We start from the raw sequence: 144,179 nt of genomic DNA on the forward strand, positions 1-144,179 counted from the left end.
ACAGGTCAATACAAAATCTGCTAAGATCAAATGATAGACCAGAAAAAGCACTAAGACCTGTTTACCTCAGGGTCCTCCATTTTCAATTCATCAGAACATTTAAAGACATACAAATATGCACTTCTATGGGGAGGGAGGGAGAGAGAGAGAGAGAGAGAGAGAGAGAGAGAGAGAGAGAGAGAGAGAGAATTGAGACCAACCTTTGCCATAAGCTTTGGCAAACAACCAGCGGAAATTGGCGTCTATTTTGGCTCTTGCAGAATCGTACATCTCCAGCGGCACGATGTGAACATCCACCACGTCACCTGCTGCAGGTCCTCCTGGGTCCGCTCTGATCCTCCTGCCGCCAGCATCCATCCTACAACACAACACAACACAACACAGCGAAATATAAACCTATCATACTGTATATATGCATGAGGGAATCAACCAACACCTTTAAAAAAACATTATTACATCGCTGCTATAATAGTCGACAACAATAATAAGGGCCTCCTAGCAAACAAGCAGCCTACTGTGAATGAATGTCACATCACACGCCCACCCTTCTCTAAAAGCATCGTCATTTTGTATAAATATAGACTAAGTATCGCACCCATGCATGGATGCTATACCTCAATTAATCAATCATTCATTAAAACTGTTAGCATATAAATGGCGTGTAGCGGTCCTGTTAGCTAAACGAACCCCTTGAAAGCCAGATAGGCTATTAGCATTGGCAATCTGTCTGGACGTTTAGCTAAACGTTATGCTGCCGAAACACAAACATTCCCCCATCATCTCCAACAGGGTATATTTGAGGACCCTCTCCTCTTCCCTCTTGTAGCTAAACCAAACCGAATGGGGGCTGGTGGTGGTGACGGTGTGTGTTGGAGGGGCTTAAGTTGTTATTATATTCATGTCAATTAAATAATAGCAAAAACATTGACTTCACCTGACAGTGAAATAACGGAGGACTCCTCCCCGCCTGCAGGCTACATGGACATCACTGTGAGATGATCAGTTAATCCGAACACAACAACACCAGGTCAGGAACAGCAAGCGTGATGATATTCCGATCGTGAGTTTTTCTTCCGACATGTTTTTTCTTTCTTCTTTTAATCATTTTCAGTGACGGCGCCAGGGGGGGGCTGGGGGGGGCTTTAGCCCCCCCTGCTGGAGGCTTAGCCCCCCCTAAGCACCCCCTGCCCACAAACCTAACTGTGATGAAAAATATTCATGGTATAAATAAAATATATGAAAGACAGAATTGACTTACTTTTATATAAACCATTACTATAAAATCATACTTTTTATTTTTGGAATGCTGAAATAATCCATAACCTGACTTTTAGTGCCGCTCCGTTCTCCCGTTAAGACAGTACAGTCAAACAGCCCCCTCCCTCAACCCCTCCCTCCTGAGCCTTGGGAGCAGAGCTGCGGACTCTCAGCCCGCACTCCCCGCAGCCTCACAGTCACATCACTCACATACGCTCAGTACAAGTCTGTCTCGTTCTGTCACTGTGACTTCTGTCCCCCCGCTGTGTTCTTAACTTCTTTAACAGGTCGCTCGTATTTCTTTATGTAAGATAAAGAATCCGATGAACACGGAGAGCCAAAGAGGACTTGTTGTTGCTGTTCCTCATGTTAGCGATAGCTGCTAAAGCTATCAACAGTAAACACAACCTTGCTAGGCTAGCAAGCTAACGTTGCAACAGGATCGTGTGTGTGTGTGTGTGTGTGTGTGTGTGTGTGCGTGCATGCGCGGGGGGATTCCGGATATTAAAATAATAATAGTAGTTTGAGTATGCTGGCCATGATGCATTGAATAATATCTGAATAGAACATTAACTAGAGTTATGAATAAGGAATAGAAACCAAGATGATGTGGTTGACATCATCCATAGTTACTATCATGTATAATAATAATAATAATAATAATAATATTATACATAGTAACTATGGATTATAAACCTATAATAACTATTATTATTATTATAATTATAGGCATAATAATATTATACATAGTATGGATTATAAACCTAAAATAATAATAATAATTATAAGCATAATAAAAAGAATAAACATTTTAAAAACAATGAAAGTGCACAATACTGCACAGCTTTTATTTGTACTTACAATGTTAAACCCTCAGAAATCGCCGGTGACGGTGTCACAATAATGATTGCATTGTTGTGTGCACTTATTATGTGTATTTAAGTTATGTGGCCTATAAACTAGGACCACTGAATCATTGGAATGCCATTTGTCGTAGTATATATATATTCATATTTTTTGCCAAAATCCAGTAGCCCCTGCTAAAAAAAGCCCAGCCCCCCCATTGCTCCCCCATGCACAAATGTCTGGAGCCGTCGCTGATCATTTTCTGCTATCAAGTGGTGCTGAATGAGGGAGACGTATTGTCGTGTGGTGGTCCATGTTGTAGGCGCTGGTCTCTATGGGGACAGACACCCAGCTGCCCTGCAATACACCTGGAACACCCACAGAGGGCGCAGTGGTGAGTCGGTCTGGTCCAGTTTTTTGCTTGCCATGTCTGCAACTTCGCGACTTCGGGTAGCGACATTTACCAACTAGAAAAAGTGCCCTTCCGGGCACAGGTCTCCACCAGGTTATCCACAGATCCGTGCAGTTAGAGGTAAAAACACTTTTGGGCCAGTTATAGCGCCACCTTGAGGCTGAGTTGAAATTGTTCATGTGGCATTTCGTCCTGGGCCTAGTGGGAATGTGGGTGCACAATTTCACGGAAATCACGCGATGTGTTCATGATTTGCAGCATTTTGTTTGAAACTGAGCACTCCTGTGAACTTTGGAAGCCAATCTTAACCAATCAGGATGGAGTCTGATAAATCTGAAAGACCCGTTTCGTTGAATGGCTCTAGAGAGACTGTGTACCAATTTGCGTGATGTTTGGACAAAATCTGTAGGTGTACTGTGCAAAAACTTGTTTTGCACAAAGCGGCCTCCTGGTGGCGCTATAACAGGCCGTTCTGGAAAGTTTGGGGCAGAGGTTCATGGTTGGCATCCAGGGAGTGTGTGTGCAAAATTTGGCATCGACCGGGTTAACGGTGGCTGAGATTAGCTGTTCACGGACGGACGGACGGACGGACGGACGGACGGACACACGGACACACGGACGGACGGACGGAGTGCAAAACATACTCTCCCCATGCCTTCGGCTGGTGGAGACAATGACGTGTTGGGTTGCCGTTTTTGCCGGGGGGGGCTTTTGTTTCCAAATGTTTAAAACAAGTGGTTCTTTAATAAACGTTTTCATCTCAAGGACCCACACATTTATTATGTATGCAAAACCTCACCTGTAAATATGTTAATAAACATGTTTAAAGATATTCGCACATTTTATTTTAATTTTATTAATACCCAACATTCTACCATAGACTGTAATTCTACAAGATCACAATAAGGCGACTTGTGATCTTGTAGCTTTCAGCTTGTAGCTTGTATGCTATTTAATAATATAGTTGCTTCTTTTGTGTTTGTTTTCATAGACCTGATTGCTTGTTTCTGTCGAACAATCTGGCAACGCTGCGAACTACTCTCTCTATTTATTTATTTACTTACTACTAGTCTTTATTAACTTGTCACTGAGTTATGTAAACCCTTAATTTCGTTCAGACAGAGCTCTGCATAACAGACACATCGTGACATCGACTTGGTTGGAAGTTGGAACTTGGAAGAGGTAATGTCTACTTACTACAACACTAACACTAACCCTATATGTGGTTGTTATTATTATTCCAGTTTTAGAACACGTGTAGGCCGTGTTTGATTAATTGTAGGTTGGCTAACAGTACACACACACACACACACACACACACACACACACACACACACACACACACACACACACACACACACACACACACACACACACACACACACACACACACACGCACACACGCACACACGCACACATGCAGAAACATATTATATATTAATTTAATGGTAGCCTATGATTGATACTAGCCCATGCCTTATCTATGATATACATTGTAACTCCAAATATTGACGAGATATCCTAACCTATAGTTGCTCAGTGTGGGTTAGAAACATAGAGTTATAATATATGTTTAGAAATTGATATTTCCAATATTGATATTTTCCTATAGGCTATGCCATCATTGCCATGGTCTCATCAAAGTTACAAAAAGACTAAAGTCATGTTGCTTTTATTGTTGATGTTTTTGTTTGCTAATAGCAGTCATAGGTCGAAGTGCCATTTAAGTGAATTTTGTATTTTGTATGGTGGCGAAACAATGCATTTCGTTTTGAATGAATGAATGATATTATTTTGTAAGCGGTGTGTGGATAAAAAAAAAGAGTGTTCTGTTTGTGTTCAATTGTAGTGTACACGATTCGTAGCCTATTAGGGTTAAGATAATTATGGAAATCCAGCAAATGCTTGTGCTGTCTTTTAATATTTAAGTTAAATATCCTATACCTGCACGGCCTGCACGGAACCTTTTGGGCACCATACCCCATGGCTAGACTAAGGTAATAGGACAAAAATGATTTGAACAACCACTCAGTAAGTTACACCATGAGGCCTGTAGGTGGTGTGAGTCGCCTACCTAACAAAATAATGACAATGTGCTTCTCAAACACGAACAGGGTTTTATCCTCTCATAACGGACCCCGAAATTGACAGGCTATTTGGACCAGGACCTAGCAGTCCTCGCTTGTATGGCTAGTTTCAAATTACTTTATTAAATTAAATTAATACATAGGCTATATTATTGATAATATTAACTACATATGGATTGATTGATTGATTGATTGATTGATTGATTGATTCATTGATTCATTCATTCATTCATTGGTTGGTTGGTTGGTTGATTACTTTATTAACCCAATTATTACAGCAGAGGAAGTACAGTCAAAAACAGTTACAGACCATGAGCAGTTCTTCTCAAGGTACTAAAAAGATAAATTTCTGAACATTCCATTTCATGGGTTAGTGTTACAATGTTTAAAGTAGGAGGCTATAGTGGCTACACATACAGATAAATCATTAATAAACAACCTGCACACTGTTACCACACACCCACATAGATTATTTTATCTGCAGTGTACATGTTTTCTATGCTAGCCCTGTTAGAAATGATGCGAACTAATCAGTGAATAAGGACCTGTAAAACTGTGGAACACTTCTGTCATAGATTAGATTTAGCCATTTGTTGCAGCAAATGGAATATGGTTCCTACATGAGTCAAACCTTATCTGCATAATTATAATTGGTCCTCAATAATGCTCATTATCCGTTTAAGTCTACTTGATGTGTGACCAAATGAACCCTTACGGCTTACAGGTCTGTAACTCTGAGAGTGCACAAATGGAACCATCGTGAAGGCTCTTTTGGGTGAATTTAGAAACTCTCAGAGGAAAAACTCTAAGGTTTTCACAGTGTAGATTGAGCCCCCATAGAGAAGAACTAAACGTACTAACTGAAATTCCAAATTGGAATATGATTAATCGTATATACACCTGTATTTTACCAGATCTCCGCGAGTGACAGGGATTCAAGGTCCCAAGATGCCTTCTCACATGCAGGATGCAGAGAGCAGCATGGAAACATTGGCTGAAGACATACAGTCTGGTAAGTGAGTCACACGCACGCACGCACACACACACACACACACACACACACGATACTGGCTATGCCATACAGCAAAACGTTATGGTAATCCGCTTATATCGGGTCATTATTTTCTACGCTTAAATGGCATATCTTTCTTTTACTCATTTGTCAGATCATTCATTCTTCAGGTTTTATATATGCCTAGCTACAGATTTGATCTCACTGTGCGTGTGCGCATGACTGTGCGTGTGCTTGTGTGTGTGCCCTCCCTACTGTAGGTCCCCAAGGCTGGTTTAAACGGTTCATAGGTCCATTTTGCAGCGTGATAGGCTTCGTCCTACTATGTCTGGTGGTACGGCTTCTGCACTCTACCTGCATGCTGGCCATTCCACCAACTGGGGCAGAAGGTCAGTTCCAGTAGTATAAACTGTAACCAAGTACATTTACTCAAATACTGTACTTAAGTAAACTTTTACTTTATAGGCTACTCCACTACATCGCAGAGGCAAATATTGTACTTAAAGTTTTACTACAACGCACGCACGCACACGCACGCACAAACACACACACACACACACACACACACACACACACACACACACACACACACACACACACACACACACACACACACACACACACACACACACACACACACACACACACACACACACACTGGTTCTCAAACATTGTTATGTCAAGAACCCCTACATTTATATACATGTGGCAGCAGACTCCCATTTGTGAACCAGTGGTTTGGGGGTTAGTAGATAATATAATGAAACCTTTTGGCACAGCTGATGCTTCTCCGCCATTTCTCCTTCTCAGAGGCTGTCTTTGGCCCTCACTATCCAGACTACATTCTTGCCGGGAGAGTTGTGGGGGGGGGGGGGGGGGGGGGGGGGGGAGGAGGCCGAACCCAACACTTGGCCTTGGCAGGTAAGATTTTGCAGCTTGGTTAGATGTTGATACAAGGACACAAATCTTTATGATACAATAAGCATGTCACTCAGTACTCTATGGGTATAAGTAACATACGTCTCTGCTGATGACTGGGCTAACGGTCAATAATAGCCAATTTGCTGCAACACTGACCGCTGGTCATCAAATTATTGGCTCAGGAATGCGTCAAAAACAAAATGTCCATGAGTTCAAGGCTTCATGAGTAATTGATAGAAAATAACATAGTAATGTTTTAATCCTTTAAATAACATACTGTATCTTTCACACAAACTGTGTGTGCGTGTGTGTGTGTGTGTGTGTGTGTGTGTGTCAGATCCTTCTTCAGGTTCTGCGTGGGAGTGGGAACACATGGGCATTCAGCTGTGGAGCGATCCTGATCAACAAGTGCTGGGCCATGACTGTGGCTCACTGTGTCGACCACAGAAGGTAACAGTAAAGTACCAACCTATGCATTACTGGCCATATGAATTTGAGGTCTATAGAAGTTTGTCTTTTAATGAACTCAAAACATGAGTCTGTGGCGATTTCTAAAGATTCCTCCCCCCTGAGGCTAGGCAATCAGTATTTTCTTTCTTTTCTTTTTTTAATGTATTGTATCGTTCTCTCTGGTCCTCTCTCTGATTTGGGACATAAGCTATGAGTGTGCTACCACTTTGACTTTTTTAGAATCTAAACATTCGTGTCAGGCAGTATTTCATTATTTGAAATACATGATTTCTGCAAAATACAATAGGTATTTTTAAGGATGTAATGCTGGAGACAGTAAAAATGTATGTACATGATCTGATGTTAATAATATCTCTGTCTATCTTTTGCAACAACACACAGCCCAATGCGTGCAGTCGTTGGTGAACACGATGTGGACAGTGGACGTTGAGAGTGGCAGAGAGCAGAGGGTGAACATCGCTGAGGTGCACATCCATCCCAAGTGGAAATGGAATGGTGAAGGGTGGGTGGATCATCATATTATTCATCATAGATTTGTTGTTGCCTGTTTCGTGTTGTTGTTGTCGTTTTAGTTGTTTTTTGCTACAGAGATTTGTTGATCCTCTGCAGGAATATGCATAGTAATAATCTAAAGGTGATTTCAGTGGCTTCGCATTAGTCAAATACAATACACGTAAATATGTCAGTATTTCAAAATGTCAGTATTTCTTACTTCTCCACTACATTTCAGAGGCAGCCTAACCTTAGTTACTGGTTAGGCTACTTTGTAGATTTAGATTATTCTTACAAAACATACATTAACAGCCCTATATAGTACATGATTTCGGCCATTTGAAAATCTATCTACAAGATCTACAATCTACAAGCTTACAATGCGTCAATGCGCATTGTGAGCTTGTACTGTATGAGTGCTTTTACTGTTGGTACTTTAAGTACATCCCGATGCCAATACTTTTGTACTTTTATTTTTTGAATTCCGGGCATTTACTTGTAACAGAGTATTTCTACATTGCAGTATTGATACTTTTACTTAAGTAACAAAATGGAGTACCTTTTCCACCACTACTTGTTTCTAATGTTCTCATTTCCTTGTTTCACAGCTGGTGGAAGCATTTCTGCTCGACTGAAGCAAGCGCTCCTTCTCGTGGTGGACCACGAGACCTGCTCCAGACCTGACTGGCATGGAGGGAAGGTGAAGACCAACACGATCTGCGCTGGAGGGAACGGTCGGGACTCTGTCTGCCAAGTGAGTGCACTGACATTACACAGCTGTCGGTTAGTACTGTACTTAAGTAAAATGTTTAGCTTTTTTTTATCACTTTACTGGAGTATTTCCAATTTTCAGTATTTTTTCTGTATTCTTTTACTCCACGAAATCTCAGAGGCAAATATTGTACTTTCTATACTGCCTCCCCCTGGCCAGCCGGGACGCTGTAGTTAGTATGACAAAGTATACTAATTTACGAACAAAAACATACAAAGTTGAAATATGGTTTATCTTTCTGTCTGCCTGCATGCAGGGGGACTCCGGTGGCCCTCTAAACTGTGCACCTACGTGGTCCATGGCGTTGCCAGCTGGGGGCCCGGGCCCCAGAAGCTCAGTGTCTTCACGCAGGTCTCTGACTACAATCAGTGGATCGACTCTGTCAGTATAAGAAAGAACCCATAACTGATTTAGACAAAAGTGATCTCATAGATCAGTGGTTATATCCTTTATTTTTTGGGCATTTGAGCCACAGACAACTATTTCATGAGATGTAGCCTCTCAGACCCAAGACTTTGAATATTTTGTTGTCGTTGGGTAATTTCGTCCAGAATTCCATGCTGTATTGATGTGGTAACATTACGAGAGATAACAGGCAAACATTGATCAAAATAACAATTATCTACAATGTCTAATTTTGTAAATTAATTAATGCAGATGTTTAACAATAATTTAATTCTTGAGAGTGTAAAATGAAACCAAATGGTCCCATAAGGGTCTTAATTCTTAAGCACCAAATGACAGTGTATTGGATTTTTATATTATCGTCTTTCTCTTGTTCACCTGTTTGCAGATCGTGTACTAAGGAGGAGGAGAATCAGATCACAAGAAAATGTCTACTGCAACTCCAGTATGCTCATATATACCCATCACACACACACACACACACACACACACACACACACACACACACACACACACACACACACACACACACACACACACACACACACACACACACACACACACACACACACACACACACACACACACACACACACACACACACACACACACACACACACACACACACACACACACCTGACAGTGACTCCAACCAAAAGGGAATAAAACTGGAATGCAATTTTAGTTTTAGTTTTTTATTATTTGAATTCACTCAAAAGTTCTATGGATATTGCTGAATGCTGACCATTATTTGTGAATACAACACCAGCTTATGTGTCTCTTCTTCACCACATAAGCCTGCCTGCTTCAAAAATAAAATATGTCTATTTCTTCTTGAAATTAGAATGTTTTTGATTAAACCTGCATAATCATAGAAAAAAAGAGTAGAAATCTCCAACAAGGTGCTCTTTGGTACAACTGGGTGACAGAATTGATGCAAAAAAGAAGAGACCCAATATAGAAAAAAGCCTTTAATTTAAAGTGGCTAATGCATTGCACCAATTCGGTGCATTTTAATTCTTGCAATGCATTATAGCCACTTTAAATTAAAAGCTTTGAATTTGAAAAAAGAAGAGACCAAGATATTTTTTGCTGCATAATCATAATTGAAATTAACTAAACTGAAATTAATATATAGAGTATCATTCAGAGTCACCTTTTCTGACTCTTCTGTTGTTGTTTTTTATACATACAGGGCACAGTTCCTTTATAGAATGGATCACGTTGTAATGGTTTTAAAGAATGTTTACCCACTTCTTCAGACACCACTACACTGTCCTTGTGTTAATTTTACCTCCAAGCTGCTCTTGTGCTGTGTCGTTCTGTGCAGCATCCTGCTGTGTCCCAGGGTCAAGGCCGCCTGCAGTCTCATAGAAGGGGTCATAGTCATCTGGAGTGAGATAGATATATTCTATCCCCTCTGTAGGAGCCATCTTACTTGATTTCACATATTTGTGACTAAATGGCGCCCCCACTGGTTGCCTTGGAAAATGGCACCATGGTTCCCTTTAATTAAGCCACAGGCCCACAGCTGTGGGTGGAAAGACGCCAGTAGTAGAGTCTCTAACTGTAGACATACAGATTTCAACAGCTCGCACAGTTTGAATTGAAAGAAAGAAAGACTTTATTATTTGTTTATAAATTATTTGAACCCTGCGCTCGTCTGTTTTTTAGACCTTTATTCAGTATTTAGTCTGGAGCCTGTTCTTGTTTTCCCCCGTTTTTATTTTGAAACCTACAGTCACACACAACCCAACACAAACTCCTGCCATAAATCAACCTTGCAGTCATCGTCAATCAGCATCGACAACAAGTGAGTAAACAACAAGACGCCCATGAGTCCCAGTGTGAGCGTGTTGAACAAACCGTATCTCATAAGAAAGAAAGGCATATTGGCCCTACAACACCCTCTTCTCTCTCTCCTTCTCCTCGGCCAAATGCCAAATCTGACCTTCTTTGTTGTTAAAATACACGGCATCCGTCATTGTAGTTCATTGACAAACTGAATGTGTTCTACAAGTTGCTCAAACTTCCCAATTCCCATTAAGTAAATGCAAGCAGCTGTCCGATAAATGGGACAATGATACCAGATATATGAGAAATATCCTCGGGCCCTCTGGTCAGTAGCCTAGTGTGAAGACTTTGTTTTATTGTCACACTTGACAGCTACAGTACCTCTTTTTCTACTTTTTGTCTCAGCCAGGTCAGATGGATGGTGGATATACTGTATGGATATGCAACTATGTGCTATATTCTTTCATTTAAAATACAGACAATCATCTTTATTTATTTCTGTCAGGTGTTGAGTTCTGCAACTTTGGGGTATGTGGACTTATATGTGTAATTACACACATGTATACACATCACATGATGCAAAGGATAAAGCCCCGAGCTTTTTTGTGTCGATACTTTTTATATAAGGGGTGACTGACAAATTAATGTATGCGACTGGTACTTCAGGTAGGCTACTTTTTACTACTTTTTCAGGTACGCCAAAAATCACATGCAGTTCAAGCCATTCTCCACAAGAGGGCGCAGCGTTCCCTGAAATGTATTTCTATCTATGAACAGGAAAATAGGCTATTCGGAATAAAATATATGCTCTGCAACATCAATGCACACGATCATTATAATCTGATGTATGATGACCGTCTTGATCCAAGGGCCAAGGCTATGGCTACACCTGAATATACAGACTAAACTTAAGATAACTAGAAATTCCTTAAACAGCGTGAGAAATTGTCTATTTAAATTCTGCGACAACATAAACACGGAAAGAATACCACTTTTGTTTTCTTTTTAACACTTAATCAGCTGAGAGTCCCCCACTACCATAAATGATGCAGTCGAGAGCCCCACTTTTGGGGAACCTGCAGTGGCAAGTATAGGCCTACCAGCTTTTTATCTGAACTGAACCAAGTAAGTAAAACTATAGCAATTCACCAGACAGTGAATGAAGGTTTTAAATGAAAAATGTATACAGACTAGTAGTAAATAAATAGAGTAGCCTAGTTCGTACCAGCGTTGCCATATTTTGCGACAGAAACAAGCAATCAATTCAAATCAATTCAAAGGGCTTTATTGGGATGAGAAAATATACGTTTACATCGCCAAAGCAAAAGACACAATACAACAATAGTGAAGTGAATGTCTGCGAAAACAAGCCCAAAAGAATTAACAAGCTACACAAGACGCCTTGTGAGCCTGTAGATCTGCTATTTTCAAAATAATGTTGGTGAATAAAATGTGGGAATAGTTTTTGAAACATGTTAACAACAAATCTGGTGTGGGGGTCCATGGCACAAAATAATTTCAGGTGATGTTTTGCAGACAAATACATAATACATGTGTCGTGTCGGTTTAAAACATTTGGAAACAAAACCAAACCTACCAATATCGCTACCCAGAGTCGCTTATAATAAGAAGACTTGGACCAGGCCTCCTCCCTTCTGTATTGCAGGCAGCTGGGTGAGTGAGTAGGCCTACTCCTGATTGAATGGAGATCATCTGTGCAAAATCCATTCTTACATTGAATTCTGTCATTAGATACATTATTTTGGATCCTCAAGAGACGGCGTAGGAAGATTTTGCATACAGATGAACGGACAGAGCACAGGGAAACTACAAATAATTATGACAGTGATTCTCAAAGTGGGGGAGACTAATTATTCCCTTATCTGAGTGTGCAAATGATTGTTACAGCCAGGGGGTCCTCCTTGGCTTGGAATTAAAATATTTTAGAACCACTGCATTTTAATTTACAAAGGGGTCTCCAAAGAATTGCGCACGCGGAGCGCACGGAGTTACGCAGAAGGCAGGGGGCGCCTCGCGCCCGCTCATGTTGAGTTGTGTAGAAAAATGTGACGTTTTGGGGGGCTGTACAGAGAAGGTTGCTGTGATTTAACTTCCAGGATGGATGTTATCTCACACTGTCAGAACGGGGAGCTTAAGCAACATCAGTTGGAGAACTGCGCTGCACTGGAGGAGTGAAAATTTGTTTAAGAACGCACCCCCCCCCCCCCTCCCCCCAAAAACTATTATTTCAAAGATAGATGGCGCAAATGGGACGGCTAAGAAGCAATTCGACGCTTTATACGGACTTTGTTTGACGCGAAAAAAGACATATGGTAACTGTTTGGTTTTGGGTCCGCCAGCCATCATTCAACTCCAAAAGGTAAACTCACGCGGAGCCGTTTTTTCCTTCTACGTGGATTTTTCCCTCACAGCAGCAGCAAAGAACAACGTGACATAATGGGATACAAAAGCGAACTCCTCGGATACTATTTCTTCACGGCATTATTTTGCGCGTTGCTGGCCAGGTGTCGAGGAGGAGCGGCGGCGGCAGCAGCAGCGGGGAAAACAAGTAACATAACCGTGGCGGTGATGCTCCCGGACAACTACCACCAGTACCCGTGGGCTCTGGCCAGGGTCCTGCCCGCCATCCTCATGGCGCACGAGGACCTGCGGCCAAAGTACGGACTCCTGCTCGGACACACCATCAACATCCTGAACTTCAGCACGGAGGACCCGGCCACGGGCTCCTGCGAGCCCAGCAAGGCGCAGGTCGTGGCCGTGGACGCCAAGATGTACAACGAGCCGGACGCGTTCTTCGGCCCCGGGTGCGTGTACCCGCTGGCCTCCGTGGGACGGTTCGCGTCCCACTGGAAGCTGCCGCTGATCACGGCGGGGGGTCCCGCGTACGGCTTCGACAAGCGCTACGACTACCGGACCACGGTGCGCGCCGGCCCGTCCACCACCAAGCTCGGCGACTTCGCCAACATGCTCCACGCGCACTTCAACTGGACGTCGCGGGCCGTGGTCATCTACTACGACCTCCGCGAGGACGACCGGCCGCACTACTTCATCCTGGAGGGGATTTTCATGAACCTGAAGTCCGAGATGAACATCACGGTGGAGGCTCTGCCCTACCAGGACGACTACAAGGAATACATGGATCTGATCGCGTTCATGAAAGAGCACGGCAGAAGTAAGTGGCAAAGTGTGCAATGCAACATCATGGCTCGAGCATTTGCTTGTTTAAAGGTTATTTGTTAAAACAGTTGCTCAATTATATTCTGATATGGAGCTAAATCAGTGGTTCAATCTCAACCAGTGGTCCTTGAGGGGGTTCCAGCCTCCAGGTGGTCCCCAGCTAAATGATGCAGAGTTGGTAACCAAATGGAGTGGACCCACTATAGATCTTTAATGAGAATGTAAAATGAAACCAAATGGACCAAGTGTTAAGTTATTGTTAAACATCTGCATTACTTCATTTACAAGAAGTCTAGTACACAATTAGAGAATGTAGAAGTATTTTTATTTTGATCACTATTGCGGCCTGTCTCCTGTGGTACCAACATCTATACAGCATGGAATTTTGGACAAAATATAATCCAACAATAACAAAATATTCTACGTTTTGGGTCGAGGCTAAATATCCTAAATAATGGACCTTGATATGAAAAGCGTTGCAGTGTTCAGTAACAACAGGCGTCTCCCGACCCTACCTCTCCATCTCTTTAATAAACATAAAAATACCTTTTCAGGTGGGTCGCCAACTTCATCCAATCAGGAGAGAGAACCCAATTATCAGCATAAATTGTATAGTGTTTCAATTCCAATTTTGACTGCTCATTTAATCCCCGTTTATCCTGAATGATGTAGGCCTATCAGGTAGCCTCGGTCCCAGGCTTACTTATCTGCGAAAAGAAAATCATACCTGATGCCTATTCAAACAAAAATCACCTATAGGTCTATCATGTCGTTCTCAAACGTATTCATGTTAAGGACCCCCAAAAGAATATTAATTTGTCCGCAGGCCCCCATCTAATGTTTGTGCCAGTGACCCCCTCCCCCCCCCCCCCCCATACAAGATTTGTGTTAAAATGTTTCAAAGATATTCCAAATGTCACATTTGTTTTCAAGCTTTTTTTGAAAATAGCCGATCTACAAGCTCACAATGTGGTTGTACTTGTGAGCTTGTAAATCGGATAGTCAATGTGTGTGTATATATATATATAGGGTTAAAGTAGTTTAACTGAAATTGATTTAGCGAAACCCATTTTGCTGGGGACCCCCTGGAACCACCTCAAGGACCCCTGCGGGTCCCTGGACCCCACTTTGAGAACCACTGGCCTACATTTAGCCTTCAGGGTCACTCATGGCTGTTGGGATTGCAGCTTTACTGAGCAGTAGTTTATCTGTGTAGGCCTACAAATTGTTCTATTTGTATTTTGTACACTAAAAATCTAACACTGTCCACTTTATATTGAGACATTTCACCACTTTATTTTGAATTTCTGTAGGCTATAGCCATACTACATGTATGCCTCTACCTCTAGATGTTGGTCATGTGAGCTACACTCATAATTTAGCAAGGCTTATAAGCAGGCAGACATGAATAGGTGGCAAGGGTGTTTTATTTAAATCCATTTATTTATTATTCATATATTATTAGGCTAGTTGAAGAATGTTTAGGCCTGTGGTGGCCTCTGTCTGCTGAGTTTTTTTTATTGCTCTGGTTGCTCTCACCACCTGCGTTTAGAGAGCACACGAACACACACACACACACACACACACACACACACACACACACACACACACACACAGTGAACAAGTGTATATTTTTCCATGGTGTGAGAACTGAACATGTTTATTTGACAATGGCTACTGAAATTGATTGACTGATTGAATACTTTATTAACAAGTTTGGAAACAGTAAGCCGGTACAGTTACAACTTACAAAAGCCATGCTAAAAGGGGGACTCCCTCTTTCATTGATGCGTCGCCCAGGTTGTGTCTAAACCTAACCTGGCTTTAACTTCACAAAAACTATGCCTAAAACTACCCTTAACTCTAACCCTAACCTCACAAACACTATGCCTAACTCTAACCTTAAACTCACAGAAATTATGCCTAAAGCTAACCTAAAAACCACGTCTACCTGAGTGAATCACCGGGAAAAGAGCCCGTGCTAAAAGGATAGCATAGAAAGCCTCAGGGGGCTTGTTTTCATTGTGGTCCATTGTACTCAATTCATCGTCAATTGACCACAAAGTTGTTGACTAAAGACCAAAGTGACTCATTAATACAGTGGTTCTCAACCTATGGGTTATGGGGGGCCCCAGTTGACACTGAAGTGACAATTTAAGGAGAAAATAAATGATAAAAGTAATCAACAAACTACCGGTATACTAAAAAAACTGATCAAACATTGCCCAGATGGCAAGAGACATGGTGATGCTGCCTTTGTTAGCTATGCACCGAAGATTTGGAACTGCAGACTGGCAACCTCGGTTGATGGCTTTAAGAGGTAGCTAAAACCCATGTCTATGACCTTGCCTTAAGCTTTAACTTGGAGATCTACTATTTTCACAATACTGTATGTATCCGTGGAACCGAGTCAAACTAAATGTAAGGCCCCAGTTCAAATATGATAATTGTTTTGGGCCCCATTAAAAAAAAATAGATTATTTTGGGGGTGGGTCGCAGTTTGAAAAGGTTGAGAACCACTACGTTAATAGATAGTCTGTGAGGAGACAGCCTTAATGCTACTTTTGCAGTGACACTAAACTAAAGGACACAATGGATAAATAGAGGGTGTCGAGGTAGTTAGAGGGTGTTAGATCAGGAAAAGAGACAAGCTGCCAAACCTCTTCCCCCCCCCCCCCCCCCCCCCCAAAAAAACCCTCGAGGGGAGACTGTAGAGCTGTCGCGTTAAGCCTGATTTATACTTCCAGCCATAGCAGATCTGCAAGCTTGTAGATCTCCTGCCGTCTTCGCAGGACAACATTGTACCGTACGTTCGTTGTACGTTTTCATTTTCATACGCTTATTTCCCCAATGGAAGCAATCCATATACTGTAGGCTTTCTTGGGTTTTAAATCCTACTTTCCTGTGCTCTTTTCTGCAAACTGTTAAAAAGTATTCAATCAATCGAAGCGTTAAGCATATACGTTAAGCCGGTGGTCGTCACTCGTCACATTTTCATTTCAATGACCCCCGAATGTATCTGGTCACAATACCCCATATGAAAAGATTTTGTGCCAGGGAGGGACCCCCAGAAGAGGAGTTTTAAATTTTTACAATTTATCAGACGCTTTTATTCAAGAGCGATTTACAATAAGCAAGAACAACACAAGGTAAATGCATCAAATACATAGAAATAGTCATCAAGGATCATAAGTAAGCTAAGTAGCCTACCTAGTATCCATCTAACTGTAAGATATCTGTACAATGAAACAAGTATATTGTACTATTTAATGCATAATATGCTATCTAAATGATATAAATTACATACATTAAATGCAAGCAAATTTACAAGATTTTTGAAAAGCCAAAGCATAAAATAGGGTTAAAGTGGTCAAACTGATGTGATGACACAGTAGTGCTGGGGACCCCTCTCCAGAATCCCTCTAAGGAGGACCCGTGGGGTCCCCGGTCCCCACATTGAGAACCACTGCAAGAAGCACTTACTACTTCATACGTGAGCGTGTAGATTTGCTATGCTATACCATCGGTGCACGACAGTGTCGCCAAATTTTGCGACAGAAAGAAGCAACCTGGAAAAAGAAGCACCCTAGGCCAATATACACGAGCTATTAAAAATAGCCAATCTACAAGCTCACAACGCAACCTTGTAGGAACATTTTACACAAATCTTATATGTGGCCTGTGCCACAAAATATTTTCCGTTTAGGGGCCGCAAATAAGCAACTACACTTTGGAAAGAAACCCTACAAACAGGCAACCCTGCAACTAACAATATTTGCAAGCAACCTTACGGAAAGTACTGTAAACTTTAGTTACTAATTGTCTCCACCAGGCCGAAGGCATGTGGGGAGAGTATGTTTTGCACTCCGTCCGTCCGCGTGTCCGTCCGTCCGTGTGTGTGTCCGTGTGTCCGTGTGTCCGTGTGTCCGTGAACAGCTAATCTCGGCCACCGTTAACCCGGTCGATGCCATATTTTGCACACACACTCCCTGGATGCCAACCATGAACCTCTGCCACAAACTTTCCAGAACGGCCTGTTATAGCGCCACCAGGAGGCCGCTTTGTGCAAAACAAGTTTTTGCACAGTACACCTACAGATTTTGTCCAAACATCACGCAAATTGGTACACAGTCTCTCTAGAGCCATTCAACGAAACGGGTCTTTCAGATTTATCAGACTCCATCCTGATTGGTTAAGATTGGCTTCCAAAGTTCACAGGAGTGCTCAGTTTAAAAAAAATGCTGCAAATCATGAACACATCGCGTGATTTCCGTGAAATTGTGCACCCACATTCCCACTAGGCCGAGGACGAAATGCCACATGAACAATTTCAACTCAGCCTCAAGGTGGCGCTATAACTGGCCCAAAAGTGTTTTTACCTCTTAACTGCACGGATCTGTGGATAACCTGGTGGAGACCTGTGCCCGGAAGGGCACTTTTTCTAGTTACTTTGTAGATTTCAATTATTATTCCAAAACATACATTAACCACTTCAGCCCTATATACATTTTGGCCATTTGAAAATACCGGATTTTTATTTTGGTACATTTAAGTACATTTCTATGCCAATACTTTTACTGAAGCACTTTATGGATTCCGGACTTTTACTTACTTTTACGAGTGTATTTCTACATTGCAGTGTTGTGTTGATACTTTTACTTAAGTACAAATTGTGAGTACTTTTCCCACCACTGGTTAATACTAGGCACCATGCTCGCTCGCTCGGGGTCAGGGAAGCAAATGGTTTTGTCAGGGCTTGTTCCTGGCTCCACATTCCATTCACTTGTATCCCGCCAGGCAGATCACCTCCTCCTCCAGGCAGGCTGTCAACACTTGTGTCACCTGTTGACAATGTTCAAATGGTTTAAAAAGATGCCTCTCTCTCTCTCTCTCTCTCTCTCTCTCTGTCTGTCTCTCTGTCTCTCTCTCTGTCCGTCTCTCGGGTTGAGTTGAGGTAACCTTCCTTTCCTCCCACCAGGAGGAAATAGGATTTATGACCGGTTTTATGCCCTAAAGCCCTATTTCAAATATAATGAAAATATTCCTGACGTGTCCGTTGTGAGCTTGTAGATCTGTTATTTTTACATTTCAGAAATTTCAGGAGAATTTCAGTCCATTTCTGAAAATGTACTTCGTAATTTGTATTTACTTGCACACAAAATCAGTCAAAATCCTGAGTGTCAATTTACCTGAGTTTACAGAGTGTAAAAAGTGACACTCTTGAGTTATGTTAGCAGCACTCAGGATTTTACTATATACCCCCCCCCCCCCCCCACCCCCACACACACACAAATCTTCCTGTATCCTAATCCTAGTCAGTCTGCGGGCGGGACCACTGGTGGACCATGAGGATCATTGTAAGTGGTATCCCAAATAATTAGGGCTGCAACTAACGATTATTTTCATAATCGATTAATCGGCCGATTATTTAAACGATTAATCAGATTATGGCTCTTATTTAGCTATCACCTAATACATTTGATTTTAGGTTATTTTAGACATGTTTTAAGTTTTAACTAACAAAAAATAAATTTAAGATGAATAATTCAGAAAAAGACATAATTAAATGTTGCTCAGCTGCTGATTAGGCTTCTATTCAAATATAAAACTAATACAATCTAAATAAATTAAAGCCACCCATGCACACGACCCTTCACCCATGATGCCCACGTTAACAATAACAAACCGTTAACGTGGTCCTCATGGGTGACAGGCATTTACCAAAAGATTTTCAAGCAGCAGAAAAGGTTGGGAATGGGAACCGCTCTGCTCTGAGTCTAAACGGGGCCAAGACAACAAATATGGTGAATGTCATACATTTAAAACTTTGGTCATTCTCTCAGCGGCATTCCTGCTTTTGAAGCCTTTCAGCCCATTTACAGTTGGTCAGAGTGGAGACAACAAGTGACTCAATGGAGGAGCGGATCAAGCTGTGTTGGCTGTTGTTGTAGGGACAATAAGGACATTATGCATGTGTTTGTAGTTGATTTGAAACGCTGAGAGGATGACCGAGGACCGAGGAACCCCGGTGGGGGTCGTGCCGGGTTCCAATTCAGCAAAATGAGGAACGTTTTAATTTCACTTAATATTTCACCGGCTAGAAGGTAGACCAATGAGCGAATATATATATATATATATATATATATATATATATATATATAAGAATGTCTATTCATGTCACAGGGTTCACTCAATCTTCCATTCAACTGAATTAAATTCAAAGGTGGGTTTATTTAGCTGTTAGGCGACAGCACTAACAACTGTGCCACCGTACCCCCTGCCCTGACCCCTTATCCATATCTTATACAATTATGGATAATTGGGTACAGGCTTTAGTTCCGACACTATTATTGGTCCGACAGTCATTAGACCGTCAACCAACCTCAAACCCTAACCTAAGTTACTAACCATAACCGCAAGCACGGGAGCAGCGCATGTCAGTTTCACCAATCTTCTCCATTTGGGTCGGTCCAGTGCTAGGGTCTCGCCTTCAGTCAGCGACAAGCCCAGTCCCTGGTCAATCCATTGTGTGCGGGGGCACACGGGGGATCAAAGTGAAGGATAGCGTGAGTTGGGTGTTCAGGGGGGAGTCTTTTGACATGGCCATACCAGCACTGGCTGCCAGAGCACGTCTCCGGTTTATTTCTGTTATGTTGCCATTGTTTGTGATGATGGATCAAAGCAAGGTAGGTGAGATCTGCAACGGAGGGGGGCATCGCCTACGATGAGCATTATGAAATGCCCTGTGTTAATTTAACATTATGAAATGCCCTGTGTTAATTTAACTAAAGTATACAAATAGTGAACATTTGTACACTAGTCTAGTACACAAAAAGCTGATCTTCAAGGTCACAAATGCATGACAGCACAACACATTGCGATCTTGTAGATTAATTGTCTCTTTTCGGTGCGCAACACTGAAGTACCGGTATAAGTTAGGCTTAAACTGACACTTGGGGATTTGCGGTGTGTGTACACAAGGGAAGCGCAGGTAGTGATGTGGCATAATGAACTAATCGTGTAACTGTAAACTGTGCGGTTGATTCACTTCAACTGTGTCTAAATTCTTAGTGGCGTGAACTAAGTTTTCTATTATATTCCCAAAACACCGTGACTCAGAACAAAGGCATGCTGCAGACTGCAGAGATAAACCTGCAAGACCCCCTTTTACAAATCTCATACCCCCCCCCCCCCCCCCCCCCCCCCACACACACACACACAAACCGATTATACCATGAAACCACAAGGGCCGGAGGATAATCCTCATTGAAAGAGATCCCGTTTTGAAAACAAACATGACACAGAGCCCACGTAGTATGCAGAAAACAACGTAATTTATCCATTAATGTTTATACTTTGTTGACCATGTTCCCTCGGGGGTTGATGCATACTCGCTCTGCCTCCTTTTTTCCCGCTCTACACCAAATCCTTTTGCCGCAAATTGCCACTTAGCCAGTCTACAAGCTCACACGTTTGCAAGACATTGTGAGCTTGTAAATCACCTATCTTTGCTGAATGTTCGCCAGGTTTGAACATAGCACAGAAGGGTTCATGTGTTCATTTGGTTTCCCTTGCTATATCCTGGAAAACAGGATACAGGTTTTATACCTGTTGGTGCGTGTTGGCACAGGAAATACAATGTAATGTTAACATTGTGTCTTAATAATCACGTAAGGGATGGGCTGTGAAAGGCAGCCAGACAAGAAAATAAATCATGAATTAATTAATTAATTCATACAATTTAGATATGGTGATGAGCAATTAGTTGCTAATGAATTGTCCATGTGATTTAAGCATGGGGCGAGCCCCACAGTGTTTGTCAAATCAACCAAGAGTCACAATCAGAACCCTGGTGAGGGGGAGAGGTTTACCCAGGCTAGTTCCGCCCCTCCATGCCCAGAAAAGCGTAGGTCTCTTTCAGGCCAGAGCACGCTGAAAACTTATTTTCCTATTTCTTAAAAAAAAAAGAAAATGTAAATGTTGTTTAATGCAGCATTAAGGATCCCTGGTACAAAACCTTTTCAGATGGGTTTCCGTGGCCAAATACAGATATCAATCAATTTGGGGATCCCTGACATGAAAAAGAACCACTGTGCTAAGGGGTGGCAATGGATGAGGTGGTACAGCCTGGGAATCGGAAGGTTCCTGGTTGGATCTTGGCTCATCCCAGCATCGTTTCATAGTGTCCGTTGAGCAAGACACTGGAACCTCTTTACCACTTGAACCATGTGAGCATCCCTATTCTGGTTTTGAGGCGAGCGTTCTAGTATTCATCCATATGATTGCAACATGAGAATAACTCCCCCCCCCCCCCACCCCCCACCCCCCACCACCACACACACACACAACCCTGGCGTTATTATGCATTTATGTTTGGCGCTGGTTCAGGAGACAACAGGACGACTTGGCATCGGCTCGTACCGAGCTATGTGGGAAGACATGAGGTTAGTCGGGGTCTAAGCTGTGGTCCCGTGCCATCTTTCTTTGGTCTAACACTTGCGGAAATGTCTGCTAACTGGGAAGGATTGCCGTGGAGCTGGCAGCCAGAAACGCACTGTCTGGCTTATTGCTGTGAATGGAAATAAGTTAAGGCTCCGGCTGTAACAGACATGAGAGATCTCCCAGTAGACCACATGAATGCAGGATGGGAGGATTCTGTTAGACCAGTGTGTTCTCAATCTTTTTTAATTTAAACTAAGGACCCCCACTCATATGCTTTTTACACAATGTAGATTTTTACATCTGTTTAGTTTGTGCAAAATATTCTCGAAATGCTATCCATACAAAAGTATTTTACACAAAGGTTACAAAGTACGTTTTCCTTCAAATGTAATCTGTTTTTTATTTCATCTTGTGTTAATATTTAATAGCAGCATAACATTTTTGTACATTCTTTTTTTAATTAATATTTGAAAATGTTCAGAAACGTATAGTTCAGTCTTTAGAATCGGCCTCTGCAGGTCTTAATGGGTTAAGACGGACAATTCTCCTATGTTCCACAATGCAGCTAATAATTCCTTCCATCCCCGTGTTGTCTCTACTCTCTCTACCACCAGTCGTGTACATCTGTGGGCCTCTGGACACGTTCCTGAGCATCATGAAGCTGTTCCAGAGCGAGGTGTCAGACCCGGAGAACTATGCCATCTTCTACCTGGACGTGTTCGCAGAGAGCCTGACGGAGCGCAAACCGTGGCAAAACAGTGACCCCGAGTGGACCGACCCCATCAAGGTGTTCAAGGTACGCTGTGCTGCTGCACTACTGTGCTGTTTTGTCGACTAAAACTATGACGGAATATGTTCGTCGACTACCTTTTTTCACTAGCAAAAACTAAATGAAATATAAATAAAATCTAAGCTATGATGACTAAAACTAAGACAAAATGTACTGTCAATTTCGTCAGCTTACCTTTTTTCACTAGCAAAAACTAAACTAAATATGAATAAAATCTAAGCTATGATGACTAATACTAAGACAAAATGTACTGACAATTTCGTCAGCAAATAAAAACTAAACTAAAATGTCTAGTGGAATAGAGATCCAGTAGAACAAAAAAGATACGTTGTTTAATGTTTGGTTGCACTCGGGTGTTGCGCTCTGAAAACAGCTGGGGTGGCAGTGGCTCAGGGCTGTCGGATGTGAACCGCGAGGTTCCAAGTTGGTGTTGAAGTGTCCTTGAGTGCCTTGCATGGTTTCCTCCGCCATCGGTGTGTGAATGGGTGAATGTTATGCACAACCTATAAACATGTCGTGCTGCGATGCATTGTGAGTTTGTAGATCGGCTATTTTCGTGTCGGTGTATGCAGACGTAAGGCTACATTATTATGGTAGAAGCGGAGTGGAGATTCACCATAAAGCTAACCTACTTTAGCGGTTTCGGGTGTCACCAGATGATTTAATGTTTTAATCTCCGTCATCAGCCCTTATCAAGACCATGACCAGCCAGAATGGACATTTCCTACATATTGACGTTGTCAGTAGTAAACGTCACATGACGAATAGATGATCTCCAAGCTCACAACGCATCACATTGCGCCGTGTTGTGTTGGTATGTGATTGAATAACTTGCTAAGATGGATATATACAGTATGATTTCCTCTATGGCTATTTTGAGGACAGATTATTTTTGCCACAAGTCGAGCATCAACCACTCAGCCCGAGATTGTTTCACGTTCTCTGACCCCAAATCAAACAAACAGACTAGACTGGTCTCAGGTTTCTGAAAATCCTCCAAGTCTGCTGTAGTTTTCTTCTACACTAATGCGAACGTTATCCAAAAGCAAACAATGTTTTAAGTTCAAAGTATGCTTTGATTTATTTTTATTTTAAATGAAAAAAACGCAATGATGGAAATGGCAGTGAAAGTGCAAGAGGGTAACCACATCATCCCTAGTGACTGTCCCTATTCTGGGGGTGAAAACAGCCGATCTACAAGCTCTGTGATCGTGTAGATTGTAGGATGGGATCTAGTACAGACCCCTGGGGGACTCCGGTCAACTAAGTATGTACGTTCAATCAGAAGAACCATGCATATCTCAAACTAGCACTCTGCCGAGTGCCTTCAGTTAATACTTTTTCCTACTGGGTGGGCAGGCGGTAATCTCTTAAGTTTCTTGCCTTTCAACCATGCAAAGAAGTCTAATTCTTGCACGATGTTAATGCGCAAGAGCCAGGATTCCTTTTTATGGGGTAAGCCACTAAGTCCTGCAAACCAGTGCGCTGAGAAATAAATGAGTGAGTGAGCTGCACAGATGTGAAGTTTAAGTGGTCCACACAGCGCTCTGTTAACCTGCCAAGTGTGCACAGCATTTTGACGTGGAATGACTTTGTTAATGAGCTAATTAATTGATTATCCCTATTGTTGTCTAAATGGATGGACTAATGCTTTTTAGCACCATGAGGCACCCTAGAGGGGCTTGACGCAAGTCCAGGGGTGCCTCAGAATGGAATACTGGAAACAAATATTCTCTCCAGTTGTCCTTGTGACACATACTGTATAATCCATCCACCCATCTTCAACCGCTTATTCGTAGTCGGGTCGCGGGGGCAACAGCTCCACCAGAGTGCTCCAGACTTCCCTCTCCAGAGCAACATTAGTGACTTCCTCCTGGGTGATTCCGAGACGTTCCAAGGCCAGTGAGTCAATGTGTTTCCTCCAACTGCGCCTTGGTCTGCCCGGGGTCTCCTCCCAGTGGGACGTGCATCGAGGACCTCCCTAGGGAGACGCCCGAGAGGCATCCTAACCAGATACCCGAACCACCTAAACTGGCTCCTTTCCAGGCGAAGGAGCAGCGGTTCTACTCCGAGTCTCTCTCGTGTGACTGAATTTCTCACCCTATCTCTAAGGGAGATGCCAGCCACCCGTTGAAGAAAACAAATTTCGGCCGCTTGTATTCGCGCCCTTATTCTTTCGGTCATGACCTACACTTCATGACCATAGGTGAGAGTATAAGATACTGTATAAGATTTACATATTTACCTACCGTTAATATGACATAAGTTGATATAAAGTCATGTAATTCAGGTGGTGAGGAAAACGTCATGTACAGGGGTGACCCGACCCGAGACAAAATAATTGTGAGAACCTGCACTGCTCTAAGGATGGTGATGTTGGTCTGTCTGTCCACACCTACCTCAAAATATTTTGAAAGGTTCTGGTTGGGTTGAAATTGGTAATTTTCTGTATAGTACCTTCATGATCCTAGGATGACCCTATAGTGGTTTTAGTGACCCCATGGCCTTTCCTCTGGTGCCACCATTAGGCTGAAATTTCCATTCGCAATTCTGGCACTAAAGATAAACATACGTTTTTCTAGTGAGGCTCTGCAGTCCGCAAGGGGATAGCCGTCTATGAGAGGGTCTGTGTGTGTGCGTGTGCGTACATGCGTGTGCCTGGAGTTAATCTCACAAACATTGTGTGCCCACCACCACCGCCAGAAGGCCACAGAAGAACCTCCACATATTTGATACTTTTTGAAGTATTTAACTTTAATTAAAATATTTATTTTGAAGCCAACCAAGCTTTCCACGCCACCAACATAACATACAGCGATAAAAGAGCCAACGAGGGTTTGTCTGTGAGTGAACTCCTTGTAACCTCGGTTAAGAGGAGAGACTGCATCTTGGCTCTTCTTTTGGCTATTGTGCAGCATCTTAATTTGTCTGCAAGCCGCGACATGTTTTATTACAGCAATAAGCTTCCTTCAGAATCAGAGCCATGATTGGTTGTGGAAGTTTGTGGTTGGTGTTAAAAAAAGGGGGAAAACATTTTTTTGTAGGAATAGATAAAACAATTGATTTCACCTAAGAAAAGCAGCTGTGTGCTGCACAGTTGTATGTAATTGTAATTAAGTATGTATTTAATAAAAAAACAAGAGGGGGCAATTTCTTAACCACTTAAGACTTCGTTCTTTATTATATGACAAATGAAGCACATCGTTAGTTTATACAGGGACATGTTAGTCTGCATGCCTAAGCTGTAATCAGCTGTCAGTCAGCTGATTGTATCAATCAGCGATCAGCCTAGCTTCCTAGTCTCATTCACATCTCAGCTGATCATTACATAATACATTCATACTCCAAAATGAGAAATGAGCTCCAAACCCTGCCGATCTGATCAAAACCACAGATGAAATTTATTTTCCGAAAAAAAAACAGCGTGGAAAGACAGAGGCTAATACAGAAGCTAATGGCTATGCAGAAACAGAAACAGTGCCGGCGTGGGCCTAGCAACGGGCATAGCAACCGGACAGCAAGGCTTTCTTATATCGATATTACCGGTAAATGCCTTAGAACGAGTATACTCGTCCTGAGCACCAAGCGGAGTGTTTAAAATACAATGATATCCGCTTTGCAAGCATGTGGTCAACCGATCTGAAATAGCTCATAGGCATATGCACTAACACAACTGATTCTTTACTTTTTCCAAATTGAAGCTGTATAAATGTTAGCCACAGGCTAAAATGGCTATCTGGCTATGGTTCCAGGTATGGACTAGTGCAGTGGTTTACACAGACCACCATTTGAGATTCACCATTGAGATTCAGCCTGGCAGACCCAAAACTTGTCATTTACATGGTATAGATGTTGTTATATCCATAGGAGAGATAACGGGCACATATTGATCGAAATAACAATTCTTCTATACATTCTCTAATTGTGTAGACAATAATGTACGTTAACTCTTGGCATAAAACTAAATCAAATGGACGTGTAAGGGTCCATTTGGTTTCATTTGACACTCAAGAGTTAAAGATCCATAAGGGTCTATTTGGTTACCATCTCCATCATTTAGCTGGGGACCCCTGGAATCCCCTAAAGGACCACTGGTGTTCACCGGACCACTGGTTGAAAACCACTGGACTAATGTATGACATTTAAATTCAATGTTCATGTTGTGTCTCTTCTCTCTCTCTCTCTCTCCCAGTCCGTGTTCGTCATAACATACCGACCACCCGATAATCCAGAGTACAAAGAGTTCCAAAGGGAACTCCATGCCAGGCGGCAGAAGGACTTTGGTGTGACTTTGGAGCCCTCATTGGTAAGTACTGTACTGACCTTTGATCTTATACTACTATTCTACATTGCTACACAACTGCAGCGTTTATGTGAAGAGTTCTTTCTCCTGACTCTGATGCGGACATCGTCTGGTAATTTACCTGGTATCCCAGTTTCTTTGAGGCACTACACTGTATTATGTTCTAATTGTATGTCTGCCATTTCAGATGGATTACATCGCTGGCAGCTTCTATGATGGATTTGTGATGTACGCCAAAGCGCTGGAGGAGACATTAGCTGATGGTGGTGCCAAGAATGATGGCATCAATATCACGACTAGGATGCAGAACCAGAGATTCTGGGGTAAGCCCTGGTTGGAACCTTAATCCTTGTACTTCATTGACTAGGGGTCCATATTTGGTCCCTTCCCCCCCCCCCCCCCCCCCCCCCCCCCCCTTTTGCCAATCATCAAGCTGTGCGTGAGCTTGTCGATCTGTTATTTTTGCAGATTGTTTGGCTATTATGACATTCCTAGAATAGGGCAACTAGGGTTCATTTGGTTGACTGAAGTATACTTCGTCATACGAGTGTTTCATGCACCGGAAAAGGTGCAAGCATCACATCATCTAGTAGATCTGCTACTTTCATTCTGTCCCCAATGTAATGCGGAAGACTGAGACATTGTGTGACTCATAGAATGGCCACAACTCCTCCGCACATCACTTGTCGGGGTGCTGTGTTAAAGGCATATTTCATTTAAAAAAAGAACTGTATGATTTTATCGTCTACTACTCTTTTGGGAGCACAGTCTTTGAGTAGCTCAATTCGGTACGATCACGGCCCCCTTACGTATTAGAAGGCCAGTATGAGTCACCAGAACCAAGGACGTTTGTTTTCGATGGATCTAACGTGGTTAAAATGGAGTTTGAAGTTACAATGGGTTTTTGTACAGAATAAAGTATCTTGATATAAGTGTCTTTATATAAAATATCTAAATACTGAATCGAGCAACTTAAAAACTTGAAAGTGAAATGCCTTTAAGGCATTCTCATTTAAGGAGAATGGAACCAGCGCTCTCTCATGCCTCAATACATTTTAATGACAACCTTTTGAGAGCCTGGGCTCTTTGTCAGGTCAAACATTTTGACCGACAACAACAACAAACGTCTGATTAGGTTCTATTCTCCTTCATGTAAACCCTCTTAGAAATGCTATGTGTTCTGTTCTGCCCCACCTCCCATTGGGCAGCCTGTGACCTGTGTTGACACTTGTGTGTTTATTGGGGGGCTATTTGGGTAGATGGCTGCATTCTGGTGCTCTTCTGGTTGTCTTTATGAGGGGCAGTACGGTTACGCCAGAGCTATTGAGGGAGAAAGTTACGCCAGGCAGTCACATTATAGACTTCTTTTGTAAACAAAGAATATTATAGTGTTATATTCGGTATTCAATCATTTATTTCCAAAACCAAATTATGGTTGATTTGGTATTTGTATAAGTGTGCTCACACTTCAAAACAAGAACAATGTGGGAGTAATTCAGTTGCCATCGGGCGATCGACCAGTAGTTCCAAACACTACAGTTGTAAACACTGAATGGGTGTTGATGAAGCACACGCCATATACCTGTACATGAACCGAGTGTTCAGGTCAAATAGTGTCGTAACTCTCTCTAGCTCTCTCAATGGGTCTGGGTATCGCTACATCCTCCACACACTAGTCTTTGTGTGGAGGATGTAGTGATACCCAGACTATTTCATAAACGAATGAAATAGTTTTAATTTAAGTATTGAGAATTGGGGGGGGGGGGGGTAATTAAAAGGTACATGTGGGAGACTAAAAATATATTATATAAATATTTTACTGTACTAGCGACCCCAAAAAAATTTATTCGCTGGCCGCGACCAACATATGGGTCCCGAGTCCCGACCCACTGTTTGGTTACCAGTGCTTTACACCATGCCCATAATAACACAAATGTTGTGTGTGTGTTTAGGAGTTACAGGCCTGGTTACGACGGACCACAAGAATGCCCGGGACATAGACATCAACGTCTGGGCGATGACCGACCACAAGACGGGAGAGTATGGGGTAAGTGGTCCACAATAGTTGTCATATTTTAGTCATCTGAAATCTTTTAGTTTCAGTTTTTGTCTTCAAGAATGTATTTTGGCGGAGCCGTGATGGTGGCTGATGGCTGATCTACAGGCACACAGCGCGGTGTGAGCTTCTAGATCTGCTATTTTCAGTAGTTTGGGTCCCGGGGGGCAAACGTCTAATTTCTCGTGTGGGTCTTGAGCTAAAACAATTGGCAGCCACTGAGGCCCTAACGTGTGAATAGTCTCACATATAGCCAGACAATCGGAGCTTACCGATATGTCTGGGGAAATATTAATTCACGTAGGGGATAAAACAGCTGAAAAAGGCCCAGCTAACAAACCGGAAACCACAACAATGTGAGGGACCACCCGAAACTCTTTGCATTGGTTCTGAGAGGCTGTTATTTTGTTTTTATACAGTATGTCTCAATTATTTCAACCTGGTTTTAGCCCACCCATCAGACCACTAAGTGGTCGAAAGCCATTTCAGACCATGTTTATTTGAATTATGTGTCTGGGTTAGCTCAGTCGGTAGAGCACTCGCCTTACGATCACAAGGTCATGGGTTGGATCCTGGGCACTGCCAACTCAGCGTACGAGGAGGCTTGAAGTCATGCAGTAAGTACTGGGAGCTGATGGTAGGTGTTGCACTCCACCTGAGCCATCCATCTCTCAGTGGTCTAGCGCATTGTGAAACCGGGATAGACTCTCACTTATTTTAAGTATCATTCAATCGATTGTGTCCCGGCTTGGATCAATGGAACTGACATAGTATACCTTATGTTCCTATCTCAATGAAAACTCATTCATCATTTCATCAAATGCATTTATGCATATTAATGCTATGTTAACGATGACAACTTAGTGTTTCTTTTGGTGGTGGGTCAGGCCCCACCACCAACGGGCCCACAGTTCAGGTATCCTCACGGCCCCACCACCAACGGGCCCTGACCCACAGGTCAGGAATCCTCACAGCCCCACCACCAACGGGCCCTGGCCCACAGGTCAGGTATCCTCACAGCCCCACCACCAACGGGCCCTGGCCCACAGTTCAGGTATCCTCACGGCCCCACCACCAACGGGCCCTGACCCACAGGTCAGGAATCCTCACAGCCCCACCACCAACGGGCCCTGGCCCACAGGTCAGGTATCCTCACAGCCCCACCACCAACGGGCCCTGGCCCACAGGTCAGGAATCCTCACAGCCCCACCACCAACGGGCCCTGGCCCACAGGTCATGTATCCTCACAGCCCCACCACCAACGGGCCCTGGCCCACAGGTCGGGAATCGCCGTCTGGTGGGCGGAAACCTCCAATGTGGTGGTGGTGGTTGATTTGCATATGATCCGCGCACGTCCTTGTCAACAAAGCCGTCGATGGAGACGTCCTCAATCCACGTGTTGGTAAAGAATTAGTCCTGCGGCCGTTGCTTATTACTCAACGAAGGAATATTGGCAGTCGGAGTGAGAGTTAAACCACACTGCATACGACGCTGAGCGGATCTTTAAGGAGTCCCAGATTGTCATGCAACGGAGGATTTATTGGCCCGGTGGTTGAAATGAGCTGAGTGAGTTGCATTTTGTTGGTGATAGGCCGTATTAAGATAATAAGGCATTTGAAATGTGTCTGCTCTGTGTTGTCTCGCATGGCCAGACAGCTTTGCATTTCGTTGGTGATGATAGACCGCGTTATTAAGAGAATAATGAGGTGGTCCCACACACACAATTTATTATTTCTTTCTTTTTTTTAAGCGGGGGCAAGGGGGAACAAAAAAGGGAAATTTGAAGAACTTTTAATTACTGCATCAACAGTAATCAAACTATACACTATAAAAACTGCTCAAACATTTGGCAAATTGTCAAATAATATTAAGGATATAATCCTGATGCCATAACACGTTGAGTAAACTGTGATGGGAAAATATTAATGATGACCAAGAAGAACGATATGCCTCTCCCTGCAGTAGACTAATTCATTCCATATGCCTCCACTTTTTGTAATTACTGTAACAAGCATTTCCTCGAGATTCCTCACAGCATAGCGTTGTTGCCAGGCAGAAACTTTTTTTTTTCACTCTGTGTCAATGTAATCCTGGGCGCTGCACTCCTCAACCTAGGGAGAGCAACGGACTGACCTCATGCTTCCTTCTATGCATGAGAAGTCCAAGCCGTTTCTTTTCACCTGACAGGGCGGTGTTTCCCCGGTAGGACGAAACACGTTATTCCAACCAGTTCCTTTCCCCTCCATCAGGCGCCCCGGGTGGCCAGGGGGAGGCAGTACAGAGACCAGGATTACTGCATGTTTTTTGTGAGGGTACCTACCCTAGGGGACACAGGCCATATTTGTTCCTTTAATGAATGCCCTACTTCACAAGAGTGTCGAGCACTAAAGTAGCGATCTACAAGCTCATGTGATAGCCGCGGCAAATTAAACGCGTTATGAGCTTGTAGATTGACAATCGGAACAATTTTTTGAAAGACGTGGAAATTGAAAAGTGGTTAAGTGTGTCTGTGGGTTTCATAAATATTCACCGAAAGAAAAGTATTAAGAAGACCTTGAGACTAAATAATTGGATCCATTGGAACACGGTTTGTTTTTTCCATTTCCCGAAAACTAATGCTTTTGGACATACTAGGTTTAGTCGTTCAAATGTGTGCAAATCTTTTAATATTTTTTATAGCTCCCAATCTTTGCTTCTGGGGGGTCCCTGGATCAAACTATTTTCAGATGGGGGGGGGGGGGGGGTCGGCAACCAAAAACAATTTTGGGGGTCGTCCTTGACATTTTGAGAACCACTGACGAAACATCCCTTTTTTCAGAAAAACTACATTTTTGTAGAATTGGGTCTTAATGGGTTGAGCCTGGGTGCTGAAAAAAATAGTTATTATTTAAGGGATATTCCGAGGTCCTGACTCTTGTAATGATAAGATGCATAAAAACCTCACATTTCCCTTGCAGTCGGATGGACATATTTGTGTGTATCTTGCACTCTGCAAACACACTCTCCTGTGAACTGGCCCAGTGTTGTTCCTCTAAGCACTGATTGGAACACTAAAATCTAAGAAATTGGGTACTTGTAGATCGGCTGTTTTCACTAGTTTAGGTCCCGGGCAAACGTCTGATTTCTCTTTTGGGTCACTAGCTAAAAAGTTTGGGAACCACTGCTCTAAGGGCCCAAGAAGAAGAAGAAGTGGGTTAGCTAGCTTGACTTGAGTTAGAATTTCATAGCAGTCCTCCTCTGGGACTGCCAGTCACTTCCTGGTCTCATTTCTCCCCGGCTTTTAATTGGCTGATTCATGTAGCCGATATTGACAAGAGTGTCCGGTGACCTGGTTGAAAATGGAAATGTCTTCTTAACCCACTTATAACCCCTTATGGGTTGCGCGGGGTCCCTGAGGGCTGCATGCTGGTTTTATTCTTTTTGCAGCGCTTGTCGCGATCTGCTATTTTCCTGCAAAAGCTTTCCCCACAATACGGATGCTGGGGTTTAAGTGGTGAAGCTAATTGCAGGCTTCAAATCAAAGACACAAGGCCATATTCACTTAGTATCCTGTTCTTCTCATATGATCAGCAACAGATGGGTATTCTTTTATCAAAATAAGAAACCCACCATCTGAAAGTGATCTACTAGTAAATGTTCAATGTGTCGTTTGGAGTTTTGACAATTTCACCTTTTCCCAAAGCAGTCTACGTATTTTCCTTCTATAAAGGTAACGCTATTTAAATAAGGTGGACAGTTTGCATTGAGTTGTAGAACTTGTAGTACACACACACACACACACACACACACACACACACACCCAATACAGTCTATATAAATATTCAGGCAGGTGAATTAATTACTAAAAATATCTAGGCTATTACCCCAATGTTCTCTGAGCCTGGATGTGTGGAGCTTCTCATGAGAACCGTGTGTGTGTGTGTGTGTGTGTGCAGCTCATCGCCTACTACAACGGAACCAACAAGGAGATTGTGTGGTCCCAGACAGAGAAGATCCAGTGGAGCAGTGGGCATCCACCTCTGGACAACCCTCCATGTGTCTTCTCCAGCGACGACCCCTCCTGCAACGACGGTACACGTTCTGTTTCTTCTCCAGAGACAACGACCGGAGGGCTGTCACAACCATTTAATACACATTCATTGTGTGTTTTTGCATTAAGCATTGGAACGTTTTGAATATAAATTACATTTGCGTTTGCCGTTTAGGCTTCTTAATAAAAAAGTGCACAGGGCAGATATGACCAATAACTGAAATATACCAAGAAATTACTGGCACTTTTATACATTTTATACTTCAAAAACGTGACACGTTGTAAGCTCGTAGATCAGCTATTTCTGCTTTTTTATGTATGAACATCTTTCAACATGAAACACGATTATGACGATTGACTATTATGACAAAATAATTGCGATTATCTCAAATAATTGCTATTAGACGATTGTGTAATAATTGTGACTAGTTACAACCCTAAACAACGGTTCTGTTTCCGTGTCTCTCGTACATGCCGTAACATTTTAACATGAGGAAGTCGTCTGGGAACAATTACGACATTGAGAGCCAGAGAACTTCCCAATACATAACCACCACAGACTTCGTGTGTGTGTGTGTGTGTGTGTGTGCGCGGTGGGGGACTAGTTTACAAGTCACCTTGTTTAGAAAACGCCCTGCAACAAGCCCGTTAGGGAGTGTATGGAACCAAATGGGTTCAGTGAGCTTAAGTCATACCAAACTGGGGGTCCTTGAAATAAAAATATGTTTGCGAAACGTATCTTGCTGTAGCTGCACAGTTGCAGCTGAATTCAGCCTGCTGTCAGATGTTTCACACCGGCTTAAAGTGAAACGAGGTTCAACAGAGGAGCGAACCGTTCACTGCAACTGATGTTTCCTCCATTATTTACAGTCTCGTAAATCAATTTAAACACGATAAGCAATAATGAATGTAGCGACGATGGCGTTTTTTCCCCCCTCCGTCCACTAAAAATGCAACAACTGTCACGTTCACAGTAAAAGAGAATTACAGGGACGGAATGAAACAGACGATCAAATTAGCATGCGAAGGAATGAGCCAAATTCAGAATACCATCGCAATTGCATGCTTTGGAATGGGAGATAACGAGTAGGACAATAAATCTCACTCTTTCTCCACAATCTGACTCCATCTGCAAATCATCTATTGAGTTATGAGCAGTGGTGAAAGTAGCCAAGTACATTTACTCAAGTACTGTACTTAAGTACAATATTGAGGTATTTTTACTTTACCGGAGTATTTCCCATTTTCAGTACTTTTACTTACTCCAACTCCACTACACTATATTTATTTGAAAACTTTAGTTACTTTATACATTAATGATTATACACTTCAGCCCTATATACATTTCGATCATTTGAAAATAGCCAATCTACAAGCTCGATGCTTTGTGAGCATGTAGATCAACCTATACGTTGTTATACCTTTGAATCCGGGAGCTACCACTGTGTCTCATTAGTTGTTCCTATACATGTAGCAAAATAATTATTTTTGAATACGAATTCTTGGTTTTCAGAAACCTTAGGGTAGGTTTTAGAAGGCGCATTGGCCTCCTCAGCAGGTCTAAATGGGGTAAGGTTAAAAGTATGGGTAGTAACAGGTCTACGTGAATGGGATTCATAATTTATATACTGTAAAACGTCTCTCTCGGACTGGGAAGTGTTATCTTTTATCACAAGTAGCTGTTACCCTTGAGCAGGCAATTCAAAGTGCTTAATAATACACAAAACATTTGAAAACAATTGAGACAGCACACAAAAACATTATAAAAGGGCATGTCTGAAAATTTAAATATTGTTCATATAAAACTGAATGAAATTAAAATGCACAAGAAATGAAAAAAAGTTAAAGGCAATGGCAAAAACAAAAAGGTAAAAAGAACAGAGTTGTGTAGCAGACCTGCAGTTCTCTGGGAGTTTGTTCCAGATGTGTGGTGTGTGTGTCCATAAAAATGAAACGCTACCTCCCTGTTTAGTTCAGACTCTGGCTTCAAGAAAGCAGACCTGTCCCTGATGACCTGAGAGCGGTCTGGACGGTTCAGAACGTAAGCGCAAGATCAGACATGGATTTTGGCGCTAAACCATTCAATGCTTTAGAATCTTTTTTTTCCCCGTTTTCTTTTTAACAGTTCTACTGCGAAACACGCGTTCCCCGCTATTTAATCCAATATTCTACGTTGCCGAGATTGTTTTATTACCTTTAGAGCATATGCTGAAGTATTTGCAGCTTTCAACCACGAAAATCCGGCGAAAAAAACCACAGTGCACAGCATGTTGTAGTCTAAACAAATGGCCCGTCCACTTGCATTGGGCTCAATTTCCCAGAAACCCTAGCAGCCCAGAGGATGACTTGATTTCCGGTTTCGTCATCATAACGCGACGGCCTCGTCACCAGGTCCGGGACAAATCCGTTGTTTCTTTTTAATTCTTTTAAAACGGCAAATTACGCGCAGTGGAACCCTGGATTAAACAATTTAAAGCCCTGAAAGTTTTAAAGTCAATTATTTGACAGACAGCGAGGGAGCGTGGAATGATACGATCCGCTTACTGTGTTATTAACCACCTACTGTAAAACCCCATGTGGTTTAGCGGAGTACCCCAGGGCTCTGTACCGGTATCTTTTCTGTCTTCTGTTAGTGTGGGGAAAGCTTTCACTGAAAATAGCTGATCGACAGTGGTGGAAAGTAACATTTACATGAGTACCATTTTGAGGTACAGTATTTTGAGAGTATTTCCAATACTTCTACTCCACTACATCTCTGTTCCAAATATTGTACTTTTACTATATGTTTATTTGAAAACTTTAGTTACTAGTTACTTTGTTGATTGAAAATTATTACAAAATATACATTAACCACTTCAGCCCTATATACATTTTGGCCAATTGAAAATAGCCGATCTACTATAGCTCGTCAGAGAAAGCCACGAAGGACAGACAAATATTCTTGTATTCTCTGGGCTTAGATTTGTAGTTCGTAGTTTGTACGGTATAATCAATAGTTAATTCATGTATATTGTAAATGTGATGGTAATGAAAATGCTTACCAAAGTGCGTGGGGGAGAATGGTATTTGATTCGTATGCAAGTGGACACGATTCAGGAAATCACACTACTGATACTGGCAACTGAGACTGAAGGATTTCACTGACGACATCTGTTAGGCATGCGCAGCGGTACTGCACAGTAACTAAGTACATTTACTTGAGTACTTAAGTACTTTTATTTTATCTGCATCTGTACTTTACTTGAGTATTCATATTTTTGAATACATGACTTTCACTGCACCACATTTCAAAGATAAACATTGTACTTTTGACTAGATTTCTAGGAAGACTATAAAAGACTAGAAAATATAGCTAAAATAGTCTATATACAATTTACAATTTAGGCATTTAGCAGACTCTCTTAATCCAGAGTGATGCGTTGCTCACAATGCGTTGTGAGCTTGTAGATCTGCTGTTGTGACTATAGAGGGTATATTTGCACGTGACATCATCATCATACCCGGAAGTTATGCGGGAACGCCTACTGAGTGCATAACGACTTTAAGACACTCACTTTATGCACGCGCTTTTGGACATAATGTTATTTCCCCGTTGGTCCTGCAGGTCAGCTGCCTCTCCTGGGGATCGTGGCTCTGGGATCGGGCTTGGCGCTCATCATCTTTGGAATCTCCAGTTTCCTCATTTACAGGTGAGTCTGTTCGGGTCCACACACACAAAGCCCAGCTTGAAACCACTTAAACCCTCTAGAAGTAAACCCTAGAACACTAAACCCAGGTGATTTTCACCCAGACGATTATATTTTTGTAATTTTCATCACGTTGTTGATGTCTGAGGTGGGTGGGTCTTTCAGTACCTTCATGATGCTCAGTGACATCATGTTGATGTCTGAGGTGGGTGGGTCTTTCAGTACCTTCATGATGCTCAGTGACATCATAATGTTGATGTCTGAGGTGCCCCGCGGTCATTTTCCGCTAACCTGAGCGGGGCTCCCTAGCCTGCTGGAGGGGCTCCCATCACCCCATGCACCCTCGAGAGAAAACAAAGGGGAAAAAATGCAGCCTTGAGCCTACCAATGTAACGTTGTGGTCTTGTGGAGCTGCTTGATCACCTCCTCCTCCTCCTCCTTTCCTTAAATTGCCAATACCAATAAATCCACACTAAAGTAGTGTGAATACTTCCACAGCCTAATTACTAAAGGATAAACTATCAGTCTTCTCCGAAATCTGTCAATCTTTGTCAACTCAGCATGTGTTGACAACGCATTGTATAGAAGCAGTGGCGGAACAACATTGGGCCGGGCCGGGGGGGTGAGACAGCACGACCGGGCCTCACCGAACCTGACGCTAAGCTCCACACTACAAACATTGTGTAAAAAATAAATAGGCTACTCATCTTTGTGTTCTGTTTCACCTTATTGCTGAGTGACGCACACAGGGAAAAGCAACAAGAAGGGGTTTAGAAGCGAAAAAGTCCGTTGTGGAGAAAAGGAAGTCCACACATATGCACTCCTAAGTCCTCACAGAGTGATTAGCCTATGAGTGACAGGTGCTGCCACTGGGGTGTGTGGGGGGAGATTTTAGTTGCGCTGCCTTCGACAGCGCTATATTTCTCCAGTAGCGGTGCCGAACCGAGAAAGTGACACATTATTTTGGATATAAAACTGCGCAGGTTTTTGCTTTGTTGATCGGTTTCGCGGATCGGTGGATTTTGCACGGCTGATCCGATCGATCGGCCACCGATTGATCGGAGCATCCCTAATCATAGAAGGTAGGTTTGTTTCCCTGCCCACATCCCTGGTTTTATCTACAGGCAGGTGTTTAGTATTAGTGTCATAGAGAAAAATCCCATACACCCACAATGCATTTTCACTGGACCATTCTCACATATCCCAGGAATGGATATGTGAATGGATATGACTGGGATATTTTTTTTGTGAAAAGTCATGATGAAATATTAAAGAGTACCTCAAGTTGCCATGTATTGCTGTACTTCAATATAATTTGATGATACTTTTCTTTTATGGAATATCTTACATTGGGTAAAATATTCCCGTGTTTAGTGATGGTGTGACAAACTCTGGCTCTGGACTTGGACCGCTTTTTTTCCTGTCTACACCAAAGAGGGAGCTAGAGAGAGAGAGAGAGAGAGAGAGAGAGAGCCAGAGAGGGGCTTTTAAGTAAAGTAAAAATACCCCAACATTGTACTTAAACAGTACTTGCGTAAATGTAACTTCCACCACTGCAGGTGATGTCTTTAAAACGGTGGAGAACTGTGTCAGTTGCCAAGTGAACTCAGACACTGGCCCAGCAACTGAATACTTGAACGGTTATGCTCGTTTAATGACCGTGAGTGTGTGTTCTGTTAACCACTTCAAACCCTCTGTATAGTAGGCATGTAACGACTCACTAGTACACCGTCTCACCATACCATACGATGTTTTGTCTGTCTGTCTGTATGCCCATCCATTCCCACCCTGGGCAAGACCTAAGCTGAAAAGACTATCAGCGGAAGTTGTGGGATTTTAGCGGGAGTGAAATCGTTGATGCTTTACAAATCAGTTTACATTCTCCGCAAATGAAGTGTTGTGATTGGTCGGGAAAATATCGTATCCGGGGGAAATACATTTGACGGCTGTTCCGGAGGATACAACCGCCGATAGCTTCTCTGCCTTAGGTTGTGACCAGGCTTTTCTTTTCGCAGATAAGTAAGCCTGGGACCGAGTCTAATCCATTCCTCTGTCCGATATCTCAAAAACAATTCGTTGGAGTAAATGGCAAATGGTTCATTAGATAGCACTTTTATCCAAAGCACTTTACATTTACAGTGCAATGCATTTCATTCATCCATTCGTGCGCACGCACGTGCGCGCATGCACGCACGCGAACACACACACACCAATGGCAGAGGACAGCATGTAATTTACCGACCTGCTAATCGGGAGCAGTTAGGGGGTCAGTGACACGATGACACTTTGACATTAACCCGGGGGGGTTAGAACCATAGACCGTAGAAAGGCGCTGCGTAGCTCAAACACATGCTTTCTGTGGACAAAATAATAGTAGTAAATGACAAATGTTCAGATAGTAAATAGCAAATTATGTTCAGTAAATGGCAAATGTTCAGTTTTTATTCAGTTTTGTTAGAGTGTAGTGGATTGGATTGGAGATATCTCTAAATCTAATGAGTGGACTGCCATGAAACTTGCTGCGAAGACTACCAGTGCAATCATGCTTCCTTGAGAATAAAGTCTACTGATTTGACGGTCCCATGGTCTTATATCTAGCGCCACCCTTAGGCCAAAATGCACTGCCTACTTTTTTAATTCACTTTACAATCTTTTGCTGCCGTTGATGTGTTGATCCTTCAGTGAATGTTCAATAAACAGTATGGCCCTCTCTCTCCACTCACAAACCACTCTGATCCGTATAGCTAGCACATGGGTTCTCAAAGTGCGGCCCCTCTGGATTCCTTGAGGGGGTTCCAAATGGACCCTTACAGGTCCATTTGTCCACTTTCAGAATTTAAATGTAAAAGTTTGAGAACCACTGATCTAGCAGTAATTATGTTTATGATGATTAATGATGTTATTCAGTTGAAGTTCTCTGCTGTAGATCTCCATGGACACTCTGTCAACAATTTACTAAAAAGAACGGACTGTTCTTGGCTTTCATTTCTAAAAGCTTCAAATTACATTTTGATAAATGGCACAGATTATGCATTTGTGTTAAATATATTGAGTATGTTCAGTTTTAATTATACAAATAGTTAATCACGAGCACCCCGACCTTCTTAGCTACTGAACGTCTTTCATATTAATGTGTTTGACGCGGAGGACAAATCCTGCATGTAATATCTCAAATTAATGTTTTCCTCAGTTAGTATTCTCTTGGAGGCAACATTTAAAACATCAATAAAATAACGAATGCAAAACTAACACAAAACACAAAACAAACATGTTTCGCCATTTATGTAGCGATTTGGAGGCAGACATATTTTGCATGTGCATTTTGTTTTGTTTTCTTCATAATTCATTTTTGCCACAAAATCGGATACATTTTTGGAAAAGATTAACACATGAAGATGTCAACCCAATCCGAATGGATTTTAATCAGAGGAATAACTGAAGACAGATGGAGGAGTTGCATGCCAACCTGAGGTAAATCCACTAAACCTTGCATTCAGCGTTTTCAAATCCAATTTCAAACTCAAATAAGCATAAGTTAGTTTAAATAACTGTGACGCGTGGTCTCACTTCTAACACCGTTCACGCTGCATGTTCTGCTCTGGTTCACAGGAGAAAGGCAAGGAGCTACACCATGGCCAGAGGTACCATCCTAACTAGCTAGTCTGCCTCAGCCCTTGTTTGGTAAGTGTGAAGTATAACATTCATCTGCAAGCCGGAGACCTTTTCAGCGTTCTTTAGCCTGCAACCGAAATGCAATGGCTGTTTTATACTTGGTCGTGTACGCTGTGCCGCGCACCAAAAATAGCCGATCTAAGCTCAGAAGGTGAGCATGTAGATCAGCTATTTCCGGTGTGACACTGCATATATAAATCAACCGTAACATTTTAGTCCCTTCCCGGTACCCAGGCTCATGAAAACACTTGTCTTGTGGGAACCCGCCATAAATGCCTGGGATCCATTTTGGGCCCTGGTGACCTCTCAGGGTTAGGTTAACAGGCTCTGCTAATGTGTCTTGCGTGTTTACAAACATTACAAATGTTAGCAGAGGAGACCTCTCTGTGCTGCTGTTAGATCAAAACTTTGTAACTGTATCCTCTTGACATAAAAAAAAAAAAGATCACATCGGTTTTGTTTGAAACGTTTTCATAGGATTGTGAAATAACTTCAGAGGCCCTAATCAGTTTATTTTTGTTTCTTTTGTCTATAAATGGTCATTTTAAGTTAAAGCAAAAACATAAAAAATCTTCAAAATTTGAGGTACGAGGTTATCTTTTTCTTTGACAGTGTTTTCTTTTGGAGTGTGTTTTGTTAAGTAGCTAAAGCTAATCCCTTTCTGTCTTACCAGACTAATAAATGGAGTCGCTGACGGACAATGGCGGACGACAGAGCTACACCACACACAAGTCCCACTGTTGACAGACGTCTATACTTAGCACTAGAGCTGTAATGAATGTATGGTAACACTTAACTTTAAGGGCTGGTCTATTATGCATTGTAATAACACAAATAATGCATTATAATGCACTTATAAGGCTTAATGACACTTATAAATATTTATAATCACTTATAACTTACAACTTATAACAAGGATTATGAAGTAGTACACGTGCTGGTCACAACGCATTATGAGCTCATGCAGTGGAACAGTACATTACAACTGCCATAACTTTGTCAGTTATTTGTCTTTGTTATAAGTTGTTGTGAATAATTATAAACATTTATAGTGTGTACATAAGTGTTATGAAGCCTATTAAGTGCATTACATTATAAATGTGATTAAAATGCATTATAGACCTTTATGTATAGTGTTACCGAAAGTTTAGCATTATGGACATTCTAAACTATAACGGTCCGCTAACCAGGTGATCTTACAGTAGCAACATCAAGTTGTTATTATGGAAAAGGGTAGGGCTACTGTATGTGTGTGGGGACATATTAGTGCATCACTGGACTGAAAAGTTAGGATAATGTGCTGCAATTGAGCTAAACTACTGCAATTGTAAAAGTGTGTGCAATTTAAAATTCCTGGGGAGAGTAAGTAATTCAATAAAAGGCTAACTAACTATTTGGAATGTCTGCTTCTTGCTGCATCTAAGTGAATTTTTTTTTGTTAGTTTTTAGTTTTATTTTTCATTTTTTTTCACACATGTCCACAAGCTATTAGCTATTTTTATGGCAAAGAGATTTGAGTGTCGATGGGGGGGTGGGAGTCCAGAGCTGATGGGTTATATGCACACACACACACCATTTTAGAAAGAACTTGGGCCCCAATCCCTACTTCCTACACAGGTGTTACCGATGATACTAATGAAGGCTCTGTTGATCAAACAGAGTCAGGTTGTGCATGTTGGCTCACTGGAAACACTCTGCTACACCAGTGGGTCTCAAATTGTCCTTGAGTGGGTTCCAAATGGCCCTGTACGGGTGTTTAACTCTGAGAGTGTACAAATGGAACCACATGGACCCGTAAGGGTCCGTTTGGTTCCATTCGTACACTCAGAGTTATGGGGGTCCTCGTGTTAGTTATGGGGGGTCCTCTGCAGTCTGCACACTAAATGGAACGGATCCTTAATTGGTATCATCTGTAACACCTGTGTAGGAAGTAGGAAGAGTTATTCCGTGTGCATAAAGCCCATTCCAGTTGGTCCAGTTCACTATAACGTCCACAAGGTTTAGGACGGTGGTCAAGCCTTACTTATAATGAAGAGTGACTGTGTGGATTGAGAGTCTAGAGGTCTGCTTCCCATCGCTGGTACAGTGAGGTGCAGTGGTGCATTGTACTCAAGCACTGTAAGTTTAAGTACAATTTTGAGATATTTGTACTTTTCTTGAGTATTTCCAATTTCCAATACTTTTACTTCTACTCCACTACATCTCAGAGTCAAATATTGCACTTTTACTACACTACAGTTATTTGAAAACTTTAGTTTATTATTTACTATTATTTATTACAAAACATACATTAATTAAGCACTTCGCCTATATATTAAAAAAATAGCCGATCTACAAGCTCACAATGAAGATCTGCTGTTTAAAAAAAATGTTTATACATTTGAAAACTTGAAATGGAATGTCCCATTTCAAGTATAATGAGTACAATGATGTATAATGAGTACTTTTACTTTTGGTACTTCAAGTACATTTTGATGGTAATGTTCTTGTAATGATTTTTAGTAAATTTTGATTACAGGACTTTTACTTGTAACAGTATTTCTGCATGGCAGTGTACTTCAAGTACATTTTGATGGCAATGTTCTTGTAATGATTTTTTGGTACATTTTGATTACAGGACTTTTACTTGTAACAGAGTATTTCTGCATGGCACTATTGATACTTTGAATTAAGTAATGAAGTAAGAACTTTCCCACCACTGTGTGAGGTGTAAACCGGGCCGTAGTGTGTGAGGGTACACTGAGCAGAGAGAGAGGTAGGCTCTGTTGTTTTAATGGAGGGGTTGGTCCAACCAGAGGTATTCACATATGGGATTTATGAAACAATAGCCCTAGTGTGGAGCCCCACACTTTAACTCCTCTGCAGGCTGCCAGGCCTCTCTAAACAAGGGTCTTTAAATAGCAAAATACCTTTTTTTTTTTTTTCGTGGAGGGAGGAGAGAAGGGGGAGGGGTACTGGTGGCTTAATGGTGTTTCCTGCCTGCTCATATAGGTTAGCTACAAGCAGTGTTTCCCAAATAATCGGTCGGGGACCCACTTTTTGAGCCACGGAGTGAGTCGCGAGTAAATATCCGATCTTTCACTATTACATAAATAGTGCTTAAGTGGTTCTTTCATAGTGTATTTTTGTACTTCTGACTTCTGTGCACCGACTTCATCTTTGGTTCTCTGCCGAAACGAAGTTTGCCAACCAACAGACTAGTCTACATGTGCCACTCCCCCATGATGATGTGACATTTCCATTCTATAGTAGAGCGCATCCAGAAACGCAACAAGCCCAGACGCCAAAACCAGGATTATTCAGAGACCCTGCGATAGTTTTCAGACTAAAAAGAAAAAACAAAGCGAGAAAGAAGTTGCTTCTGGGCCCAACTAGGGTGGTTGGGCTGAAGGGCGAAGCGCAGCGATAATGCAAACGCTGCAATAAGTTCCCCAAGTCTGGAAGTGTTTTACACCTTTCAGAAGGATTGGAATGTGTGGGCTCTGCTGTTTTTTCATTAAAAGAAAAGAAAAAATAGTAACCTGTTTCAACTCCAAAGTGACCCCCTCAAAATGTCTCACTTTTCCCCAAACTTTTGACCATGCTCAAAAAGATGCCACGGTTCAATTCTTAGAAGCCGTTTTGCTGTAAATTGGCGAATGACGTGAAACAATGGCCCCTCTTGAGAGCACTGCCAGATGTGTTAATTCACTAGGAAGAGTTTTCTTCTTTTTTTGCTTTGTGTGTCTGCCAATTTAGTCTGGCTGTTTTAAAAATAACGTTCAAAAACATGTCAGAGCTGTCGCCGACATACATATTCTAACCTGACTTATTAAACCTGGCTGTTACATTATGGTATGCACTGTACTGTAGGTATTTGTTTTTAAGCGCTTGTTTGAAGAGGCCCATTCTTCAGTACAGTATTATGTAAATATCAATCTTCAGGCTAATAGTTGAACCACTGTTCATTACATATAGCACGCAGATGAGTTACAGATACAGTACTTACTTTAAGAACCCTCTAACCACTGGTGTTCCTGGATGTCAAAATAATTGTATTGATTGATATAAAAGTTTTTATTGACAGAGCGTATATCGTCTCTGTCGGGTGGAAACCTTATGTCCAAAACTGTTACTGTACTTTTGATTGATAGCAGATCTGCAAGCTCAAAACGTGTCGCTTTGCACCACTTTTCGAGACTCTTTTCTGCTACTGTTAGATGATGCTTTTGTGTGACCCTGTAGTGTTATCAAGAAGGACGTTAATGTACGGAAAAAAAACACACAAGAAGTTGGAATATAGCGAGAGGTTTCTGTCCAACAGCAATGATATACATGACTATATATCTGTCAGAGGTTAAAACACCATTGGTCCATCAGTTTGGGAGATGATCTCCGGACACACAAACAGACACGAACAGACCCTCTTATAGACCGCTACAGTAAGCTAGACTGCTACAGAGCAACGCTGTAAAAAGTTACAAAGTGACAGAATGCAAATATAGCAACTGAGATTCAAACTGGTAGGCTAGTAGCTACATGAATTGTCTGGGGGATCCCCAGCTAAATTATTTATAGTTAGGAACCAAATGGAACCTTATGGGACTAACTCCTTGAGAGAATGTACAAATGGAACCAAATGGACCCATACGGCTCCATCTGGTCACTCTCAGAGTTATGGGGGTCCGTGACTCTAATGCATTCCAACCACTCGTCCTAAAAACCATGAAAAATGTGCCCTTAACCAAAGCATCAGTTTTTGTGCTTGTTTGTTGTGTTTTGTTTCATATTTCTGTGCTGTCTGTCTGTGGATTTGACTGATTGCTTTTCCTTCTGCAGGAAACTGAAACTGGAGAAAGAGCTGGCTGGAATGCTGTGGAGGATCCGATGGGAGGATCTTCAGTTCGAGAGCCCCAACAAGTACTACAAAAAGGCCGGCAGTCGGCTGACCCTCTCCCAGGTACTGTTATACTGTAGTTACTGTATAGGCTGACCCTCTCCTAGGTACTGTTATACTGTAGTTACTGTATAGGCTGACCCTCTCCTAGGTACTGTTATACTGTAGTTACTGTAGGGCTGACCCTCTCCCAGGTACTGTTATACTGTAGTTACTGTATAGGCTGACCCTCTCCCAGGTACTGTTATACTGTAGTTACTGTATAGGCTGACCCTCTCCTAGGTACTGTTATACTGTAGTTACTGTATAGGCTGACCCTCTCCCAGGTACTGTTATACTGTAGTTACTGTAGGGCTGACCCTCTCCCAGGTACTGTTATACTGTAGTTACTGTATAGGCTGACCCTCTCCCAGGTACTGTTATACTGTAGTTACTGTATAGTCTGACCCTCTCCCAGGTACTGTTATACTGTAGTTACTGTATAGGCTGACCCTCTCCCATGTACTGTTATACTGTAGTTACTGTATAGGTTGACCCTCTCCCAGGTACTGTTATACTGTATTTACTGTATAGTCTGACCCTCTCCCAGGTACTGTTATACTGTAGTTACTGTAGGGCTGACCCTCTCCCATGTACTGTTATACTGTAGTTACTGTAGGGCTGACCCTCTCCCAGGTACTGTTATACTGTAGTTACTGTAGGGCTGACCCTCTCCCATGTACTGTTATACTGTAGTTACTGTAGGGCTGACCCTCTCCCAGGTACTGTTATACTGTAGTTACTGTATAGTCTGACCCTCTCCCAGGTACTGTTATACTGTAGTTACTGTAGGGCTGACCCTCTCCCAGGTACTGCTATACTGTAGTTACTGTATAGTCTGACCCTCTCCCATGTACTGTTATACTGTAGTTACTGTATAGGTTGACCCTCTCCCATGTACTGTTATACTGTAGTTACTGTATAGTCTGACCCTCTCCCATGTACTGTTATACTGTAGTTACTGTATAGGCTGACCCTCTCCCAGATACTGTTATACTGTAGTTACTGTAGGGCTGACCCTCTCCCAGGTACTGTTATACTGTAGTTACTGTATAGGCTGACCCTCTCCCATGTACTGTTATACTGTAGTTACTGTAGGGCTGACCCTCTCCCAGATACTGTTATACTGTAGTTACTGTATAGTCTGACCCTCTCCCAGGTACTGTTATACTGTAGTTACTGTAGGGCTGACCCTCTCACAGGTACTGTTATACTGTAGTTACTGTAGGGCTGACCCTCTCCCAGGTACTGTTATACTGTAGTTACTGTAGGGCTGACCCTCTCCCATGTACTGTTATACTGTAGTTACTGTAGGGCTGACCCTCTCCCAGGTACTGTTATACTGTAGTTACTGTATAGTCTGACCCTCTCCCAGGTACTGTTATACTGTAGTTACTGTAGGGCTGACCCTCTCCCAGGTACTGTTATACTGTAGTTACTGTAGGGCTGACCCTCTCCCAGGTACTGTTATACTGTAGTTACTGTATAGTCTGACCCTCTCCCATGTACTGTTATACTGTAGTTACTGTATAGGTTGACCCTCTCCCATGTACTGTTATACTGTAGTTACTGTATAGTCTGACCCTCTCCCATGTACTGTTATACTGTAGTTACTGTATAGGTTGACCCTCTCCCAGATACTGTTATACTGTAGTTACTGTATAGGTTGACCCTCTCCCATGTACTGTTATACTGTAGTTACTGTATAGTCTGACCCTCTCCCATGTACTGTTATACTGTAGTTACTGTATAGGCTGACCCTCTCCCAGGTACTGTTATACTGTAGTTACTGTAGGGCTGACCCTCTCCCAGGTACTGTTATACTGTAGTTACTGTATAGTCTGACCCTCTCCCAGGTACTGTTATACTGTAGTTACTGTATAGTCTGACCCTCTCCCATGTACTGTTATACTGTAGTTACTGTAGGGCTGACCCTCTCCCAGATACTGTTATACTGTAGTTACTGTATAGGCTGACCCTCTCCCATGTACTGTTATACTGTAGTTACTGTAGGGCTGACCCTCTCCCAGATACTGTTATACTGTAGTTACTGTATAGTCTGACCCTCTCCCATGTACTGTTATACTGTAGTTACTGTATAGTCTGACCCTCTCCCATGTACTGTTATACTGTAGTTACTGTATAGTCTGACCCTCTCCCAGGTACTGTTATACTGTAGTTACTGTATAGGCTGACCCTCTCCCAGGTACTGTTATACTGTAGTTACTGTAGGGCTGACCCTCTCCCATGTACTGTTATACTGTAGTTACTGTAGGGCTGACCCTCTCCCAGGTACTGTTATACTGTAGTTACTGTATAGTCTGACCCTCTCCCAGGTACTGTTATACTGTAGTTACTGTAGGGCTGACCCTCTCCCAGGTACTGTTATACTGTAGTTACTGTAGGGCTGACCCTCTCCCAGGTACTGCTATACTGTAGTTACTGTATAGTCTGACCCTCTCCCATGTACTGTTATACTGTAGTTACTGTATAGGTTGACCCTCTCCCATGTACTGTTATACTGTAGTTACTGTATAGTCTGACCCTCTCCCATGTACTGTTATACTGTAGTTACTGTATAGGTTGACCCTCTCCCAGATACTGTTATACTGTAGTTACTGTATAGTCTGACCCTCTCCCATGTACTGTTATACTGTAGTTACTGTATAGTCTGACCCTCTCCCAGGTACTGTTATACTGTAGTTACTGTATAGGCTGACCCTCTCCCATGTACTGTTATACTGTAGTTACTGTAGGGCTGACCCTCTCCCATGTACTGTTATACTGTAGTTACTGTATAGGCTGACCCTCTCCCATGTACTGTTATACTGTAGTTACTGTAGGGCTGACCCTCTCCCAGATACTGTTATACTGTAGTTACTGTATAGTCTGACCCTCTCCCAGGTACTGTTATACTGTAGTTACTGTAGGGCTGACCCTCTCCCAGATACTGTTATACTGTAGTTACTGTAGGGCTGACCCTCTCCCAGGTACTGTTATACTGTAGTTACTGTATAGTCTGACCCTCTCCCATGTACTGTTATACTGTAGTTACTGTATAGTCTGACCCTCTCCCAGGTACTGTTATACTGTAGTTACTGTATAGTCTGACCCTCTCCCAGATACTGTTATACTGTAGTTACTGTAGGGCTGACCCTCTCCCAGGTACTGTTATACTGTAGTTACTGTATAGGCTGACCCTCTCCCATGTACTGTTATACTGTAGTTACTGTATAGGCTGACCCTCTCCCATGTACTGTTATACTGTAGTTACTGTATAGGCTGACCCTCTCCCATGTACTGTTATACTGTAGTTACTGTATAGGCTGACCCTCTCACAGGTACTGTTATACTGTAGTTACTGTAGGGCTGACCCTCTCCCAGGTACTGTTATACTGTAGTTACTGTATAGTCTGACCCTCTCCCATGTACTGTTATACTGTAGTTACTGTATAGGTTGACCCTCTCCCAGATACTGTTATACTGTAGTTACTGTATAGTCTGACCCTCTCCCATGTACTGTTATACTGTAGTTACTGTATAGGCTGACCCTCTCCCAGATACTGTTATACTGTAGTTACTGTAGGGCTGACCCTCTCCCAGGTACTGTTATACTGTAGTTACTGTATAGGCTGACCCTCTCCCATGTACTGTTATACTGTAGTTACTGTATAGGCTGACCCTCTCCCAGGTACTGTTATACTGTAGTTACTGTATAGGCTGACCCTCTCCCAGATACTGTTATACTGTAGTTACTGTAGGGCTGACCCTCTCCCATGTACTGTTATACTGTAGTTACTGTATAGTCTGACCCTCTCCCAGATACTGTTATACTGTAGTTACTGTATAGGTTGACCCTCTCCCATGTACTGTTATACTGTAGTTACTGTATAGGTTGACCCTCTCCCATGTACTGTTATACTGTAGTTACTGTATAGGTTGACCCTCTCCCAGGTACTGTTATACTGTAGTTACTGTATAGGTTGACCCTCTCCCATGTACTGTTATACTGTAGTTACTGTATAGGTTGACCCTCTCCCATGTACTGTTATACTGTAGTTACTGTATAGGCTGACCCTCTCCCAGATACTGTTATACTGTAGTTACTGTATAGTCTGACCCTCTCCCATGTACTGTTATACTGTAGTTACTGTATAGTCTGACCCTCTCCCAGGTACTGTTATACTGTAGTTACTGTATAGGTTGACCCTCTCCCAGGTACTGTTATACTGTAGTTACTGTATAGGCTGACCCTCTCCCAGGTACTGTTATAATGTAGTTACTGTAGGGCTGACCCTCTCCCAGGTACTGTTATACTGTAGTTACTGTAGGGCTGACCCTCTCCCAGATACTGTTATACTGTAGGGCTGACCCTCTCCCAGGTACTGTTATACTGTAGTTACTGTATTCTGGTACTGTTATACTGTACTCACTGTATAGTCTTCTGGCCTAATCTCATTTATACTTAACCACTTACAGCCCATATGGTTTACCATGGAGTCCCTCAGGGCGCTATAGTAGTGTCTTGTCTTTTTTCTGTTATTGTGGGGAAAGGTTTAGCTGAAAATAGCAGATCGACAAGCAATGCGACCCGCTGCTATTCTTTGCGAACGCTTTCCCAACAACACGGACGCTGGGCTTTAATTTGTTCATCTATAACTAATTGATACATGCTGTTAGATTAAATATCAGTTCATTTCAACACTAAATTACACTTTAGAGTTTAGCATTTTAAAATGTATTTCATTTGGGTGTTATGTTAGCATTTGTGTGTGTTCAGGGTTTAAGAAAAGGCATCTACATTTCTATTAGAAACACTAAATGTTACGGCTCCATTTTGATTACTGGTCAGTGGTCATTCAGAGTGATCTCATGATGTGTTGGCAGCCCACGGACGTTTCTACACAATTTTGAGCTTAATATCGCCTTTTTTCCACAGTAGTGCTGGCAAAGCCTCAAGCTTGCGATTAAGAAGCTGTTGTTTTTCTGGCAGTTTGCGATGCCATCTCTGCCAGTGGGAAAGACTGGGTACTGGGTAAAGACTCTCATTGCAGTGCCAGTACCATGGGTCCCATTCATACTCAAGTACCAGGAGTACTGTATCTGTGTTTCTGGTTCCTCCTGTGATGTGATTGATTGATTGATCATTGATCATTAATTGTTGAAAGGCTTCCCAGTGGTCTGTGGAAGGTGACTGTCTTTGTGGTGGGACTCGAGTCACATATTATGATGTGATTGTTAGTATAAGCCACAGTCTGGCAGCGATCCCTAAATATACCCCATCACTTTCTAAAAGTATCAAGTTCTGTTGTTCCAGGACTAATGCTTCTCACGGGACGGATATATAATTATTTTTTAACTCTAACCCTAAAGCCTCAATTGTACTTAGTTGTGGTGTTGCGCACCGATGATGATAGCTGATCTTCAAGCCCACTTGCAGATGAGCTACTAACTAGGTATAAATCAGGCATGACTCCCAGCTGTAACCCCAAAATATATCTATACCTCTAAAATAATGTCTAATCCTAAACCCAAGCTGAATCCTCACAATGTCTATAGCTCACATTCTACCATACCTGTGGGGATATTTGGCCCTCACAAGTATAGCCTAGTAATTTTATGCACGCACGCATGCACACACAGACACACACACGCATGTGCGCACACACACACACACACACACACACACACACACACACACACACACACACACACACACACACACACACACACACACACACACACAGAGAGAGTGGAGAGAGAGAGAGAGCCAGTGCACATGTGCAAGCATTCATGCATGCACACACGTGCAAGCGTTCATGGCAGCACATGCGCACACCTTTTTCATTACTGGTTTTCAGCCCAGTTCCTGCATGATAACTGTGGAAAACACGGTCCTTCTCCAGGCCCTGTATGTAGTTTCCAGCCTGCCATGTGTTGGCAGTATCTGCAGGAGTGTTCATTTCGTCGACTAAAACGAAATATAGTAAGTCTTATTTATGCAAAACCTAAATGAGCTATGATGACAAACTATGGCAAAACAATTTTTGATTAGCCTTTTTCACTGGCAAAAAGTAAATAAAAACGAACTGACTAAAACTATGACGAAAAATCGACTGGCAAAAACGAAATAAAAACTAAGCAATGATGACTTAAACTATGACTAAATATATATTGACAATTTCGTCAACAAATGTTAGGCAGGGACTAGTGGAGAAGTCACGCTCTACACTGATTCATATTTATATACGTACTTGTTGTTCTATAAACTAATCATGTTCGTGGCCACGGACAGTCGGACACCCATCTGAAAATATTTTGTGCCAGCCTGCCAGGGACCCCCAGAAGAGAAGATTTGTGGAAAAGACAATCTGAATTATAATTTTTTTTAAACACGTTTTGATATTTTTCAAAAATCATCAAAAACGGCAGATAGAATACTTTATTTGCCATTTGCACAAGTGCATAGGAAATCTTGGAGCGCAGCTCCCATTGGTCAGCATTAAAAAAAGGAGGGACCGGTGAGAAAAGAAACACAGAGCATCCAATCCTAGAATAAATAAGTGCTTCATAATCTACCTAGAAACATTACATATTCAGTTCATCTATCATGATAGAATAACTAAGTACAGTGCTTCATAATCTGCCTAAGATGCACAAGCTTGCAGAGCTGTGAGCTTGTGCATCTGATATTGTTGAATAGCCAACGTATAAATGCATAAAGTCCCCACCAAGGACCTCTGGGTCCCGGGACCCCACTTTGACAACCAGTGAACTACTGACCCCTCCCTCTGCATGCAGTGGGCGCGCTCCATTTCTATTCACGCTGTGCCCTGCAGACGTCTGTCCAAGGTTTGGAGTTTAACAATATATGGAAAGAGGACATTTTCTCAAACGTAGGTGGAAATAAATACAAGCCAGCCGCCCACGAATGAAGCTCATCCTCGCTGTGTCTGGCAGAAACCTTGTATCTCCATATTTCATATTTTGTATACAGCATATCCATCATTTGTTTTCTTTATTCTTTTTTTATCATACATTAATTTCATTAATCACTGGACCCGAGTTACATCTGCACTTGGTCTGCTGTTGTTGTCCCCCGTATAGGGGAGCTGGGGTTCAAGTAGTTAATTAACGCTGTCGTGCAAAAGTAGGGACAACAGTCACAGCATTAATGGTGGGCAGGAAAATCATTGTTAAGGAATGGAAGTCTGAGGATTTGCCTCCAGCACATGTATGGTTCACTCAGCTTGGTATTGTGGCTGCTTTGGAGAGGTTATCCTTTAAGATGAATAATCAGTTAAATATGATTCGAAGTGGAACGTGTTCCTCAGTCATGTTGCAGGTCCTTGATGTGATCCATGGTCAGGCAATGCCCTTTTGATTGTTTACTGTATTAGTATACATATGATACGGTTGATGATGCTGCGTGTTTGGTCGTGTAAACTAATTTAAACTTTTAATTTGATTTATTTTTATTTTTATTTGTTTGTGTTTATGTTGTTGTTTGTTTTTTCTGTATTTGTAAAAAATCCAAATAAAGTACTGATCATAAAAATAAAGTAGGGACAACAGTCGATCGATCGCCTCACAACGGATCGCGTTGTGATGTGTTTTGAGCTTGTAGATCGGCAATTTTGAAAGTTCCCTAAAATGTTATCTACAATGACATGCCCATATTAGGGATGCAAAGTTGAAAAAGATTTAAGATTTAACCAATGGAAAGTGCAAACAAAATCTTTTAAGTTAACTTAATAATACAATATGTAACTATAATACTAATGATTTTATTATTTTAATGATTTCCTGGAAAGTAACAGTTTTTGGACATAGGTTTCCAGTCAACAGTGACTGGGAGTGTTATAATGAATGTTTTAATCATTTTACATTTATGCATTTATACGACGGTGTGTTGCGAAGGGATACAGGGAAAGCACATCGTTGCTGTCTGGTAGAATCCTCATCTCCATATTTTAACTTTGTATTCATTTTTATTATTTTTTTGTAAATATCGCCCTACTTCGTCATACTAACTACAGTGTCACACGTTTTGAGCTTGTAGGTCGCCTGTCATTTAGCTATTTATTTAATTTGAATCCCGAAAAGTAACAGTTTAATGGCCATACTGTACAGTATGTGGTTCCCATCCGACAGCAACGAACATGATTTGTGATTAGCCCCAACTGACTTTGGGCTACTGTATACCTCAACAAAAAACGGCGCCATATAAACCAGGCTTAGATGCATTTGTTGTTCTCTTCTACTCTTCTCATCCTCCACAAATACCTAACACATGATGTTTGTCCCATCCTTCTGTTTCCACCTTGTCCTTGCAGAGGGGCTCCAGCTACGGTTCCTTGATAACTGCCCATGGAAAATATCAGCTATTTGCGAAAACGGGCTATTTTAAGGTAAGGATTTAGTGAGTTCTGACATTTTCAACTCCTGCGCTCTTTCCTTTCCCGCCCACACGCGCGCACACACGCTCACAGAGAAAACGGCGAGGGGAGAGAGAGAGAGCGAGAAAGAGAGAGAGAGGCTGTGTGGGCGAGCACAGCGAGTCGGTTTTTAATGTGAGCTGCAGAGCGAGTGGTGTTTTTTTCTGGTGGTCTTTTTCTCTCTCTACTCCCACCTCACAGTCTGGACATGGCCGTCAGCCTTCTCGTTATTGTTAATTTATCTTTTTCGGAGAGGGATCGAGAGAGGTGAGAGGAAAGGTTGGAAAAGACGGGAGCGCCCACACTGAAATAACGAGGTGTTCCGTTTTTCTTTGGAGGTTCAAGCCTCGTGGTCTTTATGTCACCGGTACATAGAGTAAAAAAACCAAAAAAAAAAGTTCCCTGATTATGTTAATAAGTAATGGGAACCAAAAACTGAGAAAAAGAAAAATACATTAATATTACTAAAAAACAAATGTATGTATTATTTACATAAAACAACATAATTTTTTTTTTTATTGTTGCCGTTATGGCAGGAAACCTCTTATCTCTATATTTTAACTTTTGTAGTTTTTCTAAATTAATGCCCTACTTGATCATAGTAGGAAAGAAGAGAAAAAAAATTGTCCATTCGTCTAGTGCTTAACCACGCTTAGCCGTTCCTGTTCCGGGGAAAGCATTTGTATATGTACATACTGTATATATAAACTGCTTCTCAATAATTCTAAGATTTAAGTCGGTTAGAGGTTCTAAATGTCGGATTAGCTATATTTTCACTTAATTGCCCAGCTTTTAGGCAAATCGCGGTGTGCATTTAGTTTTTACACCTAGGTTAGCTTTGTTTTGGCGGTATGGATGGTACGTGGCCATTTCCATAGTGCCTTTATCCAAAGCCGCTTCACAGTGTGTGTCACATTCCCCCAATCAAACACGCACAAACATTCAACACGACGGAGGAGGAGGAGGAGGAGGAGGAGGCAGCAATGCCCAGGCACCAATAAGATGCTCATCGGTAGCTTAGTTAGTTAGGGGTTCAGTGTCTTGCTCAAGGACACTTCAACACAAAGCCTGGGTTCCTAGACAAGCTGCTGTACCTACTCAGCCACTGCCTCCCCCGCATTATTTCACTGAATAAAAACGAAGCTATATGATGACTAAAGGTAAGACTAAATATATTGACAATTTCGTCAATGTCAGCCATTTCAACGCCACCTAGGCCTGCCAAAATATAATTTTTGTGTACGAAATCAACTAGATTTAGTCAACTAAAATCCTGTGCATTTAGTCGACCAAAACTAGACTGACACAAAAGCATTTCAGATGACTAAAATATGGCTACAATTAAATTACATTTTATTCAAGTCAACACTGGTACCAACGGGCCTGTTGGTGTGTGTGTGTGTGTGTGTGTGTGCTTGCGTGCGTGCATGCGTGCGGCCTCCCTACTCCTCTCCTCTCCACTCCGCTCTGCTGATTTACTGATCTGCACATATCAATGTGACACACAGAATCCTTCATCCCCTGCACACCGAAATCCAACCCAAATGTACCTGGAGGCTAGTATGCAGCCAGCTGCTATTCTGATTGGCTTCTCCCTGCCTGCCTGCCCCCCCCCCCCCCCTCTCTCTCTCTCTAGATCTCTTTCTCTGAGTATCTCTTTCTCTCTCTCTGTTTCCATGATCCGTGCCCATAGTCTCGATCAAGTGTCCTGTGTATCAATTTAACACAGGACTTGTGTGTCAGTATAACAATATTAACGATTACAGGGATGTTGCATGTCATTTTCTTTACACTACACCCTTGTCATCGTTGTTTTTAATGCTACAGTAAACCTTCCATCAGTGACACACTACACTACAACAATTCATACTTGGTATTGTGAGCATATGCAGATCGGCTCTTTTCGGTAGTACATCAACTATACTGTATCAAGGCCTTAAAGGGCCACTTGACCCCTTTTGTAAACGGATCTTATTTTAATGATGTTTGGGAGACAAACACTTTCCTGGGGTTTTTACGTGGGTAATTTGTGTATACACTTTGACAGTTCATTCAGGCCGTTTCTCTGTTGCTGTCTTGTTCCACACAGGGCAACCTGGTGGCCATCAAACACGTCAACAAGAAGAGGATAGAGCTGACCAGACAAGTCCTGTTTGAACTCAAACATGTAAGTTAAGCTCACACGCTTTCCTACAGCTCACTCTCTGTTTTAAGGTATATCATTCATATTTCCCCCCATAAGACCTTTTAAAAGGGCCTAATAAACCCCTACTATATAGTACAGAGGTTCCCAACCACCGGTATGCGGACCGGTGCTGGTCCGTGGGACATGTACCACCACAGGTTTTCCCGGCCGTGAATCTATAACCTTGCGTTACCGGGATTTTCCAAACAGCGTTGGGTTACCAATACCACACAGTACACCCCATAAAATACGGAATCGTCCCGTGTTTGGAAACTATAAGACGTGTTCCGTAAGTCAACAATTCTGCCGTCCTCCTCCTCCCACTCTGCTCCCCTGTGTGTGAACCTTGTGTCTGAGAATGCACAGCAGCTCATTTTACTCATGACACGACCAATGAGAGTTAGCGCTTTCGGTGTTGCTAGGATACGATCCCCCCACACCCCTGATCTATTCAAACCACAACAACTTGAAAGCATTACATTGTGACTACAGTACTACCGGCTGGCATAACCTTTGTTGGCATAACCTTTTTTAATCACCCCTATCTTTGCTAATATAACGTCATTTAGGTCAAGGATACAACATTATGTAGTGATATAATAATATCACATTGTACATAATACATTGGTATGACCAAAAAAGGTGTAGGCTGAAGATAATAAGCTTAGTTATTATGCCTAGTGCCTACCCTTACCAAATACAATATATATACATGACGAACAAAGAAAAAAATAAGTCTTTGTAGAAAACACTGTGTCCACACTGTATGGGCACAGTTTATCTGTGTATACGAAGCTAGACCAATCCCAGCTCTATCTGTGTATGTCCCTACGAAGCTAGACCAATCCCAGCTCAGCTCAAACTGCTTTTGATACGATACAGCAAACCACACAGCTCACCTCGCGCTGCTCTACGCAGCTCACAGCTCAGCAACGTTGGCACACAAATTCAAGGAATCCCATCCAGTCAGCCAGATGATTAACTGATAATTAACTGTCTCAAAGCCTTTTTCAGTTGCACGTGGAAGCCATGCAGTTATTATTAGACTCTCTTGTTGTTCTTATGCAGTGGAACAAGCACAATAGCTGGTGTCCTTGGATGTTTGGCAAATAAACCCTCTTAAATGGAGTACCTACTATACCTACAGTATTATAAGAATGTAAACAATTAGGTTATTCTATTAAGTGTGTTGCCACAAAGATTACTTACTATTCAAGTAAGAACATTGCCACCTCCAGGTAGAAAAAGCCAAGAGCCTCACAGTTTACAAATCACAAAACCTCTGTCTATCCTTCAGTTTCCTTCATTCGATGTCATGGTCAGGCCTACGTATATGCACAAAGGCAGAAGAACAGTTGCATCAACAACAAAAGCGACAACAGTTTCAGCAACAAAAAAGTGCGCAAGCAGTTGCTTTCGTGGCATCAGCTGCTTAATTTCCTCCGGTTGACGTGTTGTTTGCATAGTTATATTAGAACTAATATTTGAATAAGTAGGATGTGAGTTTCTGTTCTAATAGAGTTCCAATGGAACCGAATGTCAGTTCCATTAGTAACTGTACTAATGGAACTGACATTCACCCGTGAAGGTCTGTTTGTTCCTGGCGAACTATCAATCTTTTTCTGCTGACCCTTTCAGTGTTACTTGAATAAAAGTACAGGCAGTCTTGGCATCAAAATATGTATAAAGTACCAAAAGTAATTAAAACTTCACATCTTTCAAAAATAACAGATTGTAGTATAAAAGTATAAAATAGACTTTCAGTGGTTAATGTACTAAAGTTTTCATATAATTGTTGTAGTGGAGTACAAAAATACCAGTAAAAGGTTTTGAAAAATGGACTTAAGTAAACTAAAAAAGTACCTCAGTATTGTACATGAGTAATTGTACTGTGATTGATGAGAAATATTCAGAAGGGGAAAACACGTGACAGAATTAATTATGAGTTTTAGTGAAAACTAAAAAACCCAGCGAGGCACAGGGAAACCCTTAAGTCAGGAATGACATCAGGCTTCTTGGAAGGTCTGGAAAGTCTTTTGTAATCAAGTTATCAGCCATGCTGTGGATACAATTATTTTTGGCATCCTGGCCTTTACAGAATGTGTGTTTTCAAAGTGGGGGCCACAGACCGAGGGGGGTCCGCCAGGGGGGCCAGTTGTAAAGGAAAGGAGACAAAAAAAGGGGAAAAAATAATCATTATGATTTGTATTTAAATTCAAATTCTATTTAATAACTTTTAAAGAGTTAACAGTCAAAATCTTTAAAACAAAAAAGGTTGCCACGATGTCCCAAAATTTAAAACAAAAAATAGCAAAAATGTACAATTTGCAAGCTCACAATGCTTAGTTTGCTATGTGATCTGCATTGTGATCTTGTAGATCGTCTATTTTCTGGTTGAAAATTTATTTATTTTCAAGACATTTTGCAATATGCAATATGCCTTAATAATAATAATGGCTTGCATTTATGTAGGGCCTTTTCATGAACCCAGGACGCTCCACATCAGAGGCCATGGATATTTGAGCGTTCTCGTTGGGAGCCCTTGCTCTACTGTACTGCATCTCTCTATCTCCCCATTATCTGTCTGCTTCTCTCTCTCTCTCTCTCTCTCTCTCTCTCTCTCTCTCTCTCTCTCTCTCTCTCTCTCTCTCTCTCTCTCTCTCTCCCCCCCTCACTTCCTCTCTCATCTCCTTTCTTCTCTCCTGTCTGCGGCGTGGCGGAGAGAGGGGGGGGGGGGGGAGAGCGGTGGGGGGGTGCTTACACTGTAAAAACCCAACGTGTTAATTTAACCCCGGCGAGCGTACGAAACGCTCGCCGGGGTTAAAAACCCCAACTCTGTGGTGTTTTTTATTTTAGTGCGTAGATGCCTCTGTGGCCTGTGGGTCGGTCAGAAAAAGCACACACACACACACACACACACACACACACACACACACACAGGAGAGAGACAGCCATCTCGTCTGTGCTGGCAGCTACTCAGACACCCCGGGGGCTTGACGGCCTGTCAGGGCCCCGGCTCATGAAAAAGCCAACCAGATGGGGAAGAGAGGCCTGCCAATGGAAACTTAACCACTTGTCTTCCAAGCTAGCTAGCGCTCTCTCTCTCCTCCAACCTCCTGCGTTTGCCTCCTCCCCGTTTCTCCTAACTCCTCTTTTCTTTTCCTCGGTGGTGGAACCTTTTGGAAGAAGTACTCAGTTTTTTCTTTAGTGCTGTAGGTGAGCGTAACAAAACGACAATGTAGGAAATTATGCTCTGTTCCAAATTTGCCTCGAGCGAAAGTGCAAACATATTGTATAAACATTTATTTATTTTTATCCCATGATTGGGACGCTGGACGTAGTGGGTGGATTCCGTGGAAGGAACACATTATTCCAAGCAGTTCCTTTCCCCTCCATCAGGAGCCCCGGCTGGCCTGGGGGAGGCAGCAGTATACACATTTCTTACCTACATCATGAAGCAGGGGTCATCAACATTTAATGTACTTGTCACTACTTGTGACAAGTACTTGTCACAAGTACTTGTCACTTGTACGTGACAGAATAAATGTGCAAAAGATTTTCTGAATTTGACAAACCTTTTTGAAAATGGCTATGGCCCCGTAGCTTGGCCGAATTCATAGAAGCATGGCTGCCATTGGCGCCTCATATAGGGGATGAGTGGTCAAATGCTATGTGTATTGGGGTGACAGAGGATGTTCTACCAATCGGGAGGCAGGGGATGAATCTGCATAATGAAAGAGAAGATGGTGGCAGCTACTGTATAGTGTGATGTGTATTATACTCTGGTCTGAATAGGTACGGAGCCCTGGGATGGCCACGGAACAAAATATGTTTTATCTCGACGAGATATTATATATATATTTTGTTCGGTGGCCATTTCAGGGCTCCGTAGAATAGGTATGCCTTCTAGACCTTGATCTAAGTTTTCTGTACTTAATCAAAAAACTGTTACAGAAGGTGGTTCCCGACCCGTAATGGCCCTTGTGTTGATATGCGTTCATGTATTGTCCATGTCCTTTTCTGTTTAATACAAATATTGAAACACGAAAATAGCTGATCTACGGCTAACTCAAATTGACCAAGTAAAGAATTGGGCTTACGTCATGTCATGTCAGACTGGAATTTTAGGGCGGATTCTGCCGATACATTTCAATGGGAACGGAGCAGTTTGTTGCCATTCGAGGATTTCGGCAATAAAACGGTCCATTCCCATTGGCAGAATCCACCCTCATACTGTAGGTAGAAGTAAGCCTTAATTGGTGTGACCTAAGGCAGTGTTTCCCAAACTGGTGTCCGGGGACCCCCAGGGGTCCTTGAGGGAGTTCTAGGGGGTCCCCAGCTAAATGATAGTTTGGAACCAAATGGACACTTTTGGGTCTGTAACCATTTGGTTCCATTTGTACACTCTCAGAACATTGATTTTACACATATCTAAAAATGTGGGTCCGTGGACTAATCTGTGTCAATTTGGGGGTCCTTGAGATGAAAAGGTTTGGGAACCACTGACCTAAGGGTACGTTTCTGTTTGATTCTGTTATGCACTGGATTCGGCCAATGCTTTTCAACGGGAAAGGAGCGCTTTGTTGCCATTCGTGGATTTCCACAAAAACAAAACGCGACCCTGATTGAAAAGCATTGGCAGAATCTTGAATAGTGAAGTGTTTTTTGTAGTAGTAATACAATGAAAATCAGCAGAGTAACTTGTAACAACAGTTAGTATTGGAAAAAATGAACATGTTCAAGTAAAGTAAATGTACCTCAGTGTTGCACTTAAGTACAGTACTTGAGTAAATAGTACTTAGTTACTTTACACCGCTGCCTACTCCTCTCTCCCTTTTGGTGCGCCTCCCTCCCTCGCTCTCTCGCTTGTGTTCAGCAGGGGAAATTATATAGGCCAAAGGGTAGGCTAACTTCTCCCGAGTCGGGAAACAGGAGCGACTAACTCACTTTTTTTTTTCCCCCATTTTTTTTTCTGGTGTGAGGGCAGCTGTCACTCACACCTTCCTTCTGCCTTTTTCCATGAAATGCGTTCCAAAACCCCAAAGAACAGTTCACAACTTCTTCAAAGTTGTGAACAGTGTTTTGGAAGGTTTTTCCACGCTTGGCTGCAAGAGCGTGTGACCATTATTGCTTTCATGAGCTTTGCTGGTACACAGCGAAATACTGAGTGATAACTTAATACTTAATTCTGAATGTGGAAATGTGAAAAAGATGTCCCCTGACGCATTCAAGAGAAAGATCTTAACTCTGAATGTGAAAAATAAGTCCCCTTACAGAGTGGAATAAGAGAGAATGATTTTAACTATGAATGTGAAATAGATGGCCCCTAATTGCAGTGATTCTCAATTTCTTTCAATGACATTGTATTAGGCCACAGACTCCCATAACCCAGAGTATACAAATGGACGCTCCATTTGGTTCCATTTGTATACTATCAGAGTTACCAATGATTTGGCTTAGTTCTCAAAGTGGGGTCCGGGGACCCCATGGGTCCTTGAGGGGGTTCCAGGGGGTACCCGGACCCCACTTTGAGAACCACTGCCTTTTGGAGTAGGAATAAGAGAGAATGATCTTAACTCTGAATGTGAAAAAGATGTCCCCTTACAGAATGGAATAAGAATGATCATTCAAACATTACATCGATTTCTCCCCGTGTTTATGCTGTCGTTGTGCATTCAGTCGGTGTACTTTCCAAGCTGTCTCTCCCTAAAAAGCTGGAGTTGTTTGTTTGAATGTGTTTATATTGTTTTGGAAAGCGTCCAGCATCATAAAAAGAGAGCATGGCATTAATAAACGTTTTCCATGCCGCCGTGTTTTTAGACTGCTCGGATCGGTTCTGACATTACTGCCATTCTACGGTGGAAAGTAACTGAGTACATTAACTTGAGTAAAGTTTTGAGGTACTTTTATCTGAGTATTTACATGTATTCGATACTACTCCACATCCACGTGTACTCCAGACTATTTCGTCTCTTTGAAAAAAGCAGATCTACAAGTTCACAACGCGTCGTGGCCAGGCCTGGCATTTGATCATTTTAGGGGCAAGGCCACTTGGGGGGCAAGGCCTTTGATCTGCTATTTTCAAAACATTTGATACATTTTAAATCTTGCGAAACGGGACATTCTGTATAATGAGTACTTTCTATTTTTGGTACATTTGATACCAATAACAGTACATTTTTATACCAATACTTTTACTCAAGTACATTTTGAATGACTTGCGTATTTCTTACATTGCAGTATTCATACTTTTACTGTGACTACTTTCCACCACTGACTAATCGGGGGAAAACCTCATCCACCGCTGACTGGCTGCTAGTACATGGTCTCAACACCTTAAGCCCCCCCCCCCCCCCCCCCCCCCCCTCTTCGCTCAGTGTGTAACTCCTCAGTACAACTGGCTCATTCATAACCACCAAGGGCAATTTATTCACATGCACATGTGTCAACTAGATGCCCCATGCAGGAATGCTCCTCAACGCGCAGAAAAGACACTATGCCAACCCAGGCCTAAACTGTAAATAGACCATTCTGATGGAAGTTTCTGGCAGAGTTTTCTTTTCTTTCTTTTTTTTTCAAGCGTTTTCTATAAATGAACCAGTCAGTCCTCCCCGCTATTTCCATGGGGCTTAGGGGGACGCGAAGCTGGAAAGATTTAAACGTCAACGGCTGTGGTGGTGGTGATGATGATGTTGTTGTTTGTGGTTATTTTCAGATGAGGGACGTGCAGTTCAACCACCTGACCAGGTTTATCGGGGCCTGTATTGACCCTCCCAACATCTGCATTGTGACGGAATACTGCCCGAGGGGCAGTCTGCAGGTAAGCTCTCTACTGGCTGTGGTTCTCACTTGCAGGGGTCATCAATATGTCCGTAGTACACGCCACAGAAAAATGTGTCCATGGCAGCAAGACTTCAAGATTCAAGATTCAATAATTTATTTGCCATGTCAACAAGTTGATAGGAATGTGTCTTGGTTCATACTCAACATATACAGACAACCATATATATATATATATAAAGTCTAGATGGCTTAAGGCGGAGTTTCTGACGTCGTTCACCCGGCAGCCATCTTACTTCGGTGCTACAGTACAGTATGTTCAATGGCAGCTCAAACAAAAACAGTCATAACTCGCTTGACGGATTTACAAACGGGTTGGTTTATTACAAACGTTGTCAACGTGGACAGGACGTACGCTTGTCTGCTTCATTTTGTTTTTTTATATGAACGTCGTATAAAAGCATATGAGTATGCAGGCGTATCTGACGTTTATAACAAACCAAACCATTTGAAAATCGGTTGAAAATTGAGCAAGTTGTGGTTATATAAAAGTACATGCCCCATAGATGCAATGTTATGTAGCCCCGAGGTAACATGGCTGCTACGTAGCAACGTCGCTCTCCATTGGCCAGAGCGCGGGTGAGCCATCTAGCTTTCTTATATATCTATGCAGACAACCATAGATACAAAAACAAGAAGGACAATACAATACAAACCCAGCAGCATAGGAAATTACATTCCGTTTTTTAAAGTGCTATATGCATATTGCTACATACATCCATCCATCAGCCCAACTGTGCCTAATGAGTCAAGTTCAGATGTCTAATGGCTACGAGGTAAGTGCTATCTCTGAAGCGAGAGATGGCACTTACCTCGTAGCCATTAGAGACTTGGCCTCGTCCGTGGCAAATTCTAGATTTTGTTTTATACACACCATTATTATAATGTTCTTTTACTCGCAAGTCGCAATTACTGAATGTCAGTCTCCAGGTTTTCTTCAGAATATCTATGACACTTAATTATATCTGTGTGTCTGTGTACTCGTTTTGTATGTCAAAGTCTTACTATTTGTCACACACGTTACCGCAGTGAAATTTGTTCTCTGCATTTGACCCATCTCTTCCTCGCGCTCGGGAATCAATTGATTCGTTGATTTGACCCCCCAATCCAACCCATTGATGCTAAGTGCCAAGCAGGGAGGCATTGGGTCCCATTTTTATAGTCTTTGGTATGACCCGGCCGGGGATCGAACCCCGACCTCCCAGTTATTATATTTATTTTATTATATTATATTATGGTCCCCACACAATGTTTGAGCCTTTGTACATTTTCATGTTCTGGCCAAATTGCCAAGCTGCCTAGCACTGTGTTTGCCTCTGTGTACTGTACAGTATGTATATATGTCCCCTTAACCCCCAGGGCTGTATGCTACAGTAGGTTCCCTCGTATTCTCCCCCTACACCAAACCTCTTTGCCAAGAATAGCCAATCTAGATCAGCTATTTTCGCTGGAGGTTCACCCCAGAATAGAGACGCTAGGGTCCATGTGGCTAATAAATAAGACCTCACTCTCTGTACAACCAGGAAATGCTAAAGTGAAACTTGTACTTGTACTTGCAGAGTGTGAAAGTTGTATTTTTCCTTTTGGCCATACTATGCCACTGAGCAGATCAAAAGAGCTTGTAGAAAACGCATGCAAAAAACCTGAAGGCAGGTTCTGCATGGTCCCAAAACGAACAGGTGTCAAAGACAAACGCACCTCCCTTAAAGTATATTTAATTTGATTGTTTAGGCATCCAAAAAGATCTCGTTGGATACCTGAATAAAAAGTAATTGTAAGAGAGCTACAGTGTGCGCAACTTCTTGTTTGCCTTTCATAGTACTGAACACGGCAATGAGATGTGCGTGTCTTTGTGCACAAACTGCACACCTAATGCAGCAACCATCCACACCACAGCATTATCACCTAATGCCGCAACCATCCACACCACAGCATTATCACCTAATGCAGCAACCATCCACACCACAGCATTATCACCTAATGCAGCAACCGTCCACACCACAGCATTATCACCTAATGCAGCAACCGTCCACACCACAGCATTATCACCTAATGCAGCAACCGTCCACACCACAGCATTATCACCTAATGCCGCAACCATCCACACCACAGCATTATCACCTAATGCAGCAACCGTCCACACCACATTATCACCTAATGCAGCAACCGTCCACACCACAGCATTATCACCTAATGCCGCAACCATCCACACCACAGCATTATCACCTAATGCAGCAACCGTCCACACCACAGCATTATCACCTAATGCAGCAACCATCCACACCACAGCATTATCACCTAATGCAGCAACCGTCCACACCACAGCATTATCACCTAATGCAGCAACCAGCCACACCACAGCATTATCACCTAATGCAGCAACCGTCCACACCACAGCATTATCACCTAATGCAGCAACCAGCCACACCACAGCATTATCACCTAATGCAGCAACCAGCCACACCACAGCATTATCACCTAATGCAGCAACCAGCCACAACACAACATTATCACCTAATGCAGCAACCGTCCACACCACAGCATTATCACACTGTCGTGTAAAGATGAAGACACAGCGAATTCAGCTGCTTCCCTCTAGTCCTTTGAGCACGTATGTACATTCTTAGAATTCATGGATGGCCATGTGGGAATTGGACCCCTGACCATGACCACACAGGGGTCACGGTCATGCTGTGACCACTGAGTTACTACGGTATGCCCATTTGAAATACACACTACCATGTACATTCAAATGCAATGCAATGCAATGCTCGTGCCCTGGCTTTCTCTAAACGTATATAAAAATCACACCAGTGTGAACCGAGTGGTGCAACTCCCGTCTATTGGTTCTCTGTATCATTCCAATTTGTATCGTCCAATTTCTTCTCTGTATCGTTCAAATTTCTTCTGTATCGTTCCAATTTCTTCTCTGTATCTCTGGTGCCCCCTACTGGTATAAATATGTAACATACTCGTGCTCACTTATACATACATACAAACAGGTACACAGGTACACGGACGTTGCTGGATGTAGGAGTGGTTGCACCACTCAAAAACAAAGAGATAAAAAAATGTAAATGAAAAAAGAACACAGATCCCACAGTGTATTGAATCACTCAGTTAGGGCCAAAGTGCTGACAAGAACTGTTCATTATGTTTATTATCTTTGGGCCTTAGTCTTTTGATTAACACACCATTTAGTTTTAGTACTATTTTAGTCATCTGAAATTGTTAGTCTAGTCTTAGTCGACTAAATATTTAGTATTTTAGTCTTAGGCTTAGTCGATATATTAACAGTGTTTTAGGGCCTTCGTTCTACAGCAGCTGAAGTAAATGTCCTGAAGCAGTTTTTTACTACCGTTCTAAGTGTGTTTGTGGTCTTGTTCAGTCGGGTTGCCAAAACACTCCACTATGCCTCCTATAAGGATGCTCTCTAAGGTAGCGTGGGAGACACTGATCTGTGATTTTGTAGATATTGTTTTTAAAGCCATCCCAGAAACTATCGTCTCTGTTGTGCCGGATTTAATTGCTGCAACTGGTGTTTAGAGATTAGGAGAGGGAGATCTGCAATGAATATGTAAAAAAACAGTTCTTCACAATATCAAAAAGGAGACCTTTGATGTCAACTGGTGTCTGAACGGTTTTAGACTCCCTAAAGTGGACAGCTTTTATTTTATCTAACATTGATGTTGTAACTCTTGCCATCGGGCAACCATTAGTTCCAGACACTACTGTATAATTCCAAACAGTATTTGGGGTGTTTCAAACACTACTACTGTGTTAGATAAATCATGTGATCGCGTCTTGATCAAAGAGCGTCTTAACTCTCTCTTTAAATGGGTCTGATTACAACACCAATTCATAATTACATACATACCGGTAGTTACATCTCTGAGCACAATCTCTATTTCACCTGTACAGTCCAACATAAACAATGCAAACATGCAGCTGCTCAATATTGATTCATTTCACCGTTACAATGGCTAGTTTAAAAGTGTGTCAAGTATTATGAGACGACACAAGAGACGACACAAGTGACAATTCTCTCTGACCAATCGGTAGTCTGAGTGTTCCCTTTACCTTTTTGGTGTCGCCTCAGCTCGGTTGGAACCTCGACGACGCTGTTACCGAAAGCACCAGACCAGGCACTATCCACAACTTTTGCCCGATGGGTATACCAAAAAAGCAGAGTAGAGTCAAGTCGAGTTGTGCTGGCTCCAAAAGTGGCGTCAGTCCAAAACAAGCTTTACTGTGTCTGAGAAGAGCTTTTGATGTTTTTTTTAGAGATACTTTATTTTTGTACAAAAACGTCTACAGACTACTTGACAGAGGACATGCAACCTTGTCTGATTTGTTTTATGATACACTGAAATAACACATGATACGTTAGGAAACTTTGTTCTTGGCTTGTGCGGTTGTGCCTAGAGGTTTTCACATGCTAGCTCAATGCACTGCACTGTCTCCACTGCCAAATAAGGAAGAGCTAGATTATTGGTTCCTTGTGGGGGTTCCAGGGTGTCTCCAGCAAAGTAAAAGTAAAAGTTACTTTGGCACCATTTATCCTGCATGATTAAGAATATTGTTGCTGTCGGGCATAAACCTCTTATCTCAATATTCTAACTTTTTGATGTTCTTTTTTTTGGTAAATTAACGCCCTTCTTGATCATACTAAAGCATCACACATAGCCTACCGTGTAAGCTTCAAAAGTAGCAGATCCACAAGCTTGTCGATCTGCTGCTTCTGCTGTTTTGGAATTTTTATCCTGAGAAGTAATTGTTTTGGATATCTTTTCACTTTCCACCCGACAGAGACGGACAGTTATTCGAGGCTATAAAATGTTGGCACTTTTTTGTGGTCTTTAATAGTTGAAGTACACAGCCGTTGGGATAGAAAGAGCGGTGTCATCTCCGTTAACGTCACTCCCATCAGTATGATTATTTTACACAGCAATAACTGATCATGTAAACAAAGAATATGCATATAGTTTGTTTTGGTGTGCCCAGCGATGACAAGAACGAGTAGAGTGAGGAACGCTTGTCACCGTCGGATAGTCTCACGCAAACCAGACAACTCCTCCATGATCTCAGAATGCTGTGTAGAGAGGAACTGCACGTCCAAAGTACTTTTTCCACCACTGCCAAGAGCTTAAATAATTGTCCTAGTCCATCCATCCTGAGGAAAATACAAGAAAATAGCAGATGACCAAACTCGGTCAATGTGTAGCAATGCGACACGTTGTGAGCTTGTAGGGTATTTATATTTTTTGCTGTTTTTGAAATTGTATCTTATAGTTATTAAGCAGGGTTGTTGGTCACCCTATGAATAGGTTCCAAACATTGAATACCTCTTAATGGGCTGTTGATGAAGCACGCGACCTTCTGACCTCTCGTTGACACAACTCTCAATGGCTCTCTGGTATTAGTTAAAGTTAAAATGTTACGTCAAAATGCTGTACCATTAATGGACAGTAAAGTGGCCACACTGCAAATGAGTTTAATTACTCTGTGTAATTTTGGAGAATAAATAAATCTCGAATGAATGAATAACTTTGTAATGGCTGCAATGTTGAAACATATATAACTTTGAGACTAAACATGTGGTGGTGGATTTCTCTTAAAGAAGCTCTGTCCATGCTGATTAGTGTTGATGTTGACTAAAACTATGACGAAAAAAGTTCGCCTTTTTTCACTGATGATAACTAAATAAAAACGAAATAAAAACTAAGCTGACTAAAACTGAGACTAAATATATTGACAGTTTCGTCAACAAATCTACAAGCTCACAACGCGTCACCACCAACATGTTTAAAAGATGCTTTCTCGCGTGTGTTTTCACAGGACATTTTGGAGAACGAGAGCATTAACCTGGACTGGATGTTCCGCTACTCGCTGATCAACGACATAGTAAAGGTATGAACAATAATGACACACTGAGTGCCGAGGACGGCCTGAGACTGTTCCTGGGGTGTATCCCAGTGGTTCTGGACGGCCTGAGACTGTTCCTGGGGTGTATCCCAGTGGTTCTGGGCGGCCTGAGACTGCTCCTGGGGTGTATCCCAGTGGTTCTGGGCGGCCTGAGACTGTTCCTGGGGTGTATCCCAGTGGTTCTGGATGGCCTGAGACTGCTCCTGGGGTGTATCCCAGTGGTTCTGGGCGGCCTGAGACTGTTCCTGGGGTGTATCCCAGTGGTTCTGGGCGGCCTGAGACTGTTCCTGGGGTGTATCCCAGTGGTTCTGGGCGGCCTGAGACTGTTCCTGGGGTGTATCCCAGTGGTTCTGGGCGGCCTGAGGCTGCTGTATCCCAGTGGTTCTGGGCGGCCTGAGACTGTTCCTGGGGTGTATCACAGTGGTTCTGGGCGGCCTGAGGCTGCTGTATCCCAGTGGTTCTGGGCGGCCTGAGACTGTTCCTGGGGTGTATCCCAGTGGTTCTGGGCGGCCTGAGACTGCTCCTGGGGTGTATCCCAGTGGTTCTGGGCGGCCTGAGACTGCTCCTGGGGTGTATCCCAGTGGTTCTGGGTGGCCTGAGACTGTTCCTGGGGTGTATCACAGTGGTTCTGGGCGGCCTGAGACTGCTCCTGGGGTGTATCCCAGTGGTTCTGGGCGGCCTGAGACTGCTCCTGGGGTGTATCCCAGTGGTTCTGGGCGGCCTGAGACTGCTCCTGGGGTGTATCCCAGTGGTTCTGGGCGGCCTGAGACTGTTCCTGGGGTGTATCACAGTGGTTCTGGGCGGCCTGAGACTGCTCCTGGGGTGTATCCCAGTGGTTCTGGGCGGCCTGAGACTGCTCCTGGGGTGTATCCCAGTGGTTCTGGGCGGCCTGAGACTGCTCCTGGGGTGTATCACAGTGGTTCTGGGCGGCCTGAGACTGCTCCTGGGGTGTATCCCAGTGGTTCTGGGCGGCCTGAGACTGCTCCTGGGGTGTATCACAGTGGTTCTGGGCGGCCTGAGGCTGCTGTATCCCAGTGGTTCTGGGCGGCCTGAGACTGTTCCTGGGGTGTATCACAGTGGTTCTGGGCGGCCTGAGGCTGCTGTATCCCAGTGGTTCTGGACGGCCTGAGACTGTTCCTGGGGTGTATCCCAGTGGTTCTGGGCGGCCTGAGACTGCTGTATCCCAGTGGTTCTGGGCGGCCTGAGACTGTTCCTGGGGTGTATCCCAGTGGTTCTGGGTGGCCTGAGACTGCTCCTGGTATCACAGTATCAAACCCTTTCTTTTCTCCTCCTTCTCTTTTCTTCTTTTTTTGGCCGCAGACCCCCATCTGAAAATAATTTGCAGTACCCTATGCGAGATTTGTGGTGTTAAAAATGACAAAAACATATTCAAACATTCTCAGAAAATCTCAAGATTTCTTGAGAATAGCTCAAAGTGGGGTCCTGGGACCCCACTCAGAGAAGCACTGTGTTAAATAATGCAAATTAAATGTATTCTGTGAGTGCCGACTGTTACTTAAAGGCTGTTTGCTGTGAGTCTGCACCCCACCGTCGTTTCTTTCATTAAACTATGGTCAGTAGAGTACACTCAACTCTGGGTCATTAAACTATGGTCAACTCAGGGTCATTAAACTATAGTCAGTAGAGTACACTCAATTCAGGGCTTTTGTATCATAGCATTTCAATGATGATGTCCAAAGGCTACAGCTACATGCACATGTCTCCTGTCTTATAGAACTGATGTACTTTACAAGCTGTGCATTGTAGGTCTGTGCTTTTTGGCAAGCGATACCCTCGCACGATGCAGCATACAATTCAGTGGCTCTTAATTCAAGTGGGTAGTGGGTCCTTGAGGGTCTCCAGAAAAATGAGTTAAGCATCACAATCATTTTACCCACTTTGTCTAGATTTTATGCATACATTATACATAAAGATAGCCTGAGGTCGTATAGACCAAAACCGCACCCGTCACCGCACCTGTCACCTTTGTAGGTGTGCAAGAGACTATATTGGCTATTCAGAAATAGCTTCTTAAGCCCAAACCACACCAATGGGTCGCCATGCAACCCCTTGCAACCAAACGGTTGCAAGGGGTTGCATGGCGACCCATTGGGTTTGGGCCATTGAATTGAACTACCGGTAGTTGAATCACTTGGGTCGACGTTCAACAGCCAGGACATATCACACCGTTGGGACGACCGCTAAAACCGTCTCGTCCCATCTCGACCCTTTGGTGTGGTTTGGGCTTTAGATGTAATGGAGTAGAACTGTGTAAAGTAAATACTCAAGCTAAGTAAAAATAAATGCCTCAATTTAGAGAGGGAGAGAGAGGGAGAGACGGAGAGGAAATGGTATAATGTGGTATATTTATTGAATAAAAACCTATACACTGGCAGCGTATATGGTCTAAGTGTCGGCCAGGAATATAATTACAACCTTACCGTAAGAAATCCTTTTAGCTTAATCAAAACTAATCATCCGTGTATTTTAGCAGCTTATTTTTAGTCCGCCTTAACAAAGGGGCTTTTGTCGAGAGACAGAGAGTCTCTTGAATGGACACTATTGAAATACGTTGTGCGTGACAAAGCACTCCAAACTAAATTGCTCCACGCAGATAGCACGCAGATATGTTTGAGGGATATATGACTCGAATGTCCCGTCCCCCCCAGAATGTTGTACATGAGTGCATTTATTGTCCGACATCGCCCCAAAGGAACTACCAAGGCTTTCATAAGGGGAGAACGCCCCGTTTTAAATGTTCTGTCCTTGGATTTCCTGAGAACACTTGCAAATTGCTCATGTGTTCAAACTCAAATCACATTATTTCCACATTGCCGGATTCGCATGTGTCTTATTTCGTGCGCAGTAACATGTTGGAAGTGTTAATTCATTCATTCTGTAACTCTGGGAGAGTACAGGTCCATTTTGGTTACCATTTTGTACTCTCCCTTTCCCGTCTGCTTTTTTGGCCAAGGGAGATATTGCACTTTGAGTTTCAGAGTTTTTGTGGGGTCACACGCGACGCTGATCCCCTTCCCCTATTGGCTCATACTAGGACATGATACACGTGTAGGCAGAAGAATTGGGTTAAATGTGTGTGATTTGCTGTAGGAGACGAATGGTCCAGTGATCATCTATATAGTACACACTCCTCTCTCCAGGGGTAACTAACCAAGTAACTAAGTACATGTACTCAAGTACTGTGCTTAAGTACCATTTTTTGTACTTGTGTCATCTATCATTTCAATGATAACATTCAGCACATGCTAATTCCAAAAGATGTGTATACATTTAAACATTGTAAATGTCATATTCTACATAATTTACTTTTGGTACTTTAAGTACATTTTGATGTCAAAACCTTTTGTACTTTTATCTCTCTTTTATAAATTTGAATTCAGGAACTATTACTTAACAGTAGTAGTCCGGCAGCAAACAGGCTTCTTTTGTTAAAGTGGGAAATGTGGTATATAGTTTATTTTTATTGGCCTAAAATATTGTCTATTTACATACATTCATGAATCCACTTGCTGTCGGTATTAAGCAAATTATTTTTAGGGGTATGTGACTATGTGACCATACCATTAACATCCTATACAGGGGCGGCCTTAAGGATCGGGAGGCCTCGTTAATGTTTTTTTTGTGTGTCAGTGTGTATTATCGGACTTGAACAGCATACAGCACAGCCAAGTAGAAAAATACACAAAAGCAGCTTGATTAAGCAATTATCCTACTTTGTCTTGAAATTACTGTAAGGTATAACTGGGAGGCAGCATAGGCTATTAATACAATGATGCAATCGCAAATTTCCCACTCCACACCCCCGGCTGCCGGACTATAGTAATTACTATTTATTCTTTCTACATTGCAGTATAAATATAACGACTTTTATTTCTCCACCAATGCCTCTCTCTCTCTCCTCTAGGGAATGAACTATCTCCACAACAGCTACATTGGCTGCCATGGCAACCTGAAGTCGTCCAACTGCGTGGTGGACAGTCGCTTCGTCCTGAAGATCACAGACTATGGCCTGTCCAGCTTCCGCTCGTCCTGTGAGAACGACGACTCGCACGCACTCTACGCAAGTATGTCCACGTCCTCTGTCGTCCAGTACGGAGATTATTACTGTAGTGTATGTCACTGGTTTCCCCCCTGGAACCCTCCCCGCACACACACACCTACTGGGCACACCTAGTACTAAATCTACAGGTCTTTTGGGTCTCGAGCTAAAAAAAAAAAGTTTGGGAACCACTAGGGGGGCCCCCAGTCAATATAGGGTTTAATTGGCTATGGAAGACAGTTTTTCAGTGTTGGTAATTAGACCAGTTCTTCCCTTTCAGAGAAGCTGTGGACAGCCCCGGAGCTGCTGATTTACGACCGCCACCCTCCACAAGGGACCGTGAAGGGCGACGTGTACAGCTTTGGTATCATACTGCAGGAGATAGCCCTGAGAAATGGACCGTTCTATGTGGAAGGCATGGACCTCAGCCCCAAAGGTAACAGCGTGTGGCCCGTTCTGTGTGGAAGGCATGGACCTCAGCCCCAAAGGTAACAGCGTGTGGCCCGTTCTGTGTGGAAGGCATGGACCTCAGCCCCAAAGGTAACAACATGTGGCCCTTTCTGTGTGGAAGGCATGGACCTCAGCCCCAAAGGTAACAACGTGTGGCCCGTTCTGTGTGGAAGGCATGGACCTCAGCCCCAAAGGTAACAACGTGTGGCCCGTCCTATGTGGAAGGCATGGACCTCAGCCCCCAAAGGTAACAACGTGTGGCCCGTCCTATGTGGAAGGCATGGACCTCAGCCCCCAAAGGTAACAACGTGTGGCCCGTCCTATGTGGAAGGCATGGACCTCAGCCCCCAAAGGTAACAACGTGTGGCCCGTCCTATGTGGAAGGCATGGACCTCAGCCCCAAAGGTAACAACGTGTGGATTTCGTGAATCCCATGGATTCAAGTTCTCAGTCGCCACGACATAATTGCAGCCATTTCTATTCCATGCATGTCTTCTATAAAGCATGATGCCCACTGAAAATAGCCTATCTACAAGCTCACAACACGTCGCAGTGCGACGTGTTGTGAGCTAGAAGCATCTTCCAATGGTCTCAGAAATGTAATAAAAGCAATAAAGCCTCAATCTGTGATTTCTTCCACTGGTTGGCTGTATGTGGAACAGCAGCAACATGGTTTTAGATTATGATTTCTAGAATACCTAAACATCATCATTAAACGTTCAGTCACGAAATTTTATTTAGCTTTATTCCGTGGAATCCCCACACACTGCACACAGTACATTTAACTACGTTTTTACAGCGTTTTGTCAGTTACTTGCAACACACCCAGGTTCCCCCCAGGTTGGGAATTGCTGCCCTAGATTGATCCACGCACACGATAGGGGTACTGGTGCCTAGACTATTAGCTTTTCTAGGGCATACAGGTGTGAAATGAATCGTGAGTAAAGATGGCTACTATCCCCGCTACAAGCAGTGGCATCAGTGAACACTTTATACTGCATTCCACTGGATCAGTTTGGGAGCTCTTGAGTTTGTCTCAGTTCACATACACTTGAGGACAGCTGGTGGATTATACTGATTTAATTATTTATTTATAATGTATTTTATTGCATCGGAGACAAATTGCATCGTGACCTGTTGTAAGCATGTAGGTCATTAAATGTATTTATTTTTTTTGGGGGGGGGGGATAATAATACAAATCAATATCACGATTATTTCAAACTTTTGCCTAGATCACAAAAACAATTATTTCATTTAATTAACTATTGTGGTTTTACCATCTTCTTCGCTCGCCACTTACTCATACTCTCACAGTAATTACAATCAGTGGTGGATAATAACCAGATGGGTGCTACATGCCACTCATATCATCTTTTATTCACTGTCATGCTCCCAGACTCATACTCAGAATATTAAATTAAACATTGTTTTATACCAGTCATCCTCAACCACTCCCATGCTGAGTGGCAACACCTGTTCTGGAGTCTTGGTTTCATGATCATTAATTAATCGTTACAATTAAACTGTGTAACTGCTGCACTGTGCCATGGTAAGAACATATTCATAAAATATATTCACGTCATAAAGTTATTTTCCTGGGGGCGGGAGGATTGTATAGGGTGCATACACCATACTTTTATTCAGAATTGATTGTGTCTTTATGGCAACTCTTGTACTCTTAACATACGTATACTTCTATCTATGCCCTGTGTCTGTAACTTTTACTGCTGTGCTGTCTCTGGCACCTGAATTCCCTCTGTGGGTGATCAATAAAGGTATCCATCTATCTTATCTACCCCATGGCAGAGATCGTGCAGAAGGTGCGGAATGGCCAGAGGCCGTACTTCCGTCCTACGACAGACAACAGCTGCCACTGTGAGGAACTGACCTTCCTGATGGACGGCTGCTGGGCCGAGGACCCCGCAGAGAGGCCCGACTTCAGCCACATCAAGATCTACATCACCAAACTCAACAAGTGAGCATCCCAAAACACCACACACCCAGATCTACATCACCAAACTCAACAAGTGAGCATCCCAAAACACCACACACCCAGATCTACATCACCAAACTCAACAAGTGAGAATCCCAAAACACCACACACCCAGATCTACATCACCAAACTCAACAAGTGAGCATCCCAAAACACCACACACCCAGATCTACATCACCAAACTGAACAAGTGAGCATCCCAAAACACCACACACCCAGGCAGCACACCATGATGACCAAAACACCACACACCCAGGCAGCACACCATGAGGCCTAAACACACATCAGTCATGCTGTGAGGATGGCTTTTGACAGGCAGACTATACAGTAAAAACCCTCAACTCCGAGTCCGAAGAGTGAAGTACAAATGGACCCATACGGTTCCTTTTACTTCTGTTTGTGCACTGTACGGAGGGGTGTGTGTTCATTTAATGTCTAGATGTGCTTCTCTGCAGACAGGTACTGTACAGTAAGTAGGCTATTGTTTTGCAGTGTCCAGTTGCCAGTAGTGTTGTGCTTGTTGCTAGTCAAGATTGTTGTTGATGCACTCACTGTAGACTGTGTGATATGTTTGATATAGTATTTATTTAAGTAGTAGAGGAGGCTGAACAAACAGTCAAAAAGGACACGCACATCTATACCTATAAGCTGGGTGCTGGATCAAACTAAAGTCATAGAGAAGAAATGAAAAATCCGCACACCAATTAATGCTTCCAAAATATATTTTACTCTACTGAATGGCATTCAATGGTATTTACACCATTCAGTTTCAGTAAAAGATATTTTGGGAGCATTAATTGGTGGATTTTTCATTTCTTCTCTATAGTATTTATTTATTTCCCATTTGTGGCAAATTCGTTTTTTTAAATATCTACTAGCTCATGTAAAAGTTATGATGTAATGCCGTTTGCAATTTGTAAGTCGGAGAGATGTAGCGTAGCCTACTTTAATTAACAGTTTCCGTGCTTTGAATGGATTACTCCAGGTTAATGTCGCTGCCATATCGGACATACGCGAGTTTTGTTTTATGTGTTTAATCCGCCGTAATGTAAACAAAAAAAAGAAAATTCTTCTTCGCCGCGGAGAAAGAGAGTAGGTGCATCTGTTGTGATAAATAAACCGGAAATCGTCACATGCTGTGGGCTGCTAGGGCTTCTGGGAAATTGAGGCCAATGTAAACGAATGGGGCGCAACGCCTCATTGAGACCAGTCTTGTGTGCGTCTTCCGGGTGCACCAAGATGGTGGATGCTACACTCGGATCATAACAAACCAGGGGAGCTTTTTTTGCTGGATTTTCGCGGATTAAAAGCCCAAATAATTCAGCGTATGCTCTAAAGGTAATACAACAATCTCGGCAGTGAAGGGGGGTTGATTAAAAGTCCGGTAAATCGTTTTCCGCAGTCAAACTGTTAATTGCAACTGCAACAAACTCTGATTCGAACCATGGTCTCGTCACGTGCATGGAAAACCAAACATCTACCTCTCAGGGAGGCCTATTCTATTATTTCTATTAACTCTACCAATACAGCTTGGTTGTACACAGGTTTTTCATAAAGTAAGTTGTGAATTGCAGCTCTAACATCATGACAGGCTAACACAAAATGCCTGCAGTCTGTAATGGTGATGGAGAACACATTTGTAATCAATTGCTCCTTTTCTTTTCTTTCTCCGACCCCTGGCAGAAATGTTTGGAAATATTTGCTTGTCCAATTGCCAGCTTTTGGCTGATCTGCATCTGCATGCAATGACCGTAGCGTCCACTGCATGAAGAGGCGACAAGGTTTATAGTATACCCCGTCATAATGAATGAGAATATAGCGGATCCACAAGCATGTAGTAGAGCTTGTAGAACCAGCTCAGTGTCCATGTGGGTAGGTCAGGTTCAATCATACCATAAAGACTATAAATATGAGACCCAATGCCTCCCTGCTTGGCACTCAACTTCAAGGGTTGGATTGGGGGTAAGTTCCTGCAACATACTAGCGTCATGTCCAGGGGGTGTACTTGTACATCAATCTGCTTCACGCTACAGAAAGAGATCAGCTCCTGACCTATCGGTCACAGGGCTCGGCAACGCTACTGTATACGGGTACTTACAAGCTCATAGAGCGCATCGCGATGCGTTGCGAACTAGTACAGTATATCAGATATTTTGGACTGCTTTGTCCCTCTGTCTACACCAAATCTCTCAGCCGAAACGTCACAGTGCATTGCAGTGTGAGCGTTGTATTACAGCTCTGCTGTTTTTTTGCGTTTTCACTAAATTATGACGACTTGTCCAGAATAGGGACAGCATAGTCCTCCAGTAATGCTTTTTTTCCATATAATCATGGCCTTCTCTCTCTCTCTGTCTCTCTGTCTGTCTCTCTGTCTCTCTCTCTGTGTCTCCATGCTATCAGTAGCTTGGCCACTTTAGACGGATGCCAGTGATGTATAGCTTTCCATTTAGAGTGGTTTGAAGTAGAGAGGCTCTGGTGTGTGTGTGTGTGTGTGTGTGTGTGTGTGTGTGTGTGTGTGTGTGTGTGTGGCACAAGGATGCTGGGATGGACACACTCACACACACCATGCCCCTTTCTCCCCATCACATCTCTGTCCGCAGTGGAAGAACAAGTACTCAGATAGTTTGTTTTGTTTTTTACTTAAGCAATACCACAATAATATAAATAACTCTGTTGTAAGTAAAAGGCCTAAGTCGGTAAACGTACAAAAGTGTTGACACCAAAATATACTTAAAATACTCATTATTCAGGGGACATTCTGCACAATGAGTATTTTAAGTATATTTTCACATGCGGCGCATTTTAAGCTTGTAGATCAGTATTTTTGAATATCCAAAGTATATATATTTTTGATTACAGTAAGTGTTTAATGTACGTTTTGTAATATCGAACTAAAGCTGTCAATTAATTTGAGTGCAGTCAAACATGCAATATTTGCCTCTGTGAGGTAGTGGAGTAGTAGTATCCATGTGTCCGTTAATGCAGTGTTTGCCTGTTATTTTCATTAGGTAAATGTATGTTGTTGACATGACATGACGGATGGCCTGTTATTTCTGGTGCGCGTCGTCAGCCAGCTGAAGGGCACGCCAACAAAGACGGCTCTTTAACAGCAAACGTTACGGGTTTAACCCTCACGGGGAGCCCAGCCGGTGGACTCTTCACTTCACGCTATGAATAGATGACCTCTCTCTCTCTCTCTCTCGCCGCGCAGAATCCATAGAGTCTCACTCCATTTTATGTCTGTCTTTACCCTGTTTTGAAAGTCATTTTGTTTTGTGTTCACATATACAGTCACAAGTGTCACACTTGTTTTATTTACTGTCTAGTCAAGACGCAGCAGTGTCACTTATTAAACATCTGAATTGTCAAGATAATCTTCTCCCTACGCTAGGTAGGCTACCAGGTAAATCAAACGCTTGTAGTATATGTTTTATAAGGCAAATAAAAGGGGGGAGGGGATTTAAAACTGAATATAAGATTAATAGGATCGTGACGTCAAAAAAAAGTTTAGTTTTATTCAGTCATTGAGCCAGGACCAAGGTATGTACATGTAACTTGTACATACCTTCTTTATTCAAAAGCTCGGAGCCAAGATATTGTAAACGTATCCATAAATTCTTTATGGTATTAAACAATACTTTACTTGCAAGTGGTCCGCAGGGACTTACCCCCAATCCAACCCTTGATGCTGAGTGTCCATTTTTATAGTCCTTAGTATGACCCGGCCGGGGATCGAACCCCGACCTCCCAGACTCAGGGTGGACCACAAGGCCACTGCGCGTCAGGGTGTCTTACTGGTTAATATTATTACCATAGGTCGCATTTACTATGAAAACCTGCATCTCCCGTCTGTCCGTCCATCCATTAGTTAGTCAAACCTCAATACCTTAGATCTCCATATATGCAGCTGACGTGTTCTGACATTCCATATACTGATGCTTCCCCATCATGCAGTAAAGGCCGTCGGGATCGGGAGTCGAACCCCCGGCACACTGCCAGACTGGATTACCAGCCAAGGTGCCTGGAGCATTGAGCCATGGCCCAGGCCCATCCTTCTGTTCTGACATACTGTACCTATTATGTTGATCTGACTTCTGACCTCATCAAACCCTGTACACTCAAGACACGCTCCATATATGGCCAGTACATAATTCATCCATATGTTGATCTGACCCCCCATGCCAAAGCGCCAGCGCTCGCCCATCAGTCTGCTGTCTGTCGTCACCCAGGCAGATGTGTGCACGCGACTTGTCACCCTCAGGGCGTCTTACTGGTTATTATTAGCCTACTTACTGTATTGTCATCAGTAAAGGTGTTTAGTGTTTGCTAGCCTTTATGAGCCGGCGCTGTGGTCTGGCTATGTCCAGTAGAAGGCAAGAGCAGGGCAAAAAGAACAGATTTACAAGTTAATAAAGCCATCGACACGACACTTTATGGTACAGGATGTAGCTTGTAGATCTGTTCTTGTTCTTTTTAAGCACATGCACCACCGCGCAAAGTTATCACGTAGTAGCTTACATAATGTTGCACAAGTTGCAGATGCGGGAGGCGAGTTTTATTTCATAGGATGGTGCCGGGAGGTGCATTGGATTAAAACGAAAACGTTGCGCAGATGTACTCTCCTGTGGTTTTAAGCCCATTATAATAACATGAGACATATCCCCTGATGCCAGAGAGGGGGTTGATAACAATTAATGAATTGAGACATCAATGCGAACATTTCTATTTAGTTTGTTTTCTTTCGTGTGACATGGAATGACGAATGTGTGACATTCATTTACGAAAAATGTTAAAATTAAATTCCTTGGTCTGATGAATTGGTCTTGGAGGAGCCATAAGCGTACGGTAACACTAGCAATACAATGGGGTCGATTTGTTCAGCCTGGGCGTGGTGCTGATTGTTTGTGGTGATGCACTGATTCGGATCATAAAATAATGTTTTGAGAACACACGTCACACACACACAGTATGGGTGTTCTCGGATCCTTACACATAAGGATTGACAGACCCAAGTTCCGCGAGGTATACGGCTGATTCCGACCCTGTACGAGTGATTATGATAAACACGGCTCCAACCCGTGCAGGTCTCGGGTCCTCTCGGGCTCTAGTGGTGACCAACCTTTTCAGGCCGAAGAGAACATTTTACCCAGTTGTAAGCTCTAACCACTAGACTACGATAACGGGTTGACATGAGGAGAGAGAAGCGTGGTTATATACATCTGAACGTAGAATACGTTCTTTGTCCTTTTACGGATTATTTAAACCATTCATCTAACGAGTAGCCTAACGACCACTTTATAACCAATATTCTACGTTCCGATGTAGCCTGGACGTGTACCCATTCTGCAAACTGTGAATAAAATGTTTTTTTTTTTACCAGAATAGTTGTATATTAGCTCTGGTCCATAGCTCTAGTGCCTTTGCATTAGAGCTATGCTACTCTCGTCTTCCTGCGCTCACATGAAATGCAGACCAGCCTCTCGACTGTAGCGAAAATAAAAATAACGTTTTTGCTACTCACCAATACAAAGGCGGCTTGTGTTATTTAGAAAGCCTACTTTCCGTGGTGGACACACTCTGAGCCCCCCACCACACATAAAATGCACTTTTTGGACAGGCAGAAAGGGATTCTTTTTTCACCACTATTATTATTATTATTTCATCATTATTTAATAATATATTATACATCTAATGGTATTTTTTTTTTTTTTTTAGTTTAAAACCTTTAAAGCATTTTCATTGAGCTGCCGTGTGAAGTGGTCAGAACGCTTTCTCGAGACAATTCCTCTCGACACTTTCTAATCTCAAAACACTTTTTTTTAGATTTCCAAGTGGGCTCCGGTCCAAAAGTTGCATGGGAACGTCTGAATTACACAGTTTTACTTCCTCTGTGCACAACGCGTTATTCAGACCGTTGGTTTGGACGTCTGTGGCTCACTGTGCAGTGACCAGCTCATGGCCTCCATGTGTGACTGTGTTCAGTGCACACACACAGGCACGTCGCACGCACGCACACACGCACACACCCATACGCACGTCTCACGCACGCACGCACACACACACACACACACACACGTTGTGTTTCTGTAACTTGAACAACACGTGTGTGACGCAGAAGAAACAAGGCAAGGTGTGTGTGTGTGTGTATTTTGACAGTATAGGGAATCAATTGGCGAAAAAGTTAAAATAATAGAGATAAGAGGTTTCTGCCCCGACAGCAACAATATATCATTCGGGGGTCCTTGACCCAACTGGACTTGACCTCGCAATCGGAAATCGAACACAGTTCCCACACATGCATTCCTAATCAATAGACTCTTTTCCTGTGTGTGTGCGTGCGTGCGCGTGTCAACAGGGAGGGAAGCACCAGCATCCTGAACAACCTGCTGTCCAGGATGGAGCAGTACGCCAACAACCTAGAGAACCTGGTGGAGGAGAGAACGCAGGCCTACCTGGAGGAGAAGAGGAAAGCCGAAAACCTCCTGTACCAAATTCTGCCACAGTAAGACCAGACGGAGCCCAGTCACACTCGTCCACCTATCTTTCAGTCATTTTATTTTATTTTGTAACTGATACATGACTAACATACAGTATATATTATACACCAGATAACATTTAACCCTATCACAAACAAACTGACATACATATTACATCATCTTCTTCTTAATACTCATTAGAGTTCTCATCGGGCCTGAAAATTAGCATAGATTTTAGGCCCGACCCGGCCCTAAAATGTCGGGTCGGGTCGGGCCTGGTCGGGTTTGTGCAGAATTTGAGAACTCTACACAGAGTAAAAGTGAAACGCCAGTCAGCACCATCTTCATGATAGATAAATACACAAACAGACAGAACAGAACTATTATTTTTATTATTCTAAACAAATTCAATATATATATATATTTTTTTTCATGGAGCCCCAGGCCTGGCCCGGCCCTACTGATTAGCATACATTTTAGTTCCGGCCCGGCCCTAAAATGTCGGGTCGGGTCGGGCCTGGTCGGGTTCGGGCAGAGTTTGAGAACTCTAATACTCATGGCTCAAAATCATGAAACCTTTGTAATGGTTATTCTCTAGATTAGACACTAGACTAGAGGGTATGTGCATGCATAAAGTGAGTGGCAAAACAAGTGGCAAAGTGAGTTTAACGTTGTTAAACTTAATTTAATGCAATCAGTTTTTTGCCACTCAGTATGCATTCCCGCATAACCTCCTGTGTATGATGATGATGTCACGCGCATACCCTCTATTTCATGGATGTAACTTGGCTCCTTCATTTGGAAAACCCCTTGATAATATTTCTGCAGTTGCAGAACATTATGGAGCCAACTAGAAACAGATTTCATCAAGCCAACATTGTAATATTGACAACCTTACACTCGATGCCGTGCCGTACCTATGCCGTGACGTCAGAACTCATGAGCTGGGCATACCAAACCTTTTTTTTTTTACCTTGAGGGATCCAAAAGGAAGGGAACCCAAATATATATCCATCTAAAAATGTACTGTATATTGAACTTCCTGACGTATTTAAATTTCTTTGGAAATTCTTTGGTTAAATTTGGACAATTGTAGATGTCTTTACCACTTTCTTCTTTTTTATATAATAAGTTACACAATTAATATTTACTATTTACTTTAATGAAAGAACACTCAGAAAAATAGAAAGAAAGGCAACAATTAGTATTCCTCTGTGTCACTGGCATCAAACCCTGACGTTAATGAACGAACATCAAAATCCTTCCCTTACCGTCACGCCTGCGGAGCAGATAAACGGTTTTCCCCCATTGTGCACGGATGAAAGGCGAAGTGAGAGGAAGATTTCTCATTATCATAAGAGCGAGGAGGAAACAAAACGAGATGCAGGGGTTTTAGGAATTCAAATAACATGCCAATAGCAGAAAGCCTCCCTTTGCCTTCTTACGGCATCTGTCTTGCTCCTGCTTGTCTTGGCAATGTGCCTCCATTTGTTTGTATAACCGCCCTTAAAAGCCTTCCTGGCTGACAGAAGGGCCTGAGAGAAGACACATACTCCATACCTGTGAAATACACCAGATAACTACATGGTGCTATGACCGATAACTGGTGCTATGACAGATAAGGGGTGCTACGACAGAAGCCACATTCACACGCTGTTCACACGCAGACTCTGTCACTTGTTGATTGAACCCGCCACTCATATTGTAATTATTCCTATTCCTAAAGATAAGGAAATGCCTTTTGAAGTCGGTCAACTCGTGAATGTGGCATCAACACATTCACTTTGTTGCTTGTTGTTCACTTGGTCTGTGTTTCTATATTGTTTTTATTTTCGGAATTGGTTCTCAACATGCCTGTGGACCCCCAGGGGTCCTTGAGGAAGTTGAGGAGTTACGGTTGTGTAACTTAGAGAGCAAATGGACCTTAATTGTGACCCTATAATTTGTACAGTCTCTTGAGTTAAAATAACAGGAGGATTTTATTGCTGTTATCTTCATCTTCCTTCATTCCTTGTTGTAAGGAGTCAGAGTAGAAGGGCTTTTTTATTTTCTTCATGTTTGGTGTGAGCTGACATTCCTCCTTTGTTCTCACACAGCTCCGTAGCAGAGCAGCTCAAGCGAGGGGAGACGGTGCAAGCGGAGGCGTTTGACAGTGTCACCATTTACTTCAGCGACATTGTGGGCTTCACGTCCATGTCGGCAGAGAGCACGCCGTTGCAGGTACGTAACGTTGACCGTCGTCGCTATCCACTGCAGTCCCCACCGCTTAGCACTGTAGCTCCCCCAAGGAACCAGGCATTCACCACTCTGAAATAATGGGCTTGTTGGAAAGAAATAGGGCCACTTTCTTCTTCAGGTGTTACCAATGATACTAGGCTCTGTTCCGTTTAGTGCAGCACAGTGGTTCTCAATATCTATATCTTATCATTTCAAGGACCCCCATAACTCAGAGAGAAATGGACAAATGGAATACGTTTGTACACTCTCAGGGTTACAATTCGGAACCCCCTCAAGGAATCATGAGGGCACCTGAACGCTTGCTTACAGTTCGCATAGCAAAGTGGAATGGAGGCGTGGCCCTTGCACGTAAACACACCCTCACGGCCGTTATGAGTGACAGGCATGCTGGCCACGCAGTGCTGCTATTACTAGAAGCAGGCAGTGCTGTTGAAGATCGCACCAGGCGATGATTATATTTGTACACATTACATAAACGCTGCTGCCTTTTTAAACATACCGTATATTACAGAGCTTTCAGATCACATTTTAACGATCTTTTTTTACTGTTATTATTATGCCTCTTCTGGATGATTTCCTCGTCTGAATGGAAGTTGGACCCCAATGGAAACATACTGAAGTGATTAAAGATCCTCTTAGCAAACTTTGCACTCTATTGAGTACACAGTGGAAATGAAAATAAAATATGGAACATTTCATCCAGCTGTTTTTAAACAGACGAATGGAAGTCATTCTAACAATTATCGCACAAAGACATTGCAATTAGCTCAAATAATTGCTATTGGGTCAATTATGTAATCAGGCCTCGTTTGTAATGGGTATGAGCCCATTTTTATATACGGTAATGTCTCTGTCTGGTCGAAAACTCATATGTCCAATACTGTTACCTCATATGTCCAATAAATACTGTTAACTTTCAGGATTACGAAGATATCAAAAGCAGCACATCTGGAAGCTCCAAACACGTCGCTTCATTTCCAGCTTATGGATGTGCTACTTTTGATGCTTTTGCGTGACGCTGTGGTGTGATCAAGTAGGGACTTTATTTATGAAAAAAAACAAGTACGAATATGGAGATGAGAGGTTTCTACCCAACAGCGTCGATAACCTCCTTATGTGACGGACAACTGTGTTGCGCGGTGTGCCACTCTCCATACACACACACACACACGTACCAAGATGATTTAATGGCCAGAAAGGCTCTCAGCCTAAATTGCTGGTCTTGCTGACGGCTCCTGTGGATTTACTTGCACTGTGTGAAAATCCTCGCTTTTCATTTAGCTCTGAGAGCACAGAGGATAAACAAATGGAACCAATGGACCCGTAATTTGTACACACTCTGTCAGTTACAAATGGATGACTGAAAGTGGTGCAACCACTTCATTAAGGAGCTTTGTGTGTCTCTGGCTGCCTGGCTGGGTCTGTCCCTGGCTGGCTGGCTGTGTCCGAGCACGAAAATAGCATTTGGTTGGTTTTCAAAACCAAGTGTCCCTGTTGTATATGATGTTTTCAGGTGTATCAGTACAGTACAGTACAGTAAAGGGACCCCCACACGGTAACTCTGTCATTTCTCGACCGTTTCGGATGCGGGGTGGCTCGCCGGAACCGGGCCAACACCCTGGGTGCGTTCCTGCGGGTTTGGAAGTTCCGGGGACCCCGAGGACCCCCACACGGAGTTGCAGCACTTACTTCACATGGGTGAAGTGGCTCAGAATCAGAATAGACTGTGTCACACGATTAAACATTACACACACACATAGTGTCACTTCCCTGTTAGTATTTTTATTTTATGCTACCACAATATTTTGCATATGGTGGTTATGACATTTATCTGATTTACTGTATACCCTGAAATCTTGAATAAACAAAACTGTGAAGAAAAAAATAATAACATTACACACGTCACACGCATGGATTTAAACAGTTATATTTTTCAGGAATTAATTTTATTGTATTGTATTTATTACAATTTTTGATACTTTAGTAGTGAGACAATGTTGTGTGATCAAGTAGACCCAAAACACAAATGGGGGAGATGAGAGGTTTCTGTCCCACAGCGTGTTGGAGATCAGAGGTTTCTGTCCCACAGCGTGTTGGAGATAAGAGGTTTCTGTCCCACAGCGTGTTGGAGATGAGAGGTTTCTGTCCCACAGCGTGTTGGAGATGAGAGGTTTCTGTCCCACAGCGTGTTGGAGATAAGAGGTTTCTGTCCCACAGCGTGTTGGAGATAAGAGGTTTCTGTCCCACAGCGTGTTGGAGATAAGAGGTTTCTGTCCCACAGCGTGTTGGAGATAAGAGGTTTCTGTCCCACAGCGTGTTGGAGATGAGAGGTTTCTGTCCCACAGCGTGTTGGACCACCATCACATCTCTACCTACAGTATAGAGCAGTGTGCCTCATAGTTTCCCGCACACACACGCACACAGTCACACGCACACACAGGCACGCACACACAAACATGCACACACGCACGTAATGCACGCACACGCACACACAGGCGCACGCACAGGCACGCACACACACACACGCATACACAGGCATGCGCACGCACACACGCACACACGCACACACACACACAGAGAGAGAGGCGGCTCAAACTACTCAAAATAGTTCTGTTAGTACAGGGGGGAGCTTGACGCAGTACTGAGTCACACCATGACACTCATTATTCTCATTTGAATCCCATATAATACTGTAATGGTACTCAAACGTTTTCTTGTAATTCCCCCCCCCCCCCCCCCCTGCCAGTGATGTATTTGGTCAAAGACCACCACCTGAACATATGTTGTTCCAGGGACCCCCCCCCCCAACAGTTAAAAACATTTGCTTTGAAAGAATATATATTCAAAGATTTGCACCAAGTGCCGCGCTACGTGCTTAACATAATGGCTATGAGCTTGCTTAACATATGGCTTTACCTCAGTGATTAAAACCAAGAAAACACTTCACGATGTTAAAAATCCCAGACCTAAATCGCATCTCAATTGTCTCATATATCACGATGATAAAGAAAACTAATCCTACTCTACTTCTCATATTGTTGTACAGTAGTTGCAGTGTTGTTTGCTGTGGTCGTACAGATTTGTCATGCAATGTGCAAACCACAATGTGCCGTTGCAACATTCCCTTTAATCCCAGTCAGTCTGTGTTACAGTAATATGCACAGTCTATACATACACTCATCTAATTCATGTGCTGTGGGAAGAAAGGATCGATTGATACACTTTATTAACAGTTTGCAGAAAAAAGCACAGGAAAGTACAGTTCAATACAAGGCCTGCTAAAGAGGAGTTACAGTAAACCCAAGAAAGGCCTTTGGCTTGTTTCCATTGGGGTCCTTCATACTCAATTAATCGAAGGAAGCCAGGAAGGAACGAAGGAAAATAAACCTATACCGAAAGAAGGAAAGAAAGAAAGAAGAAAAGCCAGCAACAAGCCTCCACATTCACTTCAAAGATGTTAGTTAGTACATCTTCATCTTGTCATTCCCAGTCTTCCAACTGTCTCGTTATGCTCATGCAAATGCATTGAGTCACTGAGCCTGGCTGGGCACGGCTCCAGTGGGAGAGCAATACACACACAAACATGCGAGTCTCTCGCCTATGAGGAGTCTTGTGAGGTTATGTCCATATTTATACTTTTTTGCTCGGCCGGCGTTGCACACCAGATATAGCCAATCTACAAGCGGTCGTGTTGCGACGCTTTGAGAGCTTGTAGATCGGCTATATCCGTTGCGCCACACCGTGTAAATTAGCGAAGCATTATGCAGACGCATGCTCCTTGGACCATCAGTGGGCGTGCAAGAGTTTAAATCAGACACAGACACTGAGTGTAAAATAAGACATAAGTATGTTTTGTAACAACAATAAAAATCTACAAAGTAACTAGTAAAGCTGTCAAATCATTGTCGTGGTGTAAAATAGCAGAATATATTTTCCAACAGGGGTCGGCGCCCAGATACAGATTATTCAGGGGTCCTTGACATGGAAACGTTTGAGAACCCCTGGTAGAGAAGTCCAACATCCACATGGAATGGAAGCCATGCAGTTGTCTTGTTGAGCCTAATTCACAGTGCGTGAGCCAAGCCATGGGCTGGCTGGTGGCTCAGGACTCATAGCTCACAGCTCCAATAGTATCTAGTACAGAGCCATGGCACGGCTTGGCTCCAACAGTAGAAGGGTGATCAATGTGTGTGCACAATAGTACATGGACAAGTGTGTCAAGACTTGGCCTCGTCCGTTACTTTTTACACACCATTATAATGTTCTTCTTTTGATCATACTCTAGTCCCAATTACTTTTTTTTCTTTCTTTTTGCCCTGATGAAGACCTCCCAAGGTCAAAACATGTTGGCAGTGGCCTTTTAAATAAATAAAAGTTGTTCCTCTTTTTTACTCCTGTCCTGAGTGCCCGGATCATAGAATATGTATGTCTCAAACATTTTATTTTCAAGGACCCCCATAACTCTGAGAGTGTACAACTGTAACCAAATGCACCCGTAATGTGTAATGGTCATCTAGCGCTAGCTCTTTGTGTTTTTATGTCCGTGGCAAGAAAATAATAATTTTGCCAAAAATGTTCACCACAAGCCAGCATGGCGATGACCAAAGGCTTCACTGTTGTTTGTGAAGTGCCTTTGGCTTTTTTTTTTGTGTCTCAACCGATTATGATGGCAGATTTACAGATTTACCGAACAAGAACATATACAACAAAGTAAAAACTGTACTTGCACTGCCTTACCTCTAAAAATGAAAATAGAATATTCAATCAATCAATCTCTCTGTCTCTCTCTCTAGGTTGTGACAGTACTCAATGACCTCTACACGTGTTTCGACGCCATCATTGATAACTTTGATGTATACAAGGTAAGTCCCACGTAACAATCTATAGAACTCCCTCTGTTCTTGGAGGGGTACCAAAAATAGCAGATATACAAGCTCACAGCATGTCATGTGTGCATTTTCAGATGGCGGGTCAGGGATTCGCGGCCAAATATATACCAAATATATTGCAATTTGGGGGTCCTCGGGCCACGAAAAAGAGAACTACAACTGTAGTGCTTTTTGTCTGTGTTCAACTAGGTGGAGACCATTGGCGATGCGTATATGGTGGTGTCCGGGCTTCCGGTACGGAACGGGAAGCTCCATGCCAGAGAGATCGCTGGCATGTCTCTGGCCTTGTTAGAGGAGGTGAAAACATTCAAGATCCGACACAGACCTAACGACCAGCTACGCCTCCGGATAGGAATCCATACAGGTAGGAGTAGGACCATTACTCTCCTTGTGGCAGAAAGTAACTAAATACATTTACTCAAGTTCCAGGGGGTCCCCAGCTGATTGATTGATCATCATCATCATTTTTCGACCGCGGTCGAGATTGTGGATTTCACAATATTACGCATTACGCCAGACTTCCTGCTTACTGATGCCTGTGACCCTAGCGATGACATCAGGGCAGGGGCGTCATGTTTCAATAACGTCAGTGAGTGCTCACAGTCCCGCGGTCTGCTCAGATTAACACTTAGGGTTTTACATTGTAGATTTTGGGTGCTAGAAAAAACGGGGCTTGTGGCTCATTGTATGTGAAACCGTTGGTTCTCGAAATGAAACAGTTTGAGGAACACTGAGCTAGGGAGTCGATTTGCAATTGTTTAGACTGGGTTGACGAATGCAGGAAGTTTTGCCTCACTCTGCGGGACACATTTATTCTAAAGTAATTTATTAGAGGGGTTTTTTCCCATAGACTGTTTGCGTTCATAGCGGCAGTGTTTATGCACTTCCTCAAACACTTGACTGCAGCAGATGTGCAATGGTGCGTTGTAATCATAGATTTGTCCCTATCACACCTATATGATCCCATTTTATTCCACTAAAGCTGAAACTAGACTAAAACAAAAACCTTTCAGATGACTAAAAATATGACAAAAAATACAAAATTTAAATTAAAATAAAACATTTTAAAATACTTCAAATAGCCGATCTACATCGACAGTTTGTGAGCTTGTAGATCGGCTATTTAAACAATTTAAAAAAAAGTTTTTCAATATAGTAAATAATTAAAAGGCAAATATGTTAAGGGATAAGCTACGGTACTGACAAAAATAGGGCTGTATGACTAAAACTAAATCAAAATGCTGTCAAAATCAACACTGTAACTGACTGCATGCGTTGTGTCTTCTAGGGCCTGTCTGTGCAGGGGTGGTTGGTCTGAAAATGCCCAGATATTGCCTGTTTGGGGACACGGTCAACACAGCGTCTCGCATGGAGTCAAACGGAGAGGGTGAGTGTCCGGTAACAAGAAAGATCTGTTTCATTGTTATGCTCTCTGTCTGTAGCTCTCTGTGGGGGGTTGGGGTTTTATACTCAACAGCAGGGGATACACCACAATGTCACATTCTGCCATCCTGTTATGTGGGGAAAAAACACATTATCCACAGTACAGACAATAGCAAAAGAGTTGTTGCTGTTTGGTATTTGCAAAACCCTTGGTTTTTATCATTAAATTAGGGAATATAGGGTTGTTGCTGTTATTGTTCTGATTCAATGGAGTTGATTTTTTTTAAATTCAAATAGCATATATTCAGCAGCCACTCGCTTCCTCTGCAGCTGACAGAAACTTCAAAACAGATGAATCCTTTTGCTTGTTGCCTGAGGAGGTTCAGTTCAATTCAAAACAAATGGAGTAATCAACTATTTAAGTGAAACATGTTCACTCGGTTAAAAAAATATATTGAGTTTGAGATTCATCAAATGTATACAGCGCTTTTCTTAGTACCCGAAGTCACTTTAGAAAAAAACTAAACAAATAAACATTGGGATTAGGATAAAAAGTTAAAAGGCTTGTTTAGCGTTTTAGCCTTGAGTAAGGGGGGAAAATTATGAAGATGATGATGATTGTTATTTGCGCAAGCAGAGTGGTCGTGCTTGTACGAATGCACGTGTATGCTCGGAGGTATATATACTGATGTTGATGGTGACGTAATCAAGATATGTTTCAATGTCTGGTTATAACTGGCTGTCGATGGTGATGTAATTAGGATATGTTTCAGTGTCGGTGTCTTTATTACGTCACCATTGAAAGCCAGTTTTAACCCGGCATTGATACATATCTTAATTACGTCACAATCATCGAGCATACGCACATAAAAAAGCCAGCCGACCACAGTATAGTACTTTCAACGTACAACTTACATACATATTGTACGTTACCCGTTACTCAACCAATATTGAAACATACCGTAATTACGTCACCATTGACAGCCAGTTATAACCCGACTTTAGTATTTACTTGCGCAAGCAGAGCGTGCAAGTAATAGTTTTCGTCCAGTGCGTCGCCGTTTGATGCGTATGCGCCGTGCCAGCGTATGACGTAATGACTACTTGTGCTTGATATGGCAGTGGTGTCAGGTTACATACATGTATACATAGGGGCATTACCTTTAATCCTCCCGACACTAAAACATATCGTCATTAAGTCACCATCGAAAAGCAATTACACCCTGGCATTGGGTTCTTTATTCCACATCTTTATACGTCATCATTGAGAGCTAGTTATACCAGTTATACCATGACGTCATATGCTGCTATGATACATACGCATCAAACAGGGCATACGCAAAGTAACCACAGTATACCACTAATCAACTTACAAATGACATATACATATACATTTCCTTTAATCCACCCGACACTGATCGACATATACGTCACCATCGAAAGCCGTCACTCATCCATATTAATTACAACATTACGTAATTGATTGTTAATTACGTAACGAAATAATGAATTTGAAATGCTTAAATAGAATTACCTTCATGTTCTTCAACAGATCTCAAAATCGTGTCAGACAGGTAAATACTTTTCAAGTAAGTCATAGAGCTGTATTCTAGATAGCCAGGACAAATCATCAGCATATTCCTGAGCAGACTAACGTTGGGCCAGGACAAAATAAATCCTTAGCCAGGAGAGACTAAAGGGATTGCTGAGAGCTAGTGTTCCACCAAACCAGTCGACAGTACTTGCGCGCTCTGCTTGCGCACTAGTAGGCCATAAATGGCCTACTAGTGCGCAACAAGCAAGTAGGCACTCGACAGAGTGCAGTTCTAGTTAATTCCAATGTTTTACAGAGAGGCTGAAAGTTCGTAGCGGTCGACTACTTGCACGCTCGACAGAGTGTAGTTCTAGTTATTATTGTATTTAGCACTAGTGTTAGGACATGGTGGTTGTATATTGTGAGTGACTCATCACGTGTATTGATTAAGTAACAACTCACTTCCTGCATTGTGCCTCCATTGATAAATAATTGATAGCACTTATCCAGTGCCACGCTGCACAGTGTGAAGCGTCTGAGGCAGTAGTCGCAGGACAACTCTGCCATTGATTGGACACAGCCATAATTATTAGGTTTACAACACTAATGGCCTCCTGTATCAGATCTCTGCTGGCATTTTCCTTAAGGTTCGATTTATACTCCCATCGCATAACGACGGTGTCATTGGCTGAAAGGAACAGAGCTTCAAGCTGGGAAGACTAAAACTATGACGGAAAATGTTTGTCGACTACCGTTTTTCACTGACGAAAACTAAATAAAAACTAAGCTTTGATGACTAAAACTGAGACTAAATATATTGACAATTTGGTCAACAAATAAAATTCACACCCGTGTGAACTGAGTGGTGCAATTCCCACACACCCCTCTCTCTCTCTCTCTCTCTCTCTCTCTCTCTCATTAGCAGGCTGCAGCACTATCCCTCTCTATTTATTGCACAACAGCGCCCCTACTGGTAGTCAAAGTCATATACTCGTGCTCATTAACCAACACATAGGTAGGTGAACACGGACATTGCTGTTCCTTGGAGTGGTTGCACCACTCAAAAACTAGACTAAATGTTAGAGAGGGACTAGTGGAGAAGAGATCCAGTAGAACTAAAAGACAAGTCATTTTATGTTTGGTTGCGCTCGGGTGTTGTGTTCTGAAAATAGCAACGTGTTGTGGGCTTGATCGGCTATTTTCACTTTGTTTGAACTCTTTATTTTATTTCTGAGAACTTTAACCTACTATATAATGACATGTCCAAAGTATGGATGCCAGGTTGACTTGGTGTGTGTTTTTTTATGTATTAACACAGTCATTGTTGTGGTCCTGTGTGTTGTAGCCTTAAGGATCCACATGTCATCAGCGACCAAAGAAGTTCTGGACGAGTTTGGCTACTTTGATCTCCAGCTACGAGGAGATGTAGAAATGAAGGTGAGGCCCACAAATATGTTGTATGGAGGTTAAATCTTCTTTTCTTAATCAAAGTTAAGCTCCTGATTGGAGCTGATTGGAGATTCTATAAGCCCTTCATGGGTTTCCTTTGTACTGTTTTTATTGTGCAAAAATACATAACGACAAAACAAAAAACCCAAGGACTCAATAAAACTCAAGGACCCCTAGGGGGGACCACTGCTTTAAAGGACAGGAAGCCTTTGAGAGATATATATCTCCATACCCCCCCACCCTCCACACCACACTTGGTCTACACACTGATGAACCTATTGATTTCTGTGTTTTTACAGGGCAAAGGCAAAATGAGAACCTATTGGCTTCAGGGGGAGAAGACCGATGTGTATGTTATCTGAGAAGCCGTTGCTGATAGCGGTGCGGTGACAGCAGCGAGCAGAGTGCAGACGTCCACATGTCTCCCCGCCGGGCGAAGAAGAAGCCACTACTTTATTTGTTCTAGAATAAGTCCCTATTGGTGATTCCCCCTACTGGAAGCATGTGAGCAACGCTACCGTTTAAATCTGCAATCTGGAAACCTCTCCCCAAAAAATGGGCCCTTTTGGGTCTGTAATATAGACTGTTTAAAAAAAATAAAAAAAAGAAGATGGACAAAGGGAGCTGTGATGTCACCCATTGGATTCTACAGACCCGTTTTGAAGTGAAATTCTAATCCGGCATCTTGGAATTTCCGGCCCCCGGAATGGAACTGGAAACGAAACGAACTGTTAGGTGGAAGGGCAGCGAGGGCGGGTCTTCACTTAGTAGAACCAATAGAAGCCCTAGAAACATATTACCTACTTTATCAACATTTTTAATGGGACCATAATTTACAAAATCGCATATCTTGATAATTGAAAGAAGACTTGAAAGTAGCAACTGAAAGCAAAAAGGATATATGACAATGTTTACTAAGGCAATAAAGTCAAGTGTAAAGTCCGGTCAACTATACCCATTGGGGTTTAATGGAATGAAACGATTTCTGCAACCAGCAGGAGGGGAAATAGTGGCACCTTTAGGCTGTGGACCCAAATTTGGTTCCACTTGCTCGCACTTGGAGTTAAAGCTACATTCAGGAACTTATTTGAATGAATACAATACATATTTTACTCAATCTGTTTGGTAGCGTATGTTAATACAATATAACTAGCCTGGGAGGCATACCATTTTCGTGTTTCTCATCCGGTCGGGAGTGGAAAGAACTTACGTCCTGTTGTAGTCACTGGTTCGTAATCATCAGGCCGGAACCTTCCTTCCGGAGCCAGAATTACCCAAAATAATTCCCCGTGATCAAGGGCATCATCGTTTTAGGGGCCTACCCAATAAAAAAACATATACTATGAACCCGATATGTTTCTTCGAGTACTTCTTGGAATAGTTCGTTATGGTATATATCCGTCTTTTATTCCAACCTGTAGCGACTGGCGAGACTAAAAACAAAGCTACACCGAAAAACAGGAACCACTTTATTGGCAACCAGAGTATTCTCTGTTTTGTTGTTCTTTCTGGTCTAGACCGGATCACACATGGGTTCTCGGAGGTGGAAAGTCTTTCTGTTGAGACATTCAGACCCTGGTGTCTGTCTGGTAGATCACCTAGCCCTGCCTGAAGCTCATGAGGCCAGTAGCTCTCCCCTGGGACTGGGACAAGCGGCGGGGGATTCCCTCTTCAACGAGCACAGCGGATGTTTCTGACCCGGGTTTGAATCCTGGGGGTGTTGCGGTGAACTCAAACTTACGCCAAACTTACGGATTGTGGCTTTAAAAAACAGAGACAGAAATGAGGGAATTCCAGGTATGTTTATTACCTGCTAATATTATTAAGCGCTAAAAGACAAAAACAAAAGACATTGTAAACGTTTTTTTTGTTTTGTTTTGGAGGTTTTTTTGTATGAAGAAACTTCCTGTCCTAAGTACTTTTAGATGACAAATTCTTATTTTTTGTGCTTTCTATATTGAGGTTTGTACGTATAACGTGTTTGGAAGTCAATGACGTGTTAATATTTTCCTGGAATCATCCGTTGATGACGGGAGACAGTGTTATGATCGCTGTCAATGCAGAGGTCAAGAAGTTCAACAGTGGTGTTATAAACAGTAACAGATATATGTATATATGTATATCCAAGATACTGTAAGATATTTTGTTCAATAAACTTGAATAAAACCATGAATTGGTTTCATGTTTTGTTTGACCACAAGTCGCATTTACTATGAGAACCTGCATCTCCCGTCCGTCCGTTAGTTAGTCACTCACGCCTCCATATATGGTCAGGCCTCGTGACATCACGTCTCCATATATGGTCACACCTTGTGACATCACGCCTCCATATATGGTCATGCCTCGTGACGTGACATCATGGAGCCCCTTAAATGGTAAATGGTAAATGGTGCATTTATATAGCGCCTTTATCCAAGGCGCTTTACAGAGATTGTGCATTACGTTCACCCATTCACACACACATTCATACACCGATGGCAGCGGAAACCATGCAAGGCACCAACTAGCACATCGGGAGCAATTAGGGGTTCAGTGTCTTGCTCAAGGACACTTCGGCAGTAACTCTGGGGGAGCCCGGGTTCGAACTGGCAACCTTACGGTTACCATCCAGGCACTCTACCCCTGAGCCACCGCCGCCCCCCCCCCGATGTCCATATCAGCATATATATGGAGCCAGCCAGCAACTCTACATCTGACCTCAAGCCCTTAGATCTCCATATATGGAGCTGACCTGTTCTGACATACCATATGTTGATCCCACCCCACCCGTCCTTCCTGTTCTGACATTCCATATGTTGATCTGACCTCATCAAACCCTGTACACTCAAGACACGCTCCATATATGGCCAGTACAGAATTCATTCCATATGTATATGACTCCCCACGCCAAAGCGCCAGCGCTCGCCCAGCAGTCTGCCGTCACCCAGGCGGATGCGTGCACGCGACCTCGGTCGCTTCTCGCCCCCAGGGCGTCTAACAGTACGTTTTAACAGCGGGAGACAAATAATGCACTTCCGGAAAATTCGTCTGGCTGTCAGCCGATCACGTGACATGTGCGTCGCCGCACTGCAAGGCATATGTTGGGTTACAGGTGCATGATGGGAAGCTGATTTATTTCTTTATTTATGTATTTCTAGTACTTTTACAACCACGTTAGGGTCGTTCATTAATGCTTAATGTCAATCAGGTGACCATGTCACTGAGGAATGTTACATTTGCCTCTGTCTATCAAGCTGAGAGTTTACCAAATCAAGCCATCGGTTGCGTTGGACTACTAAGAGAAATTCTGTAATGTCTTAATAATGCTAGTCTGTTGAGCATGAGGACTAGTTGACTGAGGGGACTCTATTCTATAGTTGATCTTTTGGCTTTTGGCCGATGTGAAATCAACAACACCCCCCCCCCCCCCCCCTCTCTCTCTCTCACTCACTCACTATCTCACACGCGCACACACACACAATTTCTGTGAGACTTGACATCGCTATCACACAGTGCTGTTTAGAGGGGCCTGATGTGAGAGGGCTTGACATCCATGTGACAGGGCCTGTCACAGCCCTGTGACGTGATACTGACCGGGATACTGACATCAGTATCATGGTCAGTACAGTATGTTCTCAGTCTTCTCTGTTTTATACTTTCGTTGATTTTAAATACCTTTTGTTTTTCTGTCTATCATCACAAAAAAGTGTTATTTTATGTGTAGTTCCTGTATTGGGTCACAAAAATGGATGAACAACTACATGCACGCAACGTGTTGGGTTACTGGGTAAGTTCAGGTTAAACCACAACCTGTGTCTTTGGATACTCTGCAAACAGAAGAGCGTACACAGAACACTTCATAAGCACCAGGAGACAACTGCCAAGTGCAAAGGTCTTGTGGTAGAACTGTCTGACATACAGTATCTTGTGGTGGAACTGTCTGACATACAGTATCGGTCTGCTGCGGGTCCTTGGCATGAACAATGTTTGAGAACCAGTGCTGGATTTGATAGGCAGCCGTGACGACATTACATTTCAACATCCTTGGACTGTCAGCTGTGTGCACCACCACTATAGTGCAATAGAGGGGAGTCTGCTAACCCTGTTAATTAATGAATTGACCCTGAAATAAAATGTGATTTAGTTTCCACATCAGAAGTGGACCGAACCGGTCAAGGGATTAAGTGAATGTTCAGGGCTACGTTTTTGTTCCAGCCCTGCTCAGTGTTCCAAATGAATACATGAACATTGAGGATTTTTTGTGTACAGCAGTTACAAAGAGATGCTTTTTAATTAGTTCAGGTGTAGATCATCCAACTGGAGCGTTTGCTGTTCTCCAGGGGAGCGGAGGTTACTTTACTGCATTGACCCAGCAGATGGCTGTACAGATATGGCTCTTACAGTTTGAGTGCCCGGGCGATGGTGCCTTGCTCAGGGACTCTTCCACTGGGCGAGCCAATAAGGGTCGAACCGGGTCGACCTTCCGATTCCCAGAAGGCCTCTCAACCCATTCATATAGTATCAAAATATAGGCCTACTTAAATGGGTTGCATTGCTTGTAGATCACTCCCTTTGCTGCAAAGGCCTTTGTATGATGATGAAGTAGGGCATTCATTTAACAGCTAAAACATGGAGATTTCCGCCCGACACACACACACACACACGCACACACACAGCTGCAAAGAGAGCCGAACGTGTTGTGTTGTGATGACATCACCTCTAATTAGACACCGATTATCAGCTGTGGAACAGGGCCAAGAGACGCACGTGTGGGTGTGCGACAGTGCGAGTGAGTGCAGCATGTGTGGGTGTGTGCACATGTGTCTGTGTGTACTGTATTTGTCTATGAATTACTGTATGTGAGTATGTGTGCAACTGTGCATGCATGCATTCGTGTGTGTGTGTGTGTGTGTGTGTGTGTGTGTGTGTGTGTGTGTGTGCACGTGCGCATCTCTGCAGGAGAACATCTTTTCCTCCTGCATGACTATAATTACCGCCCACTCCCTCATGCTGACAAGCTGCCAGTGTCCATTTCAGACACACACTGTATCCTGACCTGTAACCGTAAGGGTCCATTTGGTTACATACTTATACACTCACATGAGGATGATAGTGTGTGGGAAAAGGCACCCAGACCCTTACGAAGACGCTTCAAACCACATGATGACCTGTTCATTTATCAAACCGTTAATTTAATTCTGAGAATGGACAAATGTTGCCAATTGGTTAAATCTTTGCACCAAATACACTCACTATTGTATTGTACGTTGGCCAAGGATAAAATGTACAGTAATGTTTTAATACAAAACGCCTTGGAATGTCTTTTTCACTTTAAATGAAAAGCTTTCATTGTTACACAAACCTGATGAAGGTCAGTTGGCTCGAGAAGTACTCAACAGAACGCGTTCCCTCTTTTCGTGTTAATTCATTCCTACGCACACCTGTCCTCGTAAGATAGCTGTGCCGTGTGCTAGAGAGCTGAGTATATAGACCATTTGCAGACCGCAGCCATGTTTCCATCAGAGTTTGGAAGCACTCGTTTTCATTAAAGCAATGTCCTGCTGCCTCTTGCATTATGTGACAATTCAAAACAGGTGGTACGCAGGGCAGTTGAGAGATATCTAACGAGCACTTCCAAACTCCAGCACTTAGAAAAAGAATCACCTGCAAGGACAAAGAAGCTCATAACATGTATACAGTGGATTTTTATGAAACAAACATTTTGAGGATAGAAAGAGAATAAGTCAAGCTTGTAATGTTGGTGAGTTTGACTTGTTTAATACAATCAGATAGGACTTTTCTGTTTGGATGAATGGGCTGCCATTGGAAGTTGCACCTTGGTAGCACCTTGCCATTAACTTATAGGCCTTTGGTAAGATGGCCGCGTTCTGCAGATGGAGAATGAAACCCAGTCCACAGACTCCACAGCAATGATTGCAACTACTATTGCAACTTTACCCCAAAACTGTATTTCTTACAACTGGTTGCAAGTTGGTGTGTGGTGAGAGGCCCATTCTATAAATGCCTTCTAAATCAATAGTTCGCAAACATTTTCAACTGTGAGCTGCTATATCTGCTCTTTTTGAACAGCCAATGCAAAAATCTAAAATGACACAGATGCTAGTGTTTCAGTGGGTTAAAACAACTCTTGCCAGACCTTAAGTCAGACCTCCCGATAGTCCGACCTGTGCTGCGGGTTACAAATCACCCGTGCTGCGGGTTACAAATCACCCGTGGCTTTCTGTGAGATTAGGGTTAGGTTAGGGTTTGGGATAGTGTTAGTAATTGTCGGACTAACGGGAGGTTTTGGGGGCCAGCCCTGGCACCAATCATATCAATTTGGGGGTCCTCGACATGAAAGGGTTTGATAAGAAACCACTGGTAATGGTGTTCAAGTGGTGTTAAAGATAAGCAGCTCAGGAGGGTGGCAGTGCAGGCTCATCCAACCGCTGGGTAATAGGGGTGCTGAAGAGGCTCGACTTTTTGAAAGGCGAGTCCAGGACTCCTGTGGCAGTCATACCCTAAGACAGACAGACAGACAGACGATTGCAGGGAGAAGGAGAATAATATTCTGGTTAATATTTTTACTTTCAAATAAAATGTATTGTATAGCACATTTAAAAACAACTGTCATTGTACCAAAGTGCTTCACAGGTCAGAGAAAACAATATAAGACAGTACCATACAATACACCAGTATAAGACAACCCTCCAATAAAGGTTAAAACAACACACTTATAGTACTGCAAACTTGTGCAAAGGCTCAGTCGCCCCTGAGCCTCTTTTTTTGTTGGTGGAATTTCCAATAGTCGCCTGTATGCTTGCTGACCTGACAGTCCTCATGGAGGGGAGGATAGGATAGGAGGTCGATGAGGAGGGGGCCAGTCCGTTCAGGGCTTTGCAGACAAAAAGGAGGATTTTGAATTGTATTCTGAACCAGACCGGCAGCCAGTGGAAAAGGCTAAGACAGGGGTGATATGAACTCTCCTCCTGGAGCCGCATTTTGTACCAATTTAGAGACAGGACAGGGATGACTGGCTAATCCCAGTATAGAGGGCTTAATTGGCTTCAAAGTGTCTTTGACCGGTTTCTCAAGCAAAAAGCGAGAATACATAGTCATATTATTGATCAATCATCTTATGGGGAGTGTGTGGTATTTGTCTAATGCCTCTGTAGTCATGGGAAGTAGCATGATAAAGATGCATATACGGTACTGTACATACCGTACTGCTACATAATACATCAGTATTGTTTATTAAGGATCCACATTCAAGTATTAAAACTTAAAATAGCAGATCTGCAAGCTCACAACGGGTCACAATGAGACCCGTTGTGAGCTCGGCGAGTGGCAACGTTGCAGGACTATACATTTATCATTAGTCTCTGTCCCTGACCTTATTGACAACATATATGCCTTTGTCCCATTTTCTTGTGACATTTTCTTGAGGCTTGTGTGGGCGTTGTGCGAATCACTCTATTGCTATTGTATGTACTGTAAGCTACATGCATTCACACATTTTCAACCTTACTCTCATATAATTGGTCCTTGCAGTTTCTCACTGTGTCTCAGAGGTGGGCTAGCTGTGGACAGTTGAGAAACCTGCCTACCAATGTGGTGGGGGTTCTGAGGTAATAGAAACCACACACTTTCTCTTCCCGAGAAGTGAGTGTGCTGAACTAGAAGCCGTTGTTCCACATCAGTGGTACTGGTAACCGTCCATAGCCCACCCCTGAGACACAGAGCGACTCGAGTATACCAAAATGGTGCCATCTTATAAATGAGCATGATTGAGGATATGAAGATAAAGTTGAACATTGTCGAAGTGCTCCATTCATCGCTGTAGATGGAATTTGTCATTTATATACACAAATATATTTCTTGTACATAAGAAATATTTTGTTTTCTTCATCCAGACATTGTAGCAGCAGTAATAATACCCGGTAATAATAAATAATCATCATAAATCTGAACAACAAGGGAATAACAAAAGAAAAAGTAATTTTGTCCGTTGGTCAAGTTAAACATTTGCCATGCAGTGTCCTTGGCAATAAGAGTAGCACTCTCTCCCCTCTATAAATCAATACATGACACCATATCCAATCCATCATCCATCAGTGGAAAAGCAAAGAAAGAGATGTTATGCAACAGCCTCTGAGGAGAAGGAACACTCTGATATACCTGTACGCGTCGACTATTCTCTCTCCAGAAACTGACAGCCTGGTCCGTCTTGTAATCGTGACCCTGAAAACATAAATGCAGCTACTTCAAATATCAAAGCGCTTCTAGTGTACAAAATGTTAGGCAGAAACTATCAGAATGGTGTGTGGTGTGAGCCCACAGTCAATCAATACCACAAAATAAAAGGACAATTGTAGTACAAAGTACAATATTTGGCTCTGAGATGTAGAGTAGAAGTAAAAGCACAGAAGATTTGACATACGGTAATTCAATTAACCACCAAAACGTGCTTTGTTGGGCATCCATAGACATGTGGATTCCCTGGTTTCAATTTGAAATACATAAATCATTCCACTGACACACATGGGGACAAGGACCATGATTATTAAAATTCTTGCTCTGCTTGTGGTGTGGAAATGGCTTTGAGTTTATTGATCACGACAGCCCCGAGTGAAATTCCATGAACACTATTGGTAATGGAATGGACGCTGATAAAATTAATATTATAATTATTATTACACAGTCCATTGTTCATGAACTCATCGTGGAGGTCTTACACATTATTATATTTGTATATTAATAATACATTTCCCCTGGCGCCCGCTGGCCTAGTGGTCCAGGCGTATACCACATATAGGCTCTGGCCTGACAGCGCATTGCATGTCCGAGTCCCGTTCATGACGACCTCTGCTGCATGTCTCTCCCCATCTCTCTCTCCCTCTTTCCTGTCACTCTTCACTTGTATCTATCAATAAAGGCAGAAAAGCCTAAAACAAACTAAAGAAATAATAATAGATTTGTCATTAATATAATAATACCTCCCTGCTTGGCACTCAGCATCAAGGGTTGGATTGGGAGGTTAGATCAACTACAAAATGAGTCCCGAGCGAGTCACGGCTGCGGCTCACCGCTCCAAAAGATTGGTCAAATGTGGAGAACAAATATCGCATTCAGCAATGTATCATGTATGTGACAAATAGTCAGACTTTAACCTTTAACCTTTAATACATACTGTTGTTTCAGGGACAGCTGGCACAAACCCCTCGACACAGAAGTCCCTCTGGGAGGTGGAGATGTAGTCAGGTTTGTGAGGCGGTGCAGGGCCGAATTCTGCCAGCACCTTTTCACTGTCACAGAAGGGATGGACACATACCAGAGTTTATACTGTAGCCTATGTAGAAAGCACCAGTGGTGGAAAAGGTACTCAAGTGTTATACTTAAGTAAAAGTATCAATACATGTAGAATGAATGTAGAACTACTCCGTTACAAGTAAAAGTCTGGAATTCAAAATGTACTTGAGTAAAAGTACAAAAGTATTGGCATCAAAATGCAAAATGCAAAGGGGACGTGGACAGGAACCCCTTTTGGTGTTTTATTTAAAGTACACAGTGTCCCATTTCAAGTTTTCAAATGTGTACAAATATAGCAGCTCCACAAGCTCACAATGCATCGTACTCACAATGCGTCGTATCGCGACGCATTGCTTGTAGATCGGCTATTTTCTAATGGCAGAAATGTATATGGCTGAAGTGGTTAATGTAACTGTATGTTTTGTAATCTACAAAGTAACTAGTAACTAAACTAAAAGTAACTAGTACTCCACTACAATAAATGTAGTGGAGTAAATGTACAATATTTGGATCCGAGATCCGTAGTAAGTAGAAGTAAAAGCACTGTAAATTGGAAATACCCAAGTAAATACCTCAAAATTGTACTTAAGTACAGTAACCTGCTTAAGTAAATGTATTTAGTTACTTTCCACCACTGTTTATATGTAAAGAGCACAGGCACTGAATGACTAACAGATCAACTTGCAAACTGATGGTTTTTAACCACATTCACTCTGGCATCCCTATATGTTGGGACAATGTTCTAGAACGTACAAAAAGGGCACCCATAGCCCAGTGGTTAAGGCACATACCACATAGGCCTTTTGATGCCTGACCGTGTGTGTGCCGGCCGGGGTTCAATAGTATGTACTGCACTTTGGTCCGACCATTACTAACACTATCCCAAGCCCTAACATAACCCAACCTCACAGGAAGCCACGGGTGATTTGTAATCTGCAGCACGGATGATTTGTAACCTGCAGCACGGATGATTTGTAACCTGCAGCCACGGGTGATTTGTAACCCGCAGCATGGGTGATTTGTAACCTGCAGCATGGATGATTTGTAACCCGCAGCATGGGTGATTTGTAACCTGCAGCACGGATGATTTGTAACCTGCAGCATGGGTGATTTGTAAACCGCAGCATGGGTGATTTGTAACCCGCAGCATGGGTGATTTGTAACCTGCAGCACGGATGATTTGTAACCCGCAGCACGGATGATTTGTAACCCGCAGCACGGATGATTTGTAACCCGCAGCACGGGTGATTTGTAACCTGCAGCACGGGTGATTTGTAACCTGCAGCACGGGTGATTTGTAATCCGCAGCATGGGTGATTTGTAATCCGCAGCATGGGTGATTTGTAATCCGCAGCATGGGTGATTTGTAATCCGCAGCATGGGTGATTTGTAACCCGCAGCACGGATGATTTGTAACCCGCAGCATGGGTGATTTGTAATCCGCAGCATGGGTGATTTGTAACCCGCAGCACAGATGATTTGTAACCTGCAGCATGGGTGATTTGTAACCCGCAGCACGGGTCTGACTACCGGGAGGTCTGACTTAAGGGCGGTTCCCATCCAGGTCTCTCTTCAATGTACTATCACTATACAAAAATAGCAGATCTTCAAATTCACGACACATTGCAAATGCCATGCATTGGGAGCTTGTAGATCAGCTATTTACGCTATTAATTGTACAAAAAGTTCAAAGGGCTAGGTGACTGGCATCTCTGGGCCCAATGGATCAGATTTGGGATGTCCAAAAAACAGCATTGGGATCATTTTGATATCCCATCTGTGATCATTATCTCAGCAAACATATATGTCAATAACAAATATAAGTTTGATGAATCAACTGATATCTTTAAGACCCAAAATCCAAAAACATCAACCATATTCCACTGGTACTGTTGGTAATACAACAGAGATGCAGTATAAGTTTTGTTGTATGGTGTTGGCCGGGTACTGAGTCTGACTGAGCCTGAAATTGGTATGATAGATACAGTGCCAGCATCAGTGGGTTGTGTCTACTGAAATACTGAACAAGCACCGTCTTGTTTGTGTATGAGTAATGACATAATCCCTGCCGACAACCTGGTACCTGGTAGATTTGGTATCGCATCACACCAGAATCGTTTTTGTTTGTATGTTTAACCCATTCAGACCTGAGATCAGATTCTAAAAATGTCTTCTACATCCTGACAGTTTTCATTCTGACGATCAGATTCTAAAAATGTCTTCTATGTCAGTCGCTCTTCAATTTAAAAAAAATAGCAGACCTACAAGCTCGTAATATGAAAGCTTTACCCTGGTACATAAATATGCAGTAGGCTATACTCCTCTGTTGGGCAGAAAACATTGTATCTCCATTTTGACTATTTCAGTTTTTTCTACTTTCTACTTTATTTCATCATACAAAAAAGGGTCACACAAAAGTAGAGAAAACCAATGATCTACTAGCTTACAATGTTTCGTGATGCGATGCATTGTAAACTTCCATATCAGCTATTTTTGGTATTTTAACTAAAACAAATTAGTAGTAGTATAGGCTATGTGACGGCCAGAGTCACAATTGACTCTAATTAACAAGCCATCACCAATTAACGATGATTGACCTGGCAGTGCACCTGCAGTCTCCCTGATCAGGATGGAAGTTGGCACAGGGGGTGACTTAGGGTGTGAGAATCACTTTGCAGTTTGCATGCTGGCAGCAGTGCATGCAGGGACAGTTGTCCAGCATAATTCTGTACCCGGTTTGTTTTTATTTTATAAGAAGTGGCTCAAATCGGAGCACGTTAAAAACAGTTCACTAAACTGCATAAGCAGGCCTCATCTCCACTGCGTTTGGAATTCAGGGAGGAGAATTGGAACTGAAACTGAATTGTTTGGAAAAGAGGAGTTTTCCTGTGTTTGGATTCAGTTGACCCAGCTAGCAACACAGGTAACGGAACCATAATGACATATTGACTGACTAACAGCAAGATGATCTTAAGAAGATTAAGAGGATATTTTCCATTGACATTGAGCATTTAAGAAATTATTTTTAGTTTTATTGGACTAATTTAGCTTCATTCCAAAATGTGTGGTGACTTGAATTAGTAACCTCCATTTGTACCCCAGGTATTTGAGTTAAACTTTTAACATATTGTGTGTTTTTTTTGTTTTGAGGGTCAGCTTTGTGTGTTTAATTGTACCACATGGGCACAAATGTGATAATGTATTATGATGTATGATAAAAGCGCCCCTAGCTCACTTCACATGAAGTGAGCTAGGGGCTCCCCAAATAATTAACGAGCTGGGGGGGATCGAGGGCTGTACTGAGTAGTACAGTAGCTGAGTGAGAGGTCACTTGGGAAAGGGAAGGTTGCCGGTTCGACCTTGCTCGCCCGCCCCATGTGTCAGAAGTATCCCTGCATGAGAAAGAGGGACTTAACCCCTAATTGCTTCCCGGGTGCTGTTTTTAATGGCTGCCACGCAAATGCACAAATTCCATATGAGCAAATGTAGGGGAGACGGGGGTAATGTGAGACACTTTTTACATTTGCTCCCCTGTAGGCGAGCTAAAATGATATATCAGTCAAATTGACATATTTCCCATTCATTTGGGATGTTTCCTAAAAATGGAAATGATTAGAATGAATCCAAGACAAAGGGCAGTGAACATATGATTGTTTTAAAAAAAGTGGTCAGGTGTCTCACTTTACCCCAGGGCTGGGGTAAAGTGAGACAGACCATCAAAATCAATGGGGTAAAGTGAACCACTTATTCTTTTCACTTTAAAACTACCATAAAAACACTTGTTTTAACAGTTAGAACACTGACAGCTAGCTTGACAACCACACATTCCAAAACTAATGTCAGAGTAGTAACAGAATCATGGGAATTGGTCATTAACCACATTTTCTTTCTAAACACTTGAAAGTAAGTCTGAACAGAATCAAAGACAACATTCTGTAATTCAAAATGTTTTAATTAACATTCAAATGATTAGAACACAACACACACGCACACAATTCACATCTCTACAAAAAGCAACACTTGCTAAAAGAGATAAACGTTTCTCTCGGTCGAAGTTTCCCCCCATTTAACCCATTAAGACCGGGAATGTATCTGTGTCACTTTAGCATAGTAGACAGCAATTGGGTTCGGAACACTTGACCCTTAGAGCAGGCTAGTAGGGGCTCAGCACCACCAGAACCAGCTAGAACAGCTACAGCTACAACTAGGCCTACTCTACATTCCAGCCAAGGTTACAGTTTGTAAATACATCAACGATGTGATTATAATCCATTTCTAATGGATGAAGCCTTGGCCTGGAAGAGAGGTTATCAGGTGGTCTCCAAACGTCTTAGAGTGTTTCAACCCTCAACAACTACACTCTCCAGTTGGCGGGTCAGCAGTGATTTGGCCAAGTCACTGCCCCTCTCCTCCAGGCCCCCAGCTATAGACAAATCTGTGGAGGGGCGCCCCGGGCGCAGCCATCACCGAGGTGAAACCAGCTATAGCATTGGCCACACCCGGCCAACAGGGAACGCAGTGACCTGCTGGCCAGGTGCAGCAAACCAGTGCTGACCACACCCCAGCGACCAGCTCGCCCAGGGAACCCCCCGAAGATCCGCCCACTGTCCTTTCTGTCATGCCTGAACCAACAGGAGGCTCCCTCGGCCTTGTGTGTTCTTGGGGGACTGCAGGCACTGAGGTCTCTAGGACTATGGTTTGCCTCATGCCTAGGGTTCTCCTACATCTCACCAGACTGTTCGTCTGTGCGGTGTGCATGTGTCCATCCTTGTCCTGTGTCCACACTTAGCCTTACTCTGGTGTATTTGAGTCAAAGAAGCCTTCTCTGAGTCGGTGTCACTGGCATTGTTGTTGTCGTTGAATCTGTCCTATCGAGTCTCCCTTCCTCCCCTCCTCTCGGGAGACTCTGGGGGTATTGCTTATTTGTACGTTCTGTAGCTTGCTTGGTGCCCTCTTGCGAGTGCTGCGACAGGGGTTGCTGGCCCCTGTTACCCCGCCAGTCTTTCCTGGAGGTCAGCTGTCTCTCCAGCGTCACTGACCTTCCTCGGTTGCCATCCAGACTTTCCTGGAGGTGAGGATTTGCTCTCTCTGTGTGGTTCCTCCACGCTGTTTAGGTTGTGGCAGCTTCTTCGCCACATCACATTTCAGAACATGTGCCACATCGTTTTCCTTTATAGCAAATGTGGGTCTCTCCCATGCTTTCGTGTTTCCCAGGATTCTTCTGATAATTTGTGCAATTGTGCATATATTTCTGGTGAATTATCTTCTTTTCTGCCTTGCTCTCAGCTGCTGCCTTCTCCATCTCTACAAGGGCGGTTCCACCCCAGGTTGTCTTTCTGGTGTATCTTGGCATTTTCTACAATGTTTATGACATAGAAAATAAAACATATGCAATGTAATATTAGATTAAAATATGTTTAAAACTGAACTTAACTTGTGCCTCATGGTGGGGTAATGTGAGACAGTGTCTCGCTTTACCCCAGAGCATTTGTCTCACTTTACCCCACACCCACATTTTGGTAAACAGGACCTCTTTTAGCAATACAGGCTAATATTCAGCTAGCAGCAATCTCATGGATGTATATGATGGTAGTTCATCAACGTGTATGATTTAAGTTTTTCTACCTGAATTAATTTGCTTTGACACAACAGCTGATTATGTTGACGACAAGAAAATTCACTTTTACATGCAAAAAACATATTTTTGTGAAAAAAACATGCTTACCACAGCACAATAAGGTCCTCTCCTCCATGGCAGGTAGGAAATGGGAGGGGCTTCAACATATAATGGTCACATGACACAAATGTCTTGTGGTCATGTGATACAGGGGGTGTCTCACATTACCCAGTGTCTCACATTACCCCCGTCTCCCCTACTTGGCAAAAAAAACAACTTTACAACGTACACCGTTATGATGGATTTCAACCAAATGACTAGTTTGTGTGTGGGAAATTAAATACCCTGCTACAGTACAGTACATGTCATTTTTCATATCACGCTATGAATCTATGGCAATCGTCCACACGTAAGTCAACTTTCCAAGAAGTGTCTCGACAGAGATTGTGGAGATATTTCAAGCCGACGTAGGCAATTTTCAAGCTGCATGCGTGCCATACAAAACAACTGACTGACACTCTCCGAAACCACCACTGTCCTGGCAGGCACAGAAAAAGGTGCTAATGCTATTTATTCAAATGGATGTTCTTTTTATCATAACACCAGATAGCCTATGAAAACCTTCCACAGTCATCAATGGGCGAGATCAATTGTGTGGGTTAACGGGTAAGCACTAAGCAGCATTAATGTTCACAGTAAAACGCTAGGAAACTTTGTCTGCCACTATACTGCAGAATTAGATACTGTAATGTCTACTGACAATATTGTTTTTATTTACAGTTCCAAAAAGGGCACAAAATAACCATAAAACCACTCCATATATGGCTTGTGCAGCATAAATACCTATATTTTGCATAATTATTTAGTGCAAATCTAATAACTTGCCACAACTTCTTTTTTGGAGAATGTAGATATCGTTTTGTTTTTTGTATTCTTTCTTTTCCCCCTTGCTCCCCTGATCATCACAAATCAGAATAATGCCCACTATATGCACCAAATGAATATATCGTTCTGCCTCAACCTGTTACTATGCCTAATGACAGAATGAAGAAAGCTTTGCGGAGGTAACCACATGATCAAACCCCAGCATGGTCGGCTCAGGGAGTGCATGAGTCTTAACCGGCCACGCATGTGTCTTAAACGGGAACACATGTCGGGAGCCACGGGTGAGTCTTAACCAGCCATGTGTCGGACTGTTGCATGTCGGACTGTTAGTATGTCGTACTCTGTTAGTATGTCGAACCAACGTATGCAGGTTCTGTTTACCAAGTGGGGTTTAAGTGGTTTAATAACTTTAATTTACCTGATCTTCTGACGAAGCACTTTCTCCAGAAACTCTGCTCTGCTGCCTGGAGTGTGGAAATGTCAAAGGCATCAATATAATATAATCTGCAGGACATTAATTTCTTGGAAGCTAAAATCAATGTGAACAGACAGACAACACCAAAAGGGGTTCCCGCCCAAAATGGGTTTTTAATATCTTTTGGGGCTTTTCTGCCTTTTATTGATAGGACACAGTGGAGATGCAGAAGAGAGACTGGGAATGACACGTAGCAAAGGCCGGGATCGGGAGTCAAACCTGCGACATGCTGTCAGGCATGAGCCTATTATGTGGTATGTGCCTGGACGATTTGGTCGATTTAAAACTAGACAAACATTTCAGATGGCTAAAATATAACTACATTAATTTGTATTCAAAGTGACTATGACTAAAAACAAGAAATTGCTGTCAAATTCAACACTGGGTTGAAAGACACTGACACACACCTCGCTGCCTCCCCCCTGGGCCTCTAGGAGGGACGTATGACGCTTGCATAGAGGAGACGTAATCCAGTTTTGACGTCGGGCTCATCGTGAGAAGCTCACGGATCTGTGCACTGGACCCCTCCACCGCAGCAACGTCCTGTGAACAAGGCAAGTGGGACACACTTGAGCTACATTTATAGTTTTATAAAGCTGCAATCTGGAAGTTATTTGAATGCAGTGGTTTTCAACCTTTTTCATATCGAGGTTCGTTATTTATTCTGCATTTGAGCTAAGGAATGCCATGGAATAAGATTTAGCTTCTCAGACCCAATATTTAGTTATCGTTAGATAAGATTTTGGCCACAATTTCATGCTGTATTGATGTGGTACCATTAAGAGAGATAACGGGCAAACATTGACAAAATAACAATTCTATATTCTCTAATTGTGTAGACTTATTGTAAATTATGTAATGCAGATGTTTAACAATTAAACCCACTGCACTGGTTGAAAACGACAGTTAAACATTAACATGAATCCAACAAATTATGGAATTGTGCATTTCGTGTCAGTGTGTCGGGCACCATATATGGTGCCCAGGTCTCGTGACACGTGACATCATCAGGGATGGATATGTGGAGACCCTGATGTCATCAATATTGGCCAGCAACTCTACATCTGACCTCAAACCCTTAGATTTCCATTTCCATATATGGATATATGTCAGAACATGTTCTGACATTCCATATGTTGATCCTTCCCCATCCGTCCTTCTTCTTCGATGTCTCCCTTTTGACTTATACCTGTCCATTCAAATTTCAAACTCTAGACGGGCCCGCCCCAAAGTTATTAGTGCAGCCGCGCCCGGCAGCCAGCGAAAACTAGAGTTCTCAACAGGCCCGAAAAGAGCATGTCCCCGCTACCACCCTTAGATTGCCATAATACTGTATGGAGCTGACCTGTTCTGACATTCCATATGTTGTTTTGATCTCATCAAACCCTGTACACTCAAGACATGCTCCTTATATGGCCAGTACAGAATTCATTCCATGTGAATCTGACCCCCCCATGCCAAAGCGCCAGCGCTCGCCCAGCAGTCTGCCGTCAACGAGGCAGATCCGTGCACGCAACCTTGCCCTCAGGCGTCTTACTGGTAGTAATAATAATAATAATAGTGCTGTCAAACAAGATATCAAAAGCTGTAGGGTTGCTTAAATATATAAATATATGGTGAGAATGTGAGAACTTTGAAAGCCTCTAATTGCATTAACATAATGCAGTGGGGGTCCCTACTAGTCCTTGGTCTGACAAACATTGGAAGACCCCTGTAGTAGATGTTAATACTCAGAGTATAGACAGGTTGTCTCTTTGCTCTTAGACTGCTGTCGGGTAGGACACCTACTGGTTGATAAGTGAAGTAGGCCTATATTGTAGTACAGCCTGAAGTTCAAGCTAAATATCTGCCTGCCCTGGACTGGGATTTGGAAGAGTGGCAGAAATTGTGGGTTCGGTGGAAATTTAATTTACGGTTTGCAGCATTAAAATAACTGCCAAAAGGAAAACATTGTGATAGAGCCTGATTTTGTAGTTTGCTTTCCAGTGCAGAGGTCAAGAAAAACTTCAGCCGATTAAAACATTGCAGGCTAACCTACACTGCTGCTGCAGCTATTCTAATCAAATGAATAGCTATGGTGCAAGAGCCATAGAGTAAGACAGAGTCACGACATTGAGGCTGAGGGGCCAGAAAACAGCCCGGTCACGTAGGTTCATGTAACTCATTTGTCACTGTAAAGCCTATAGACTCCAATGCATTCCATAAACTTCTGGTTCAGGCCTTGTCACTATTCACCAATAGAAGTCTATGTAGAAGAGCCGCCATTGGACTGGCCCCATGAAGTGAACAGAGTTGTCGTAACTCTGTCTTACTCTATGGCTCTGAGGTGGACCAATTAGCCACAGTCAACAGGTGTGAGTTTAGGTTATTGTGAAGTTGAATTATTGTGACATTTGCATCATTGCTCTCTGCCCGCACACAGCAGCTCACGCGCCTCACTTCACGGTATGAAGCCTAATACGTTCATTATATTAAGAAAGATGCCATGCCGCCGAGCAGAATCTTGTGTGCAGTGGTGGAAAAAGTACTCAAATGATCCTGTAAAGTAGGCTACCGGCCTACAATATAGAAAGTAAAAGTCCGGAATTCAAAATGTAGTTGAGAAAAAGTACAAAAGTATTGCCATCAAAAGATCTACAAGCTCTGCGTCGCATCGCTTCTTGAGATGTAGTGGAGTAGAAGTTGTTTTTCACAGTATGTAGAATGGGTAGGCTACATTTCAAACGAAAGCAAAAGTCAATACAAAAACAAGTAAGTCAAAGTACTGGAAATAGGAAATACTCACGTAAAGTACAAATGGCTCAAAATTGTACTTAAGTAGGCTACAATACTTAGTTACTTTCCACCAGTGCCTACTTGTACTTAGTATGTCCCACGGTCACTGTGAAACAGTGAACACCAACAACACCAAACAAACATAACCCCTAAATTCCAAATAGACTATTATTATTATTATTATTATTTAGCTCACCTCACCCCCGTCTCGGCCTATCCGGTTGTCCAACAAACATTCTCTGCCTGTCTTTGCCACGGAGGCATCCTCGACCTCTGTAGCACTCATGTTTATTTCATAATCATAAAATAAACACTAGGTGAGTTTAGGCCATCACAAAACCACTTGCAAACTAACAAGCAAGCAATCTAACGCAAGCAGTTAAAAAAATAGCAATCAAATGTGCACGTTTGCTTTGCTGCAAGCCCACAGCATTTGAGCAAACTAGCCTAGTACTTTGTTGTGGGAAATGTTGCCATGACAACTCAGGGAGAGAGGGGGGGAGAGAGAGAGAGAGAGAGAGAGAGAGAGTGTTTGTGTGCTCTAATAAGGCAAAAACCAAGTAACTTGCAAAGTATAGGCCTATACTGCTCCGTTTTTCTGCTGTAATGGGACGCTGTCTGAAATAACCTAGGTGTTCGTGTTTCCTCTATCCATAAATCCATGTGTTGAATGGCTAAACCCATCATGATGTATATTAGTGTTTGTAAATCGATGCTGCTGCATGCACTGCCATGAAAGACATAAGACTGGTGTGTGTGTGTGTGTGTGTGTGTGTGTGTGTGTGTGTGTGTGTGTGTGTGTGTGTGTGTGTGTGTGTGTGTGTGTGTGTGTGTGTGTGTGTGTGTGTGTGTGTGTGTGTGTGTGTGTGTGTGTGTCCTAAAATGTTGGATGCCCTTACAAGTACAATAATATTAATCTAGCACGTATCTGTTTTTATTCTTAAAGGGATTGTGACATTTAAAACACATTTTTGTAGATTTTTTGGCTTTTTTGGCTTTTCTTGACATCAATGTCACCAAAAAAAAACGAAGTTTGAACATTCAGTGTATTCTCTGCTTTCTGGACTTCTGTGAATAATTATGCAAAAATGTCTCATCTGGTTGGACGGCAGAGATATACGTAGATCTCCGCTAAAGCTCCGCCCCCTCCCCTCTGCTCCCTGCCTAGTGCCTACCCTCTCTTCTCCGCTTCCTCATTGTGATCGCGACTTTGTTTCTTTGTAATATTTACTAATAATGGCTTATAGAGAAAAATCAATCTGCTCTGTTGTTGGCTGTGTCAATCAACACAAGTCCTTACACTGGATACCAACTGGCCTAGATGACTCTTTTATTTTTGACGATGACTTCCTACCAAGTTGTCAAAGTAGCGCATCTTGGGTTGACAGGAAAGGGGGAATTACCGACATCTACAGGCTAAAATAATGTGTTTTTCCATGGCTTTTCAGGATGAAGATTAGACATACACAAAAACGAGAAAAAAATAAATACTGGAGTGGAGTTGAGTGTTCAAACTTTTTAGACACGTTTGAAGGACCATGGCCAAGACTTTTAATGTTGTTAAAATTATGTTATAAATCATGTCATAATACCTTTAATAAAGTTGGTACTTTTCTTTATGTAAAGTGACTTTGGGCACATAGAAAAGCGCTATATAGATCTGAGATATTATTAAATATAGTGATGCAAACGTGTGCGTGCATGCATGCGTTTGTAGGATTAGAAATTGGTTTGATATCACAGTCCTAATTGGAATTGGCAAGGCAGGCACAGTGGAGTTTAACGTAATTTAAATGTGAAAGATGAAACTTGAGGGAGGATATTTTACACTGGAGCCAATTTAAATCCATCACTTCATTAACCCATTCTAGACAGGAACCCCTTTTGGTGTTTTAACTAAGCATTATGTTATACTTTAGCTATTGAAAAATAGCAGATCTACAAGCTCACGCTACGAGCTTGTAGGTCTGCTATTTTTGACGTCAGGCCTAAATGGGTTGCCACATGCCTGTTATCGGCTGTCATGTCTGTCTGCACACAGTGGTGTGTGTGAAGCACTGCTTCTATCTGTCTGCACACAGTGGTGTGTGTGAAGCACTGCTTCTATCTGTCTGCACACAGTGGTGTGTGTGAAGCACTGCTTCTATCTGTCTGCACACAGTGGTGTGTGTGAAGCACTGCTTCTATCTGTCTGCACACAGTGGTGTGTGTGAAGCACTGCTTCTATCTGTCTGCACACAGTGGTGTGTGTGAAGCACTGCTTCTATCTGTCTGCACACAGTGGTGTGTGTGAAGCACTGCTTCACAACCAGTTCATATCTGTCTGCACACAGTTGTGTGTGTGTGTGTGTGTGTGTGTGTGTGTGTGTGTGTGTGTGAAGCACTGCTTCCCAACCAGTTCGTGTGTGTGTGTGTGTGTGTGTGTGTGTGAAGCACTGCTTCCCAACCAGTTCATATCTGTCTGCACACAGTGGTGTGTGTGTGTGTGAAGCACTGCTTCCCCAAACAGTGGGTGGTTCTCTAAGTGGGGTCTGGGGGACCCCCAGGGCCAGGGGTTCCAGAGTGTTCCCAGGAGAATGAGGAACGCTTTAACCCATTCTGACCTGACCTGAGGTCAGATTCTAAACATGTCGTCTACATCCTGACAGTTTTCCATTCTGACCTGAGATCAGATTCTAAAAATGTCTTCTACATCCTGACAGTTTTCTGAAAAAAGCTATGTTTCTATGTCAGCGGTTCTTCGATTTTTCAAAAATAGCAGACCTACAAGATTAAAGTACACTTAACCCTATATTTAATTTTCAGCCATTCGACAATTGCCAGTGAACTGTACAGGCCTGGACTTGCCACTTGACACACCGGGCACATATATACCCATCTTGCGATCATCATTATTATTAGTTATTATCAGAACATGTTTTTCAGTTAAAGTGGTGGTACTGTAGGGCTTGTTTGTTTGTGTGAGCCTCGATGGAGCGGGGCGGTAGAGTATCTGCTATCTGCGTGCCACTTGTGGTGGTCCAGTCTGTGGGCCAAATGTCGGGGAAGGAATGTTTTACCCAGTCGCGGTCTACAAGCTCAATGGGTTGTTATCTTGACAAATCTTTATAGGGGTAGAATGGCATACAAGCTTTTCAGATTGGGGTCCACAGCCAAACACATCAATTTGTGGGTCCCTGACTACTAAGACTTCTCAGGTGACAAAAATATGACAAACTAAATGAACTTTTATTCAAAAGATTATGACTAAAACTAAATCAAAACTTCCTGTCAAAATCAACACTGCTACTGGAATATATTGCCCCCATAACATATGATGTGTTCTCTCTGCACTCTATGTGACTGCTTGTTGTTTATTGACCAGAGTTCATATTTACTTTGCTTATGCTGATCTCGCACTTGTACAGTAAGTCGTTCTGGATAAGAGAATAGTCTGTCTGCTAAATGCCTAAATTGTAAATTGTACGACAAAAAGTAGATTGGCATGGCCAACACATGTGCTGAGAGAGCCAGGGTGGATGGATGTGTGTGTTGGTTGTGCACAAAGCATGCAGTCATCATGGTATGTTAAAACCCCCTTGGGGATGGGATAGTAAACACTGATCTCTAACAGCTGCTCGGAGGATGGGACCTTTTTTTTCCTTCTTTCTCCATGCTCTTGTTGCATCTGGCTACTATTTACATTTAAAAAATCACACCCATGTGAAGTGAGGGGCGCTACTATATTAAAGTCTAACTCATGTTGATTAGGTGATGTAATGGTGATGTAAAACAAACGGTGACAAAACAAACATTAAATTCTCTTTATTGTTAATGACATTTAATGTTTGTGTTAGGGACAAGATGACGTTCTATGCATGAAGAGTCCAAGCTGCTTCTTTTCACCTGACAGGGGTGAGTTTCCCCAGCCGGACGTAGCGCGTGGAAGGAACGCGTTATTCCGACCAGTTCCTTTCCCCTCCATCAGGCGCCCCGGCTGGCCAGGGGAGGTAGTTTATAGAGACCAGGATTACTGCATGTTTTTTGTGAGGGTATCTACCCTAGGGGACACTGGGAGAACATGCAAACTCCACACAGAAAGGCCCTTTCGCCAAACCCGCCTCGGGTATGGGCACTGATGATGCAGAGGAGAGAACACGCCCCCAGTGCCCACAGCGTGGACATTCATATTGACACATGGTTTAGGACAACACCTTGTCAGATCATGTGGTGACAGAGAATATAATTTCCAATTTCTATATCTCTCGCAGAAAGGCAGGCAGCAGTAGTGTAGTTTAGTAGTGTAGTAGTTTTATGGAGTGAAAAGTGTGACTTTTGGCCAAAATGTATAGGGCTATATTATATACACCTATACATTTCGCCATTTGAAAATACAACATACATTAACCACATTAAAATGTGGAAAATTGGTTAATTGGAAGTACTCAAGTAAAGTACAAATACCTCAAAATTATACTTCACTTCAGTATACAGTACTTAAGTAAATGTACTTTACTTACTGACAATCGGTTTCATTGAGCTAAAGGACAACATATTCTTAGCTGGAGCAACATAATGGACTGACTGATCAGTGTGAGATTCCATCAGGTGAACAATGAACTGTTCCATTCTGTTACCCAGGAAATAGCCTTGTGGTTACTTGAGACGAATGTCCTCTGAGGCGCAATTAAATTGAAATTAGAAGGCCTTCTGTGACTTCTGTCATTTGGATGTATGGTAGAAATGTGAATATCCCTCATTCCTGACCATCCCTGAAAAATCTTTCTGAATCGCCCTTTGTACACAATAAATGGAATCAAATGGATAAATGAACACTGAGGACATTATTTTACTGTGTATCTTAGTCAGCAGCTATTTTTTTTAATAACTGAATAAGCTATTTATTTATGTGATTTGAATTATGTAAAAAGGAATATATATTAACATAAAGGAATTAGAGCAAGTGGCTATATGCATTTTATTGTTTACAAAATACGCGATTTCTTTATTATTATTTACTATAGTCCTACTAGATCACCACAAAGGATCATAGGATCTATTGAATGTGAGGTGACAAACTGACAATTGAGCCCATGACACAGTATGGGAACCCCATAGTACCTCCCTCTTCACATTCAATATAGATCCCATGATCTTTTGTGGCTAGATGTGATTCCCTGGGGTCTAGTAGGACTATAGTAAATAATAATAAAGAAATTGCTGTAATTTTTGGTTAAAAAAACAAATCCGTATTTAGCCATTTGCTCGAATGCCCCCACCCCCCTGTCAAAATAAATCATGAAAATAGCTAAAACGAAAAAGCAGTAAATGAAGAAAAAAATTATAACTCAACTTTTACTTTCAACCTAAAACATGAACCTTCGTTGAAGAAAACATAAGTTGTCCATTAAAGACCGACGTCAACGAGCATAAGACCATTCTGTAACACGGCAAACACACGCACCAAGCAGTTGACAGAAGATACAATTAATTGAATTCTATTTTATTAGTGCAACTGCATTCATGTAGAAGTATACAGCACATCACTCAAAACGAGGCAGGGATAGGATTTCGGCAGAGACATCTGGTCGGTGGCTCTTGCCTCTGGAGAATGTCCTCGATGAGGGTTAATATAGGGCTTAGAAGACAGCACGGTCTATTGTTCCAGCTCCCAGCATGGCCTGTAGACCCGTCCCACCATGCATCGCATGGCGTCCTTCCTGATTACGGCGAATCTGTCCTGCTCGGGCACATCTCTGCGCTGCAGCGTTGGGCCGCTGTCGGTCCCGGCTCTCTGCTTGTAGAGGGAGAGGAGTCCTTCGTTGGCCCAGAGGTTCCTCCAGAGGCCTGCGTCTGCCAGCACGATCACCTTGGCGCCTCCTCCGTTTCGGCCCAGTATGGCTGTCTCTGCGGCACCGACGGCGTTCTCTGCGATCTCGTCGTCGCCGAAGGCTTCCCGGTCGCTGCTCAGGGATGCAGTCATGGAGCCGGTGTAACACTGGAACAGCAGGGCCGCTGCCAGCACGATGGACATGGCTGAGCTTCTCATAGTGACGAAGATGGTCCGAAGATGGATGCCGGTGCCGGAGTCTGAGAATGAGTTGCTTGTTGCAGTGCTGCTCACCTCGATGTACTGACTCTGAGACGCGCCCCTTGTTCTTTTTATACCATTCTGGCGAAATAAGATTAGCCTCGTTGAATCCTTTGCCCGCTTCGTCATAGCTTCTCCTGTTGTGTTCAGGCTATTGGCCGAGAGCATTACGAGGTTCTTGATTGGAACTCAAGTGAGATTTGGCAAAAAAGTTAATTAAAATGATAGACGTGTCGGTTCATCTCTTGACTGTGACAACGAAACAGTAGGACATCGTTTGAACAGGTGGCACGGAGAAAGACATGAATCCAAGAATCATTCCCTTTAAAACAGAGGATGGATTATCCATCTGTAGACTGCTTTCTAGTTGAAGATGTCTCATGACATGAGCCATCCTCTTACTGTGTTGTCGCAACAATGTGCAGAAGGGGATTTAATATGGGATTAGAGAGGGTCAGCAAACAAACAATTCAAACGTGTGCGTGGCAGCATTTTGTTGACGTGTAAAGGAAAGCGGATGGTGGATATGATTCAGTATACTCATTCGTGGCCACAAAATACTAATTCGAGGCCACGAAATACAAATTTGTGGCCACAAAATACTAATTCAAGGCCACAACGAGTTTTCTTTTTTTGTCAATGGCCACTTCGGGGCAGGGTGCATACGTTGGCCCGGTGTCCTAACAGTCCGACAGGCATTAGTCCGTCACATGCATGGCTGGTTAACACTCACCTGTCCATGGCTCCTGACATGCGTTGCCGGTTAAAACTCACCCGTGGCTTCCCTGTGAGGTTAGGATTTGGTTAGGGTTTGGCGTAGGGTGTCGGACTAATGCCTGTCGGACTGTTAGTCTAGGAAATGGACGCTACGCTAGGGTTCATGTGGTATGGGGAAGTGCGGGGGTCAAAGCTTGAGTTGCCTCTCTGTAAGCAAGAGCTACAACAGGATATCGCGGCTGTAAATCTACTAAAGGTTGCTGATGGAAAAAACTAAAGCAATCGTCAGTGTGGAATCTGCTAGTGGTGTGGAAGTACTAATACTTGAGTACAGTATTGAGGTACTTTTACTTCGAGTGTTTCCATTTTTCGATAGTTTATAAGAAATGTGTCAATCGTTAAAAAAAATCAATCCATCCCAACACATCGTGATGGATTGCAAGCTTGTAGATCGGCTATTTTAGAGCAGCCGAAGTAGGCCTATAAAACAAGGCTTGATTTGTTTTAATGTGTGTTTTGTAATCCTAGGATTGAAAGGTATAACAACGTATGGGTGTAACATGTTTAGAGCAACAATTCTCACCAAGCTATTATAGTTTAGTTCAAACCCAGGCTTCACTGCCTGGATAGATGTCTGGAACGTGGTCTGCTCTCCTCTAAGGCATCACGGTAGCAACAGCAGCTCATTAGAGCCGTTACATCAGTGCTGAAATCATTCCTCACATGAGAATGTTACAGTCCACTGAAGCCGAACAGGTTTAGGACATACACTACAATGCTATGCCAACAACACTAACAAATCCACATGATTAGCCTCCCAGTAACAAGGATCATAAAAAAACCGGCCCAAATTAATAATCCCGTGGGCAAAAGAAAGATTATATTCTCACACAGTAAAATCCACTGTAAAATGTTTTATTCGCCCATAAGCATCCATTTGGTTTGGAACTTTGGACTCTCTCAGAATGAAATGCCCTTTACAACGAGCACCAACAATAACAATAACTAAAACTATATCGTTCACCATTGTCTTTCAGCTGCGGTGTGGACTCTGCCTTCCACTTGACTTGCAAAGCTACTGTATATTTTACGTTTTGCTGCTGTCTGGCAGAAACCTATCAAAATATTTCTTATTTTCAATCAATTGCACACCCTATATGAAGCCTTGAATTCATGGAGATTATTTTGTTTTTGTTGCATTCCTAAAAGAATAATTTGACGACCAACAGTGTTTCCAGTAGGAGACTAATGCAGGCATCCAATTATTTGGAATGTAACAAAAACAAGAATTCAAGGCTTCATGGGGTGTGTAATTAATTGAAAATAAGTAATTTTTGCTGGTGAACTACTCCCTTAACCGTTTCCGTCTGTAGGACGTCGCCACACGTCCTAGGGGTCCCAATCGACGCGTCCGTAGGACGTCTGTAGACGTCCTAGCGCATCCTCAATGATACCGGACGAGAGAGGAATATTCTGAATGTTTTCCTTTTTTTTTTCAGTTCGTCTTTCGGCTACCGCTCTGTAGTCATATTAGCTTACCGTTCACTTAGCTGCCTTTTCAGGTAGGGATACCAATCTGATCCAATCAGGATCGAGAACTCAGACAGGAGGATACGGGTTAAACAAGTGAAATTGGAAGTGATGAGTCTGATGACACTAAGAAATGAGCAAACAAAAAACGCTATGAAATTGAAGCTGTCTTGATTGGCTGAAATAACGTTTAGTTTTAACAAGCCCGTAGCACTTGCTCTATAGCCACGACGACCTTACAGTTACAGGCGTATATGCAAAGGACCACTTTATTTAATTTAGATAGCATTTTATGTAGACATGGCACTCAATAGTGTGTACTTAGTTTCATGGTACAGATATTCTACTGTTAGACAGATGTTAGGTTATTAGCTTAGTTATGATTCTTGATGACTATTTTTATGTATTACCATGTGTTCTTGCTTACTGTAAAACGCTCTGGATTAAGAGCGTCTGATAAATGCCTACATTTTAAATTGTAACACAAAAATATCACTAACTTTTATGTTTATTCATAAATTAATGCCCTACTTAATCATACAAGAGTGGCGCACAAATAGTGAAAACAGCAGGTGTACAAGGTAACAAATAACAACACGGCACCATACATGCGACGCGTTGCGAGCTTGTAGATCAGCTATGCTTACTATTATAATTATTATTATTATACTATTAAAATGTTGTATAATATTAATAATACAAAAGGAAAGGGATAAATGAACAATGGCGGACGATTTTACTGCGCGTTCAGTTGGACCGCCCCAAATAAAATGCCTGTATTTACGGTGTGCAGAAACACTAGTGACCTGTGTTTGTGTCCAGTACTGTTGTGGTTACTGTTACTATAACAGAAGAGAGAGACTGGCTGATGGTCTTCCTCTCCTCCCTGGCCAGGTGGTGTTAGTCAGTGGTGGGATGATGGTAACTATAAGTACATTTACTCAAGTACTGTACTTGAGTAAATGAACAACTTTGAGGTACATATCGTTGCTGTCAGCCAGATCAACCTCCTATCTCCATATTCAAACTCTTTGTGTGTGTGTGTGTGTGTGTGTGTGTGTGTGTGTGTGTGTGTGTGTGTGTGTGTGTGTGTGTGTGTGTGTGTGTGTGTGTGTGTGTGTGTCCTGTAAATGAATGACCTACTAGTTCTCTTCTCACAAGTATCAAAAGTAGCAGATCTACAAGCTCGAAACGTGGTGCGCTGCTTTGAGCTTGTAGATCTGCCTTTTTTCTTCTTTTTTTTCTTCTGAAAAAGTAGCCCAACAGTTTTGGACACATGAGGTTTCCACCCGACAAAAGATGATTTACTTTACTTGAGTGTTTTCATTATTCTATATATTTTATACTTCTAAGCTACTCCACTACACCAGAGGCAAATGTTGTAGCCTACTACTCCACTACTATACATTTACTATACATTACTACTCCACTACTATACAATATTTGAGTACTTTTTATTTATGAAGTTTTGAACACAGGACTTTTACTTACATTGTGGTACTGTATTGCTGAGTATTTCTGCCACCAGTGCTTGTTTTCCTGGTTGCTTTGTGTGCTTCTAGGTCAGGACAACAGCTGTGTGCCATATGTCCAACGTTAACTATAACATAACTGGAGAACTCTTTATTTCCCCCTGCCTACATTCTAAATGGATCCTACAGTAAACCATACAGCAGTGGTTCACAAACGTTTCAGGCCCAAAACCCAAAAGAGAGATTAGACATTTGCCCGAGACCCAAACTAGTGAAAATAGCAGATCTAGAAGCTTGCAACTTGCAAGTTGCAACACAGCGTGAAAGAGACATTTTTAAAGTCAAGTCGTCAAAAAAGCGTGGGCACCCCTGTTGTAGATCCTCACTAAATGCTTATTGTTTTTGTCTGGTCTGTGTCTCAGGAGGGCTGTGGACAGTTCAGAAACTCGCCTACCAGTGAAACCATATGCAGGTTTGGTCACATTATGTTTTCATGCAAGAATGACGGCTTCTATTTCAGCATGCTAACTTTCCTAGTAAGTGAAAGGCTGTAGTTTCTATTAGCTTGGACTCCTCACTCATGATGTCACTGTCCACAAACGAGAGTAATCAGTGATATTATAATGAACTTTGGTGAGGTGAGGACCATTATACGAAGATACGTTCAAAATGAGTGAAGTGGTCCTTTTAAGAACCTCAAAGCAGAAGAGTGGAAACGGGGAACTCTTTTTCATATTTGCCCTTTGCACAAAGAAGGACGGCTACTTTTGACGAACGGCTGCTGCCAGCTCATGGTATTTGTGCGTTATGAAATGATCATGCATACTAACGACTTAAATTAAATCCTTCACTTTGTTCTCGCAAGTCCAGGGCTGTCTCTAAATACTTTGATGATATTTGGAATTCATCAATGTCGCTTGCACTTTACTTCAAATCTCTTTACCAATATCAGATCTACAAGCTTGTAGATCGGCAATGTTTTGGTTTAAGTGCAGGTTAAACGCCAAGTCTGAATGAAAATAATGTATAGCCGCACACTTGTAGCTACCAATGCCACAAGTTTGTTGACACAGAGGAGAAACCAACGTTTCGGACAGGTATACTGTCCGAAAACGTCATGCGAGAGAGACTCGGGAGTAGAGTCGCTGCTTCTTCCTAAGAGCCAGCTTAGGTGGTTCAGGCATCTGGTTAGGATGCCTCTCGGGCGTCTCCCTGGTGAGGTCCTCGAGGCACGTCCCACTGGGAGGAGACCCCGGGCAAACCAAGGATGAGATGGGGGGGGGGGGGGGGGGGGGATTATATCGACTCACTGGCCTTGGAACGCCTCGGGATTACTAATGTTGCTCTGGAGAGGGAAATCTGGAGCTCTCTGGTGGAGCTGTTGCCCCCGCGACCCGACTACGTATAAGCAGTTGAAGATGGATGGATGGATAATTCACGAACAAATCAGCAGCTGAATTCCAATCTGGCTTCATTCAAGGACACATGCCTACTGTATTTGAAAGAATGCAGGTTGAGGAGGCTTTACTGAACTCATCAAAATCCGAACTTGGTGTACCGATAACTTTCACTACATCTCGGCAAAACAGAATCCATTCTTTTTGGGAACAAACATGCTCTCAGTAAGGTAAATGTAAATGATTTCATGGTCAGAGTTTACGACATGGTAATCTCCAGCAAAGAAGAGATATCTGGGCTGTATTCTTGACAACAAGCTGACAATGGTGATCAAAAAAGTTAACCAAAGAACAAGATTTTGGGGCAGAATGTACTCTTTTGTCAACAAAAGTGCTCTCAGGACTCTAGCTGGAGCCCTAATTCTGCCCTCCTTTGACTATGCTTGCACCTCTTGGTTCTCAAACATCTCAATGTCACTAAAGACTAAGCTCAAAACCTCCCAAAACTAACTAATTCAACTACTTCTCGGCCTGGGCCGGGCCATGACTTTTGCAACCCATTTTGAGAGTTAAGCAATTGAAATTGGGATTGACATTTAAAATTGTAAATGCAGCTTTGCCCTTTATGCCCTCAGTACACGCATACCTGCACTAACTACCTAAAAAAAAGTGAGCGACACCCACAGCACTAGAGGAAGCTAAAAAACAATCTGGTACCACCCACTTTCAAAACCAACATGGGTAAATTCCCCTTCTACAGCACTGCCACCTGCAAGTGTGAAATGTGCTCTGACTGCCTCCCTCAAAAAATGCAAATCACTGGCGTCCTTTAAAACGGACCTGAAAATCCACCTTTCAGAAGGCCAAAGGGAGAGGAAATGATTGCTCCTCCCTTAGTCAAGTGACTACCCCCCACCTTAAAAAAACCCCCAAAAACCTGTACATATAATTTTCTTTTATTGTTACCAGTATCATTACCGTATCCACCTGGGTGAGGGAAAACACCTGGCGAGCGCTGGCGCTTTGGCGTGGAGGGTCAGATCAACATATGGAATGAATTCTGAACTGGCGATGGAGCGTGTATTGTGTGTACAGGGTTTGATGAGGTCAGATCCAATGTCAGAACAGGTCAGCTCTATATATGGAGATCTAAGGTATTGAGGTTTGAGGTCAGATGTAGAGTTGCTGGCCGCCTCCATATATGCAGATCTAGGTGATGATCCAGTCTTCTCCATGTATGGCTATCGAGGGTTAGACGAGGTCAGTGTCGTGATATGAAGAAGGCCTGCCCTGGATATTCTGTCCAGTTTTCCTTGTGATATACTGTATTTTAGGGGGAAAGATTTACATACCGTTACTATGACATATGGTGCTCTATAAAGTAATGTGATTCAAGTGGTTATTTACAGGGGTAACCTGAGCCCAAAATGTTTGAGAACCACTGCTATAGCCCCCACCCACTCTCCATCCCCCGAACGATGCCCGGAATAGGGACGCTAAGTTAACCGGAATGCCGCTACACCTCATTGAAAAGAACAAAGACTTAAAAAGCTCAAAAGCGAGAGGACGAGATGTGCAAAGCAGTGTTGCCAGATATTGCAAGTCTATGAAAACATGTCAAAAGAAGTGACTATACTGTAGGCTGTATGATTTTACACACTTTACATCAGCTATCTGATCTACAAGCTGAGCTCTGCTGTTTTCAAAAAGTATTTAAACATTTTTAACAAACACGTAGGGCGTAGGGGGGGTGGTCCCTGGCACAACATATTTTAAGATAGGGGTCCGCATATTAATCTACGGGGCCTTGACATGAAATGGTTTGAGAACCACTGGTTTTATAACATCAGGAAGAAAGCACCAAAATAAGCAACTACACTTTATAAAGAAGCCGGAAAAAGAAAAATACAACCCGTGACTGACTACCAATATTTACAAGCGACTTTTACAGAAAAAGAAGCGCAAAGGGGGCTTATAATTAGCAGACATGGCAACGCTGGTGCAGAGCAGCTGACTACACTGATGGGTGCCAACCCAAACACCAGGCCTTGACTCCGGGGTGATAAAATGGGGTGGGGTGGGGTGGGGGGGGGGGGACCAGGGGTAGAAAGCAAGTAAAGTACATTTACTATAAAGTGCTGTACGTAAAGGAAAACTTCACATATTTTCAACCCATCTTCATATAATTGGTTCTTATTAGCGCTCATTATAATAGTGCAATTTTTGCTACTCTGTCTGTGGACGCTTCAGAAACCTACCTACGTGTACCAGTGACATCATCGACGGCCCGGGAATCAAAACTTATAGAAACTGCAGGCTTTCTATTCCTGCATGGAAAATTAGCATGCTATAATAGAAGCCATTGCTCTCGTGTTAATACGAAAATTCGAAATCTTGTTTTGTCACTGGTAGGCGAGTTTCTGAAGTGTCCACAGCCCTCCTATGAGACACAGACTTCTTTTTTTTTTTTACCATTTTTATCATGAGCATTACCATTACTGAGGACCATAATAAGTTGAAAATGAGGGAAGTCATTGTCGTCCTTTAACCGAACCCTGTGGATCCATATTCCGAGGGTAACTTTAGCAGAAAACAGCAGATGATCGACAAGCTCACGGTGTAGATTAAAAGAAGAAAAAAAATCGGTGACTAATCTTATTCAAAAGAATATAAAACGAAATAAAAAAATGTTGCTGTAAAAAGCAACAGTGACATGAACTCCATGCAGCCGTGTACAGAGGCCATGTAGACAGTGACTCTCACATAGCGCTGGCCCCTTTCTGCACACAGACAGCCAGCGCACCGCTTCTTTACAACAACACACACCAGAGAAGTGGTGAAAAAAGTACTCAAATGTTTCAAATACTGCAATATAGAAATACTCTGTTACAGGTAAAAGTCTAGTCTAATTAAGTCGAAGTTGAAGTACAAAAGTATTGGCGTCATTATGCAGAATGTCCCATTTCAAGTTTTAAATGTTTACAAATCTTCTCAAAATAGCCGCAAGCCACAATTAAGCTCACATTGCGTACCATCGCAACGCATTGCGAGTTTGTAGATCGGCTTTGATTTTCAAATGGCCGAAATCTATATAGAGCTGAAGTGGTTAATGTATGTTTTGTAATATTAATCAAAATCTACAAAGTAAGTGGAGTAGAGGTAAAAGTACTGGAAATTGGCAATACTCAAGTAAAGTACAAATTACTCAAAATTGTACTTAAGTACAGTACTTGAGTAAATGTACTTAGTTACTTTCCACCACTGCACGAGAGGCAGGGCCACACCGTCAAGCCTTGAGTGTTATTCCAGCTAGGCAAATAACTAGGCCATACGGATCTAGCAGTGATGATGAATGGCATGTATTAACAGGCACAAATTGAATTATGTTGTTGAGAGTCCCAAGTGCGATCGCATTCTGCCCGAGCCCAGTTTTTTGAGGTTTTTGGAGCGACTGAGTGAAGTCTCAGGGCCCTTTTTTTCCTCCCACTTCTGCGGCTTTCACGTTCGATTTCTTCGCCAGGACCCAAGTGGTTCTCGAAGGTTTTCATGTCAAGGGCCCCCAAATTAATATGTCGTTGCTGTCTGACGGAAACTAGCTAACTCAATTTTTTAAGTTTGACTTTTTTTTCTTTCTTTTTTTCATAACTCGGAATGCTGTTGAATGTGTTGGTTTAAAACTCACACTCGTGTGAAGTGAGGAGCGCTCTTATCATCTGAGTGTAGATCATAGTACATCACATTCCGTGCTCAGCCAATCAGCTGAGCACATTCCGTGCTCATACTCACAAACACAAAGCTGTGCATATGAGCACAGCTTTATCACTGCTAGATCCGTATGGCCTAGTTATTTGCCTAAACAAACACAAAGCTGTGCATAGGAGGGGCTAGCGCTCCTCAAAGGATATTGAACCATTAACCAATAAAGTATTAAAAAGCACACTTGTGAAGTTGCGTGAAGTATAAAGGGCGCCTCACTTATATTAAATGGTAAATGGTGCATTTATATAGTGCCTTTATCCAAGGCACTTTACATAGATTGTGCATTACATTCACCCATTCACACACATTCATACACCGATGGCGGAAGAAACCATGCAAGGCACCAACCTGATCATCGGGAGCAATTAGGGGTTCAGAGTCTTGCTCAAGGACACTTCGACACGAACTCAGTGGGAGCCCGGGATGGAACTTGGAACCTTCCGGTTCCCAACTGGCAACTATACCCCTGAGCCACTTCCTCCCCCACATGACGTCACATGACGTTTAAACAAACATTAAAAGTCTTTAGACTTGGCTGCCACACTATGTTTGTTAAAAGTGCTCTAAACAAACACTAAAAGTCCATAGACTTGGCTGCCATATGACGTCATTTCAAAAGCCTGCCCTTCAAAAAGTACTTTTGACAAAACCAGCCAACTCCATTGGACCCTAAAAACTGTCTGCTAAAGAAATATTCTAATTCTGCTAATTCACCCCCTCTCATGCAAGTATCTGACAATATATAAAGTCAACTTGGATGAGGCAGTATTGCTTTGTTTTAAAAATGGTTTTCTTCATTTCCTGTATTAGTTATTATGTTGGTACTTGGAGCACCAGATATTTTCTGAGGTGGTACTTGGTATAAAAACAATTAAAAAGGTTGAGAACCACAGATTAAAGTAAACAGATAAAAGCTAATCGTACATAGCAATGCTCCTTAATGTGGGCTAACAACACAGTGGTTCTCAACATGTTCTGGACCAGCCGGCCCAGTAGAAAATCTCAAAAAGTTTGTTAATTTTATATGATCAATCGATTGTGTTGCGGCTTGGATCAATCAACACTATTTTATGTTATCATTAAAATATTTAGTGTTTTGGCAATTATTTGGGCGGCCACTTGCACGGCCCACAGGTGAAGAAGAATCACTTGGTCAATAGTTACAGAGACATAGTGAACTCCCACAGAAGCCATACATCCCCAAAGAGGTGCCCATCTATGGCAAGAGATATGAACGTAATAATGGAAGGAACAGCCAGGGTTTCCGCTCATTCTTCTGACTGCATCTGAAAAGCCAGGCGTACACATGCACACGTGCGTGCACGCACACACACACGCTCGCACGCACGCACACACCACCTCTCATCCACGGCTCTAGAGTAACCATGGCAGCGGGCCAGTAAACATGTAATCATGATCAACCACTGTGGCTAACCCTGGCTGTGCTAGTTAGGGAGGAGTGGATGAAGCTTTGAAGACGCATCTGAAGACATTTCTGCTAGTGACATGTTTTTTGATGAAGCAATGGAAGGAAAATGCATTATGTGGACACATAATGTGATTCTGATTCTGATCGTCCCCTTCCAAATCATACTCAATCCAAAGTACATTTACAAGTTACCAATGTTAAGTTACCAATTAACATTACCAATTCAATTTCCAATACTTTTACTTCTACACCACTACATCTCAGAGGCAAATATCCACTACATTTAGTGATGCAATGCGATGATGCTATTTTCAAAAGATTGTTATACAAAATTTGAAATGGGACATTCTGCGTAATTGGTACTTTAAGTAGGCTACATTTTTATGCTAATACTTTTGTACTTTTACTCAAGTACATTTAGAATTCCAGACTCTTACTTATAGTAAGAGTATTTCTATATTGCTGTATTGATACTTTTACTTAAAAAATGAGATTACTTTTTCCACCACTGTATGTGCGGTCCACCACTGTGACCACACATACTGCCAAGCCACAATGTTCATACTATTGGAAAGGGAATGTTGTTCACTCGCAAGACTTTTTTTTGGGGGGTATTAGAAAGGTTTTACTTCAAAGGGGCCTCTGCACCAATTGCTCTGAGGATAATGTGTTATTTGTGTATGGGGGCTGAAAAAAAGAGTTGTTGAGATGTGAAATATTAGCCTATTAGAAAATATTCTCCCTCACCGGAGAGAAGCATGCAATTTAGAAGTTTTGACACAACTTGTTGCCAACATTCAGAGAAGCTTGTATGTCCAAAACCTTTTCCTTTTCATTATTAAAAAATAACCCATTAAGTCTTCTAAATTTTAACAATTTTCTGAAAAACTTGTTTCTATGTCTATGGTTCTCAAAATTAGTATATATTCAAGATTTGCACAAATAAATAAAATAATGTTGAAATATGGAGATACAAGGTTTCTGCCCGACAGCAGCAATATATTGGTTGTGTACTGTAGTGTACCTGCTGTTTTCACAGCATGACAACAACCAAAGCACAGTTTGACAGTCTGGCTGCTTCTATAAAACATTGATTAGCTTTCCGACTGTTTTAATGTGCTCGGTGGATGTCGACTGTGGATGCAGACAAGACATATACTGGCCGTCTGGACAGTATTCTCCAGCAGCTCCATTCTCTAACAAGGAACTGGGCTGTTGTTTCTCAGCAACCGAGGCCGTGGGTTGGTTTGTGTGTACATCCCATATCCATGGAAACAAGTTACTGAATGTTAAATATAGCAGCTGATGTAGGGATGTGTGCACCGGTTAATAAAACTGATCGATTTAATCTATGATAGTTAACCGATGATTTGATCAAACTAGTGGTCCATACCCGGGGATTGTGCCCAACCAAAACTAGCTTTTTTGGGTTATATGCCTGTGTGCTCGGTATGCATAGTTATGCTTTCTGCATAATGATGAGTACTTTTACCTTTGGTACTTTAAGTACAATTTGATGCCATTACTTTAATACTTTTACTCAAGTAAAATGTGAATACAGAAATGTTACGAAGTTAAAATGTGAGTAGTTCTGCCACCACTGTGTAAGACATAATTCAAGTTGAAATGTGTTTTATGTCTCGACCCTGAAAAAGATGGCCTTGTTGTTGGAATAGCTTAAAATCACAGGCATTTATCTGCCTATGCGACGGATTCTGCCAATACTTTTCAGTGGGAACGGAGCGGTTTGTTGGGTTGGGGGGAGAAAAACTTTGTTTCCATTCAAAAGCATTGGTAGAATAAAGGTTTGGTGTGACCGCACCGATCTGTTTGTGGGTTCTATAAATATTTAACCAAATGAAAAGTATTAACAAGGGCTTTTGACTAAAGACTTATCTTGGCTCCATGGAAACACAGCGTTTCTTGAAAAGTAAGTTTTTGGACATAAAAAAGGTTTCTGCCAATTCAAATTGAGATTCTGCACTTAATTTGTATTCATTTTTCGAGTGATGCAGCGGTGATAAATAAGTGCTAATTTTCCATTCCATTTGCAGTGTAACGAGTGTTTGGCTGTGTTACAATACCACTTCTACCAACAGCATGAACTATGAATAATTAATCATGTATGTGTGGTTTTTAGGTGTGCGTGTGCGCACAGGATGGATGGATGTTTGATTTGAGGATACTCACAATTCTTCCAATGCCAGTAATCATTGGTTTGAGTGAGATATTTTGGCCTACAATCAAGCAAAATTAAATTAAATTGTTGTGAATCTCTGAAGGTGGCGTTTCATTTTTTTTCCCCTGGCATTTGGCTTTTTCTCCATTAACATAAGTACATGCTTCACAATTTCATTTACCAGCGGCCACTGTGCCGCAGTGTCAGCAAAAGTTGCATAAGTACATGCATTGTTTCTGGTTTTTCCCTGTCTGCGATTAATAGCAGTGAATATCGCGGGACACTATTTGGCGTCCTTGAAGCATTTGAATGTGGGGTGTCAAATTTTGCCCATGCACACTCGCAGGCTTATTGCTTTCCCCGTAGCTCTGTGTTTTCTGTAATGCCAAAGTGCCTTGGCTTTAATTACAACGGCCTTGCTCTTTAAACTGATGCCAGATTATCAAGGCCTCCTTTTGACATTTACTGCACATACCACCTAAGCAGTGGTGGAAACATTAAGTACTCACATTGATTTGCTTAAGTAAAAGTATCAATACTGCAATCTAGAAATACTAGAGTAAATATACAAAAGTATTGACATCGAAATGTACTTAAAATACCAAAAGTAAGTTTGTGCAGAATGTCCAGTTCAAAATGTATAAAGAAATCTTTTGAAAATAGCCGAAATATATTTACAGTAGGCTGAAGTGGTTATTGTATGTTTGTAATAATAATCAAAATCTACAAAGTAACTAGTATCTAAAGTTTTCAAATAATTGCAGTGGAGAAAAAGTACACTATTTCCCTCTGAGATGTAGTGGAGTAGAAGTAAAACTACAGAAAATTGGAAATAATAGTACCTCAAAATTGTACTTAAGTACAGTACTTTAACTAAATGTCCACCACTGTCCTTTTGACATTTACAGTGCATACACACAATGCAGATAAGCATTTTATGGGAAAGTGTGTTTTCTAAGCACGATCTACAATTCTACATGCTCACGACGTGCCACACACACAACGTGAGCTTGTAGATCAGCTATTGTCCGTGGCGTGTGTGACACCGTCACACGACTAAGCATATATCAGGCCTAACATCTGGAAGCTGTTGGGCCGAAAAGCTATCCAAGCTGCTCTCCGTGGCTGGTAATATTTCAACAACTGGGCTCTTTTCTCGTTTGTCCTTTTTTTTGGTATAGAAGTTGTGGATGTTATCTTCTGTGACGATTATCGAGTGAACTCTGAAGTATGTTTGTCTGGAAAGGATGTTTTGATTATATTGATAATACGTGTATTCAAAATATTGACATGGCTGGCTGGCTGGCTGAGCCCGGAGTGTGCCAAAAAATACCCATAGGTCCCTGAGAACTAACTTTAGTCAGGCTTTGGGTTAAATGAGTGAAGTTTTAAATAGATTTCTCGTCAAAATGTTGTCAATGGAAAAATGTCATATCGATGCCCTTTCCCTCAGATGGAGGGGGGTTACTTTCCAATTCCCGATTTCTCTTGAATATTCCCGGAACTACATGATATTTATTACAGAATATTGACTTCTGTGGCTCTGACCGTCCACTCTGCTGTTGGCAATCTACAGATTGAAGCGAATATTCTATCGTTGCAGTGTTTACTAAACCAGTGGTTTTCAAACTGGGGACCCCCAGGGCTCCTTGAGGGGGGTTCCGGGGGTCCCCAGCCAAATGATATAGGAACCAAATGAACGTTGATGGTGATCTGTAATGATGAGTGTACAAATGGATTTAACATTGATGAATTTACTGGTTGGGTCACAGAGATATAAAAACAATAATGGCACCAAATGCGGATTCGTGGCCTATTGCATATACACAAAGTGGGGGTCCTTGAAATAGATAAAGGTTGAGAATCACTGCAAGAGCCACATCGTAAATAATTATCTTTTATGGGGTTCCCTATAGCGTATCTTTTCAAATGGTCTGCGGGCTAACATGTATCAATTTGGGGGTCCTTGACATGAAAACATTTGAGAAACACTGTACTACTCGCCCAACTAGGACGGCTTGCCAACCCAATCAGCTTTTAATAATGAAATAATCACGCCAAATACCTCGTTGATGGTCATTAATTATGAGTGATTTCCCATTAAGCGTTGCTTACTGTATTAACTTCACAATAACCCCGGGGGCCACACGTTGCTGCAGTTAATCGGGGGATTAAGAGGGAGGCTATATGTGTGTACACTCTGTGGGGAGGCATTGTTAGGCTCGCTCACCTCGCCTGTAGTTCCTTCGTGCAGATATAGTGCTATTTATAGTCGAGGAACAGCAAGGGAAAGGTTAGCTATCCAATGAAATTGTCTTTAACGACTTCATTATCAAGGGGCGGGGGGTGGGCAAGAGTCCTATCCAGTGGTGGGAAAAGTACTTCCATTTTATGCAAGTAAAAGTCCGGAATTCAAAATGTACTTGAGTAAAAGTGCAAAGGTATTGGTATCAAAATGTACTTAAAGTACCAAAAGTAGTCATTGTGCAGAATGTCCCATTTCAAGTTTTCAAATGTATAAAAAAATCTTTTGAAAATATCAGATCTAGATCGGCTATTTTCAAATGGCCTAAATGTATATAGGGCTGAAGTGGTCAATGCATGTTTTGTAATAATAATCAAAATCTACAAAGTAACTTACGTTTTAAAATAAATGTAGTGGAGTACAATATTTGCCTCTCAGATGTAGTGGAGTGGAAGTAAAAGCATTGGAAATTGGAATTACTCAAGTAAAAAATAAAAATACATCAAAATTGTACTTAAGTACAATACTTTCCACCACTAGCAGTGTGTGTGTGAATAGGGCCTTAACAATGTCTGTACTGAGGGGAGTTCAATGACCTGACCGCATTAAATTGTGTACAGTAGCTCTCCCACTGGTTTAAATGGGATTGCAATTACAGGCAAGAGAGAAGACCGCACACAAAGAATCGGAATCTTACATAAAAGCGCAACTTGCCTTTGCTGTTTGCAGACGGCAACCGTCCTCAGCGTTGATTATTACAGGCTACTTTATCATTACACCACTGTTACGCTATTCAAATAAACACTGACGATTTTTGCTGTGTAGCATCTGAGGCAGAGACCCTTTTTGAGAACATTACATGGTGTAAAAACAATGATGTTCTATGCATTCACAAACTTGAATGGTTAATTTGGGTAAACGTCTCCGTTGCCCACTGTGGCCAATAGAAACAGTGTTTGGAAGAAAACCGTGTTATCTGTAACTGTTGTTTCAGAAAATAATGGCATACTATTTTTGAAGGTACCACGCGACATTGCAGTCCACAATTCTGTGGAAAGCTGAGTGCTAATTTAACTGGTGTGCAAATATAGCATTTGTAAACCCTCAGAGTTACGAATGGATAAATGAACACGGGTTATATTAGGTTAAGATGATTTTGCTGTGATGTGTTTTAAAAGATGTGCAGCAGCAGCGGTACAACGTCAATAACATTTCGGCCACTCAGTGATACATCATTAAAACTTAAAAGGCAATCACTGAAAAGAAAAGCTGGCGCCTTCCATAGATAAACTCTCTTATTCTGACTTACAGTATAGCCTGGGGCTGCCTACAGCTCTGGGCTAAGTGTATAGTCAGTATGAAAGCACCCATACAGTCACTTCAAACAACAACTTTCAACAAACTGTTGTGAGAACTAAGTGAGGAGTGCGCTGGAGGCTGGCTGATCAAAGATGATCATTATGATCTGGGCCGGGCTCGGCCTCGCAAAAAAAGATTACAATCTCAATGCGTTTCGACTGGTTAACTAAAGGTTAAATAAAATAGATTCAACAATATGATAGACTTTCATCACTTCTGAAACATCAGGGGTGCCCACACTTTGTTTTACTTGAGAGCTACCGGTACTTTATAAATGACCAGCTCAACAATATCTACCTACCCAAAACATTATTATCCCATTGATGAAAATGGCGGCACTGGCATTACGCATTTGGAATGGGAAATAGAGGGGGGAAATGAAGGAAATAGAGGGGGGGAATGAATGGGAAATAGAGGGGGGAAATTAAGGAAATAGAGGGGGGGAATGAATGGGAAATAGAGGGGGGAAATGGTATTCGTATGTTGTTGTTTTTTTGTATATAACTTTACTTTGTAATGGTTAGTAATGATGTTTGTGTTGTATGTTGCATTGTGTTTGAGCTGACAGGTGGCAGACCCATTTTGATGTCAGTCAATCAAGTCAGCTTAATTCATGTTTTTTATATTTAAATTATCGTCATTGCAATCTACCTTTTGGCCAAGTAAAAGAGCCACGTGGCCCATAAGTCAGGAGTGATATCTCTCATTTTTCTGTAGCATGAGACAGCTTGATGAACAGGTAACTTGGCACTGGTCCGACCTCCCGTTAGTCCGACTCGCCTCATTACTATCCCTAACCCTAACCGCACACAAAGCCATGTAGTCGGAGTAATGGAATGTTGGAATTATGGGCAGTCTAAGTACACCCCCTGGACATGATGCTATAGGATACCTTGGGGACAAAGAGCTACTACACTCGCATTAACCCCACTTCAGCCCTCGATGGGAACAAATGGCACGGAGAAAGTGAACTATCACCACAAGAGCACCAACATTTAGAAGCAAAGGCTACTGGAGGAGCGCTAAATCGGTGAAACGTGCTGGTGAAGCGTTACATTTCTGCGCTTTTTATCATTTTCATTTCGTGGTATGTGGAATCCCGACCCTTAGAAAAAGAGAGAGAGTTACATCGCTAGCATAGGCTCCCATTGTAAGAATGGAATGCGGAAGTTCTCATTCTATTTGAATGAGGAAGTTCCAGTGTTTGGAACTACAGCTAATAGACCATATTCACACTGCCATGTAGGATTTTTGAGGGTGCGTGAAAACTTTGTCCTGACACAGACATTTAATGCAATTGATAATGAATGGCCAGTTTTACGTCATTGCCCCAACACAAACATTAACTTAAATAGCATTTTATGTAGACATAGCACTCTATAGTAGTGCATACGCATAGTTTCATTATACATATTCCACTATTAGGTGCTTAGCTTACGTATAATTCATGATGACTATTTTTATGTATTTGATGTATTACCATGTTTTTGTTCTTGCATACTGGAAATCGCTCTGGATTAAGAGTGTCTGCAAAATGCCTAAATTATAATTAAATGCCAATGTTGAGTGTTTGTCTCAACACAGACATTAAAGACGTGGTGCATTTATTGTAAGGTGGCAAGATATAGAATGTGGTCTATATAGCACCTCGCTTTGCGACAGGATCAAAGCGTGTCGGAACTCTCTCTCTGGGTCTCTGGTGGAACCCAGCAGGAACTATCTGAAACAGCTGTCACAATGAAAGGGGGCGGAACACATTCATTCTAATTAACAGCAGGAAAGAGATGGTATGCACATGTTTTCTTTTGTTTCTCGAACTATACTCATTTGGCACCGTTTACAACAAATGGGTTTCACCCTGAATGGGGTACCTTGAAAAACACCAAAAACTGAGCATCTGGAAACCATTTATTGTTAAGTGATTATTCTGTCTGGACAAATCCAAGATAGAAATCAGTTTGACCAAATTTCAACTTGGGTCTGTTTGTTTGTTTTTAGTTATTATTATTTTTTACCCCCTTTTAATTTCCGTGAGCCAATGTTTAATATCGTAAAATCTAATCACATGCTGAGTGATTTCAAATTGAATCATGTAGTTGTTCTTGTCAGATTCCACTAAGTAACAATTTACTTCAGTGAAGCGCTGGTCTTTCATTCCAATCCGTGTACGTGTACACGGATTTGTCATCCAAGAAACAGATATGAATTTTAAAAAAGTGGAAAGAAACTCTACATTTACAAACAAATTAACACATTTACAACAAATATCTCTGCTGAAATAGCTAAAAGCTCAGATTGTGTCATGGTGCAACTAAAAAGGAGATTGCCTATTTTTGTGCAACAAATAAAATAAAATAATGTTCAAGTTGTTGAAGGGACACTTCACCCTTTTTGCATAATATGTAATATGTGGTTTTAAATATTTTAGATTTTAGCAGTGTCCATGATGTCAGACACTGGGCTCACTTCCTTCCATGACTACAATTCCAATAATGCTTTTGTGCACTGCTCCTCCTTGGGAGGGCTGTCTTACAGCGCAGGCACACTTTAGCTGCATCACGAAGATTGGTTTTTAGACAGCTGGTGGATGGAAATGAAGGGGGCAAGCTTTTCCGGGAATCTGGCCGACGTGGCATTCTGCCGCGTGGGTGGAGCTTCATTTCCATCCACCAGCTGTCTAAAATCCAGGAAGAGATGCCTGCCACGAGCGGCTTTCTGCCACGCATGGAAGCCCAAGTGTGTTTACACCTTTACTGAGACAATAGTCCAGGAAGGAATAGAGACCAGTGTCTGTGACATCATGGACCCTGCTAAAATCTAAAATATCTAAAACCACATATTACACACATAAAGACCCCAGGAAAGTGTTCTAAATCTTCTAAACGTCATTAACATATGTTTTAGCAAAAAGGGTGAAGTGTCCCTTTAAGCATGATATATCATAATAATAATATATATATATATATAAACCCAAGTTACAAAGACACTGGCCTTTTTGTGAGTGTTTACTGCTTTTGTATTAACTTTTGTATTAACTCTTATATTGTTTTACTGCCCTGTCTATATTTAAGCAAATTGCTCTTTTATTTCATGAACCACTTTTGAACCCCTGTTTTACAATGGTGCTATATAAATAAAGATTATTATTGTGTTATTTTTCATCTGCTCGAACATCGAGTCATGGACAATGCCTGACTTTTTTCTTCTTTTTGTGTGTGTGTGACTGAAACCAGATATAGCAATCTAAAAATGTGGTGTATGTCAATCCTTCACCCACTAATATGATAAGCGTGATAGTTGGGTCAAATGGTTACATGGCATCTGGCGCCCAAGGGTTCTCCGATGTCCATTGAGGCTTTTTGGTAATTTAATTTAACTGATGCTTAGTTGAAATAATCAGCGCGCAGCGGCTTAAACATGTTATAGCATGACTCGCTAATAGTCACCAAGAGACTGGCGGAATCAAATAAAAGTACACAGTAAAACCCTCATTGTGAATTTGTCCATTAATGCAGTGTTCAGAGAGGGAGAGAGAGAGTTGAACTGTTGGCCAGTGGAGTTTCTTCTCTCTTCTTGGCATTGTTGCTGAACATGTTGATTTTCCACTGTGTTTTGCTCTGTATACTTTGAGCAGGGCTTCCCAGAAATGAGAGAGAGGCAGACCAGCAGGAGAACGGAAATCTACCTCACACTCTGTAATATTTAATTAATTAATGATGAAATAAACAAAAGCCTGCATGGTACTTTGCTTCATGTGACATTAAACTTCATTCAAAGGTGGGGTATGGTAAACATTTTGATGATGTTCTTTCTTTCTTTCTTTGCACAGCTCTTTTCCAGGGTTCACAGAGTTCACCATGAGGCATGGGAAATGGAATATAATAAAGCTTTTATTGTTGAATAGAATATTATTGTTATGAAAACTGTTAGCTGTACTAATACTATTTAGAAATTACACTATACACAAACAGAGCTTTTTTATTTTCTTAAGGCTGTGACAGTGTAGAGTGATGACAGAATGGCAGCAATTTTATGGGTGATCACTTTGATCCGAATTGATTGTGGTCACATTGCCTTTTTGGTTTCTTGAATCCCAATAACGACGATTGAGTTGCTACATCTAAGCCTAAGTCAAATCAATTTGCAAGTCTCACTTGGAACTGCAGCATTGCTACAAAGAGGAGATCAATACCATTTTAGGAACTTTCTCTTGAAAGATCTGACAGATCCGTCTGGATTGCTTGACTATAGAGATAATGTGTACCGATTTGTGTGATGTTTGGACAAAATTTGTAGGAGTAAGTAAATGCCCCCGAAACATGAAACATGGCCGAGTAGTTTCTGGTGCCAAGAAATACATGGTGGGGCGGACCGTTCTGAGGCCGCTGGATTTGCTGGGGCGACTGTTACGACCGGCGCCGGATTTGACTCTGGGTGACCGTGATTTGGGGTCGACTTTGGTATTCGACTGAGCTACCCAAACAGAATTTGCTATAACCATTATTCATCTACACATTTTAAAAGGGTTCAATTTAGCCAACTTTGCACATTGTTTACATATTTGTTTATTTTTTTGGTCTGTTGTAGCTATTCCATCACCCTGTACACACGCTACCTCCGGAGACCCGAGGACAGAAGCACAGCTATTGATTAGAATAGTCAATAAGGTCTAGTTTCCTCCCCGACTATTATACTAATGCACTTAGGGAGACCGTCCCAGCTAGCCTTGCAGCAGGCCAGATTATAAAGTACACCAGAGCTCCTAAATTATTCACGAGACCCGCCTCCACACCAGCTTTAGCCCTCCATTAGAGTCAGCATGGAGGAGGGGGGGTGACGATGATGTCACCCAGTCCGATGGAGCCAGACAAGGGCACCTGGGACTGAATGATGGAGTCAACTTTGGAGGCCGCAGTCACGGACCGCAATTCTACTGGAACTGTCAGTCTGGGAGAAAGATGAACACACTGCCTGCCTCCACAGTTCAGTTCACCAGCAGACCCTGTCAGTTGACACACTGTACTGTGTGAATAGTGTGCATGTGTGTTTGTATGTGCACTCGTATAACTATACTTGTGAGGGACAGCTATCCCTACTAGTAGAATTTTCCTGTGGCTGTTTTATGTCAAGATTTGGGGAGTTGGGTTGAGGTTGGTATTAGGCATAGGCATTATGGGCCCGCCATATTTTCATCAGTGCCTTACTATCCCTAAACTTCTTTGCCTTTAAAAAAATAAAAATAAAATCACACCTGTGTGAACTGAGCGGTGCAACTATACGTACTAGGCCTCCTCCGTGTGTGTGTGTGTGTGTGTGTGTGTGTGTGTGTGTGTGTGTGTGGCTGCTCAACAATGCCACCCAGCGGTATTGGTGAGGTGTTGCAGCTGTCGTGCTCAGACATGCAGACATACACAGACAGACGTAGCTGCGTAATAGAGCGGTTAAGCACGGCTCAGAAATCAGACTTGTGTGAAGTGAGGGGTGCTCTTGCCATCACATTCTGGCCAATCGCAATTTGCGTCTTCACCTTTCCGTCTTCATTTTTCTGTCCTCACTTTTTATCCTCAATATGTACTTTGCTCAGCCAACCAAATCATCACTGTGGGGTGGCCAATCAAATCGTTATGATTCACACAAATAGTGGCGTAGCGCCCCTCAAAAAAGGCAAAGATGTTTAGGAATAAGGGGATCGGCACTGACGAAATGTAGATGTTTAGGTTTAGGGGATAGAGTCTGAATAATGCCTGTCTATTGTGCGCAGTGCGCACCAAAGGCTGATCTCCACACTCTCCATATGTCACATTGCAACGGACCTGTTGTGAGCTTGTAGATCAGCCTTTCAGCACGTGACACCAGCACGGCATCGTTGGCAGCGATACTGTGCACTTACGGCTTACTTAAGGCTCCCACATCCGAGTGCAGTGATGTTTCTACATACTGATGTGACAAATGGGGGGAAATTGTCACCATTTTCTTTTTTATGATCATCATGATGAAAAGGTCCTCACTGCTATCATTTTGTTTGAGGAGGAGAGTACGTTTTGAGGTAAAAGCTGAAGGAACCAAAATGATTCACCCTCCCATTCTAATTTAGCAGAGTGCTTACTGGCAGTGTACAGACATCATTTTGTGAGTCACATTCAAGGATTTGGGTTGGCAGAAGAGCAGCAGCACTTCATAGAGTGGCCTTAATCTCAGTGAAGCCATGTTCGACAATGCGTTATTTTTTAGGGGCGCTTCCAAAGCATGGCTTTTGAAGATGACGTCAGCCAAGTCTTAGGACGTAAATCGTTTGCCAACCAAGTCTATTGACTATGTTTGTATAGGGCACTAAATGACGACGCAAGACGTCATGTGGCCGATATACATACAGTGGGTGGGTGCCCCTCACTTCACATGAGTGTGATTTTGACAATGAAAGGAGAAATTAGGATGTCCGCCACATATGACGTAAATGTTGTCCCCACATGTCTCAATATTTGCCATTCAAATGGCAAATCAGCTAACCAATCACATAAATTCAGTTGTTAATGAGATGATGTATAATAACAGCGCCCATCACTTCACATGGGTGTGATTCTTATTTTCAAAGGGAATTTCACCCTGGTTTTAAAATATTTTTCCAATGGAAAGTATTGACAAGAGCTTGTGACTAAATAATAACTTTATATCACTGGATTCATTGGAACAAAGGTTATTTTTTCTGACATAATGTACAGTTTAAAATTAATAAATCGTGAAACAATTACTTTTTCCCGCCCAAATATTGATTACAGGTAGTTTCGAACGCCGCTCGGGCCCATACATAACCAAGGACCGGAAACTATCCGTTTCATAAAATAGGCTTCAGTCCCCTGTCACACCCAGACAACAAAGGAGATGATGTGAGTGACCCCAGAGGTAGATTTACAGCGTGTCAGCAGGCCTCCCCTCCTCCGCTTCCTAATGCCCCCAGGATTTATAACGACATGAAGAAATGTTTGCCTGGGTGGGTGGGAGCCTGCCTGACTCACTGACTGACCGGATCAAATTACAACACACACCAGAAGGAAGAGAGAGCCCCCATGCAATATGATAGACCTAATTGTATGGGATCATATTGTTTAGAATTGCTCAGGCATAACCAAGCACACTATTTTACGACTATATTTGAGGGAAGGGAGATATATATATATATATAACATCTGTATAATGGAGTCTCCTGTCAACGACGGCTGAGTAGACAAGCAGTTATTTCCTTTTAGCGTGGCTCCTCATGTGGGAGCGTATAGCCTTGGGACACAGTCTTCTTGTCTTGGATGTAGTAGTTAGTGTGTGTGTGTTATTATTATTATTATTATTAATACAATAAAATGAAAATCTACACTTGATACAAAATTGCTGTTGGACCTGATCTAAAAGCTTCACTAGCAGGCAGCCCCAGAGTCCATGCTGCTCTTCACACCGAAACACTCCTTAGACTGAAAATGTTGGCGAACGATTGGTGCTTGCGGAAAGGCCATGGGTCACAATAGTCCTTAATCTGTCGCTTAGTTAGATTATATACTGTACTTGTGTGAGAGGTGACATTTTGGCCTGAGCATGAAGCTCACTCTATACTAGTATAGAGGAAAGGTCGTGGGGTCACTTAATAGTGAGGGTTCTAACATCAGGGAGCATAAGTACACTCAGCAGGTTCTATGGCAATGTGCCCGTTGGATTTTGACATAGCTTGTGAGGAATGTTTAGCCTTAAGGGCCCTAGAACAAAGGCCATGGAGTCACCAAAATCAGTAGGGTTCATCCTTGCTTGGGCACATGGTTTTGAGATATCATGCAGATAGTACCAACGCTGGTGGATATAAAAAAATATGTATTGTCCTGTCACACTTTTGTTAAATTTTTACCTGGGTGGTCCTTAACCACAGTTTAATAATTGTGTGTGCCCCTGGCTATAGAGACGACAGTGTTTGTGTTAGTGAACGTTTCTTGAGTACGAATTAGCCTATCATCGTTGTTAACACCCAGTCAATAGTGTTTGCTACGTAATTTATAGCCAACTTACTGTAATCACCACACACGACATGTCTTGTCACGTCATGTCACATCTTGACGTGTCGCCTGAGGACGAGGATCGCTCACTCGCTCCCCGTTTTGAGATAAGATAAGCCTTTAGTGGTCGCCGGAGGGAATTCAGGTGTCCTACTGCATTTATCATCAGAAATGTAAATGTCCATTCAAATCACACACAAATGCATGACCGAAAAAGGCATAGGCTGAAGCATAGTGCTTATTCTTTGCCTATCCGTATTAGAGAGAGAGAGAGAGAGAGAGAGAGAAAGAAATTTGTTAAGAGGGAGTTATGGTTGTGCTGGTAGTGGTGGAGGCAGTACTGTACTTTTTTTCAGTATCTTTATTTTGAGTATTTGTACTTTTAGACATTTACTCCACTACATTTTCAAAGACAAATATTGTACTTTTGACTTTCACTATTTTTCTAGGCAGGAGGAAAAGGGCATAATTATGTTTTGATTGATTGATTGAAATATTTATTAACAGTTTGTAGAATTTACAGTACATTTTAAGCACAAACTCAATACAAAGACTGTTAGAATGTGAATGTGAATAGATAGAATAGAATGTGAATTAACCACTGCCTTTAATAATATATAAGTATAGTGAAAATAGCAGATCTACAAGACTGCAGATCTGAACAGTGTGTGGCTGGGGTGGTGAGAGTCCTTGATGATGTTCAGCCTTGGCAATACAGTATACACCAGTTCTTGTATGTAACCCAGAAACTTTACAGAACCCTGTGAATTTTTCTGATTTTATTAAATGTTTACATTTTTCACGTTTCATCATAAGCACCTCTGAAGGAGATAATAAAACTCATATAAAAGCTAAGTTAGTCGGTCTACAAGCCAACAGCGTGCCGCGTTGTCACACTTTGCGAGCTTGCGGATTGGTTGTTTTCGCGATTTTCAAAAAAAGTTTGAAAGTATAACGTCTGAGTTCTGGGAACAACCTCCGCCTGAGCAGGGCCCAAATTATGTTCTGAGAACCTTATCTGAAGCTGAGCATGTGTACTAGTGTGTAACGTATAGGAAACAAGTCCTGGACCCGTGAAATATGTTAAACAGCACTGCACGGTTCACTTAGTTCTGGTAGCCAAAAAGAACCAGTGTATTCCCTGGAGGAAGAAGGCAAGCTCACCTCCTCCGACGATGCGCTGGGCTGACCCCAGTCTCTGGAGTGCTTTCTACTCGTGGGTGGTGGAGCTCTCATACCAGGCTAGGATGTGCACATTTGGGCCTCTTCCTTACTTCTTTCGCAGGACCATTCTGGTCAAACAGAGTCAGGGTTCTGGTATTGTGCATGTTGGCTCACTGGAATCACTCTACCACACACTACACCAGTGGGTCAAGGTATCCTCATGGTTCCTTGAGGGTTCCAAATGGCCCTGTAAGGGTGTGTAACTCTGAGAGTGTACAATTGGAACCAAATAAACCCTTAAGGCTCATTTGGTTCCATTTATACTCTCATAGTTATGGGGGCCATTGAAATTAATTTGAGAACCAC

General features: G+C 42.4%; 2 protein-coding genes across 2 annotated transcripts in view; one reads left to right on the plus strand and one right to left on the minus strand.

Annotated features, from left to right (window-relative positions):
* LOC310878675 (calmodulin-regulated spectrin-associated protein 1-B-like) overlaps positions 1-1,065 on the minus strand; it is a 24,934-nt gene extending 23,869 nt beyond the window's left edge. Inside the window, exons 1-2 of the mRNA XM_083793041.1 lie at positions 935-1,065; positions 201-358 (exon numbers count right to left, since the gene is read on the minus strand). Of these exons, the coding sequence (XP_083649167.1) occupies positions 201-357 (157 nt within the window). The 5' untranslated portion in view covers position 358; positions 935-1,065. The remainder of the gene's footprint in view (positions 1-200; positions 359-934) is intronic.
* An 11,645-nt stretch (positions 1,066-12,710) lies between these two features.
* Positions 12,711-95,595, plus strand: npr2 (natriuretic peptide receptor 2). Its single transcript, XM_083794008.1, has 22 exons — positions 12,711-13,662; positions 22,724-22,905; positions 27,092-27,205; positions 27,390-27,525; positions 29,155-29,249; positions 33,194-33,329; positions 36,893-36,977; positions 45,465-45,585; positions 53,898-53,972; positions 56,089-56,166; positions 62,900-63,004; positions 68,863-68,934; positions 72,875-73,034; positions 73,290-73,445; positions 75,267-75,435; positions 81,809-81,955; positions 84,026-84,149; positions 88,961-89,029; positions 89,246-89,420; positions 90,345-90,443; positions 93,319-93,410; positions 93,722-95,595. The coding sequence occupies exons 1-22, from the start codon at positions 12,927-12,929 to the stop codon at positions 93,782-93,784; spliced, it is 3,189 nt and encodes a 1,062-aa protein (XP_083650134.1). The 5' UTR covers positions 12,711-12,926; the 3' UTR covers positions 93,785-95,595.
* Positions 95,596-144,179: the final 48,584 nt, after the last annotated feature.

This window comes from Protomyctophum parallelum, assembly GCF_964188405.1.
Source record: "Protomyctophum parallelum genome assembly, chromosome: 21".
Classification (NCBI taxonomy): domain Eukaryota; kingdom Metazoa; phylum Chordata; class Actinopteri; order Myctophiformes; family Myctophidae; genus Protomyctophum; species Protomyctophum parallelum.

Excerpts from the sequence above, each read along its gene's own strand:
- npr2 (XM_083794008.1), top strand. The coding sequence starts at position 12,927 with ATGGGATACAAAAGCGAACTCCTCGGATACTATTTCTTCACGGCATTA. Across the intron at positions 13,663-22,723 it reads CATGAAAGAGCACGGCAGAA|TCGTGTACATCTGTGGGCCT; the intron begins GTAAGTGGCAAA and ends CTCTACCACCAG. Across the intron at positions 63,005-68,862 it reads GCCCGAGGGGCAGTCTGCAG|GACATTTTGGAGAACGAGAG; the intron begins GTAAGCTCTCTA and ends GTGTTTTCACAG.